General features: G+C 36.2%; 1 protein-coding gene across 1 annotated transcript; it reads left to right on the forward strand.

Moving 5' to 3' along the window:
* Positions 1-209: 209 nt before the first annotated feature.
* Positions 210-71,867, forward strand: GABRG1 (gamma-aminobutyric acid type A receptor subunit gamma1). Its single transcript, XM_056111272.1, has 9 exons — positions 210-433; positions 21,045-21,193; positions 35,571-35,638; positions 42,766-42,986; positions 43,940-44,022; positions 56,015-56,152; positions 56,303-56,455; positions 61,436-61,647; positions 71,554-71,867. The coding sequence occupies exons 1-9, from the start codon at positions 330-332 to the stop codon at positions 71,821-71,823; spliced, it is 1,398 nt and encodes a 465-aa protein (XP_055967247.1). The 5' UTR covers positions 210-329; the 3' UTR covers positions 71,824-71,867.
* Positions 71,868-144,179: the final 72,312 nt, after the last annotated feature.

Genomic DNA, 144,179 nt, shown 5'->3' on the forward strand with positions numbered 1-144,179 from the left:
CTGTGGATGCCACTCAAATGTTTCTCTGCCGTGCGATGGTGAAGAGGTTTGTTTTTCTTTTAGAAAAACGGAGCCCTTTTCCCTACTGGGCTCAGAGTCTAGTAGGAAAAGCCCCGCCTTTTTGAGCTGCTGATTGGCCCGATTGTTTTTCAGATAATTTATGCCAGTATCCTCTCGTTCTGATTGGCCGGTTTTCTTAATTCCTCTGGGAGCTGCATCCTACCTGGTTAGGAGGTGTATTGCCTTCCCACACCCCGGTCTCTCGTACTCATCCGATTGTAGGGAGAGGAAGTCTTGACTTGGGAAGCTAAGCGAGCAAAGTGATCCAGATGGGTACTTGGAAACCTTTTCTTTGCTCCCCCTTTCTTCCGTGGAATCAAAGTAGAGGAGTAAGATTGATGCTCTTGTTGCTGGCTCTGCATTTGGGAAACTGGTGAGTAAATTTAAGCACTTTTAACTATTCTTTGATATCTGCCCTTTTCCCTCTCGGGACTCTCACATTAAAAAAAAATCATTCTAAGTCATAAGAAATTTGAATTGCTTTAAACACATACTTTTGCAATATTTGCCATTCGTTAAACTCTTTAATTAGACCTCATTTTTTTTAGGTAGAATGATATTGTCCTGATATGACATTTGTAAATATTTGAATGATATTTGTAAAGGGTGAAGGTTAGTTCAAATGATTTTGACCTGAGGTTGAATAAAACTAATAAAGGTTCTGTTACTGGAATTGCAGACGGGAGTAGAAATAATTTTGCTACTGAATTTAACAAATGACTCTCACTGATTAACCTTGTATATAATTCTACATTTTAAAGACCAAGTTATTTTAGAAACTTTTCACACAGCATGATACTTTTCTATATTCTAATGCTGTTTTCTCTTCTCCTTTTAAAATATAATTATTCTGGAAAAACAAAAAAAAACTTTTACATCAAGAATGGTTACATCATTATTCAGGGTTGAAAGTGTGTTATATTTAAGAAGAAATTACTTGAATTAAAAAGAAGAAGAAATCACTTCTGAGCCAGTTTTGAATAATTTTAAATTTAATTGGTTATTGCAAGTAAATTAAAATTGTAGTGTGAGGGTACTTCCTGATTATGGTGTGTATATGTGAGTGTGTGTGGGGGGGAGAGAGTAAGAAAAGAGATATTAACAACCTAAGACTCTAGGACTTGAGCTGTAATACCTTTCAATAAAACTTTGAAATCATTCTTGTAGAAAAAAGCTAAATCTTTATGTACTGTACCAAAATATAGTAAAAGTAGCTGAGAATTAAAATAGAAATATGTTAAGACATAGACAGTATATAGATTTTAGACATGATACCTACACATGCCAGGTAAACATGTTTTATATAATTACTTGTAAATTATATTTTGTATTGTGATCTTGCTGAAAACTAATGAGGAAAAAAAATCACATGTAGGTGGAAACATTGTAACATTATTTGCATTATTATATTGATTATGCTTAATTTTGTATATAGTTAGAATATTTTCCCCTTACCTAAGCTAGACTGTATTTGTCTCTGGAAAATAGAGAATGAATGAAAAGAGTATTATGCTTAAAAGAAAATGCTTTATGCTGCATGCCTTTTGAAAGTCTTGTAGTTTTTATTTATTTACTCTTTTTCCCTTAGAAACATAAATATTATGCATGGACACAAACATTATTTGTCAATAATTTCTTACATATATTGTATAATAATGACTTCATTGGATGTTATAAAATTATTGTTGACATTTTGTAGATCAATTATATTGCTCTCATGCATGTTCATGTATTATAAAATAATCTGTGTTTTCATAAATAAAACCAGAGTTTCTTAGTGTTTTTGTGATATAACAACCTGTCTGCTCCTTTTCCTTATAAGTGCAAGTTTTTCTTCTGATCTAATAGAAAAAATGCCTAGTAAAAAAAGACACTTAACTTTTCAAAGGCATTTCTGTTTTAAATTATTTTTTCTTTTTGAGGACATTTACAGTATTAAGAATGCAATGATCAAGAACTCTCTTCAAGTTGCTGGGAATTAGAGATGTATATGATGTACAGGGTACACATGAACCCTGGAAATCTGGAGATAATTTTGTGTGTCAGAGGTCCTTCACTTCCTTATGGTCCTTCACCTCCCTATACACTGTTGTGATTTCATACAGAAAATATAAAATAGCATTAAAATATCTTCTAGTTGTTACATTCAACACGTTCCCTTTTGTACTGAAATATAAAACTAATGTAATGGCTATTTTACTAGTTTTCCTTTGTAGTTTTCAAGAGAAAATAATTGTAATTAAGAATAGCATGTGTGTTTATTTTTGAGCCCATGTATGATGAGTACAAAAGAGATATTGTGCAGTTATAATAGATAAATTTTTGTCTTATATCTATGGAAAAGCTAAATTATCATGTAAGTAAATAACAAAAAATGGAAACTATATATTGTTGCTACTAGCTTATGAGGGCTTATGACTTTAGTTTGTAAAGTGCTGTAGTTGAGGTGAACTCTTTGTCTTTTCTGTTAGAGATGTGATGTCAATATGTTTGTACAATTTAAATGCCTGTTTCTCCTTCTTTTCATACTTATTTGTAGGGTAACTAGCCACAGGTGATTCTGCTTAATGAGGATTTTGATGTCATATAATGGGTTTCTAATATAAATCTTCAAAGTCATCTACTTTGGGTTTTATTAATTTGGAAGCTATTATTTCTTATATGTAATCAGAAAGAATTCATTGTTTCTTCAATACGTTCCATCAAGAGCACAGAGACACTACACTGATTCATATACTGCTAAATTATTAATTCATTTTTACTAATATAATTAAAAGCTATAATCATGGTACTTATGTTATAGTCTCCATGATGCTCTATGATATCTTAATAGTTGGTCAAAATTTCTTGAACTTGAATTGATTTACTTTTAATGTTGAAAAAATTTAATTACAATTTCTAAAAATTGCTGAAAATTTTTGTAATTTGAACTTTTCTAAAAAACAATTTACAGTGAGTTTTAAAGTAAGCTTATTTAGTTAAGGTAATTTTTTGAGAAAGTTTTTTCCTCTTAGAACAATCATGGGCCAGAGAAATAATCCAGTAGGTAGGGTGCATGCCTTTCACTTGGCTGACATGGGACCAGGTTCTATCCCACCACCCAATATGGTCTCCAGAAGCTGCAAGGATTTGTTCCTGAGCACAGAGCCAGGAACAAACCCTGAACACCACTAGGTGTGGCAGCAAAACAAAACAAAAAGACCATTTTATGAATTAGTAATCATACTATTTGTTATTCTGATACTTAGATAAGCTTGCTTTATAAAATATATTTTTCATGTAAGGTAAAGGTAAAAGGTAAAGGCCCTCCCGTTGATCATCGATTTGCTCGAGTGGGCCCAGTAACGTCTCCATTGGAGACTTTGTTGTTACTGTGTTTGGCATATCGAATACTCTCGGTAGCTTGCCGGGCTCTCTGAGAGGGGCAGAGGAATCGAACTTGGGTCGGCCATGTTGACCGCTTGTAAGGCAAATGCCCTACTGCTGTGCTATCGCTCCAGCCCAATCCAAAAAAATCCAAAAATCCAAAATCTTTGGATTTTTCATGTAATTTCATTAATAATTTTTATGGAAATATTTGTCAATGAGTGATTTTTAAAGGCATTTGGGGGCCTACTTTTCTAAGGACATAACAAAGACAGCTATGCAAACTTTAGGACAAACTGAGTCTTGATACTCCACAACACTTAAATGTTCAAGAAAGGAATGGGAGAAAATGACGGTGAAATTAAAATGAAATTGATAAATGTGACAAGGAAGGTGACATTCTAAAGGTAGTTCACTGGAAGTATGGAACTTTTTAAAAAGGGAGACTGCTAGAAGAAGCAATGGTATATGCAAATGATTGTAGTTATAGACTCAAGAGAACAATTCACATATTATTTATATATGTTCCTGGTCATAAGTGGGAAACCTGGACTTCACCAGCAAATGTGATTTATAAGTTCAGTGACACTCTTTCCTATAAATGAAAACATATATTTGAGGTTAATAGTCCTTATTTGTAAAAAATTGAACTGTCATCTTCTGTTTCAAATTGTTTTAAGATCAAGAGAAAAAATAACATCAAGAAGACTGTACATATACTTTTTACTGGAAAAAACCTAATAGCAATCCTCATATAGAATCACGGTAATTCTAGTATCATAGATCTTAAAGTACTTATATGTCTAGTAAAGTACTTGGATCCTATTGTGTTATTAAGTATTTTGGGAGTTTGAAAGACATAATTTTATTTTATTAATAAGTAATACTTATTTAATACTCACTATGCACCATAGCCAATGAAATAGACAGGGTTTACAGTAGTAATTAGATTAAGCATGGATACAACCCAAATGGAATTTATACTATATACAACTTCTAAGATTAAAGTTAAAGTAAGAACACAAAAATTCATAATTCAAAATATACAGGATTTTAAATTTCTGAGAAGAGGCTACTGAAGGAACAGATCATAATCAAGTTAAGATAATTAGAGATCCAAAAGTTTTGCCAGCAATATCTATATTATAGGGAAATTGTCTCAAAATTTTAGAGACAAACTTTAGCCTAGAGGAAAATTCTTAGCCAAACTATCAAGCAAATAAGCAAATGTGAAGATAAAAAATAAAACCTCTACATTGCTATTGTCTCCAGTTTTGAGTGGGCAAACCAGAGCGGTGAGTTTGGGAAACTTGTTTAAGGTCATCTTGTTTTTCATTGCTTAATTCAAGATTCAAATTTATTTAATATTCCCAGAGTTCTGCATTTTTTTCAAATTGAATCACTGTGAGATACACAGTCACAAATCTGTTCATGATCACGCTTCAATCATAAAATGTTCCGATAACGATCTCTCTACCAGTGTACATTTCCTAGCACCAATGTCCCCACTTTCCCTCCCACCATTCCCCACACTCAGTCTGTCTCTAGGGCAAGCACTTTTCTTCTTTATCTCTGTCTCTGTTAGTGTCTCTGTTGGTGTCTCTGTCTCTGTCTCTGTCTCTCTCTCTCCCTCTCTCTCATATCTTTTGGACATTATGGTTTGCAATACAGAAACTGAGAGGTTATCATGTGTGTTCCTTTACCTACTTTCAGCATGCAGTTCTTATCCAGAGTGATTGTTTCCAGCTATCATTGTCACAGTGGTTGCTTCTCTATCCCAACTGCTTTCTCCCTTAGCACCACAGACAGGCTTCCAACTGTGGACCAATCCTCTTGGCCTGTTTCTACTGTCCTTGGATATTAGTCTAACATTATGTTCCTTTATATCCCACGAATGAATGCAATCATTCTATGTCTGTTCCTCTCCTTCTGACTCATTTCCCTATGTCTCTCTGTGTCTCTCCATGTCCATTTATTTATAAGTGAATTTCTTAACTTCAGTTTTCCTAACAGCCGCATGCATAGTATCCCATTGCGTAGATTTACCATAGATTCTTTAACTAATCATCTGTTTTGGGCACTCGGATTGTTCCCAGATTTCTGACTATCGTGAATAGTGCTACAATGAACATAAAAGTGCAAATAATATTTCTGCTGTGTGTTTTTTGGCCCGTGGGGGTATATTCCTAGAATTGTTATTGCTGGGTCATACAGAAGCTCAATTTCTAGTTTTTAGAAGAATGCCCATAAATGAGCTCTGCTTTCTAAACCACTGCAAAATTCAAATTTAAATTCAATGTAAATCAAAGCAATTAAAATATCCCAGGGATGCAAAAAAAAGCACAGTAGAAATGGCATCTGCCTTGTATGTTTCTTACAGCAATGTTCACAATAGCCAGGATCTGGAAACAACCAGAGTGCCCGAGAACAGATGACTGGTTAAAGAAACTTTGGCACATCTACACAATGGAATACTATGCAGTTGTTAGGAAAGATGAAGTTATGAAATTTGCTTATAAGTGGATGAACATGGAGAGTATCATGCTAAGTGAAATGAGTCAGAAAGAGCAGGATGGACATAGAATGACTGCACTCATTTGTGGAATATAAAATAATATGAGACTAACACCTAAGAACAGTAGAGACAAGGGCCAGGAGGATCACTCTGCAGTTTGGAAACCTGCCTCATGTGCTGGGGGAAAAGGCAACTGAGATAGAGAATGACCACTAAGTCAGTGATGATTGGAGGGATTGCTCAGGATAGGACATGTGTGCTGAAAGTAGACTAAGGGTCAAACATGATGACCTCTCACTATCTGTATTGCAAACCATAATGCCCCAAAGTAGAGAGACTGTAAGAAGATATGTGCCTATCACAGAGGTAGGGGTTGGGATGGGTTGAGGGTGGCAGGAAGGAAACTGGGAACATTGGTGCTGGAAAATGCACACTGGTGGAGGGATGGGTGTTTGATCATTGTATGACTGAAACTTAATCATGAACGCTTTGTAACTACCTCATGGTGATTCAATCACTATCACTGTCACTGTCCTCCCATTGTTCATCGGTTTGCTGGAGCGGGCCCAGTAACGTCTCCATTGTGACACTTGTTACTGTGTTTGGCATATCGAATACGTCACAGGTAGCTTGCCAAGCTTTGTCATGCAGGCAAGATACTCTCAGTAGCTTGCTGGGCTCTCCGAGAGGGATGGAGGAATCAAACTGGGTCGGCCAGGTTGGCCGGGGACAAGGCAAACGCCCTACCCACTGTGCTATCATTCCAACCCTACGGTGATTCAAAAAAATAAATAAATAAAATATCCATTGTTGAATTAAAAAATTAACACAACTAGGTCTGTGATCAGATGGGAAAACATTATTGATAGCCAAGTTTCTGTTTATGGGCTCATTGATAGACAAGAAGTAGGATTACCAACTGGGTGCCCATTATATAATCTCTGGAATATGTGTAGTTTAGATCTTATTATACAGAAAAAAGATAAAGTATGCTTAATTTATTAAAAATACTGAATAGAACAAAGACATACAAACAAGAATTTGGGATTTAATAAATTGTTGAGAAATAAGATATTTAGTTACTTATTATTGAAGGTGTTATTATTCAAGTGAATTTACTACATATAAGTGTAACACACCATAATGAATTAGAAAATGCAAAATAATTATAATTTTCCTTTCAATATAGAAGCCTTCTGTGAATGTCTACCACTGGAACTTAGCAAAATTGTTAAAATTGTTAAAATTATTAAATTTATTGTGTTTAAAAATGTTTTAAACACCTCATAATCTAATCGTGTCAACACAAAATAACTTATCCAACTGCACCTTCCTTTTTAAAGGAAATATCTATCGATGATTTAGTCAACATTTATTGAATATTGACATTTATTTAATATTAATTTACTTAAAATCTTCTATATGATCAGTAGAGATCTGGGCACTGTGAGTACAATGTTACGACAGGCATAATCTTTGGGGAGGAAAGAGCACAGCAGGGAAGGAACTTGCCTTACATGGAACTGCCAACCCAGGTTTGATGCTGGCAACCCTGAGCCCCACCAGGAGTGATCCCTTAGCACAAAGCAGGAGTGAGTCTTGAACAGCACCAGGTTTGGCCCACAAACAATAAAAAGACAATATTTCCCTTGCTAACTTTTGTGTAATATATATGACATGTTTGTGACAGTATATATGCTAGATGCATAGAACAAAAGGCAGAGTGGCTATCCCCAGTGAGATTTAACTCGAGTAGTATATTTATGTTAAGATGATTTATTAAATCAATAAAGTCAGTAGAATGCTTTAACTGCTCCAAAGAATTCACTGTCACTATCACTATCACTCTCCTCCCGTTATTCATAGATTTCCTTAAGCAGGCCCAGTAACGTCTTCATTGTGAGACTTGTTGTTACTGTATTTGTCTATCAAATACATCACAGGTAGCTTGCCAGGCTTTGCCGTGTGAGTGAGATACTCTTGGTAGCTTGCCAGGCTCTCCAAGAGGGGAGGAGGAATTTAACTCGGGTCGCCCAGATTGGCCGCATGCAAGGAAAATGCCCTACCCACTGTGCTATCGCTCCAGCCCAAAGGATTCAACTATGAAAAAATAATTGAGTATTTCAGTTGTCATGGTGTTAGTAAAAGGTGCAGTGGGGAGGAAGGGTAGGTGCAAGAGGTGGGAGAAAAGAGAGAGAATATAAAATTGAGAACAATACTATTCCATATCCAGAGATATGCTCTCAGTTTGGTAGATATTTTGAAAAGCAAATTTCTATATCTTTTTTAAAAATTGAATTCTATAAAGTTGTTCACAATAATTCAGTGCATTCAATATTTCAACACCAGTCCCATGACTATTTCACCTTCCCACCACCATTATTTCAAATATTTCCACCATCACTCAAGCCTGCCCCAAAGGCAGATACTAAATAATTTATTTTGTATTTCTTATTATGAATAATCCACTAAAAATGATCCAAAAGGTTTCCATAGAGGAAAGTGTATGAAAATTTTTGTATCTCACCTTGGCACCAGTAAGTCCCTGTATCACTTAATAAGTTGTTACAGGTTAAACCTTTTGTGCTTACATACATGTATATATATATATATGTGTGTGTGTGTGTATGTATATATACATACGCATATATATATTAATCAAAATCAGTTACTTTCTACTTTACACCCTATACAATGTGGTGTGCTACTCTTGGTATATCAGTGGCATAAAGTATGAGATGTCCTGGCCACACGCTCCAGGAATTATAAAATTTTAAATACAATCCTAGTGCTGGAGTTAAATTTTTAACTGGATGGTGGTTTTGGGGTGTGAAGGCATCTTGCAGTGTGTTGCTCTCTCCTAAGATTTATTTGTGATTCTGTGGATCACGGCCATCAATGAGTTGATCTGGAACCCAGAGACAGTTAGTAGGAGTGACTGCTAGGTACCTGGGAGCTCAGGGAGATGGGGCAGGGCACCCATTTATGACTAGGTTCAGGCCTGGATGTTTCAATCACAAATCCTTCATATCTGGGTTTTTCAATGAATTCATTCTCATGCATGATGGGCTTGTCCTGAGCCTGTGAAGATCAGCTGTGAACATGGTGGCGAATTAGGGTCTGGTGTTTGTGGCTGCGGGGTTTTATTGGGGCAGGAGAAGGAACTCACCTGACTCCCTTCAAGGTAGTACTGTAGCAATGTAGCACTGTCCTCCTTTTGTTCATCAACTTTGCTCTAGCGGGCACCAGTAACATCTCCATTGTGAGACTTGTTATTGTTTTTGCCTATCGAACATGCCATGGGGAGCTTGCCAGGCTCTGCCGTGCCAGCAGAATACTCTCAGTAGCTCACTGGGCTCTCTGAGAGAGATGGAGGAATCAAGCCCAGGTCAGCCGCGTGCAAGGCAAATGCCCTACATGCTGTGTATGTGTGTATATATACATTATCAGTGATGTGATAGAAACTGAGAGAAATGTTTCTTGTTATATTAGTGGTATATGGCAACATTTAAAACTAGAAGCAAATAGGAAACAAAAAATTAAAAAATAAATCAGATAATCTTGTCTGGAGAGATGACACAAAGGACTGGAACTCATGCTTTGAATGGTGGATTGCCTAGTTTGATCGTCCTCCCACCCCCTCTCAACTGCAGGGGAAGCCCCTGAAGGAGCTACTCTTGAAACAGTCCTGCATATGGCCCCCAAATGAAACAAACAAAAAAAGCTAGATCATCTTACCTTCAGAGCTTATTATTCAATATTATTATTTTTGGTTCGGGAAGCCACACCTACTGTACTCAAGGCTCACTCTTGACTCTGAGCTCAAGGTCCACTGTTGGCAGGGCCTTATGGAGTAGGTACCCCGGATAAAGTCAGCCGGGTGCAGGGAGAGGAGGCATCTCTTTCGTGTGTTGCTCTCTTCTGAGATTTATTTGTGAGTCTTAGATTTCTGTATCTTTTAAGTCTTGCTTTACTTTGATTGTCTACATTTGCCTTCAAAAGAGCAATATTCTACTAAAAGTTATCTGATTACATGTAATGGTGAATCACTGAACTGTGAATTACTGATGAAGTTTATTTGGAGAATTCACATTTACCATCAATCTTAGACAAATATATAAAATAACAATAAGAAAGAGGCATATAAAAGCAAATATTTGTTGTAGGCTCTAGCATGAACTCAGAAAGTCTAAGATTAGAATAAAATTGTTTAATATGTATGTCGTAATATTGGTGTGTTCAAGGTGATAATGTGTATATTAGAATGTTTTGACATTAGAATTAAGAATATATTAAAATAAGAGTCATGATCAAAACATTAACTTTTGAACAGATTTTGATAACTTTTGCTTATTATTGCATAATTTATAAATGGATTAATATAAGGTTGTTATATTTTCAGCTATTCTAAATGTATATAATTTTTAGAACAATTTCCCAATGGTGTATGTATTGAAAAAGAATGAACTTTTCTACATAAGAGCTATATACACTAGCATAAAATATTCATACTGGCTTTATAAAATTTCAGTGTTACTTATACATCTGTGTTCTAAGACTTCATTGTAAGAATAATTTATTATTCTATGCAGGTGGTTTTTTGAGTGGGTACTCAGTGATGCCATTGCCTTAGTAACAGCTCTTTTTTCTGTAAACCTTTCAAATCGCCCTAACTGAACTCCAGTAGAGAGAGAGTACGTGTTTTTTTTTTTGTTTCTGTTCTACTCATTCTCTCTTTGAGGTAAACAGTCCAAAGAGAAGCCTGTGTTAATGAAAATATGTTCTTGTTCATTCTATGAACACAAGACTTTGTAAAAAGGTGCATCTTTCTACATTAAATGAATTTGATACTTATTTTCTTGGGCTGTTTATTTTAAGATATTTTGGCATACTTCATAATTCAGTAAGGCTCACCTCTGTGAATTTTAGCAGTCTTGTATAATTTATCATATACATTGAACATCAAAGACTTAGATAATATGAACATCATTGACTTATATTTTCATGAGTCAGAATTTATCTTTTGTCTAGTTTTATGAATTCAGCTAGAACAATAGAGAATCTGGGTGCACTTGAGAAAACATTATGGTTCTTTTCCATCCTTAAGAGAAAGAAATGAAGAAATCTCAATGAAAATGGTCTCGAAAGAAAATGTATAATTTCTGGGAATTACAACCCCAATGAAAACTATGTTGAACTCATGGCTCATAATTGTTTCTAGAGAAGAGAAATGGTCTGCTAAATTAATTTTTAAAATGACTTAACTTGGCAGAATATATCACTAAATCAGTAGTTTTTGTTGTTTTATGAAGGGTCAATCATAAAACTAAAAATATCATATCTGTAGCCAAAGATGTAAGAAAAGTAACTCCACTTTCTTTAAAATCTTTTGTTCAAATTTTTAGTAAAAATATAAAGCTACTCAAATTAATTTTTCCTTTTTAAAGATTAAGGTGATATTACATCATATTATTTTATCACATATATTTTAAGTTTATATACTACCTTAACTAATGGATATTTTAAAAGCCTCTTCAAGTATCAATTGGGTTTTTATCATTGGATAATAGAATTATTAATCCTTATGAAATCTAGCCATCTCAAACTATGTTTAGTGGATTTAGAGACTACCAGACCCTTTTTCAAAAACAATCAACAATGCTCTATCATAGATAGTGAATGCTACTATTTATTTCCTAATCTTTGTGTAACCTGATTTAGTCAATCCATCTTATTTTATCAAATTTTTTAAAAATTATGATGGATGCATATTGTATGTTATATTTCTTTTGCATCAATATTTTCTTATTTCAAATTGTTAAGTCTTTAATTTATAATTCCATTTCTGTTCTATGCCCACCAAATTTTGGAAATTTTGTGTCCTGAGTGATAGTAGCGGAGAAAATGCACATGCCTTGTGTGTAACTAACATGAATTCAATACTTGGCTCTACACAGTTTCTCAAGAACCCCCAGGAGTGATATCTGGGCCAGAGCCAGGTAACTGAGCACTATTGGAAATCAATATTTAGTCCTTAAGATAAGTGTTGGATATATATCTCTGCCCTCGACATCTCAAAAATTAGAAATATGAAGTTTTTGATGTAAATAATTTAGACCATGGCTAGAGAGATAGTGCAGTGGGTAGTGTGCTTGCATTGCATTCAGCTGGCCCAGGTTTAATCCCTGACACCCCACAAGGTCCCTGAGCATCACCAGAAGTGATCCCTGAGCACAAAGCCAGGAGTAAGAACTAAGTACTGCTGGGTGTGGACCAATACTTCCACCCCTTACTTTTCCTCTTTTCCTTAAACAAATTAAGTAATTTATTCATACAGATAAAATTTTTATAGAAATTCATGTATAAATATATATATATATATAACATAAACTTCTTGATCATATAATCTAAGTAATAAGTTCACAGACTAATCACTTCTTAAAATTACTTTACAGTTTGGCACCTTCACTTTCAGAATTTTTTATAAGTTCTAATAAGTATATGATATGAAAGTTTTGCACATATTTTCTTTATAAATAAAGTCTAGGACATTTAGATTTAGTTAGAATCATAGATATTGCTCTACATTATGTATACTTATATATTATATTATATACTATTTATATATTACTTGTACATTTAGTTTTACCTTCTTTTCATGGTTATCTTGTATTTTTATGTATTAAGGAGAATCTTGGGCTGGAGTGATAGCACAGTGGTAGGGCATTTACCTTGCACACAGCCAACATGGCCGACCCGAGTTCTATTCCTTTGCTCCTCTTGGAGAGCCCGGCAAGCTACCGAGAGTATCTCGCCCACACCGCAGAGCGTGGCAAGCTACCCGTGATGTATTCGATATGCCAAACACAGTAACAACAAAGTCTCCAATGGAGACGTTACTGGGCCCGCTCGAGCAAATCCACGAACAATGGGAGGACAGTGACAGTGACAAGGAGAATCTTACTCTGCTAAAATATTCTATAATATAATCTTCCCTGATTTATATACATTGCTTTTGTGTGCACATATAAATATGTGCATACCTTTAATTTTTATATTTATCAATATTTCCAAATGACTAACCATAAATCAATGTACATTTTTTTAAAATTTTTGGGTTATACCTGGTGATGCACAGGGGTTACTCCTGGCTCTGCACTCAGGAATTACTCCTGGCGGTGCTCAGGGGACCATATGGGATGCTGGGAATCAAACCTGTGTTGGCTGCGTGCAAAGCAAATACCCTACTCGCTGTGCTATCGCTCCAGCCCCAATCAATGTACTTTTAATGGTTAGAAAAATGATATAGGGGGCCGGAGTGATAGCACAGCGGGTAGGGCGTTTGCTTTGCATGCAGCCAACATGGCCAACAGAGGTTCGATTCCCAGCATCCCATATGGTCCCCTGAGCACTGCCAGGAGCAATTCCTGAGTGCATGAGCCAGGAGTAACCCCTGAGTATCGCTGGGTGTGACCCAAAAAGCAAAAAAAAAAAGATATATCTGGTTATGGAAAGTTGTGGCATTTGCGTATCAACCACAGAGACAATGATATTCTGCAATCACGAGTCTCCAACAATCAACCTACAACAGTGTGGCTGTCAGGGAAGTACACTGGGTGGTAGGAGGAATGTTGAGGACACTGGTAGAGAGAGACAAGTCAACACTGATAGTGGGTTCTGTGTTGGAGGATTGTACTCCTGAAATTCAACTATAAAAAAATGTAAATCACAATCAATTAGTAATCAAAAACAATCTTAATGTAAATAAAAATTAAAAATTTTTAAATGACACTTCTGTTTTGCCATCAGGATTGTATTGATTAAATTTGTAGGGCTGGAGCGATAGCACAGCGGGTAGGGCGTTCGCCTTACACGCGGCCAACATGGCCGACCAGAGTTCGATTCCTCCGCCCCTCTCGGAGAGCCCGGCAAGCTACCGAGAGTATTCGATATGCCAGACACAGTAAATTTGTATATTATTTATAAATGAATATTATTGACAAATAATTATAAATTTTTATTGTCAATACAATGAAATTATAATTTGTTAAATTTTAAATTTAACTTGCTTGGTTACAAGTGAAGTTTGGTTAATTTTATTTATTTATTGACACTTTTTTTTTTAGACTTTATGGGTGTGTATGTGTGTGTGTTGGGGGTGGGGGGTTGTGATGTAGGGAACTGAGTCTTAAGACCGCATAAATGCAATGATCTACCTCTGAGTTGCATATACAGCCCCTTTTCTAAATACTTATGTAACAGTTATACTGTAAAACTCTTTAAAAATGATCAACTTCATAGTTTTTTTTCTTTTTAATTTAGTCTTTAGGGTAGCCATTTCTTTCCATCCCCTACTTTTCCTTCCCCTCCTCTTACTTTCTTTTTCTCCTCTTTCTTTTTGCTTTGGTGTCACACAGACCTATGCTCAGGGCTTACCCCTGGCTTTGAGCTTAGGGATCACGCCTGACTCCTAATAGGGTCAGGCTCTTACAAGGCAAAAACCCAACTCCCTGTATTCTATCTCCAGCTCTTCAGCCTACTCTGCGCCCTCCATTTTGGTCTTTCTATTTATTCTTGATTTGCTTATAGGTTTCTGGAAAGATCTTTTTATCCCAAAGGCTATAAAAGGTTTTCAGGATCTTTAATAGTTTTCTATTTTATCATATTTTCTAATTCATATGTAATATCTATGTAGTCATAATTTGCTACATATATAACTGTAATCTATTGTTTAATAAATTAAAAAGCATTTTAATATGATTTACTGAATCATCTGCTAAGCTAGCTAGTGATGTTTACCAGATACTAAATTTCTTTATACTCCAGATATTATTTTGAATGGTTCACTTGTCCTTCACTGATTAATTTCTGAATCAATATAAAATGGTTTTGGTCACAGTAATCTTGTTTTCTTTTTATTCTGGCAATACAAAGATCATCTAACCATTCTCTTTTTCAATTATATCTTAGAAATTCTCTTTGTATCTTATGCTTTACCTATCACCATTTTAGTCTGTTGAATGTTAACAATGGAATTCTCATTAAAACCACATTAAATAATAAACTAATTTTGGAGTAATACATTACCAGTGTTATTTTATAATCAAACTATTGCCTTTGTTATTTGTTTATATTCTTTAGTTTAAGAGTTGCTTCATATGAAACTAATTCCTTTCCTATAATATTTTTCTTAATCAACATAAAGGCAGTGCTGTTACTGTGAAAGGAAAACATCTTTTTTCTATGTTTATTTATGATGGATTTAGCATTCATATCAAATAGCACAGCTTGCATGGAAGTTTTCTCCAAAGCAGTAGTCAGTTGGTCCAGGAATTACTCTGGGCAATAGCAGCCAATAGAGCCACATAGTTCATTGGGTGGGTCACCAGAACTCCTCCTGACAATTAGCATTATGTTTTATTAAAAAAAACTAATTTTATATTAGGTTTGCTACATATTTATATCTTTTATTATAGCATATAGTAATAATTAGAGTTTAACTTTGATTTTGTCATTTTTACCTGAAGTTATCAAAATGAGCCCTGACTTCTTTTTGTTGTTATTGTTGTTCAATAAAAAAGTGAATAATTTAATTGGATATTGATAGTGTCAGAGTTTGGACTAGATGCCAGTGAGGTTACATTAAAAAACTTAATCCTTGCCCTCAAGTAGATATAAAGGTTCACAGATAAATAAGTTAATTGAAATGTAGTATGACCAATTTCCTGGTAGAGTTAAGCATTGGACAAACTGGAAATATCAGAGCACTCTTCAACACTTATCTAATTGTGGCCTTAGATCCTTTTGCATTCTGAAATCAGTAAAGCATTCTTCTCCATGTGAATTGAGTGAGAAATGTCATATTCTCTACTTATAAAATAGTCATTGAATGGACTGTCACAAACACTTCTAACGTTTAAATGCATAACTTCTGGGTGTTTTGGAGGGTGGGCGGGTGGGGGTGCATATCTGATTTTATTCCTGTCTCTCTGCTCAGGAAACACTCATTGGCAGAGTTGGGGGGGGTGCACATATAGAGTAGTGGGGATAAAACCTGGTTAGCCACATAGAGGCATGTACCCTACCTGCTGCACAATTGCTCTGATCCTTAAATGTATACCCTTTCTCTTAATCTTTTACTGATTTTCCTTTCATACCAATTTGTTTGCAAAATAGACTTCTCAGTTTATTTCCCCAGAATATCTCAGAATTTCTCAGAATATCAAAGTATCTTCTGAGAAACATGAGAATACTTATATTCCTTTCCTGGAACGTGTTACTTAGCTATAATGTTCTAGAAATATATATATAACGTTTACAATTGGGGGCTGGAGTGATAGTAGAGTAGGCAGGGTGCTTGCCTTGCATTCAGCTAAATGGGGTTTATCCCTGGTACCACATACGGTTCCATGAACACTGCCAGGGGTAATTCCTGAACGGAGCCAGGAATATGTCCAAAACCAAGAACTAAGAGAATATATATTATGTTTATAATTAAATAGTAATTAGTCATGAACAACATGAGAACTGGTTTTAGTGTTCTATTTGAACTTCTGAAGAGATTAATGGAAGAGTCTTCCCCAGATGTCAGAAGCAGGACACTTGCAGTCACCTTTATATGAACTATATCCCGGCGACTCTGTAATTTATCATCCAAACTAGGCCATTTATGAGTGAAAAAAGTTTGTAATTATTCTAGGGCAACTTGTATAAATAAATGCCAACCTAGAAAAACCTCAGTATATATTTGTTTACCCTATGTTTGTAAAGCAATTTATATGAACTGATATTCTATAGCCATTTATCATTTCTCTAAAAGTAGAAAGATGCATTATTTTCATGACTAAATGGCCAAGCAAACCTCATATTTAACTTATCATGTAATTAACATTAATTCAAAACTTTCACTTTTATTTTAAGAAATCTACTCATTGAAGTGCTTCTCTAAATATGATACTGTATTATTTACCTAAATTTATTTGTTAAAATGATTCAGATAATTTCCCATAGTCAGACATAAAATCAAACCAACCCTGAAATGTGATTATGTGACTTTCTTCATTAGTTACAGGGATTAATTAAATAGTGATAAGCAGAAGACTGAAAATCAGATATCCATAGAGAATGAGAATTGCAAGAGGTTTTTAGTGAGGTTGGAATCAGGTCCCAGTAGATCTCAGAACTACTCCTAGTTCTGTATTCAGAGATCCCAGTGGTTATGTAGAACCATATGCAATATTGGAAATTCAAACTGGGATTGGTCATGTGCAGAGCAATCACCATAACCCTCGAACTATCTCTCTGGTTGAATTATATGAGATTTTAAAAAGAAACATCTGTGAAAAAGAAATGGGAGGAAAGAGAAGTAAACAGAAATATTTCCAACTGTGCTGCAAGTTTGACACCTTTGAAAGTATGGAGGACAGGGGGAAGTTTGAATCAAGAGTCTCAGATTGCTGACATATCTAAGCCAGCTTGGTCTAGGCTAATGAAAATTTTCTTGCACAAACTACTTTTCAAAGGTCCTAAATGGTTCTGCAGAATTATGTCCACTGTGTTCAGATTTTCCTGAAAGCAGCCAGGGAAAGCCAGGTCTGGGCCAGTTACATTGCTGGATCAGAGTTGAAAACTAGACCATCAACTATGTTCCACACATCAAGAGAAAGAATGAAAAATTTTCAAAGCTGTGCTAATAATTTTCCCGAGGACAAAATACTGCTTCTCTCTACAAAAGTTCTATATAATAGTATTTTAATTATTATTAATGACAGTAATTTTTAGGCCAATGTTTATGTTTGGTAGTATATTATAAAATTATACAAAGATATTTTAAAATTATTCTACGTAATTATTTTATCAATTCATATACAAAAGTAAAAATTTTCTATAACTCCTCTTATGTAGAATATTTTATATATTCATTATACTACTTTAATATTAAATATTTAGAAATTTACACATGTAATTTGTCAACAAATTTATTTTTCATCTAACATTAAATTATAAAAATTAACATTTTCATAGACTGTACAATTATGTGTGACTAGGTATTTCATTTGTATGTATATATATATGCATATATATATATATGTCACTGTCACTTTCCTCCCATTGTTCATCGATTTGCATGAGTGGGCCCAGTAACATCTTCATCATGAGACTTGTTACTGTGTTTGACATATAGAGTACATCATGGGGAGCTTGCCAGGCTTTGCCATGGGGGTGAGATACTCTCAGTAGCTTGCTGAGCTCTCCAAGAGGAATGGAAGAATCAAACCCGGCTCAGCCGGGATGGCTGTGGGCAAGGCAAACGCCCTAGTAAATAACTATAGCAAAGAGTTTATATGATAATGTTCATAGAGGAAGACATATGCTAACTTATCATTTTTTAATAAGACTGCAACTTGACATATTCAGGAATTGGCTAATGATATTCCTAAATAGCACATGGCTTTTAAAATTGTAGCTATTACATTTTCTAAAACATGTATTCATTTACTTATTTGTAATAAACATTTTGGGTGAGAGTGATAATACAGTGGGTAGGGTGTTTGCTTTCATGTGTCTGACTTGTGTTTGATCCCAGCACAACATAAGGTTCCCAGGGCCCTGCCATGAGTGATCCCTGAGCACATCGCCAGGAAGTACTGCTCAGTGCCCTCCTCCCAAAAAAGTACTATTATAAATAATGCTATCATAGTGTAATTATGTGTGAGAGGTTTTTAAAATCACCTGTTTTAACAGCTTTCTCCTTTATCAGAAAATAGTATTTGATTGAGAATGCAGTTATATTAGGTATTATATTTTCAAAACAACACAGTTGGAGTACTTAGTGTTTTTCTTATAAATAAATTAAAGCATTAAAGTTGAACACATACTAGAAACTATTTTTCATTAGATAGGCAGATTCCTTCACTGTCACTGTCCTCCCGTTGTTCATCGATTTGCTCGAGTGGGCCCAGTAACATCTCCATTGTGAGACTTGTTACTGTGTTTGGCATATTGAATATGTCACGAGTAGCTTGCCAGGCTTTGCCGTGTGGGTGAGATACTTGTGGTAGCTTGCCAGGCTCTCCGATTGGGGTGGAGGCCTTGAACCTGGGTCAGCCGAGTCAGTCACGTGCAAAGCAAATGCCTTGAACGCATTGAAGTCACATACGACAAAACAATCTAAATGAGCACTCATTAAAACCTGTTAACTAAATGTACCCCAGTATTTTGCAAAGGAATAAGTTATATGTATATTAAATTGAGATTTTGGGATAAATCTTCTCCTATACACTTGACTTAACCACATTAGTAGTTTATTTCTTGCTCAGGTTACATTGTCACTGCAGAAAAATTATGGCTCTGTCAACGTCTACACTTTGGGAATCAAGAAGCCTTTGCATGAGAATGACTGATCTGAAAACAATGGCAAGGAGATATGATGATCTATTTAATGAAATTGAATTTTATTCTCAGTAGTGATACCTGTCACATATATTCCATTAGTGAATGCAAATCACAGGACTACATTGGAATACAGAGGACAGATAATGCAATGTTGTAAAAAGGCACATGTTGGGTAACATAAACAAATTAAATGTTAATGGAATAAAAAGTATATGTCTCTGAAAGGAGAAAGGGGAGAAATAGAATAATATTGCACTTTTTCCTTATGCTAAATATTATTAGGATTATTGTGAATATACTATAAAGGAAAAATACATTAAAGTATTCATATATGACATCTGTAGCACTGTAACACTGCCCTACCACTGTTCATCGATTTGCTCGAGCGGGCACCAGTAACGTATCCATTGTGGGACTTGTCACTGTTTATGGCATATCGAATATGCCACGGGGAGCTTGCCAGGCTCTGCCGTGCGGGTGGGATACTTTTGGTAGTTTGCAGGGCTCTCTCAGAGGGATGGAGGAACCGAACTCGGTGGGCCGTGTGCAGAGCAAATGCCCTACCTGTGCTGTCGCTCCAGCCCTGTATTATATCCACATTAAGTATAAATATGATTATGGGGCCAGGGAATTAGTAAGGGGAAATGCACTTGTGTATGTGGCTTACACTAGTCTGATCCCCAGAACCACATATGGTCCCCAAGTAAATGATGTTATCCCTTGAGTACAGAGCGAGGAGTAAACATTGTTCACTGCCAAGTATGGCCCCCCAAACAAAACATGCAAAAAGTGATAGATAGGGAGGATGAATCCAGTTTAAACCTACAGGGCTAATCATCTTGCTATGTATAGAGATATTAGCTATGCTGTATGTTTAAAGTTATATAGTATATAATTTATATCTCAAGAAAACTGGAAAAATAATGAGAATAAACATAGGAACTGCATTAGCTAAGATTTTAAGGACTAAAGATAAAATATATCTGAATAAACAGTGTAGAAATATCAACTCAAGATATTAAGACATTTCATATTATGACTCAAGGGATGTCGTCTCTAAAATATATATAATGATTAGAGAATGTCTTGACTTGACTGCCTCATAAGTGTTTAGTCTTTGTCCACTTTTCATTTGAAGTGTATTATTTACTAGTTTAATTATAGGTTTTTGACTTGAGGAGGATTATGTTCAAAAGAAAATGAGCTTGTTTATGAGTCCTAAAGAACAAAATTGGTTTTGCTTTTGATGAGTTGTAGGGGAATAACTCTATTGCTTCAGTTTCTACCACAAGTGATGAGTAGGAACATTCGTATACTTATAATAGGAATGTAGTAGGAAGCATTAGTTGCAGAGTCAGATTTTCATTCTGTTTTTGTAATAAACATGTATTGTGCACTAGTTAGTCCCTTAGTGACTTCTTGTTTACGGAATAAAAGGCAACCAAGTGCATTATATATAAGATGATGTTATATATAATGTTATATATATAAGATAATGTTATATAGAGTTCTTAAAATATCTGGGTTCTTCTGACTTATAAAAAATAAACAGAGATGTTTTCAGTATTTGTTTCTTTTTTTTCCCCCCAAACATTTATTCAGGATCAAATCTTATTATTATTTAAATCTTTTCTGTACAGGAACTGTAATACAAGAATAAGCACAAATATTTTAGCCACTTTATAATCGTTTTGTTTTTATTATTTAGTGTTGATAAAACAGATGATGAAGATGATGAGGATTTAACAGTGAACAAAACTTGGGTCTTAGCACCTAAAATTCATGAAGGAGATATAACACAAATTCTCAACTCACTGCTTCAAGGCTATGATAATAAACTTCGCCCAGATATAGGAGGTATGTTTAAATCATTCTGAGATTTTTGTGAACACGAAAACTGTCTTTGGGGATAAGTTTTAAATTATAGATCTATTATTGCATGATGGATTTGATAGTTATTAGTTGATAGTATTGTTGACTTTAGTGATAAAAATTAATATTGAAATAGAACTATTAAATAATTAGAATACCACTTTTTATTTTGGCAGTACTTTGATTACATTTCTTCTGGCTCAGAAACTTAACAAAAATAATGCATGCTATGTTCATATTTCTTTGTTGAATGCCAATATGGTTAGTTTCTCAGATTTGGTTTGTTTGACAAACTTGAAATTTTATAGAATATTATCCAGTTTCTGTTTTCTTTCTTATGTACCTAGAAGTGAGATTGCTAGGCAGACTGGTATTTCTATTTCCAAAAACATCTTGGGATGTCTTAAAATTTGTGATTATAGTTAACAGTCTTATAATTTATACCTCAAAGTTTCTTAAAGAGTATATTTTAAATGTTCTCACTACAAAATCAAGTAGAAATTTTATGATGTGGCTTGTGGTGTTAACTTCAAATACAGTAGTGGTCTTTATATTACAGTATATGACTATTTCAAGTTAAAATGAAGTAGAGTGGAAGAGGTTCAGCCTGTCTCACTGATAAGAAAGGGAGAGAAATAAGACAGTAGACATGGGGATATCTATGGTACTATTTATTTATATTAGAAGAACCAATACTAAGTTTCCCCAATCTGGAACCAAGATGATTCAGAAAGTAATAAAAACATACTCTTCTTCAGAAACCAAAAATGATACCGCAAGTACTGTAGAAGATTCACTAATTTTTTTTTCATATAAATTTAGTTGTCTTCTTTTTTTCCAGAAAAGCTCCTCATAACATTATACCTCTTGTAGCCTTGTTGAAGTCAGCCAGTCCCATTAAGGATATAAAATGTTGGACCTGCATGTACTGAAAAAGGTTTTTTGGTTCTGAATCAAGTAGTTTGATCCTTGGGACAAGTTTTAACTAGTGATTAACACCTTCCCCCTTTTATAAAATATATTTCCATTTATGCGTGAACCTGATGAAAATGTATAAAGTATATAAAAATGTTTAAAAATGCTCACAAGTAGAAGGTGCCAGTAAATCAGTAAGTACCAATTCACGAAGTAACAAAAAATAGCTATTCTTTGTCAGATGCATGATATATGAGTATTTTCTGTCACTTGGTAGGCTGTTTTTTTGTTTAGTAATAGTTTATTTCAAAGCAAAGTTATTTTTTAGTTTGACGTGATCACATTTTCTTATATTCACTTTTGTTTTTCTTGTGGATGGAGTTGAGTCACCAAGGTAACATTGAAGCTGTTATAACAAAGTGTTTTGACTATGTTATCTTTGATATAACAAAGGATTTATTTTAAGATTTTTAATGTACCTTTAAAGTCTTCATGGTATTTCTATAGAGACCTAATTTTATTCTATTTCACGTTATCCAGTTTTCATGATATTTAAAGTTTTCTTTTCTCTAAGATATGGTCTTAGCCCTTTTGTTGTAATATATAAGTATATGTGTATATATATATATATACACATATATATATGTATATGTAGCACTGTCTGTAGCACTGTCCTCCCATTGTTCATCAATTTTGCTCAAGCGGGAGCCAGTAATATCTCACAATAAATTGCGAGATTTGTTGTTACTGTTACTGTTTTTGGCATATCAAATATGTCACGGGTAGCTTACCTGATATATATATATATATATATATATATATAGAGAGAGAGAGAGAGAGAGAGTCCACACTGCAAAGCCTGGCAGGCTACCCGTCATGTATTCGATATGCCAAACACAGTAACAACAAGTTTCACAATGGAGTCGTTACTGGGCCCATTCTAGCATATCAATGAACAATGTGAGGACAGTGCTACAGCGCTATCTCTTTCTCTCTCTCTCTCTCTCTCTCTCTCTCTTTATATATATATAGATAGATAGATAGATGATAGATAGATATGAGTCTGTCTCTTTATATTTATTTATTTATTTTATTAGTGAAACACCATGAGGCACAGTTATAGACTTACAAATTTTTGTGCTTGAGTTACAGTTATACAATGGTCAAGTACCTATCCCTCAACCAGTATCCATCCTCTACCACCACGGGTCCCAGCATCCCTCCCACCCCCCGTTCCCCCATCGCACCCTGACTCTGTGGCAGGGCATTCCCTTTTGTTCTCTCTCTCTCCTTTCGGGTCTTGTGGTTTGCAAGAGAGGCATTGAGTGGCAGTCATGTTTGGTCTATAGTCTACTTTCAGCGTGCTTCTCCCATCCTGGGAGGATCCTCCCAAAACCCTTTATTTGGTGCTCCCTTCTCTATCTGAGCTTCCTTTTCCCCTAGCACATGTGGCTGGCCTTCAAGTCATGGAGCAAAATTCTTGGTACTAATCTCCGCCACTCCTGGGTGTTAGTCTCCCATTTTGTTGCTTTATGTTCCCCAGATGAATGCAATCTTTCTGTGTCTATCCCTTTCTTTCTGACTCATTTCACTTAACATGATACTTTCCATGTAGTACCACTTGTATGTAAATTTCATGACTTCATCTTTTCTAAAAGCTAAATAGTACTCCATTGTGTAAATGTACCAGAGTTTCTTTAACCAGTCATCTGTTCTTGGGCACTCAGGTTTTTTCCAGATTCTGGCTATCGTAAAGAGTGCTGCATTGAATAAACAATTGCAGATGTCACTTCGACTATACTTTTTTGCCTCTTGGGATATATTCCCAGGAGTGGTATTGCTGGGTCAAATGGGAGATCAAATTCTAATTTTTTGAGAATCGTCCATGCTGTTTTCCAAAAGGGTTGGACCAGTCGGCATTCCCACTAGCAGTGAAGGAGGGTCCCTTTTTCGCCATATCCGCACCAGCACCGGTTACTTTTGTTCTTTTGGAAGTAGTCCAGTCTCTGTGGTGTGAAATGATATCTCATTGTTGTTTTGATCTGCATTTCCCTGATGATTAATGATGTAGAGCATTTTCTCATGTGCCTTTTTGCCATTCGGATTTCTTCTTTGTGAAAATTTCTGTTCATTTTCTCGTCCCATTTTTTGATGGGGTTGGGTGGTTTCTTCTTGTGGAATTGAACTAGTACCTTGGATATCCTTGATATCAACCCATTGTCGGATGTGTATTTGGTGAATATTCTTTCCAATTCTGTAGACTGTCTTTGAATTTTGGTCACTGTTTCTTTGGAGGTGCAGAAGCTTCTTAGTTTAAGATAGTCCCATTTGTCTATTTCTGTTTTCACTTGTTTGGCCAGTGGTGTGACATCTTTGAAGATACCATTAGCTTCAATATCATGGAGGGTTTTGCCAACTTTTTTCTCAATGTACCTTATGGATTCCGGTCTGATGTTGAGGTCTTTAATCCACTTAGATCTTACTTTTGTACATGGAGTTAGACAGAGATCTGAGCCCATTTTTTGCATGTAGCTGTCCAGTTTTTACAGCACAATTTGTTAAAGAGGCTTTCCCTGCTCCACTTCACTTTTCTTGCCCCCTTATTGAATATTAGATGCTCATATGCTTGGGGGGAGATGTCAATATATTCAACCCTGTTCCATTGGTCTACAGCTCTGCTTTGTTCCAGTACCATGCTGTTTTAATTATTATTGCCTTGTAGTAGAGTTTGAAGTTAGGGAGGTTGATTCCTCCCATTTTCTTTTTCCAAGAATTGCTTTAGCTATTTGTGGGGGCTTATTGTTCCATATGAATTTCATGAGTGTTTGCTTCACTTCTTTGAAGAGTGTCATGGGTATCCTAATAGGGATCACATTGAATTTGTACAGTGCTTTGGGAAGTATTGCCATTTATACAATGTTAATTCTCCCAATCCATGAACAGGGGATATTTTTACATTTCCTCGTATCCTCTTTTATTTCCTGAAGTAGCGTTTCGTAGTTTTCTTTGTACAGGTCCTTTACTTCCTTAGTTAAGGTGATTCCTAGGTACTTTATTTTCTGGGGCACAATTGTGAATGGGATTGTTTTCTTCATGTCACTTTCTTCTCTTTCACTATTTGCGTATAGGAAAACCATGGATTTTTGGGTATTGATTTTATAGCCTGCCACTTCACTATGCAGGTCTATTGTTTCTAGGAGTTTCTTGGTAGAGGTTTTAGGGTTCTCTAGGTATAGTATCATACCATCTGTGAATAGTGAGAGTTTGATTTCTTTCTTCCCTACCTGAATGCCCTTAATATCTTTTTCTTGCCTAATTGCTATTGCAAGTACTTCCAGTGCTATATTGAACAGTAGTGGAGAGAGTTGGCCTCCTTGTCTCTTCCCTGATCTTAGGGGAAAGGCTCTCAGATTTTCCCCATTGAGGATGATGTTTGCTGTAGGCTTGTGGTACATGGCTTTACTGTATTGAGGAAAAACCCCTCTATCCCCATTTTAGAGAGGGTTTTCATCATAAATGGGTGCTGGATCTTGTCAATTTCTTTCTCTGCATCTATTGATATGATCATTTGGTTTTTATCTTTTATTGTTATGATGGATTATGTTGATTGATTTCTGAATGTAGAACCATCCTGCTTCCCCAGGATGTATCCCACTTGGTCATGGTGTATGATCTTTTTGATTTCATTTCATTTCATTTCATCATCCTGTTAATCGTCGATTGCCTCGAGCAGGCCCCAGTAACGTCTCTTTCATCCTAGCCTGAGATTATATTCACGGCTCTTTAGGAGAATGAGACCCATCATTGTTACTGGTATTTGGCATATTTGGTAGGCCACGGGGAGTTTGCCAGACTCTGCCCTGTGGGCAGGCTACATTCGATAGCCTGCAAGTTTGTCCAAAGTATGAATGAGATAATAAGATGTCGCGCAGCCACGAATGCGGCCGCGCGGTTCCGGGATCTGGATTTTATAGTCTCTATAGTCCGTGTAATCCCATCAGCGGCCAAGACTCAGAGACTATAAAATCCAGATCTTTTTGATGAGTTGTTAAATTCTATTTGCTAGTATTTTGTTCAGAATCTTTGCATCCGTGTTCATCAGGGATATTGGCCTGTAGTTTTCTTTTCTTGTGGTGTCTTTGTTTCCTTTTGGTTATGATCACAGTCCCGTTGTTCATCTATTTGCTCGAGCAGGCCCAGTAACGTCTCCATCATGAGACTTGTTGTTACTGTGTTTGGCATATCAAGTACGTCCTTTTGGTATTAGAGAGATATGGGCTTCATAGAAACTGTTTGGGAGAGTTTCTGTTTTTTCAATTTCCTGGAAAAGCTTGAGAAGAACTGGCAATAGGTCCTCTTTAAATGTTTGGAAAAATTCGCTAGTGAATCCATCTCGATCTGGGCTTTTGTTTTGGGGAAGACTTTCGATTAAAGTTTCAATTTCCTTGATGTGAATAGGTCTATTCAGGTACTTTATATCTTCTTGATTCAGCTTTCGGGGATAATAGGAATCCAGGAATTTATCCATTTCTTCTAGTTTTTCTTGTTTCGTGGCATACAGACTTTCAAAGTAGTCTCTGATGATCATTTGAATTTCTTTGGTTTCTGTACTGATATCCCCATTCTTATATCTAATTCGATTTATTAGGGTTCTCTCTCTCTCTCTTTTTTGTGAGTGTTGCTAGTGGTTTATCTATCTTATTTATTATCTTGAAGAACCAGCTCTTGGTTTCATCGATTTATCGGATTGTTTCCTTGGTTTCCATGTCATTGATTTCTGCTCTAAGTTTCATGATCTCTTTCCTTCTGCTCAATTTGGGCTCTTTCTGTTGATCCTTTTCTAAGATCTTGAGCTGTGAAGTCAAGTTGTTTATGTGCATCCTTTCTTCTGTTCTGAGATATGCTTTCAGAGTTATAAATTTTCCCCTTAAAACAGCTTTCACTGCATCCCATAAGTTCTTGTAGCTCGTGTCTTATTCTCATTAGTTTCCAAGTATCTTTTGATTTCGTCTTTGATTTCCTTCCTGATCCACTTGTTGTTCAGCATTGAGTTGTTTAATTTCCAGGTGTTTGATTTGGTTCTTCGTGTCTGTGTGTGATTCACTTTTATTCTTAGTGTATCATGGTCTGAAAAGATTGTTGATACTATTTCTATCTTCCTGATTCTGTTGAGGTATGTTTTGTAGCCTAGGACATAGTCTATTTTGGAAAATGTTCCGTGCGCACTGGAGAAGAATGTGTATTCTTTCTTTTTCGGGTGTAATCCCTGTATAGGTCTATAAGCACTTTCTCTTCTGTTTCTTCTTTCACAGCCAATGTTTCCTCGCTGAGTTTTGTTCTTGTTGATCTCTCCAGAGGAGATAAGGTGATGTTGAAATCTCCAGCTACTATTGTGTTGCTAGCAATGTCCTCCTTAAAATCTGTTAGCAGTTTTTTTTAAATATTTAGCTGTTCCCGCATTAGGTGCGTATACATTTAAGAGTGTGATTTCTTCCTGTTGTACATATCCCTTGATGAAGAGAAAATGGCCTTTGCTGTCCCTTCTAAACTTTTTAACGTGAAATTAATGCTGTCGGATACTAGTATGGCTACCCCAGCTCTTTTGAGGGAGCTGTTTGCTTGGAGGATTGTTTTCCATCCTTTGACTCTGAGTCTGGGTTTGCTCTGGCTGTTGAGATGGGTTTCTTGTAGGCAGCAGAATGTTGGTTTCTGTCTCTGAATCCATTTTGCCACTCTGTATCTCTTAATTGGTGAATTTAGACCGTTGACATTGAGAGAGATTATTGTTATTGTGTCTCTTTATATTTAGAATCTACTTTCTTCTAACGCTATGCATGCCTCATTTAGTTTCAAAAACATACTGTTTTAATTACTAGCACTTTGTACTATAATTTGATTAGTTTGATGTCCATGATTGTGGTGCCATTTGCTCTGTTTTTCAGCATTGCTTTGGCTATTCATATTTTGTGCTTTCATACAAATTTCAGAAATTTTTGCTGTTTTTACTTGAAATAAATTTCATTGGTATTGTGTGTGACCCTTTGCCTTAAATTTATAATCATAAATATTTATACTATGTATAAATGGACTGGAGTAATAGCACAGCAGGTAGGGCATTTGCTTTGCATGCAGCCAACCTGGGTTCGATTTCTCCATCCCTCTTGGAGAGTTTATGTTGATTTACAAGAAAATATAAACATCTATATTTTATACTATGTATAAATATATAAATATATATATATTTATAGCACTGTGACACTGTGATCCCATTGTTCATCAATTTGCTCAAATAGGCACTAATAACATCTCCATTTTGACACTTATTGTTTCTGTTTTTGGCATATAGAATACACCATGGGTAGCTTGCCAGGCTTTGCTGTGCGGGCGAGATATTCTTGGTAGCTTGCCGGGCTCTCCAAGAGGGGTGGAGGAATCAAACTCGGGTGGGCCACGTCAGCCGCGTGCAAGGCAAACGCCCTACCCGCTATGCTAATACTATGTTATATATGTTTACCTTTATATGTTAGGTGATATATAATATATAGTATACATATATACTATGCTAGATGATATATAATATAAAGATTCAGATTTTACTTTATGATTTAAAATACATAACTGTAGCACTGCACTGTAGCACTGTCTTCCAGTTGTTCATCGATTTGCTCAAGTGGGCCCAGTAACGTCTCCATTGTGAAACTTGTTGTTACTGTGTTTGGCATATCAAATACGCCATGGGGAGCTTGCCAGGCTTTGCCATGCGAAGAGATGCTCTCAGTAGCTTGCCAGGCTTTCCGAGAGGGGTGGAGGAATCAATCCTGGGTCCTCCAGGCTTGCCACGTGCAAGGCAAACACCTACTTTTGTGCTATCGCTCCAGCCCAAAATACATAACTATGATCGTTTATTTTATAGTTTAACATAAAACTTGACAGTAGAAATTCTTTAATTTGACATTTATGTCCTTTTATATTGATCTATTATTTTATTTGTGTTCAAATTCCATAGTGCTTGGGCTGGAGCGATAGCACAGCGGGTAGGGCGTCTGCCTTGCACGCAGCCAACATGGCCGACCCGAGTTCGATTCCTCCGCCCCTCTCGGAGAACCCGGCAAGCTACCGAGAATATCCGATATGCCAGACACAGTAACAACAAAGTCTCCAATGGAGACGTTACTGGGCCCGCTCGAGCAAATCGACGATCAACGGGAGGGCCTTTACCTTTACCTTTTTTTTCGAAGGAGCTACATTCAGCAGTGCTCCGAGGTTACTCTTGTCTCTGTACTCTGTACTCAGGAATAATTTCTGATGGTGCTTGGGGGTGGGAGACCATATGGAATGCCTGCTATTGAACTTGGTTGACTTCATTCAAGGCAATCTCTCTTCATATTGTACTCTCTCCAGCCCTTGCCCCATACTTTTCTGAGCATATCTTCAGATTTTAGTACATAAACTATTCTAAGATTTTTTCTGTTGTGTTTTGATTAGATTTTGAGTTACACCCATCAGTGATCGTGGGCTTCTTCTAGGTTTAGTGTGTGAGAGATTTTACCTGAGTGCCTAGGCGTGGTGCTGGTCTCCTGCATGCCAGTGTGCATTGGCCCTTTGATTGCTCTCTTTAGCCCCTAGCAGTCGATCTTACCATGAAAACAATCTTATATAGATTTTATTTTACATTCAAACATCCATTAAGATTTCCCTTATTCATTTTTTATAGTCCTTACATTAAGATCTATGTGACTATTATAATTTTGCAAGCAATCGTCTATGCAGGGTATATAATACTTCACAAATATGAACAATTACAATGGATAACTGGGTGCTGTGCTAATGCTTATAAGTTTTCATATTGTTAAAGGAAAATTTTAGGAAAAAATTACTAGAACTTGTCAAAATATGTAATACATATATTATTAAAATAGAATTTATAGAAATATAAAATGTATAATTTGTGTCAAAATATGTAATTTTGTTAGCTTTTGATAAATTTATTTTCAGTGGGGTTGTGCCATTTTAATTTCACCAACAAAATGTGGGATTTTCTGTTTTTTTTACACTAATGTAACTTATATTTCTGACTATTCCAAATAGCTGAGTAATTCTGTTTCTTTGTTGGCTTTCTCTATGAGTTAGAATGATTATTATGCATATAAGAATCACTTAAATGTCATATTCATGAATTTTTTGTTTCCAGTGAAATTTGGAAAGTCTATTCTTAAAGTTTATTCTTTCCAAAAATAGCACCAAAATCTTGATTACTTTCTTAATTACTCCAAGATTCCTTCAATTGTCGTTTTTTATTAAATAATATTATAGCTATACTTAATAAAAACTATACATTTAACCTTATACCAATTAAAAAAATCCTGACTTTTCATTTTATCAGACATCACTATTATCCGTCTTTCAATAATATGAATTCCAGGAAAGCAGAAATCACCATATTGCTAGCTGTTAAATCTACTCCTGAAATATAAACTGCTATTAATATTCGATAAGTGGCACACAGTATTTTATTCTTTTAATAGTTATATTCCATTTCATAAATTTAATATTAAACTATTATAGATCAGTACATGAACATTCACATCAGAACATAAACATATACATGTGTTATATGTTTTATATAAGATGTTATATATAAGGTGCATCTCATATACATATAAAACATCACTGTGATATTATCACATTATCACTTATACACAGATAAATAATATATGTACATATATCATGCATATACTAAAGTAACATGATAATTACACATTATGTAGTAGGATTTGAACTGTGCATCAAGACTGTACATTGGGTATGGCTTAATTGTTGAAGAGATTGTTGTGACATTTCTTTTTTATCTTTATCTCTTTCTTTTATTGAAGCAATGAAAATTTGAGATTTCCATATTTAATGGAAAATTGGGCTGGAGCGATAGCACAGCAGTATGGCATTTGCCTCACAAGCGGCCAACATGGCCGACCCGAGTTCGATTCCTCTGTCCCTCTTAGAGAGCCCGGCAAGCTACCGAGAGTATCTCGCCCGCACAGCAGAGCCTGGCAAGCTACCCATGATGTATTCAATATGCCAAACACAGTAACAACAAGTCTCATGATGGAGACATTACTGGGCCCGCTCGAGCAAATCGATGAACAATGGGAGGACCGTGACCGTGAATGGAAAATTAATTTCAAAATACTTTTTTTTAGTAAAGAAACAAATTAAGGGAATATATATACTGTTCAATGGGAACAAATTCTTAGAGTCTGACAAAAGAACTTAGGTGATGAATTAGGGAATGGGGGAATTAAAAAGAAAAGATTTTGTGAACTACAGGAGAGTGATATTGACACTTCAATGGTAGACAGAATGTCATAACATGGTACCACTAAAATATTTCAGCATCTGTATTTTTGTTAATTAATATTGTTTCAACAACAAAAATCACTGTCACTGTCCTCCCGTTGTTCATAGATTTGCTCAAGTGGGCCCAGTAATGTCTCCATTGTGACAATTGTTACTGTGTTTGGCATATCGAATACGTCACAGGTAGCTTGCCAGTCTTTGCCGTGTGGGCGAGATATTCTCGGTAGCTTTCCGGGCTCTTCGAGAGGGGCAGAGGAATTGAACCTGGATAGGCCAGGCGGGCTGCACACAAGGCAAACGGCCTACAACTGTGTTATTGCTCCAGCCCAACAACAAATATAAGTAATGTTAAATGTTCTAGACTATAACCAATTTTTTAAAATGATTTAATGATGCTTGAATCAAAATTCCTTTTAAGTTTTTTGCTTTGAATTGAATTTTTGTATTTTGTTATATTTTAAAATGTAACAAAAATCTCGAATTGAAAAAAATTTTAGTCAATTCATAGTGTTAAATTTGCACAATTTCCAAGAAGACTATATTTACATAATTTTTTCCATGTAGTATTCATACTATGAGCCAATAAAACTGGTAATACATAATTAAGAATGAATTTAAGATTTTGTTTTTTATTGTATTTCTTGTAGCATATATTCACCAGCTGTGATTTTTAAATTAATCAGACATCTTTTAGTTTACTTTCAGCACTGTAGCACTATAGCACTGTCCTCCCATTGTTCATTGATTTGCTCGAGCGGGCACCAGTAATGTCTCCATTGTGAGATTTCTTGTTATTATTTTTGGCATATCGAATGTGTCATGGGTAGCTTGCCAGGCTTTGCCGTGTGGGTGGAATACTCTCGGGAGCATGCCAGGCTCTCCGAGGGGAGCAGAGGAATCAAACCCAGGTTGGCTGCGTGCAAGGCAAACGCCCCACCCACTATGCTATCACTTTGGCCCTTTACTTTCAGATTTTCTCATATTTAATAATAAAATTTAAAGTAGATGAAATTCTAGAAGTCCACATTTATAAAATGGGTTACAAAATGATTCAAACATGCTCACATTTTGCAAAATATAATTAAATTAAATATAATTTTTTACATTGGACTTTGTATTGTGAGGTTTTTTTTTAATTTCCAGCACAGATAGACTTGAATATGTTGGTTATGAAATGCTTTAATGCAGTTCATGGTATTGAGCTAAAACTAATGCCTTTCTAATATATTTGTTTGCTTATAATTGGCTAGGAAAATGTTAATATAGGAATCTAAGGTAGATCAATTATTATCTAAGGCTTTCTATGTTGTAAATGTTAAACGTAAGTTCTGTAAATAGGAATTCCAACAGTAATTTTCACTGTGGCATAGACAGTTTCCAGCCTTGAGTTACAAAAAATAAAAAGTAGGCACTCAGTGCTGCTGATTTATCAGATGAATTAAAAAAATTGAATTAAGTGAGGCTAGTATGTTGCATTCAATTTCTTATGCATGGCAATAAATATACTTACAAATGGAACTCACAAATCTATTGTCATAATTAATTGACTTTTATAAAAGGCAATTTGTAAATCTGGCTATAACAAGCTTACCTATAGGATATTTATTGACAGTAATTCATAGCTAGTTAAAAATAAATGGCAAATGATTAGATGGCATCCTAGAAGTCATCAGGCTAAGTAAAACTAGAAAGCACTCTGTAATTCATATAATTTCCCTTATTTAAAAAAATCTAATTGTTGGCTCCCGGGCTGGAGCGATAGCACAGCGGTAGGGCATTTGCCTTACAAGGGGACAACATGGCTGACACGAGTTCGATTCCTCCGCACCTCTCGAAGAGCCTGGCAAGCTACTGAGAGTATCTCACCTCCACGACAGAGCCAGGCAAGCTACCCGTGATGTATTCAATATGCCAAACACAGTAACAACAAAGTCTCACGATAGAGACGGTACTGAGCCCGCTCGAACAAAATCGATGAACAACGGGAGGACCGTGACCATGTTGACTCCCAGATAAGAGTACATTTTTTCAATTATTTTATGGATCTAGAAACCTACATTTTTTATACTAAAACTATTTTAGTTTTCTGTTTGCATACTAATAAAATGTCTTTAAGATTTCTAGTAAAAAAACTGTGTATAATTAAATTTTTGCTTGAGAAAACTGAAAACTATATATCAAAACTAATTTTCTAAGTATTGTTACTTATGGGGAGGATTTGAACCAAGCTGGTCGTACTCCTTTGAGCTGTCTCTCCAGCAGCCAAAATGTAGCTTTTTTTTCCTTGCAAAATGTAAATATAAATTTTGTTTTAAACATGATTAACCACTGTATATCAAAATCGCTTTGTTTTCCATTGAATTTTGCTACTTGGAATCTGAGTCAAACTGGAGCTATCAAAACATAAAAGACTGCGTTGGACAAAGAATCAGACAGGTTTAGCTATGCATTAGAAAATAAAATGCATCTTTCCAGTTCATATAGGACACCTAAATTGTCAGAGTGACAAATACTCAGCAAGAGAGGAAAATACTACTTTAGAGAAGAGAACCGAGTAAATATTTTAAAACATACTATGATAGTATAGCAACTTCCAATGCAAAAAGTGTTTTTTCTGTTTAATTTCTCTATAAAGTCCACTGAGGAACGTAAAATTTTCCTTTTCAGAATATTTTTTAAAAATTATTTTATTTACAAACATTTTGCATGCTTTACTTAATAAGTATTTGACAAATTTATAAGTGAAATGCATCTTGTTTATTGATGAAATGGGAGGACAAATTAAATTAGAAAATTGATTTTCATAAAAATAAAAATTTTATATGGAGTTTATTCCATAATTTTAGGGTCAATCTCGCTATAAGAAATAAAAATGTTCAAAGTATTTCAAAACTTACTTTAAAATGAAATATAACACTATTGTGTCATTTATTTATTATTTATTATTTATTAATGACTTGATAAATATGAAAATATACATACCATTGAAATATTAATTGGGAAAACAACAATGGTTATACTTAAAACAATAAATGAAGTTGCTAGTGACATTTATTCAATAAAATCTTGAGAATTACACATGAAGAACTCATATGCTTTGGAAAAGTTTAAATAATCTAAAGAACTGTTAATAAAGGAGGAAGGAGGTATGAAAACATGTAATCTAATATGTATTAATATATTCTTAATATATATTAACATATTCTTAAGCATCTCTTACTCAGTTTGGAGGTATTTGCTTAACATGTTATCTTCTTTAATATTCACAGTGAAACTATTCTTTCTAATATACACTAACTATACTACAACTGGTTTGTACTATCTTACCATTGCTATTAAATATATAATATCTCAACTCTGCATTCAGTAACTTTACTATTTATTTATTTATTTTGCATTCAGTAGCTTTAAATCAGTCATTGAGAGAGTATTTACAATATGAAAATAGGCAAAAGCTTTTTATCATGGCTCACCCTCCCCCATCTGAAAGTAAAGTGCTTAACACTAATATACCATTGATATGTCTAAGTGGAATTATGTAATATTTAAGCTCCAAAATTGAGTCTAATATTAACTGAATGTATGTGGTTAACAGAGTAAATTTTTGTAAATACTCTAGAAATTTTTAACTCAGCCAATTTCCTTAATTTTAATGAATGACAGAGAGTTTTACAAATTTTTTGGACCACAGAATTAGTAAAATGGTAGGGCACTTGCCTTACATGAAGCCAAACTGGGTTCAATTCCCAGTACTTCATATGGAATGCTAAGCTCCAGTAGGATTGATCCCTGAGCATAGAGTCATGAGTAAATCCTGAGCACAGGTAGGTATGGCTCAAACTCTGCTCAAAAAATTAAAAACATGATAAATAAAAATTTTAGGCTGTATCTGAAAATATTAAAAAATGTTGATTACATAATTTATAAAGTAAAAATTTTTGTGCTTTTGCAATTGAATATGTGTCATCATTGTACACAAAGAATGCTTTATGATTGAAATAATAAGGTGCTATTAATTGTGTTTGTTTGAAGCTAATTTTTATTTAACTTAATTAATCATAACTTTGAGGATCTTTGTGTTGGTATTTTGCAGTGAGACCCACAGTAATTGAAACTGATGTTTATGTTAACAGCATTGGACCAGTTGATCCCATAAATATGGTATGTAATGCATATTTAAAATAGTACTGTGTCAGATATTGGTAGTAAACATCTTAAGGATGAGATAATTGAATGTATATTTAATTTCTAATAATTAAATCTGCTTGAGTCAGGGGCAATGTGTTAATTACTATGTGTGATTATCGTTACTATGTGCAATTGGGAACTAGAGCTAAAATAGCCCTCTGTATAGGAACTGGTACCGTTCTACTCTAGCGTTAAGGAGTTTAGTATTATCTAAACCAGGCCATAAAACAATATCAAATCCCTCAAAAACAAGTCCCTGAAAGCATCTGAAGTAGGGTAACCAGCAGTCTTGAGGGAAATAGAGGAAAGAGAATTATTGCCAAAGGATGGAGCATACTCTTGAGACGTAGCTCATAAAATTAGGGGAATGTCCCAAAAACTGATGTCATTAGAACATGAAGTGCAGGATAACTAACTGAAGATGAAGAATGATTAAAGGCATTATCAAAGAGGTTTATGGGAACACTTTTGCACTTATGAATAATATATATGTCCTTGAAGAATATAAATGAAAGATTTCATAGGAGAATATCATAGATTTATATTTTTAGATCTTGTAGAATTATAGATGGGGGTAAAGATCCAAGTTGCATAATATTAGTGTTGTATTCTGTGATAAAATATTTGTAATTTATTTCTTGACTTTTGGAAAGTTTTCACTTTGTTATGATCAATACCAATGTCATTAAAAATGTTCTAGCCACCAGTTTGAACTGTCTACCTAGATGTTCCAAAGTCACTATTTCGTTTGTCAAATGTTACAATGAACTCAACACATTTCATGATTGTTTTTACATTTTTATTTGTTTTTATTTAAAATGTAAAATGTTTTTATTAAAGAACTATGATTAACAAAGTTATTGATAGTTCAGTTTTAGGCATATATATTTCAACACCAAAAAAAGCAAACCCACAGATATATCTTCTTATAAGACAGAATTATTGGATTGCTTTATGTTCTCCTTTGATCACATACCTTATTTGCTTGTTTCTTTCTATCTTGGCTGGCCTTTCCATTGTGGAGAATCTCTTTTCCATTTTGAACATGTACTTCCTCTCTTTCTCCCTCCTCATGTATTTCTAAGTATGTTTCAATAGAAAAACTATCTTACCAGAAATATGTAGGCCATGATTTGATTTGACTCAGTAGAAGAGTACTTGCTTTGCACCCGTAAGAGAGAGCTCAATATCTGGCACTGCAAAAGCAACAGAAAAGAACTATTTAGATTTTACAATAACCACCTCAGGCTTTCACAACAGACATCAATGTTTTTAGGCAATCGATCTGATCTTAAAATAAAACACTTATGGAACAAATGGAAAGGTAAATGCTTTTCTAATAATATGAAAACAATAATTTTCTAAGAAAAAGCTTAGTAAATATTGAGATGATTTAATATAGCCTAAGATAACCTCATAGGATTAATATTTTGCTATTTTAGAAGATTAGTTTTAAAATTGTGTAGATGTACATATCTTAGTTGAATTCTAAAAACCAAACTTCTATAAAATATATGCTCATGTCTCATGTAGTGTTTAATATTTAAAGTTCGGGGTATTTACAAAGATTTCAGCCTACATTATTTATTTTTATGAATACAAAACAACTCCTTTCATTGGATCTCTCTCTCAATCTCCCCCTTTCTCCCTCTGTCCCTCTTTGTCTCTTTGTCTCTCTGTCTGTCTTTGTGTGTATGTGTGTGTGTGTGCCTCAGCCCCCCTTTTCAATCTAATGATGATTCTCTTCTCTTTATTATAGTTAGAAACCTAACAGATATTGGTAACAAACATCTTAAGGATGGGATAAAATCTTGAGTCAAATATTTCTAAATGTAAAAAAAAATCTAAATGTTTTTAATCTATACTGTATATGAGAAAAATAAAATTCAGTTGTTAAAAGTCTAAATTTTTAGGTATATTTTTCAAGTATTTGTTATTCATTAATTGATGTGGAATCAATTTTGAAATGCTTTTCAGGGACTGTTATTCCGCCAGACTTGCAGTCACTGCTTCTGCAATTTCAATATAAATTTGGTAGGAATCAGGTGTAATTAAATGAAAATACCCATATGTTGTTACTGTTTTTATGAAGAATGGTTATCACAAATCATAATGTCTCTCTTCAGACAGCAACATATGTTTTAAGCTTTACTAAGATACAGTTGTCAAAATTACATAAAATTAAAGTATCTAGCATGATGTTTTGATGACAATGCCTTCTGAAATAGTCACCATAGATATCAATATTTCCATTATCTAAGATAGTGTCTATTTTCTTTATTTGTGGCAAAAATATGTAAGATATATCCTCCTAGATGCTGCAGGTACAGAATAGCAGGAAGAATACTTGGTTGTAGGGGGTTGACTCAAGTTTAATCCAGGTCACCACATATGGTCCCATGAGCCCCACCAGAAGTGATCCCTAAGCTCAGAGCAAGAAATAAGCTCTGGTCACAACCAGATTTGGCCCCAACAAAAATAGATTTATCCTCTTAATAAAACTCACATATACTAAAATTAAGAACTATATTTTAATGCAGCAAAGTTACAGATTGAAAAAAACATCATACCAACAGATTATGAAACAATAATTCCTTATCTCTCTACTATGATGCTATCATGGAACATTACATATTCTGGTGGTAAAATAAATAGCATATTGCTGATGGGAGATTACCTGGATTTCATGCAATGCTGAAAATTCCTTACTATGCTTCCAATAGTGATAAAATCTGGTGATGAAGTATACGTCAGATTCATATTTACATTTACTTTAATGCCATGTATTGATCTAGAAAATTTGCTTAAAGTTATTATTTTTATTTGATAATAATGCTTCTCCAAAGAAATAGTTGATTTAATTAGGAAGAGTTGAATTTGATACTTAGAAACCAGAAAACCAGTGTGATAGGGATAGATTATGGAAATGTTGCATTTTATCTTTTCAGTTTACAATTTTCTGTTTGATATGGAGTATAATAAGGCTAAACTCTTTAATCTGGTGTTATATACTTTATTTTATGTTCATTACAAGAGATATAGAAAAGATAGTGCCTAAATATAAAATTAGGAACAAAATAATTTAAGTAACTCAAGAAACTAAATGATGATGTATAAGAGTTATATTTAGATTTCTGTTTAAATAAAATACAACTGAATATACATTTGAACTAAATAAAAGTTTATAAAATATTTTAATTTAGAAATAAATGTGTAAATGCATGTTTTTGATAATCAATCCTAAAATTATATTTATGCTCAAATTAAAGCTCTCATGATAAACTATTTTTTGAAATGCATTACACTTTTGCTTATTTTCTAGATTTTATATTAAAAAATCTCATATATTTTTACTTGTATGATGTTACCATATATTTCCAAACTGTGTCAATCAGTATTTTTGGCTAGAACTTCTCTGTATCAAGTCAACATTGAACTTTGGCAAAGGGACAGTGGATTTAAAGAGATTTCAAGATAGGTTTGAAATACAAGTTGAACCCATATCTGTTTAGTTTTGTGGCTGATTTCATTTCCAAAGTTAGTTTGCTAAAGGTTTTTCAGTCTCCTGTTTCTTTTTTGAACTTCACTTAATAACTCATATCTTAACTGCAGATTGCTTTTTCCAAATGTCATGCCGTGCATTTTCAGGCTCCCCATTTAGAGTGAAACTGTATTTGGCTTATGTTAGTCTATTTTAGTCTATGTTAAGTCACCAGTCTATAATACAGTTGACCATGGATTTATGAAATTTCATTCTAATTCTTATAAATAATTTTAAATGCGTTATGAACTCTGGGAATTAAAATTTATTTTTTACAGCTTGTCTGTTTATTTCAAAAGCAATTACTTATTGCATGCCTGATATCAGACAGTAGTTAAGAGGTAAAATATTAAACAATTAAAGCTGGAAAGATAGCTCAAAAGACTTGAAGCACATTTTGCATGTGTAAGGCTCTGGGACTGACCTCCAAACACAAATCCTGTGTTAGCTCTCAAGCACTGTAAAATGTGACCCAAAACAAATGAACAAAAATATTTCTGCTACTTATAACTGTGAATAGCAAAATATAACTTTTCCATAATTTTTGCTTTATTTGTGTTATAAATAGTACAGATGGGAAGAGACTATGTGAATTGTCTTGACCCAAGAAGTTTTATGTAAAGGGCTATGGAAGTAGAGGAAACAAGTCAGAAAGCTAGCTATGAGTGGGAGGAGGACCAGGATGGGCTGTCTGATAGTAAAATATATTGTGCCTGCATAGAAGCTTACATTCTAATGGAGGAACCATAAAATAAATATTCCTCAAATTTAGTGGTCAATGCCATAGAAAGAAATGAAGAAAGTACTAGAAAATGGAAGGAAAATATCATGGTGGTCTTTTAGCCATAGTCAATGGTCACTTCTTAGGTGAAACATGAATAGAAATCTAACTGCACTGAAAGAGCAGATGATGCATATAGAAATAGCTTGAGGAAGAGTTGTTGTTGTTATTATTATTATTATTAATATTTTGTTTTATTTGGAGGCCACATGTGGCAATACTCAGGACTTCCTTTTGGCTCTGCACTCAGAGATCACTCCTGGTGTGCTCTGAGACCATATGCGGTGCTGGGGATGCAACCCTGCTTGGCCACATGTATAGCAAGCACCTTCACAGAGTGATATCTCCAGCACCCTTGGAAGAGTTAACTAAAGGGAGTGTTAGATAAAAAAGATATTTTTAAATTTTTTAATTTTATTTTATAAACTGGTTGACAATATTTGATTACATTTAATATTTGAACAGCAACCCCACCACCATTGCACCTTCCTACCACGATATTTCAGATTTTTTTATGCTGAACCCCAACCCCTGCTCCAAAGCAGAACTGAAATAATTTATTTTGTATTGTTTGTTATAAAAAACCACTGAAAATGTTCCAAAAAAGTTTTCTCAGAGGAAAGAGTGTGAAGAGTGTTGTATTTCACCCAGGGGCCATTAAGCCCTTCTATAAGAGATCACTAACATGTTGTTAAAAGTTGAGCCTTGTGTGCATATATATATATATATATATTATATAAGAAAAATATATATATTTAAAATATTTCCCTCTAAGATTGGTTGCCTCTTACTTTAAACCCCACAAACATGCTGCAGTACTCTTGGAGTATAGGTGGTGTAAGGTACGAGTTATTGCATCTGGCCGCTTAGTCCAGAAATAGGTTCACTCGTGGGTGAGGCTCTGCCAAGCGTGTGGAGAACAGCCATGAACAGGTGGCAATTGAGTTCTGGAGGTTTTTGGCTATTGGAGCTGGGTCACATGGGGTGGGGAGGGGTCTCACCTGGTCTCCTCCGGGGAGCCCAGAATGAAACAGCCTCGCGCTTCGTCCAGTGGCATGCATGGTTATGGCATGTGTCATGTTATGCTCCCTTCCATGAAACAAAGATTTTTGACCACGAATATGTACCTAAAGGAAAAAGAACATTTATTTTAGTAAAATATACAAGGAAATGAGGTAGGAGAAATTGTAATTAAAGGATCAGATTGTTTATTGTCTTGATTAGGAAAGGATATTAGTTATTTGGAGTGACTATGGGAAGGTGAAAAGCTATTGAATAAAACAGAGAGACAGTGTGATATGGTTTCAGTGAAACGATCCTCCAAATAAGAAAAGATATATAGGAAGTCAATTATAGGGGAAGAGGAATTTATTATAAGTTTAGTTCAATAAAACAGGAAAAAGATGGAGAAAATGAAATGGTGTAAGTGGTTACTAGAATCTGGAAATAATTTGAAAGTGATAATGTAATGATATAAGGAAAGATAAGTGAAATACTGGGGAAATAATTCAAGAATGGCTTTAAGATATCTTGATTTAAATATTTGGGTGTATGGGGAGTTGTCATTTAATTCTGTGAGAAATAAGAAAAGAAATTTTTTGGATGATGAGAAGATAGAATCCAATTTTGGACTTTTATGTTGAGTCCAGTTGACTCCTACTGACAAATAAGCGACACAATTAGAAAACAGATCTAATGAGGCATGCTCATATTTCAATAGAAAAATTTGCTTTTGAGATATAGATTTTCCATACTTCAAGGTATACAGATTATATTTAAAGACGCATGACTGCCTAATATTATTGTATGAGTAGAAAAACTAGACCTGAGTGTTAATAAACCTGTGGGTGCTTTACTGCTTAGATATATGAAAGTTACAGAGAAACTAATAAAGAAGAGAGAAAGGTAGCTGAAAACAACAAGATTCAGCACTATTCAGGATTTGAAAAGAAATTTAAAAGAAATATTCAAAAGAAATATTCCACGAAACAGAAATGATTCAAAATGTACCAACAGTTATTAGTACAGTAGTTAGAATTAGCCATATTTCTGTAAGCTTAAGAAAAAGTTTGAATTATTTATAATCTTAGTATTGAAACTGATTTATCTCTAATTATGAAGAAATAGCTTCAATGATGAAAATATATCTATAACCATTCATTTGCTATAACCATTTAACTATCTGTGCATTGGAAAAATCTGAAAAGGTTCGTTGCTTCATTTAACAATTATGTATTACTTTATCTTTTGTTGTGGTGTAGTGTTTTAAGCAGTTTTGTGGCAGCCCAAGGACCACTTCTAGTGATTATTTTGCAGAAGAATTACTGGAAATATTGGCAAGTCCTCCTCTAAATGTGTGTGTTAATAACAAATATCATGATATTATTCAGTGTTATTACCAAACATCTGCGGAATAAATATGGTTCATAATCATTTACTCTCAGATATATGGAACACTGTGATTCAACTTCATAATCGTTTACTCTCAGATATATGGAACACTGTGATTCAACTTGAGTTATACTCACTTAGCATATTAGTCTGGTGTCTCTAGAACATGAAAAGTTGACATGGTGACAATGTTGTTATAAATCACTACTTCACAGAACAAATGATTCTTTACAATTTCTTGCTGTTGGAAATACTTTATTTTTATTTTTTGAAGTCTAAAATAACTGCAGTTTATTTGCAGGAATTTGATATAGAAAAATTAAGCATCTGAGGAAAACATTTAAATAGTTGATCTAATAGTGTATTCCTTTTCCTTTTCTCTTCTAGGAATATACAATAGATATCATTTTTGCGCAAACCTGGTTTGATAGTCGTTTAAAATTCAATAGTACTATGAAAGTGCTAATGCTTAACAGTAACATGGTTGGAAAAATTTGGATTCCTGACACTTTCTTCAGAAACTCAAGAAAATCAGATGCTCACTGGATTACCACTCCTAATCGTCTGCTTCGAATTTGGAATAATGGACGAGTGCTCTATACTCTCAGGTAATATCTTTTAAAGCTGGTTTATCTAATTTAGTTTCATACAAATACTTGATCAACTTGTGAACTTTTTAATAGAATTAAATAATAATAAATTTGGAACACTTCATAAATGAAAATGCAATATTGTGAAATATTTTGGTAGTATTTGGTAATCAGCTAGAAAAGTTACTATAAAGAAGAGAGATAAAACCTTCTACTAATACATTTTATTCAAAGCAGAAGAGGTTGTTTTATGAAATAGCTTCTAGTCTACATGGGAATTATTGAACAAGAATTTTTCTAAGAGTTAGTCTAGCCATTAAACTTTAAAATACTTTGATTTTTAATGATATAATAAAATATGTATAAGAAAATTAGGAAGGGGGGCTGGAGCAATAGCACAGCGGGTAGGGCATTTGCCTTGCACGCGACCGACCTGAGTTCGATTCACAGGATCCCATATGGTCCCTCGAGCACCGCCAGGAGTAATTCCTGAGTGAAGAGCCAGAAGTAACCCCTGTGCATTGCTGGCTGTGACTCAAAAAGCAAAAAAGAAAAAAAAAGTTAGGAAGGTTGATAAATAAGATTGAAATTTTTTTAAGTTATGCTCTTTAACATACCTAGTTACTAATAATCATTGAAGTGAAAAAAAATCACTGTAATAAACCATATACTACGTTCATTGTACAAACATATCTTTGTTGATATCCTGAAGTATAACGTAAATTATAAACATATTTACTGAAATTTTTTTCTGTGTGGTTTTATTTAATTTGGAGAAAACAATGCTAAAACTTGATTCATAAATTAAGACCTCTGTAATACAGCCATTGATGTCTGAGACTAATTACTCTTCTTTTCTAACACATTACAGGTAATAATTGTAGGTCAAAATCATGTTGAATATGAGACAAAGGATGTTAGTACTTAAAAACATTTCTCATTATTTAGTTTTTATTTTTCCATCTAAATAGATTGACAATTAATGCAGAATGTTACCTTCAGCTTCATAACTTCCCTATGGATGAACATTCCTGTCCACTGGAATTCTCAAGCTGTAAGTTATAAAATAATTGGTAATTTCATAGACTGAAATCTCAGAACTTGTTTATTTAAATACATGATGAAAAGATATAAAATAGAATTTATGTAATTATTTTGTTTGTCTTGGGTAAAATAACAAATGGTTTACTGTAGATTTTTAATAAAAAGACAATGTAAAGAACATATAATTTTATTCTGAATTTTATGCAAAAAATTTACTTTCATCTAACTGCCCTTTTCCAATTTTATTAAATGAAAGGTTTTGTTTATATGAAAAAGATTTTCACTCCAAATAATTAAATGTTTTTTAAAATAATTTTTTAATTGAATAACCCTGAGATACTGTTAGAAAGTTTTTCTGATTGAGTTTCAGTCATACAATGATGGAATAAATATCTCTCCTCAAGTGTACATTTTCCACGACCAATGTCCCCAGTATCCCTCCTGCCAACCCTACCCTACTCCACCCCCTGCCTCTTTGGCTGGCAACATCCTTTTTACTCTCTCTCTACATGTGGGCATTATGGTTTGCAATACAAATACTGGAGGCCATATGTTTGACCCTTAGTCTACTTTCATAACATGCTTCCTATCAAGAATGATCCCTCGACAATCATTGACTTAGTGATTCCTTCTCTATCCCAGCTGCCTTCTCCCCAGCTCAAAAGGTAGGCTTCTAACTGTAGAGAAATCTTTCTGGACCTTGTCTCTACTGTCCTTGGGTATTAGTCTCATATTATGTTATTCTATGTTTCACAAGTGAGTGCAGTCATTCTATGTATGTCCCTTTCTGGCTTATTTCACTTAGCATGATACTCTCCATGTCTATCCACTTATAAGAAAACTTTATGACTTAATTTTTAGTAACAGCTTCATAGTATTCCATTGTGTTGATGTACCAAAGTTTCTTTAAGCAGTCATCTGTTCTCAAGAACTTGGATTGTTTGCAGATTCTGGCTATTGTTAACAGTGTTGCAATGAATATACAAGTTCAGGTGTTATTTATACTGTGCTTTTCTGCACCCCTGGGATATCATCCAGAAATGGTATTGCTGGGTCATATGGAGGCTCAATTACTAGGTTCTTGAGGAATGCCCATATTGTTATCCAGAAAGGCTGGACCAGTTGGCATTCCTACCAACAATGAAAGAGAGTCCCTTTCTCCCCACATCTACTCCAGCAGTGGTTGTTCGTGTAATTTTGGATGTGTGCCAGTCTCTGTGGCGTGTGATATCTCATTGTTGTTTTAATTTGCATCTCCCTGATGATTAATGATGGAGAGCATTTTTTTTGGTACGTTTTGGCCATTTTTATTTCTTTTTTTAGGAAGTTTCTGTTCATTTCATCCCATTTTTGGATGGGGTTGGGGGTATATTTTTGTACAGTTCTACTAATGTCTTTTATATTCTGGATCACTGTCACTGTCCTCCCATTGTTCATCGATTTGCTCAAGCACGCCAAATAACATCTCCATTGTGAGATTTGTTACTGTTTTTGGCATATCGAATATGTCACAGGTAGCTTGCCAGGCTTTGCCATGTGGGCAAGATACTCTTGGTAGCTTGCCGGGCTCTTTGAGAGGGTCAGAGGAATCAAACTCGGGTCGGCCATGTTGGCCTCTTGTAAGGCAAATGTCCTACCTCTGTGCTATTGCTCCAGTCCTGCTATTGCTCCAGCCCATATTCTGGATATTAATACCTTATCTTATGAGTATTGGATAAATGATTTTTTCCATTGAGTGGGCTTTCTCGGTATTTTGGTCACTGTTTCTTTTGAGGTGCATAAGGTTCTTAGTTTAATGTAGTCCCATTTGTTTATGTTTGTTTCCACTTGCTTGGTCCATGGTGTTTCATCCTTGAAGATGCCTTTAGCTTCAATGTCATGGAGGTACTGCCTACATTTTCCTCCACATACCTTATGGATTCAGGTAGGATATTGAGTTCTTTAATCCACTTTGATCTGACTGTTGTGCCTGGCATTAGACAGAGATCTGAGTTCATATTTTTTGCAAGTAGCTGTCCACTTATTGAAGAGGCTTTCTTTGTTCCACTTCACATTTCTTGCTCCTTTATCAAAGATTGAGTGATTATGTATTTGAGAGTCTGTGACAGGATATTCAACTCTTTTCCATTGGTCTGCGGGTCTGTTTCTATTCCAATACCATGCTTTTTTAATTACTACTGCTTTGTAATTCAATTTGAAGTTGGGGAAGGTGATGCCACTTATCTTTTTCCCCAATAATTGCTTTAGCTATTCATGGAGGTTTATTGTTCTACATGAATTTAAAGAGTGTTTATCTATATCTTTGAAGAATGACAAGGGTATCCTTATAGGGACCACATTAAATCTGCATAATATTTGGAGAGTATTGCCATTTTGACAATGTTAATCCTCCCATGAGCAGGGAATGTGACTCCATTTTCTAGTGTCCTCTTTTATTTCTTTTGTAATTTTCTTTGTACTTGTCCTTCACCTCTTTAGTTAAGCTGATTCCAAGTTACTTGATTTTCTGAGGCACTATTTTGAATGAAGTTTTTTTTTTAATCTCACTTTTTTCTCTTTCAGTGTATGTAGGAAAGACATGGACTTTTGGGTGTTGATTTTGTAGGATGTCACTAAGTATACCTATTGTTTTAGGAGCTTTTTTGTAGAGTCTTTAGGATTTTCTAAACATCGTATTATGTCATCTGCAAGTAGTGATAGCTTGGACTCTTCCTTTCCTATCCGGATGCCCTTGATATATTTTTTCCTCCCTACCTGCTATGGCAAGAACTTCTATTACTATATTGAATAGAAATAGCAAGTGCGAGGAACCTTGTCTTGTTCCCAATCTTAGAGGGAAGGCTTTTAGTTTCTCCCCATTGAGAATAATACTTGCTTTGGGGTGGTGGTAGATGGCTTTGACTATACTGAGGAAAACTTCAATTCCCATTTTGTTGAGAGTTTTTATCGTGAACAGGTACTGGATCTTGTCAAATGGTTTCTCTGCATCTGTTGATATGATTATATGGATTTTATCCTTTTTAAGTTTATATGTTGTATTATGCTGATTGACTTATGAGTGTTAAACCATCCTTGTCTCCCAGGGATGAATCCTACAAGGTCATCTTTTTGATGAGTCATTGAATTCTGTTTTCTAGGATTTTGTTAAGGATCTTTGCATCTGTGTTCATCAGGGATATCAGCCTGTAATTCTCTTTCTTTGTGGTATCTCTGTCTGCTTTTGGTATCAGGGTGATATTCGCCTCATAAAAACTTTTAGGCGTATGGGTTGGAGCGATAGCACAACGGTAGGGCGTTTGCCTTGCACTCAGTCAACATGGCCGACCCGAGTTCGATTCCTCCGTCCCTCTCGGAGAGCCTGGCAAGCTACTGAGAGTATCTCGCCTGCACGGCAAAGCCTGGCAAGCTACCTGTGACATATTCGATATGCCAGACACAGTAACAACAAAGTCTCCAATGGAGACATTACTGGGCCCGCTCGAGCAAATCGATGATCAACGGGAGGGCCTTTACTTACTTACTTACTTTCTAATTCTTCAATTTTTTGGAAAAGCTTGAAAAGGAGTGGGATTAACTCTTCTTTAGAAATTTGGAAGCATTCACTGGCGAATTTGTTTGTACCAGAACTTTTGTTTTGGGGTAGATTGTTTTATTACCATTTCAATTCCTTGAGAGTGAATTTAGGTACTCCAGGTCTTCTTGGTTTGGCCTCAGGAGGCTATAAGAATCCAGGAATTTATGTATCTCTTAAAGTTTCTCTTGTTTAATGCTATACAGACTTTCAAAGTAATCTCCAATGTTGTTTTAAATTTTTTTGTTTTTGTTGTGATGTCCCCCCTTTTGATTTCTGATTTGTTTTTTTAGGGTTTTCTCTCTCTTTGTGAGTCTTCCTAGAGGTTTATCAATCGTGTTTATTTTCTTAAAAAAAAACCAGTTCTTGGTTTCATTGATATTTTGGATAGTGTTTTGGGTTTCCAACTCATTATTTTCTGCTCTAATTTTTGTTATTTTCTTCTCCTGCCTGGTTTGAATTCCTTTTGTTGGTCATTTTCCAAGATTTTATGCTATGAGGTTAGGTTACTGGCTTGCTCTTCTTTCCTGTATAATGCTCTTAGAGCTATAAACTTTCCTCTTAACACAGCTTTTGCCATGTCCCATAAGTGCTGGTAACTTGTGTCTTCATTTTCGTCTATTTCAGGAGTCTTTTGTTTCCCTCTTTGGTTTCCTTTCTAAACCACCTGCTGTTTTGTAATAAGCTGTTTAATTTCCAGGTGTTTGATTTGATTTCCTGTTTGTGTGTGAGATTCACTTGTATTTTTAGTGCATCATAGTCTGAAAAGATCATTGATACACACTGTATTTTCTTAATTTTATGGAGGTATGTTTTATAAAAGGTAAAGGCCCTCCCGTTGATCGTCGATTTGCTCGAGCGGGCCCAGTATGACCCAGAATGTGTTTTATCTTGGAAATGTCACATGCATACTTGAGAGAAGAATGTGTATTCAGATTTTTGGAATGAAGATTATATAAAATAAAAAAATAATAAAGGCCCTCCTGTTGTTCATCGATTTGCTCGAGCAGGCCCAGTAACGTCTCCATTGGAGACTTTGTTGTTACTGTGTTTGGCATATCGAATACGTCACGGGGAGCTTGCCAGGCTCTGCCGCGCGGGCGAGATACTCTCGGTAGCTTGCCGGGCTCTCCGAGAGGGGCAGAGGAATCGAACTCAGGTCGGCCATGTTGACTGCGTGCAAGGCAAACGCCCTACCACTGTGATATATATATATATATATATATATATATATATATACATATATATATATATAAAACCCCTTTTCTTCGATTTCTTCCCTTAGATAAAGTATGTCTTTGCTGAGCTTAAGTCTTGTTGATCTATCTGGAGGTGATAAAGTGGTGTTGAAATCTTTATCTAGTATTGTGTTACTATGGATGTCTTTCTTCAGGTCTATAAGTAATTGTTTTATGTATTTTGCTGGTCCCTCATTAGGTGCATATAGATATAGGAATGTGAGTTCTTCCTGATGTATAGATCCCTTGATCATTAAGAAATGACCTTCACTGTCTCTTGTAACATTCTTTAGTCTGAAATCAATGTTGTCTGATACCAGTATGGTCACCCCAGCTATTTTGAGGGAGTTGTTTGCCTGTAGAATTGTTTTCTAGCCTTTGACTTTGAGTCTGCGTTTGCTCTGACTGTTCAGATGTGTTTCTTGCAGGGAACAGAATGTTGGGTTCAGTTTTCTGCAATCCAGTATTTTTTAATTGGTGCATTTAGCCCATTGACATTGAGAGAGATTATTGTTATGAGATTTTGTCCCATCTTTCTGCTGAAGTTTGGTGTATTTGAGGGGATTATCTTGTCTTGAAGTGACTTGTTTAGTTTTTTTTTTAATCATGGTTTAGAATCTGAAGTTCCTGAGTTATTGTGTCTGTGAAGCTTTGTATTGTTCGTTCTGATATGAATAAAATTCTAGCTTGTAAAGTATTCTTGGTGAGGTGTTTGTTTCATTGAACTTTTTAACTATATCCCACCACTGTCTTCCTGCCTTGAAGGTTTCATCTGATAAGTCATCTGTATATCTTAAGGATGATCCTTTATAGGCATTTTTTTTCTTTGATCATGCTGCTTTCAGAATTTTATCTCTGTCTATGGTTTTGGTCATTCTGATAATGATGTGTCTTGGAGTATTTTTATTTGGATTTTTTTTTAGCAGGTACATTTTGGTCCTCCTGAATCTGATCACATGTGCTGTTCAGCTCTGGTAACGGCTCAGCAAAGCTGTCTTTGACAGTTTCTTCTTCAGGGTTTTCTTACCTGTCCCTCTGAGACTCCAATGATTTTTGTTACTCCTCTTGGTTTCATCCCAATTTTCTCGTGACATCTGTTGGTTTATTTTGAGGCTCTTTTCCATTTTCTACTGTTGTCTGGAGATTCTCTGCACCTCATCTTGGAGCTCACTGATTCTGTCCATTGCGGCTGTTACTCTGCTGCTGAGGCCTTTCACTGACTTTATTTTTATTTCACTTACCATGATTTTTCATATCTGCCATTTCTGTTTGTAATTTTGTTTACGTTTTTCTCATTTCTGCTCTCAAATTCTCTTGTATATTATTGGCAATGTGTTCTGTTTTTCTCCTGTAGTCTTCTATGTATCCTTAGTAGTTCCCTTCTAAATTTCTTGTCAGAGAGGTTTTATTGCTCACTGTTGCTGGTTGTGTCATCTGGTCTAGCTTCTTCACCCACTAAGCCTGGTAGGTTTCTGCATTGCCTTATTATTGTTACTTATATGGTTTGGACTTTCACACTTACCGTTACTATTGTGGTTATAGTGTAATACTAATTGAGGTAGAAACTAATGAATTATTGGCCTAATGTGTTTTTGATGATCAGGCAAACTAGTGAAAGTTCCACATAAGAGGCTAATTTATGTTACTTACGGGATATGCAGGGGGAGATTAACTCGTGACCATCATACCACCAAGCTTCTGAACTGGATTAAGAGAAACTGGGTCCTTGAGATTCATGTTCTAATGGCGGTGATGCCCTGCCTGTATTGATGTCCCTTGCACAAATAATAAAATGTTGACTCAATTTTATTCATCATCCTGAAAGCAAGATTCTAGTTTATCACACAGTTTTTAAAATGTTTCAAATTATTTTGTGGATGAGTATTTACTACATAAATATCAAATATTTGAAAAGATTTTGTGAAGCAAAATAGTTTTATTGAAGCTTAGAGAGATGTGAGAGAAAAGAGAGACGTGCATAATCAAGAGAGAACAAAACACAGGCTTCTCCTGAGTGGAATTAGGCAAGCAAAGAGAGAGACAGGGAAGGGAGATGCATATTCAAGGGATAACATGGGACTGAAGAGGAAGTCTGGAAATATTTTAATGAGTTAGAAATGTGTAAGTAGAAATAGAGATTTTTTTTTACTGAAAAGTAATAATAAAGCTCAGATAAATAGAGTTAGTAATTTGAAGATACAAGTTATTGTTTACTCCCAGGAAACAATTATAATCTGTGACTGTCAATTTTGTTTTATATTCTCTTACATTTGCTCTCATATATATTTTATAAAATATTTTAGGTAATATATAATTAAACAAGTCTTGAAAGCATATTAAATGTATTTTTAATGTTTCTGCTAACTCATCTATTTCCTGATGCAATTTCTCCCCTTTGGAATTTAGTTTTTTAGGTAATACTTTCTAATTCCTTTTGAAGGCAAACTGAAAGCAAATAGTATCACTCACATGAACACGATAATTTTCAGGTTCTCAATTTGACTCCAATAGATAATTAGACCCTTTATATCTCAAATTTCACAACAAATATACTTGGGATATTTTATTATAATTCACACTCCAAGTCAGGATCATGAGATATAAAGTAGTCAATAAGTTTGTTGTTTTTATTTAGGCTCATTATTTCAAAGTATACTTTAACTATGCTTTATTGTCTCTACAATGGTAATGAAATACAGAAAAGATGGAAAAACAAGCTGGCTAGATATGTAGAGCGCAAGAGGTAGAGGAAAAAGGAAAAGGAAAGAGAAACATTATTTTTATTTGTTTTGGTTTTTGGATTTTGGGACCACACCTAATAGCTCTCAAGGCTCTACTCTCAGGGATCACTCTTGGTGGTCTCGAAAGTGAACCCAGGCAGACCATGTGCCTGTCAGGTGCCCTCCTTGCTGTACTATCTCTCCAGCCCCCAAGAGAAAACACTCTCAAACAAATTAAAAATAGTTCGTTTCAGGGTTAATCTGGATCCTGGTACAAAAAAAATGGAAATTTTAAGATTCATAGTTAACGAGTTAATGAAGTTCTTATAGTAGAGCATCCCTTCTGTTGAAAAGAATTTAAAATTTTGAATTTAAAAATATTCCTAAATACATAGAAGTGATAGTGGAAGAGAATCCCAGCTACAAAATCTATGCACTGTCACTGTCCTCCCTATTGTACATTGTTTTGTTCAAGCAGGCACCAGTAACGTCTCCATTGTGAGACCTATTGTTATTGTTTTGGGCATATAGAATATGCCACGGGGAGCTTGCTAGGCTCTGCCTTGCAGATGGGATACTCTCAGTAGCTTGCCGGGCTCTCCAAGAGGGATGGAGGAATGACCTGGGTTGGCCGCGTGCAAGGCAAAAGCCCTACCCACTGTGCTATCGCTCAGCACACAAAATCTATACTTTCAAAAATTGAAGCCACATGAGAAGGATTAGAAAAAAGTTTACAAAGGACATTTTACGAATAATGTAAATATAATCTGATTTTGACAGTGCTTTGGACTGGATTCTATTTTTCAAGTATTACATTTTAGGTAATGTTGATATTTACACAGTAGTGTTCTGACATACAAATGTACGTTACCTTCACTATAAATCGTACAAGGGCCCCCATCACTGCCCTTAAGTCTCCTTTTATGGGATAGAATTCAATAGTACGTAATCTCTACATGCGACATAATTCTTGGAATTTTAAGATAACATGAAGCAGTGTCCCCTTTCATGCACAGTCTCTAAGGTCTACAAGGAAAGTAGTTTATACCTTCTGCATACCAATGTCACGTAACTGAGAGGATATAATACAGTCTCTCCCTCCCAAGGAACTATAACCAAATCCCCTTCACTTGATTGGTTTAAAAGTCCTTGTGGATATTCTTGGCATGTGACAGAAACAAACAAAAAAAGTCCATTATAAAAAAGGAAGAGAGAAGACAAAGTTTTTTTTTCAAAGTAAATGTATTTGGGTATTATGAGGAAAGAGAGAGAGAGAGAGAGAGAGAGAGAGAGAGAGAGAGAGAGAGAGAAAGCGAGAGAGAGAAAGAGAGAGAGATTCTAAGTACTTTCAAGGGATAACATGGGTGTCTTCAGAGAACTTAGGGTATCCTGTAAAGTAAAAGAAAGTAATTATACAGGCAAAGTTGATATGTAGGCAATCCTAAGATAGGGTGCATGCTACTTACATTTGAAGTAAACTTTATAGAGTTTTTTGTCCCAACTGCACCCCTATGGGACTTACTAAAAATATAAAAAAAAATTCTATTGCTAGGAGCTTGTCTAGAAAAGATGTGTTGTGCTTTTGGGTGTCCTCTCTTCTGTTCTTATTCCAGACTTTTGTTCCTCTTGCAGTCTCCCCTTTCCTGAAAGAGCTCCTTCCTTCCCTATGTAGTGCCTTTACTGATCTTATCTGCCTTCAGTTTCTACATCCCAAAGGCAGACCATCTTTGTGTCTTTGGGATGTTTTAACAGAGCAACTTCTCTAATACTTTCTGAGAAACTCCTTGCCAGAGTCCCATATCCACCTGCCTGCTTTACTTTTCCCTTTAAAGATTTCATCCCCTTTAATATTTAAGGTGCCTATGGTTGAAGAGAGCCCTCCCCAGCCCAAGGGACCCAGACACTGCAGCCAACCTCCACTACCCAACCACTGCTATGCTCCAGGCCAATTTACCAGCTGCACGACACATTATAGAACACTTTCTACCCATTTTTCATAATTGCCACACCATACTTGATGGGGTTCAGACAGTAGGCAACAAATCACTGAGAGAAATAAATAAATACATGCCTCTCAGAGAGCCCAGCCAGCTACCGAGAATATCCTGTCTGCATAGGCAAAGTCTGGCAAGCTCCCCATGGCGTATTTGATATGCCAAAACCAGTAATGACAATAGGTCTCATTCTTCAGATCCTGAAAGAGCCTCCAGTTGTTAGGAAAAGATGAGTAAGAAGAGGCTGCTAAAATCTCAGGGCTGGGAGGAATGGAGATGTTACTGGCACCCACTGGAGTAACTCAATGAACAATGGGATGACAGAGATAAAGTGATAAGGTGATGGTTGAAGGTCCACCTTCTGGAGCTCCTTTCTGATGGCCAAAGGGATGCAGCCTATCTAAGTAATCTCATGGCTTAAAAAAAAAATAGAACTCCGATAGTGGTTTATTGGATTTGAAAGTGTCAAAATTTGAAAAAGATAGAGATTAGATCCTAGAGAAGTGAAAAGGCAAAATATTTAAGAAAACAAAGGTCACAGTCTGAGCTTTGGATCCCTTCATTTATTTACTACTGAGTCAGCTACAGAGAAGCGTTTCTGCTTCTGCTGGATAACCACCAGTTATTGTTCCTGGTACAATCTGAGCCAAAAAAAAAAAAGGCATGCTATTTAGCTTAGTAGTGTCTCTTTTTCCTTAAAATGTTTTAAGTTCTTGATGGGTACACAGGAGTAGGTCAACTTTTCTCTTAGAGTCTAGCCAATGGTTGATGTATATAGATGTGGCTTTATCCTGAAAATTTCATTATCATTCTATAGAAATAGAATATGATGTTCACTCACTATGCCAATTTAATACAGAGCTATGGTCCTGTCTGGTGCCAGGCTGAACCCAGGGGTGCCTGGATTCCTAGTGCAGAGGTCATTGATGGAGACACCCAATTCAGTAACCCCTTCATTCAAATGTTCAAGGTTCAAAAAGTTCAAGGTTCATTTATTCAAAGTTCCTGCTAGGCTAGGTGTTAGAATGCACTTCCTGAAAAATTTAATGGTTGAATCTTCTCACATTGGTGTTATCACTATCCTTGAGAACACTAGGTAAAAAATGCTTTCAACAAATCGAGGAGGGCTAGTTTTCAGAATATATAAAGAGCTTAGTCAAAGACAAAAAAAAAAGGGAGAGAAAACTCAATGAAAATAAGCAATTTAATAAGCAGTTACCCAAAGAAAAAACCTCAGTGATCTTGTAAGCACATGATTATTATCAGGAACAAATATGTATTTTTTCATTCATTATCAGAAACAAAATGTATTTTATGAAAAAACAAAATTAAGAAGATGATCCTTGATCTTTGTCAACTATATTAAAAATGTGGATTTATCTGTACTTTATGGTTGGTAGGAGAATAGATTAGTTTACTCTTTGTAGAAGAAATAAACTATGCTAAGTGGGAATTATGTATAACTGATAACTAGGTATATATCTTAGACAAAATGCTGCATATATTTTGTTTCTAATGCTGAGATGTGTGTAGGGCATCTTTCGCCCTTGGAGAAGCCCACATTCTCACTCTCTTTTTTAATGATATTTTTAATTTTTATTTTATGATTTTTTTCTTTTTGGATCACACCCGGCAGTGCTCAAGGGTTACTCTTGGCTCTGCACTCAGGAATCACTCCTGGCGATGCTCAGCGGACCGTATGGGATACTGGGAATAGAACCGGGGTTGGCTGCATGCAAGGCAACCGTCCTACCTGCTGTGCTATTGATCCAGCCCTGCCCCCCCGCATTCTTTCTTGAATGCATTACTCTCTCTCCTACTCTCACTCTCTCCTCCTTCACACCTTCAAAAACCCACCAAATAAAATCTATTTATTTCAAAAAAGATGCTGCATATATTGTTAATATCATGTTATATTAATGTTTTAAGTGATAATAAGAAATGTTACATGGAAGAGAAAAATGAATAAATAAATTTTAACATATTTAAAAATGTGACAAACTGCTATTACTACATACAACATGGGTTATGATGTTAAATATTATACAAAGAAGTAAGCAATAAAATAATGTATCTGATATATCCATAATTGGAGTTCAAAAGAATCAAACACAGCTATATTTTCAGAAGTTAACATTGAACAAATATTGCTAAAAAATTGGAAGAATTGTGAAGAAATCAAGTTTGTGGTCACTTCTAATTGCTATATTGGAATATACATGGGATTTTTTAGATGCTACCTTGTATTTTTTTCTATAATATGTAAGTGTATTCAGATATGTTGTAGTTATTTTATCATTATGTAGTTATTTATGTTAATATTGATGTTATCTAGATATACTTATGCGATATTTTCTATATTTGGCGTATCCTATAATACAAAATTAAAAAAATTCAAATTATTTGCCTTTGGTTAATGTTAGTATAACAACAGTCATAGACTTGGATCTTGTTAACATTATCTTTTTTTTTAATCTAGATGGATACCCTAAAAACGAAATTCAATATAAGTGGAAAAGACCTTCTGTAGAAGTGGCTGATCCCAAATACTGGAGATTATATCAGTTTGCATTTGCAGGTTTACGGAACTCAACTGAAATCTCTCACACAATTTCTGGTAAGAAGAAAGACTAAATTAGTGAATGGATGATGTAACATCAAATTACTTGTGCATTTAAAAGGATAGATTTATATATATATATATATATATATATATAGTATATTCATGTGTATTCATACACAGCTAAATGAAACTTTTTTCTTTCAGGGGATTATGTTGTCATGACAATATTTTTTGACCTGAGCAGACGAATGGGATATTTTACCATTCAAACCTACATTCCATGTATTCTGACAGTTGTTCTTTCTTGGGTATCTTTTTGGATCAATAAAGATGCAGTGCCTGCAAGAACATCACTTGGTATGACATCACTGATTAATGCCATGTTATAGCTTAGTAGCGTTTTTCAAAATAATTTAATGTGATTAAATTTTATAACATTATACTGGAATACTCATTTAAATAACATTTGGGGAAAACTCACATATATTTTGGTGTGATATGATTTTGAATTGAATGTATGGAAACTTATGGGAAATAGAATTGAAAAAGGACTCTAAATTCCAGAGTTTTAAAGATTTGACAATAATAAAGGACAAGAGAAGCCTAAACTCACTCTAAGAATCAATCAAGGAAAATCCTTCAACCTTATTCTAATCAATATTTCAATCATTCTCATCAGGGAGTTATTACAGTTTTACTAATCTCTAGTATCCAGCATTTATTAAGTAGTGTATATTTAGAAGACCTTGAAATCCACTATTCTTACAATGATGCTAGTGAACAGTCATCCAAAGAGCAGGTTGCTAAGAGGAACAGGAGCTTTCGTGGTTTCAGTAATCTGTAAAACGTATTATTAGTCTGTTAATATATATATATTATATATTAGTAAATATTTTGAGAGTTGCTGGTATAACAACATTGATAAATGGGAGAACTTTTGATTCATACAAAATAATTTTATTTTCTTTCTTTGAAATATAAAGCAGTAATAAAAATCATACAATGTATTTAATTGCTATGACTTTTTCTTGTTGGTTTTTGGTCTATACCCAGTAGTGCTCAGGGCTAATTCTTAGCTCTGCACTCATGGACCATTGCTGGAGATACTCTGGGCACCATCATTGCTACTGGGGATCAATCCAGGGTGGGCTTCATGAAAGACAAGTGGTCTGTCTACAATACTGTCTTTCCGACCCCTAATAACTATAACTTTTAAAAACAAAAGTGAAAATCCACATTAGTATAAAATGAAAGCTTATTGATCAATTTTTATTCTCAAATATATGTTTGTTTTGGTGTCATCCAACTGTGGTATGGATTTATTCCTGCCTCTATTCTCAGGGATCACTCCTGGCAGTATGGGGAAACATACCATACCAAGGATCAAACCAGTGTCAGCAATGTGCAAGGCAAAAGGCAAAAGTCTTAATCTCTATACTAGTTCTCTGTTCTGATGATTTTCTATATTTTTAATATCAGTATGTTATGTTGAAGATGAGCTATAATCAGATATTACAATTAAATTATTTTCTGCTATATTTGGTTGAAAATTGGGTTTACTTAAGATCAATATAGCTATATAACCAAAGAACAATTTCCTGAACTTATTAAAGAGTGAATTTTAAGAAAATGTTTATTAAATATTACCTATGAAATTGACTGTTCTAGGTGATGCAGTGTTTGCAGTGAACAAGAGTTATAAAATCCTCATGTGGGTGACATTTAGAAGGGTCTAGCGTAATGGAAAAATTTAAAAATCATAAGAAAATATCAGTGGAAATTAAAATTTACACAGAAAAATAACAATAAATGATATAAGAATATCAGGAGATGTGGATAGACATATTTGCTATTTGTCTTATGGACTCAGTACAAACTTTTCAGGGGAAATAGGAGAGAACTAGTGAAGTATTTGATTTATCTGGTGGATAGATAATAGAAAGATAAGGCAGAGTGAATCACAAGATTGGTAAGGGATATTTTCCTTTGCACAAAAGCCTGACATGCAGAAAGCAGACAACTATAACAAGAGCAGTAGGAAGATTGGAAAAATTGGAAAAATGAGCTGTAAGTAGGTAGTGACAGTGCCAGTAGGTCATTTTGAGGATTCAAAATTTTTATCTGATTGGAGACTATTGTAGGATTTTCCTCTACAGTAGCATAGAGTGGATTAAGTGGATTTTCTTAACATCCCAAATGTTTCCTCTTTATTGTAGAGTTTCTATTTTAGCAGCAAAACCAAACTTGTTCTTCCTAAGTGAAGTTCTGGAAACAAAATTGCCAAATTAAATAAATTTCTGTAAGCTAGGTTGTTATTTTCTTTGATTTATGAGATATAAATGTAATGATTAGAAGGTAGGAATAACTCTGGCAATATGCTTTAACTGGAAAATGGAAAAGGTATTTGTTTGTTTTCTGAGGTGGGAGGATTTAACAAGCCATGCTCAGTCCTGAGGTTCCCTCCTGCACATCCTCAGTCAGTTAGGCCAGTGATTCAAAGTAAGGGCAGAGAACCAGGTGTTACCACAGCTCTGTGGTGCTTAGGCCACCCTGTTGCACTCAGCATCATTGATAGCTAGTAGTGACGGGGCACCTTCCGGGCTTTCCTGGGTGATGCTAAAATCTGAGGAGGTGGGGTTTGTCGTGCCAGGGGTTGAACCAGGGTAAATGGCATTAAAGGGCATTCACCTTAACCCCAGTACTAGATGTGAGTACCTCAGGAAAAGTTTTCATTTAATAAAGTACCCGAAGTAAAACACGTAAGGTGAGAGAGAAGACACATTGAAATTCTTTAACATTTACCCACACAATATTTTAAAATATAGTTTTAGTTGAAACAAAAAACTCATGAAATGGGGAATACAAATCTATAATCATAAGTGGATATTTTAATACTTTTTCATTAGTTGATAGAATAATTAGTTGAATATATCATTTGAGAGGAAGAAAATGTGGATGAAACTATAATCTCTGAATGGCTTCACATTTACGGGACATCGTACCTAACTTCAAATCCATTTCTCTTTCACATTCATAATGAAATGCTAATCAAAAACTTGATAAAATTCTAAAAACCCTAATTCTTCAGTCTAGTTTTTGACCAAAATAGAAGCAAAATTGAAGTTAAGACAAATTGTCACTATGACATTTTAGATAGTCCTTGGGTCAAAAAAAAAGTGAGGGGCCAGAGGAATAGTACAGTCGGTAGGGCTCTTACCTTGGTTCATAAGAGCTGGGTTCAATATCCAAAATCCCATATGGTCCTCTGAGCTCCACCAGGAGTGATCCTTGAGTGAAGAACCAGGAGTAAGCCCTGAGCATCACTGGGTGTGGCTTAGGACAATCAAGGAGAAAATTATGGAATTTTTCAATTTGAATTTTAATAGGAATGTAACATATTTTGTGCGATACTGCCAAAATAAGTACTGTAAAGGAAATAGATTACAACCTTCAAATGTTAGTTTAAAGGATTCTTTTTTTTAGAAAGATCTAAACCTAGATTCTAAGTAAAGGCCCTCCCGTTGATCATCGATTTGCTCGAGCGGGCCCAGTAACGTCTCCATTGGAGACTTTGTTGTTACTGTGTCTGGCATATCAAATACTCTCGGTAGCTTGCCGGACTCTCCGAGAGGGGCGGAGGAATCGAACTCGGGTCGGCCATGTTGGCTGCATGCAAGGCAGACGCCCTACCCACTGTGCTATATTCTAAGTATCTTCCTTAAATAATAATGAGTAAAATAAATATTCTTTGCAAAATATTATGTGTAGTACCAAAGAAGGTATTTCTGTGTCAGTTTTTTCAGTTGAGAATCAAATGAATTCCCAGGTTCACAGAACTAATGGCTAAACTTGCCTCTATGACTTCAAATTTATGAAACATTTGAGTTTTTCTACTTAGTGGCTCTGATCATCAAAATATGAACCTTAAAGAGACAGATATGTGCCTCTGTGGTAGAATACATGCCTTGAAAGCATGAAGCTTAAGTTTGGTCCCATACCTCCCCACATACCAAACAGGTACTGCCTTTTGTGATCTAGTGCAGCAACAAAATGTACCCCAACCAACCTGCACACACCATAGTTACATGTGTTTGTTCTGTTCATTGGAGCACCAAAAATTATGAGGAGTGGACAAATATTTAAAATGGACATTGAGGAAGATATGTTTCTATGGACACATGATAAAAGAAGTGACTGCCACATCGACTGTACAAAATTGACCCCTTCTATTTTTTTAATTCTGAATGCTGCCTCTAGTTTGATCAAAATGAGAAGCATTATGAAACATTTAAAATATTTTTGAGAGTACAGTTTTATTTATGTATCTATGCTTTTGTGACAATGAATAGAAACTAAATTGGATACCAGGGGAAAAGTAGTAGCATATTCTGAATTCTAATATAAAAGCGATTTTTTAGTGCTTTAAAATCACTCGTAGGAGTAACTTCAAATATATTTGTTACTCAAACTTTATAACTATAAAGTTTTTAAAAAAATTGAATTGTGTAAGAAAATTCCATACTAGTCTCAATTAATTTTTACTCTTTGAGGCAGAAAATCTCAAATCACTGTAGCTTCAATTATGTGGAAGAATAATTTTCTTTTCAAATGAGTGTTCAGAGTTAGAGGTCTAAGGGAGATATGTTTCAGTGCAATGTGAGAGATTTGGGTTTCTTCTAACTTTTGCTAGGATGCGGGATATTTTAGTTATGTAATTAAAATAATTTTTAAAAAGTAACCATTTTTGTTTTAGTGGCTGCTCCTGGTTTAGGTGTTTACTCCTGAGTCTATCCTCAGGAATAGTTCGTAGTGGATTTGGGTATCTATATGGTGCACTGGGGATCAAACCCGGGTCACTGTGATCTAGGCAAGCACCTTACCCTCTCCAGCCTCTAATTATCGATACTATCTAATGGAATAAGATGGTTGCTGGTGCTATGGCCATTTGTTTTCTGTAGAAATCTTTGAGGAATATACACAAGGCATTTCCAGTTTCTTTAATATCACATTGATGAGAAATGGTGGCAAAAACAAAGAAAATTGCTATCATTCCAGACAGCGTCATACCTGCTAAATAATTATTATGGGCAGAGGCAAGGAATGTACATATGAAGAGTTAATGACTACTGTCAGTTCATAGAATTTGGCTGATTAAAACTTATGCAAAACACATCAAATAGAATTATCCACTCATCAGTAACTCTTTCAATAAATCACTAGTAATCATATACTTTTATTTCTGATATTTATTCACACTATTGCCAAACCCAGATGGAAAACTAAAAATGGTCTTTATGCTGTTTTTCTATCTTCATTTGTCTTTTCCTTTTTCCACAGGTATCACTACCGTTCTGACTATGACAACTCTAAGTACAATTGCTAGGAAGTCATTACCCAAGGTTTCTTATGTGACAGCGATGGATCTTTTTGTTTCTGTTTGTTTCATTTTTGTTTTTGCAGCATTGATGGAATATGGAGCCCTGCATTATTTTACCAGCAACAAGAAAGAAGACATACCTAGAGACAGAAAAGTCAAAACCAAAGCCTCCGTATGTTAACTGTCTCTATTTTGTAAAAAGAAACTTGCTATTAGAGATACTGTTTCTTTAACACTTAAATTATGCTTGCTCACACTAATAGGTACACCTAGATTCTGTTACAGAATATAAATAACTGGAATACCTACCATTGTCAACCATGTGAAGTGCATTTATATTTCTCCTTAGAAAAAATTCTTGGGGACTGAAGCAATAGTATAGCAACTTAGTCTGTCTTTGATCCCTGACATACCATATGGTTTCTTGAGCACTGCCAGGACTAATTCCTGAGTGCAGAGCCAGGAATAACTCCTGAGAACTACCAGGTGTGGTCTACAACAAAAAAAAGGTTTCTTGGGTCACTTTTCTAAAGTGTGATTTCCTACGTTATAAAATTTCCTACAAGTGACAACCTACCTGAAATTCTTTATATTTAAAAAAAATAGTAAGATATCTATTTGATTTCATTTTTGCAGTAGGATTTGGAATTTTTATATAGTTAGTTGACAAAATCAACTTATACTTAATAGTTTGGGACTTTAAAAATACTCTTTTACATTCTGACTACTGTCCTCCCATTGTTCATCAATTTGCTCAAGCAGGCCCAGTAACAACGTCTCCATTGTGAGACTTGTTGTTACTGTGTTTGGCATATTGAATACATCACCATCACAGGTAGCTTGCCAGGATTTGGCGTGCAGGTAGGATACTCTCGGTAGCTTGCCAGGCTCTCTGAGAGGGGTGGAGGAATCGAACCTGGGTTGGTGAGGTTGGCTACGTGCAAGGCAACAGCCCTACCTGCTGTGTTATCACTCCAACCCACATTCTGACTACAGAATTAGGATTATAGAGAAGGTGAAGGAGTGAGCTGAAAGAGTTCAATGGGCTAAAATGGAGGTATTTGACATTTTGTTGCTGGGTATGGTGTGGTAAGATCTATATGTATCTACATGTACACTTATATGTTTGATACTAAAACTCAAGGACATTCAAAGTATTTAAATACCACTTAAAATGGTATTTTAAATTAAATTTTAAGGGACTGGAGAGAGATAATAGAGGGGTCAAGGTTCTTGCCTTGCATGCTGCCAACCCCATTTCTGTTCCTGGTACCACATATACTTTTCTGTATATAATCACTGTGCACAAAGCCAGGAGTGACTCCCTAAGGACCAACAGGCTTGCCCCCCCCAATAAAATTAATATATTATAAAATAATGAATAAATTATTTTTTCAAAGAAAGAATGGGAAAAGGAAATTTTAGTAAAGCATAATTATTTTTAAAAACATGTCATTCGTGTGGTATTCAACTTTTTGAAACTTATAGTCATTAAGTTCTTTGTTTTTATATGCTTGTACTTTTTTACTTCACTTTCCCAATCATATATAATATTTGAGAATTAATTACATATTTTCTAAATACTAGGGCATTATATGAGTGACTGTATTTTTTGTGTCATAGTAGCAAATGTAAGTAACAGTCTTTAGAAATGAAAAGTGCTAGACACACATCCAGTTATTTTATTTAGTGTCTGACCTAAAACTTTCAATCTTTATATTTCCTTTTCTCATAGGACTCAGAAGAATATAGTTTCTTCCCTAACACTGACAACAAAAGATGCTTTATTATTGATTCCAGTAAATATTTTCAAAGCAGATTTTCCCAAAATACACAAATAAACAAGAACTGTATGAAACAGCTATGCATGGGTGACAAGCTTATAAGCTTACACTAGTGTGTATATAATGAGTTCTGAAGTTTTTCACAGTATGTCTGAACTTTGTAAGTTCCAGGATTCAAAACTTTTTTCTTCCTACCCCCCAGTTATAATTTTCTTTAAAAAATATTTCCATAATTTTAAGTTACATTTTTATTTTCATCTTTTATGTCAGGGAAAACCCTTATGTATTTGATTCAGACTCCCACCCTATTCTAATAAGTCAGAGAATATTTCTGGGAATATCAGTTTAAAAACTTATTGTTTGGGATTAACTTATGATTCTTCCACGTGACATTATTTTGCTCATCCATAACAATGACAAACTACCGGCTGACAATAATGTCAATGTTAATATCAGTTGCTAAATTTTTTAACTTTTCTTTTCTTTTCTTTTCTTTTTTATTTTTATTAGTGAAACACCATGAGGTACAGTTGTAGATTTACAGCTTTTTGTTCTTGGGTTTCGATTATACAATGATAAAATACCCATCCCTCCACCAGTGCCCATTTTCCACCACCATGGATAATATCCCTCCCACTCCCATCCCCACCATCCCACCCCAGTTGCTAAATTTGAGGTAAAGAATGAGGCTTTTCAAAATTTCTTTTAATAAAACACAAGTATCCTCTGTAAATTATTTCATTTTATTATTCTTTTCCAAAACTATGTCCAATTATTACTTTGAAAGCCTTGCTTCTAGAAATTGTAAGTGAAAATGTTTAGAATAAAAATTAAAATTAATTATTGAAAATGAACAATTTTACATATATTCTCTAACTTTTCTAGGAATAATTCATATAAAGCACTATATCACTGTATCACTGTCATCCCATTCATCAATTTACTCTAACGGGCACCAGTAGTGTCTCCATTAGTCCCAGCCCTGAGATGTTAGCAGCCTCTCCTTACTTGTCTTTCCCAACGCTGCTGTATTGGAAGCTCTTTCAGGGTCAGGGGAATGAGACCCGTGATTGTTTTTGGCATATCAAATACTCCACGGATAGTTTGTCAGGCTCTGGCAAATTAGTATAAATACTTCTATTAATATTAACTCAAGATTTTCAAGTAGTGTGTTGTGCTCTAGGATTTCAACTAACTGGTTTGCCTTCAAATTTTATGCTTATAACACTATCAAATATCACATTTATCTAGGTGAGCTGATGTGATAATGTAAAAATGCAAGAATTGTTATGGTTGCTTACTAATTCACTTAGTAAATATTTACTAAAAACATCCCTAGTCTGGGTAAAATTGCATAATGGTTATCTAAAAGGAAAAATTCCTGGTGAGAAAGTTTAAAATTTTGACATCAAAACAAAGAAGCAAGATACTAAAGCTGAAAAAAGGAAATAGAAAATTTAAATAGCTTTGAAATCAAAATTTTTAAATATTAAAAATAATTCAATTGATGTGCAGTTGATGCTCTGTCCATGGAAATATTTTCTTCAGAGCAATCCAAAATAAATTCTTTAAATTGATCTCAATTTGATTATGTGTATTTCTTTTACAAGTATATTTGTATGTAGCTTTATATTATTCAATCTAAATGACACTTTGCATGAAAAACCAGAGTTATATATTGAATCTGACTTCCTGCTTGTTCAGTGTTCAGCCTTGTGGCCTTGTTAGTCTGGTAAATTATAACTCATATGAACACTGATAGCTCTATTTGTTATCTTCTCAACTATTCTTTATAGAGTATAAGTTTTTCCTCTCTCCCAGCCAAGACAATGAAATGTACAATCCACGGAATGTATGACTTAGTTGATTTAAATGAATTAAAACAAAAATATAATTTTCAGTAACTTGCTAGCAATAGTTACATTTCCAGTGTTTAATAATTATGCTTGACTAGTGGCTGAAGTATTTGAATGCTCAGATACAGAAGATGTCTATCATCAGAGCAGTTTCAACTTGATAGTATTGGTATAGAAAATAGGAATTTAACAAAGAAAATAATCAGAGTAGAGGTTAGAAACGTAGCTTATGACCAACTTGCATAAAGTCTCTAGTATAATTGTCAGAAATTTAGATTTGGGTGCCAGAATGGTACTATGGGGCTTAAAGCATATGACTTACATGCTGCTGACTTCAGTTTGGTTCCTAGCACCACATGATCCACCCAAGCATCACTTGGGTGCAGCCCTATAGCCTCCTGAGCACCATCAGGATGAGCCAAAATTCCCAGCACCTCAGAGCCAAAACAGTTTCACACTCAGGTTTCCAGCCCCCGCCCCCCCCCCCACACCAAACCAACTTAGGTCTTGTTCTATCAGCACTAAAATATCAATGCATATTTTAAGCAAGATAGCATAATAGAATCTATAATTTTGAAAGACAAATAGATGAAAAATATGGATTTGAAGTGTAGATGGTAGGGAGAAAAATGTAGACAACTGCAAATATGAGAGCTAAAAAGAATATTTTCTGTATACACAATATGTGTAAATGTAACAGATGTGTATATATACACATACAAATAAATTATTAACTATGGTGCTAGAACATTTAAGAATACATATAAAGCTTTAAATATTGTAACCTTATTAGAAAAGTGCCAGTCTAACATTCACTTCATTCTATGTGATGCTTCTTGCCAGAAACACTTTTGCTTGAATTATATTTTCATTTTTATTTATTATTAATATTTATGCTTTGGAGATAGCACAAAAATATATAGTTGACTATATCTGAAAAAAAATTTAATTTTAAAAGAATACCTTAGTTTCTGTTAATATTGTGGAAATAAATTGCTTGATTTTAACTAGTAGAGAAATAATTAATAGGGGTCCTATAGATCGGTGATTAGAAAAATTTGTGCAACAAAATTCAGGACTGATACACTTAGAAAAATTTTGTGTATACAAATAACAAATTACTGTAGAATATTAAAATATACAAGCTTGGACAAAGATGAAGCAGAAAAGTGATTGTAACTTCTATCCGGTGCTGCTGTGTGTCCATATACAGATAGGAAAGCTACTATCCCTAGTTTTTAACTAAAAATGCTATTTTAAAGTTAAAATCTGATGTCAAATTAGTTTTTCCATAAACTCTTGGAACTTCAAATTACCAATCGTGTCCTTACCTTATTACATATATCTATACTTTTTTTCACCTTGAGTAAAAGAAAATAATATATTACTGAAAATTAGTACCAGGGTGTTTGAGTGGAGATTATGTGTGGGAGGTTCATTTTCCCCATAATCTCCACCCACAGAACCTTGTTTTACAAAGAAAATATATTGTTTTCAGTCCGTGAAAGCCTGTACAAATAGCATCTTACAGAGTACAAAATAATAAAAAGATGGATGAATACTAGATTTTACAAATTATAAGCCTTCTTTCCTATAATGGCCTTTGACAAGACTAAGAAATGATTATTAAATATCAGTGGAAGGTGAAATGCAAAAAGATTGCTTAAATAATTGTAGTAATCAGTATTATCTGCTGATATCAGCTGCAATGAATGCCAGTAGATACCAACAACCATAACTCTCTTCCTACCTTTATTTCCAAATACATTCCTTTGATTTCTCTTTCTACTGAAATACCCATCTATATAGAGATATCAGATTACTAAGAAGCCAAATTCTCATTTGAAAAAATCTAATTTTGATAGTAATACATACGCATGGTTGGAACACAAAAACAAATAGAAAAATAAGTACACAAAAGAAGAATATAATTTTCTGTCCAGAATTATCTTTGGCCCTACTGCCCAGAATTAGCCAGATTTTATCCATTTATGTTTTACTCTCCTCTGATGATTATTTTCATTATACTTGCAATTCTTGAGTTACCCCTATTAAAATTGTTATAACTCTTTGATATAAAAGACAGACAAATCTCGCTGTATTATTATATCATTTCTTCTAATATTTACCTTAATAGTTGTTATATTAGTTCATTGATAAATGTTATACAAGATTGGGGACATAGTTCACTGGTTAGGGGCACATGCCTTGTATGTACAGACTGTAGTTCAATCCCTCATATCTCCAAGCAGAACCCTGGTAGCTACTGTCTCCTGGCCCTTGTAACCGCTGTTTGGAAGAGATCCCACCAATTTAAGAGTAAAACTTAAACTGTTGCTTTTTTGGTGACTAAAAGAAAATAAACAGGGGATAAGGCACAATTCTTGAACCAGGCCAACGCTGGTTTGATCCATGGTAGCATATATGGTCTCCTGAGCACTTTCAGGAGTGATTCCTGAGAGAAGACTCAGGGGTAATCCCTGAACATTATTGAGAGTGGCCCCAAACCCTTCCATTCCACCCATCGTCCCAAATCCTTAACTTCACAAGTCATTATTGTGCCTGAATGCTGAACGCATTCTTATTTATTTGGGAAGGTAGCTAGCACTGAAAATCTTTATTTTTTTGGTTTTGGGTCACACCCAGTGGTACTCAGGGCTTATTCCTGGCTCTGAACTCAGGGATCCTCCTCCCAGAGGAGTTAAGGGGACGCTACGGAAGGCTGAGTATTGAACCCAAGTGGCTGCATGCAAGGCAAACATACTTTACCCGTTACACTGTTCCTCTGGTCCTGAAATATTTTATCATGTTTCTCCATTGTAAAAAATATTTTTATACATTAAATATTTTATAATTATTCTTCATTATATAAAATATTTAAGGTGCTTGATTTTCTGTTTTTATTTTATTTAATATTAATTCATTATTTGTATTTTCACGTATTAAAATGTTCTTGATTCTTTACTCCGTTTTGTTTTCTAGTTTTAAATTATTATAGATAGATTTTAAACCTCCTAGGTAGGTTAATTAGGCATTAGGCATGTAGGGCATATACACTTTTATCGTATCTCTATTGAAGTTTTTTTACTATGTATAGCAGGTGACATCAAAATTTCATTTTGCATATTTTTAAATTTTTAAGCAAGGTTTTGTTTTTAAGGATTTCTTCTTTAAATCTACTTAATTTTCTTAAGTGGTGACAGTATCAGTACAATACCTCTTCAAGTACTTCTGAGTAAACTGCTTGGAAATTTTAATGTTTTTCAGAGTTCCTGAATTTTTTATTTGTTTTTGGTTTGAGGACATCACTCTGCTGTACATAGCTCTGGGACTCCCACCTCATTGCTCTGGTTTGCTCCCAGGAATGCTTTGAGAACTATAGATGTTCCTGTCGATTTTTCAATATGTTTAGCTTATTGTTTAGTTTTTAATCCTTAAATTTAACTTTCATTTGTCTAAATGGAAAACTTGGCATCTGATTACTTTTATTCATACACAGATTTACTCTAAATGAAGATGATGATTTTACTAAGGTAGTCCTTACCAAAAGCAAAGTTTATTAACCTTAATAAACGTGACACTTTTTAATGTTCAGAACTTAGAGTCCTAATCATGTACAAACTCTAGTCAGCATTTTTACTTATCTAAATAGAATTTGTTCATAAGTGTTGTTTTATTTGCTAAATATTTTGTTAGTGTAGTTTCTGCTTAAGTATATTTTTTATGTATGTTATTAACTTAAATTAACAGTCTCATATGCATTTTTAATAAAGTGGGATGAACTTATTAAAAAGTCAAGTTTACTTAAGTTCTTGGTGGTTTTGCTTTGAGTAGTTTTATTTTGAGGGCAACAAGGGTTGCTCCTGGCTCTCCAAGAATTACTCTTGGAGGTTTCACAGGGACCACATGGGCTGCCAGGAATCAAACCCAGATTGGACAGGTGCAAGGCAGGTATCCTACCCACTGTACCGTGACTCCAGCACTCTTAGTGATTTTTAAAATTAGCAACAATATTATCCTTTCAAAATGGTATCGAGCGGGCCCAGTAATGGTATCATTAAAGGCAAAAGAAAATTGGGCTGGTGAGATTGTACTGGGTGTACAGTGTTTATCTTGCCTATGTCTGACCCCAGTTCAATTCCTGGAACTGCATGTGTTCTCTTAAGCAACTCCAGAAGTGATTCATTACAACAGAGCTAGGAGTGAGTACTGAAAACAGTGAGTGTAGCACAAAAATCATCATCATAACAATGATAGTAATAATAAAGTGAGAAAATTATATGAAACTACTGTTTCTTTTTATATCAGCTGAACTGATTTATTTTCAATTTTTTCAAGGCTTGTTATTTGGGGACACAAAAATCTTTACAAAAGAAATTATAAAATATTTTATTTTGCATAAATATAGTTTGTAATATGCATATAATTTCAATTAATCTTCATTAGTTTCCAAGTCACAGATCTGTATGTCAAAAATATTTTATGTTATTGATATTATGTTAGTTCTTTGGATATATTTATCAGCACACATTAAGTCTACTTATATTCCCATTCATCATTTTTAACTTCTTTCAATTTGTGAATTTATGGTGTTTGGAGAGAACCCCCAAGAAGGAAGATCATCAATTTAAATTGTCAGTGCAATGGAAGCTCTACATGATTTTGATACCAGAGATTGGTTTATTTTTTAAAAGGAAACATTTTTTGCAGGGTTTTATTCATTTTCTTTAGTACTTTACTAATTAATCATCACTCTAAAACATTTTATATCTTCCAGTGTGCACAACGTTTGTGGCAGTGCTGACTGAAATATGGATTGTGTTTCATGCTATATAACCTTGAAATTTCTAACTTACAAATTGTACTTTAATCACTTTTCACTCAGATTAGCATTTGAACATATGCTATTTAAGTATTAAGTGACAAGGAAATGAATACCAATTTGTCTTATTTTTGTACATAATTTTAATGCTTCACTAAAATTTAGGTGTCTAGTCAAGTATGCCAAATGTCAACCTCAAAAGATCAGTCATTAACATTTATAATAAAATACTGCCTCCACATTTTTTAATACATCTAAGCAATTGGAGTCATGAATATACTGGTGTTTAGGACATTGCTACTTATCTTCAGAGGGCAAATTTTCTTCCTAATATGAATATTGTGGTCTGTGTGTTGTGTATTTTTTTTAACAAATACTAAATTTGATTACTTGCCTTATTTTGAATCTACTGATTTTTTTTTAAATATTAGTGTTTGATATCCTGGAAAATACGTTACTCTTTAAATTTTTTGTTGGAAATGATTAAATTTCCAGTTTTCATAGTTAATGTAAAGCACATAGAAATTGTTTATTTCGTTAATATTAATTTTTTTTGGTGGCAGAGATAGATAGTATAGACCAGTATAGAGCACTTAATTTGTCTATTTTATTCCCTGACACCAAATAGTGGAACAACAAATAACTATTGTTTTTACTATTGAAGTTGAAATTTATATTTGAAATTTATTTTGATATTAAAATTAAATCTATAGTTCTTATCAGGGGGTATAAATTGCTCTAATTCATGCTGCTGTTCTTTGTTTTAATTTTGTTTGTTTGGAGGCCATACTTGGCAGTACTCTGACAAGGCAAGCGCCTTACCCACCTTATTGTCTCTCCAGCCCCAACTCTTTTAAACTTTATTCTTCATTAATGTGTATTAATTAAATTTTAATTAATTAATGCCCCAAAAGCCTCCATCACCCTCGGAGAGCCCTGCAAGCTAACGAGAGTATCCCACCCACATGGCAGAGCCTGGCAAACTACCATTGGCATACTCGATATGCCAAAAACAGTAACAATGATGGTGCTCATTCCCCTGATCCTAAAAGAGCCCCCAGCATGTCATAGGGCTACACTAGCACATGACAGGGATGAATAGAGACAAAAACAGGAAAACCCAGTCAGTCAGTACACAGCAGGATCTATAATCAATGCTCTATCCTTTTGGCCCCTTGAAACTTCTTTTCTTTTTGTCCACATCAGCTTTCTAAAGATATAAATGTATAAAATAAATTTTATTTTTCCTGTTTTTGGTACTCTCTTGATATGTAACATAACGTTAAATTTTATGATAACAAAGTAGATTATAATATATCTACTAAAATAGTACAGAGATCAAAGCACTGGCATAGCAGACCTAACTTTCTTCCCGAGCATCTCATATTGTCCTTCAAGAACTACCAGGAGTGATACCTGAGCCCAGAATTAGGAATAAGTCTTGAGCATCACTAGGTTTGACTCAAAACGTCTCATTTTAAGAAAAGAAAAATGAAATTCTTGTTTTACTTGGGGGAAGCAAAATTATTTTTATCATAAACTAGTTGCTAGAGTTTGAGAGTATAAATTAGTCTATGTATATTTTTTCTCAAGAAATACCTTATTCTTTCACTCAGATGATTCCTGGACTTCATCCTGGATCCACATTGATTCCAATGAATAGCCTTTCTATGCCACAAAGTGATGATGAGTATGGATACCAGTGTTTGGAGGGCAAAGATTGCGCCAGCTTCTTCTGTTGCTTTGAGGACTGCAAAACAGGATCTTGGAGGGAAGGAAGGCTACATATTCGCATTGCCAAGATTGATTCCTATTCTCGAATATTTTTCCCAACAGCCTTTGCCCTGTTCAATTTGGTTTATTGGGTTGGCTATCTTTACCTATAACTTCTACTGGCTAGGCAAAAGTCATAAAACTTCAAGTACAATATAATTGAATATCAGTAACATAAAGTTTAAATTTAAACTGCAGTGAAATTGGTGGATAAATGAGAATAGCACTGTATTATTTTAAGGCTTTCCTGGGTAACTAAAGTCACAGAATTTGGACTGATTTATTTAAATTTATATAAAATAAATGCATTGAAAACTTCATTACACCATCATCTATTTTACTTCTCAAATAAAGAGAAATAAACCCTTATATCCCATTTATATGGTAAATTATAATTCTGTTGAAATTCATCACGACCATCCTGTTGTTCATCGATTGCCTCGAGCAGGCCCCGGTTGAAATTAAATACTATAATATATATTTTATGTAACAATAATCTGTGATTATTTATCCTGTTAGTCTAATATTTATGTGGCCTTTTTTCCTGGGAATATTGTTAGAATTACTTTTTTTTCTGTTTATTGGAATTCTCTGGAACATAGCTAAATATAAAACATAAAGCCATGATTTCCTTCTTTTTATTTCCGAGATACTTCCCAAAAGAAACCCATTTTAAAATTCTTTTTTAAATAATGAAAGACTAGCTTTTTCCTTTCTTCTAATCCTGACTCAATATTGAACAGACCCCAATTTCACTTAAGTTTTTTTTATAAACTTATATGAAAAATAACAATGCCATTTCTTTTAAATACTAGGTGAATTAAAATAAAAATATTACATTTTTCCATTTTCTCTGTCTCATAGAGATTTTAAAAGGTAAAATATTAAAATTGAAATATTTCTCTCTACCACCACTGAAATTAAATACACTGAAGTGATCTTTTCTTTATGCTCAACCAAAGTGTTATTTATTCTAAATTAACAACAATATTGAAGAAGATGGATATGTCATCCCCAGCATTCTCACTTCCAGAATCCGACACGCTATTTTGTTGGTAAAGAAGCGAACAGCACCCGGCCCAGACACGATCAGACCCGAACACCTAAAGAACCTGCCATCAGTACTCATCAATACACTGGCTCGGCACCTTACACGCTACCTGTCTTAATGCAAGGTTCTGTCCCAATGGAAAACCAGCAGGACCGTACTACTGTTCAAGAAGGGAGACATCCATGACATTGGCAACTATTGCCCCATCTGCCTACTGTCTGTCATCTACAAGCTGCTCACTCAAGTCATCCTGAATAGGATTGGCAGAACACAAGATGAAGGACAACCATGTGAGCAAGCCGAGTTCTGCAAAGGATTAGGCACAATCGACCATATCCACATGAAAACCAAGCTCATTGAGGTTTCTCGGGAGTATAAGATGCCGCTCTGTCTAATGTTCATTGACTTAAAAAAGGCCTGTGATTCTGTTGAGATGGAAGCAGCCATAGAAGCCCTAGCCAATCAGAGTGTACAAACTCAATACATCAGGATTCTCCATGAGCTATATTGTGGATTCACTACCAGGATCTCACCGTTCTACAAAGAAGTGATCATCCATGTTAAGAGAAGGGTTCGGCAGGGTGATACCATTTCACTGAAACTCTCCAGTGCCACCCTTGAGAACGTCATGTGGCGACTGGAATGAGAAGGAATGGGAGTGAAGATAGAGGGTCGGCAACTACACCATCTCATCTTCGCTGATAACTTCATTCTAATAACACCAAACATCAACCAAGCAGCACAAATGCTGGCTGACTTTGACTGTGAGTGTGGAAAGGTGGGACTGCAGCTGAATCTCACGAAGACAATGTTTATGAGAAACGGTTTCATTCTGACGTTCTATTTGCTCTCAATGGGACAATCATCTCTGAATGCAACAGTTAGGCATACTAAAGTCAAGAATTCAACATGATGAATGACCTGGCACCTGAATTGCACAGGAGGAAGAGAGCGACTTGGAACGCCCTCAAGAGCGTCAAAGAAATAGCTAAGAGTATGAAGAACCTCTGGCTCCAGGCACATCTCTTCGATTCCACTGTTCTTCCTGCATTAACATACGCCTCAGTGGCCTGGACCCTATGAAAACAGGATGAGACACTATTCGGGTCTCCCAAAGAGGAATCAAAAGAGCTGTGCTTAGAGTATCATGCTTCACTCAAATTAGAGAAAGAATCCGGAGTTCCGACCTCTGTCAATAGTCAAGAATCAGTGACACTGTCTCATTTGCCAAGGCATCGAAAATCAGATGGGCTGGACAAGTAATGCAATTTGGAGATGACCACTGGACTAGAGCCTTTACTGACTGGATTCCATGAGATGTCAAATGATTGCGTGGCCGCCCACCTATGAAATGGTCAGACTTCTTCGTCAAGACCCTGAACCATCGGTTTGAGGCTCCTCGTGTTCCTAGAACAAGCAGATGCCATTGAGCTACACTAGCACACGACAGGGACAAATAGAGACATAGCTGGCACCCGCTCAAGTGAATTGATGAGTGATGTGATGTCAAGTGATCAAGTGATTGAGGAAGATTGCTTATATTCATTTTCACAGTGTGATTGCAGAATTACTATTAGCAAAGCTGAAGTGAATTTCACATTAAGTGCTGTTGTAGTACTGTCATCCAGTTGTTCATCGATTTGCACTAGTAACATCTCCATTGTGAGACTTGCTGTTACTGTTTTTGGGAGATCAAATACACCATGGGGAACTTGCCAGGCTCTGCCGTGCGGGCAGGATACTCTCTTGCCAGGCTCTATGAGAGGGGCAGAGGAGTAGAACCGGGGTTGGCTGCTTGTAAGGAAAATGCCCTACCCACTGTGCTATCGCTCCAAGCCTTCACATTAAAAATATAGTTTAAATATTAACTACTAACTTTTTGTTTGAAATAAATATTCTCAAAAATCATAATATTAAGCCTGTGTTGATGAGAGGTTTTTTTTTTGTGGCAACTATAGTGAACATGAGTTTCCGTGCTCTCCAAATTCTAGAGACAGAAATTGAGGAAATGTCACTGTAATTCAAAGAATGTCAAATTTTAAATAAAAAGTTAGATTCCAATTATGCTGCAAATGTACCTTTTCTGAAATATTGTTTATTAGAGCTGCAGCTTGCTAATTGACAATCACTAGATAATTATCAGTAGCCTCAGTGATAGTTATTAAAAATTGATTTTGTAAACAAGAGCACCCATCAGGATGAGGAGCTCTTATGAATAAGATCTTTCTTATTATATGTGTAGCAAACTACAAAAGCTCATTTGAAACTTTACTATTGAGTATGACAATTTTCCCACAGTGCACTTAAATATATGGGTGAAATTGTGGCATCAATATATATGTGAATATATTATTACACACATAGGTATTTATGTCTATGAACAACAGTCCTCCTGTTGTTCATCGATTTGCTCATGCAGGCCCAGTAACATTGTGAGACTTGTTACTGTGTTTGGCATATCAAACATGTCATGGGTAGCTTGCGAGGCTTTACCACACAGGCGAGATACTCTTGGTACCTTGCCAGAAGGGCAGAGGAATTGCACTCGGGTCGGCCATGTTGACCGCATGCAAGGCAAACACCCTACCCGCTGTGCTATCGCTTAAAATTGTTTAAGGAAATTGCATTTCGCCATGTGTGTTCTCTAGCACCAATCTGAAGTTTTTACTTTCTCATATACCCCTGAAAAAAATTGAGCAAGAATTAAATGATAATGCCCCAAGTGTACAACAGGACTGCAATTTTTTTTAAATTGAGAGCCAAATTAAATTTGGCCATGTGCATATTCATTTACAAATTATTTATTCATTATAATAACATTGAGTAGTGATGGATACTACCAAGATTATTTGTTTAGGAAGGAATAAATTAAAAAATAAAACACTTGTGAAGAATCCATCATTCCACTAAAATGTGTTATGAGTATTTCAATGTTCTAAGACACGGTCTGCTCATCATCGTAGGGATATTTTTAATTTTGGCAATTTTTCAAGTCAATCTGAGCATGACTATATTTTTGAAGTCTTCTAAGTGCTTATATAACTTTTTCCCATTGATGTTTTGCTAACTTTAAATGTTTTCAAGATGATGATAATTACAAGTGGAGCTAATTCATTAAAAATATGAGTGATGTTTTTCTATACATTCACTGTATATACCATTGCTAACAAGTGCTTTGTTTTCAAAGTCAATGGTATTTTATTTGGATCAAAGTCAGTGTATGTTGAATGATATTATTTAATTATATAGATTAGAAAGAAGGGTGTGCAAACCTTATTATTTTAAAATGAGAATTAAAAGGTTAAATGCAGTTACTCTTTTATTTAAAAACAATTTTTCTTCAAAAGCAAAGCAGTTTGATTTCTTTCTTTTAAACTGTATCCTAAACCCTCTGTGGTGGTAAGTTTACATCTTGAGGAAACTTTTTTTTAAACTTCTTTTTTAAATTATGTCTTTCTGTATAGGTCTTACTGAAACGTGTTTCCTGGATGTTTTCAAATATTTTAAAATTCACATAAAATATGGACACAAGGGATTAGAATCATTTGGAAAAAAAAAGTTGATTCATACAGAGCTACCTTCTCAATATGTGACTAAGATCCAGAAGTTCTAAGAATGATAAATATGATTTGCACAATTTTTACTTGATCTGCATAGATAAACTTATTCTCACTTGAAATGAATTCTTAAATTCTGTTGTTACTAATTAAAAAAAGAAGTAGCTGAGAATTCAGTAAATCTGACTAAATACAATGTTTTAATGTAAGTAAAAATTAGTCAATTCCTAGGATATCTTTTAAGTTAAAACAATAGATATCATTAAGAGTCTAAACCTCCCAGTTTTAATGCAAACACAGTAAATGTATTAAATATATAATCACCTAGTTTTCTCTTAATTATGTTGCTAAATTATGACAGGAATCATAAATAAATAAATAAAATATATTTTTGTTTGACCAAGAAGAAAATTGAGAATTTCACTCTTGTCAGTTAACCACTAATTAAATAAACCGATAAATTGAATTGTATATAAAGGCATCACATTTTTATATCAGTGCCTATAGTAGTTCTTACAAAATTCCCTATAGTAAGATACAGTGAAACTATTTCACTCTCCTTCTACTAGATTTGAAAATATCCACAGACAGTTATTTATGTTAATCCAAAATTTTACAATGATTTCTAAAGAAATGGTTTTTCTGTGATTCATCAGTTTTATCTAATTCTTCAATGTCATTCCATTAAAGACAAGTTGTAATTTAGTGTTACGTTTCTTTTGTTCATCCTTGTTTTCACTGCTAGAGAGTCCTTGTCAAATCACTGTAAAGTTGTAGGTATCATCACCAAGTCTTTATCAGACATTCCAAATAAAGTTTCCAAAGGTTATTAACTATGTTGTTCAAGTAGATACAAGATCAGCTCTGTCTTTTACTTGTCTGCCCTTTGGAAGTGACATGTTTTTCAAATATTTCTGCAGTACTGTCTACATTTAAACTACTGATATGGATACAAGTGGGAATATATGAAGATGAGCTCTCAAGGATCATATAATATAATCAGAAGATTAATTACACAACTCAAAGAAGGGAGGATAAGTGTGGAAAAAAATCTTGGAGGGTATATGTTTAGAGATGAGAGCTTGAGAATTCAATGTCAATAGGTAAAGTTGAGATATCAGACTATGGTTGAATTAGCAGCTTAAACAAAGAAACAGAAGCATAAGAGCAAACAATAATTCTATTGTAACTGAAAAATTCTACAGAGACAAGCAAAGGTGAGATTTGAAATATAGGTCAAACACTTAGAAAACTGGGGAATATCTATTTTAGGAGACTAGATGATATTTTTATGTTCATTACAAGTATACAGAGATACTGAAGTCATCAGAGGTTAATCTTATTGATGTGTGATGTTTGGAAGGCACTAAGACACAAGAAATGCATGTTGAAAGTCTGTACTTTGTTAATAGTTCAATGGAATGATGGAAATATAGTCTGAATAAGGAAGAAAAAGTGACAGACAACATCAGGATGTGATGTGTTGAATGGCATACTATGTGTAGAGAGTAAGGTCATATACTGAGTATTGTGCATTTGTGTCTGAGTAGTCTCTAAAACACATGAAGGCATTTCTGAATATATTATAATCTTGTTTGATGTTATTTTAAACTTTCCATTAAATGCTTATTTTTTCTAATGATAAATATTATTTCCATATTATGTATAAAGAACGTATATCTACTGGAATTTTAAAAAGTAAGACAGATCTGTTCACATTATTTTTAAAAATCTGTTCTATGCTTAAAGGGCTTTCTCATCTCTTTTTGTTTCAGCAAACAAATAATGTGTAAAGTTGATTTCTATTTCTCATTTTTGAACTTTTTTCTCAGTATTAATTTTGACAGTGAAATATGGATCCTGTGAAATGTGAATTGTTGCCATATGTTTGTGATAACACTAATACTGGTAACTGGAAGGGTCTAAATAGTGGAATACTAAGACCTGATTGACCTAAATGGAAATAGTTGGGATCTCCTGAGTCACTGTAATAACATTTCTTTGCATTCCTTGTATAATAATAAACTTTTATGGCTTTGATTCCAATTGTCCTGGTTCTGCCTTGTCATTTTGGTAGTGCATACAAACCTATCACAACTTTTCAAAGTATTCCATACATTGAAAATACATGCTATTCATGCCCTTAAAATGTGCCCTTTTCATTGTTTTCATATAGATATATTGCTTTGTTGTTTTACATAAGAAAGTATGATGTCAACACATAAATTCTGATTAATTTATTTCATTTTTCAAATTAAGAAAGCAAATCTTAGCATTTATATTTGATAGTCATGAAAAGGAAACCAATGGATATTAAATAAACATAGTTTATGCAGATGCATGAACTTTGCTGCCAAAACAATACGTATTGGATTATTCTGTGAAATTGTGGTTTCATCACAATAAAACTGCAAAATACTTTCCCCCAAGTGGTCAAGGAAAGAAATGTATGAACACGTACATTTGTTTATAAATAACTAAAATAGATATATAATAATCATTCTAAATTCATCATTATATAAAAGTTTTATTTCATTTGAAGAAACTCAAAGAAATTGAAAAGCAGAAAAAATCAGGAAGAAGACATATTTTCCCTCATCTTCCATGTTGCTCTTTCCTTGCTGCAATGATACAATATAATTTTTTAAAAGTTTTTGTGTTTCTCTTTTGTCCAATGATGTTTTTCTAATAAGCTAAGAAGAGGGTGGTTAGTAGTGGGTAGTGTTTTTTGAGAATCTGACATATATTTGGAATCATAAATGCATTATGTATTAATAATTTGATTTTTAAAGCAAAGACCTCTATTTGGCAGATGTGAAAACTAAGACTCAGCATATTGGATGCATTTCCCCTGACCTGATTACTTAATTTTAAGTAAACTAAGTATTAAAATAAACCACCTTTTGAACTGGAGCAATAGTACAGTGAATAAAGGCACTTGCCTTGCATGTGGCAGACCTGGATTCTATCCCCAGTGCCCCATATCACTGCTAGGAATGATTTCTGAGTTCAGGCCAGGAGCAACCCCTGAGTATCATCAGGTGTGACTCCAAAATCAATGAATAAATAAAATTAACCAAACATAAGTTCTTTAACTATAGACACTTCTTCAATTAAATGAAACTGATGGCAGATAACTGCTCATAGTCCAGTATCAGATTTCTTTATGAGAAAGAAAAAAATTAAAACTATGGAATTAAACAGCACCCTACTCAATTATGTTTAAAGAACACAAACCCCATATTATGTATTAAGAACATAGTCTTAAATATCTTGATTTTTCCAAAATAGGCTTGATTAGAGCTGAAACATTTTGCACATGCACTAAGTGTTGAAAAATTACTTCTGCAATTCATGCAAATCTAATAAGTTCAGTAACTTTTTTAAAAAGGTATTAGCAAACTGTGGTGATGGCAGTGATTCTTAGAACACAGCAACATACATATAATTGCCTCTTATCTTGGTTGCTTTTGTGCCTTAATGACAGAATTGAGTAGGTGCAACAGAAATAACATCCTATTTACATCCATAAAATAAATTCTTATCCTCTGGAAGTAGGCACAAATAAAAGACTAACTTATATTTTGGGATAGCTCTATCATTTAAAAAGCTTCATATTATTTTAAAATATATATATTTTCGGCTGCTGGAGCCCTGGTTGGGGCGGGGAGGAAAACTCAACCCGCTCCCTCCAAGGGGCCCCTGCGAGGACAGCCAGGCGTGGGGGCAGGAGACTCTGCGCTGTTCTCTTCCGGGAACTGGATTTTATAGTCTCTGGGTCTTGGCCGGTGATGAGATTACACGGGGCCAGGGGGCCAGTTGGTGGGTGTGACCCCTGCCTACTGGAATATGGAGGATCTGGGTTGAGGATGCTCAGCCCCGATCCAAGCAGGCTTGGAGATCTCAGCCGCGGGACCCACATGCCTTTGTTCCTCTGCCGGTACCTTCATGCGTGTGGAGAGTGGTCTCAGCATGGTGGTGGCTGGTTCTGGAGGTCTTTGGCTGCTGGAGCCTTGGTCGGTGTGGGGAGGGAAACTCAACCCGCTCCCTCCAAGGGGCCCCGGCGAGGACAGCCAGGCGTGGGGGCAGGAGACTCTGCGCTGTTCTCTTCCGGGAGAAGAGACCTCCAGAGCCAGCCACCACCATGCTGAGACCACTCTCCACACGCATGAAGGTACCGGCAGAGGAACACAGGCATGCGGGTCCCGGGCCTGAGATCTCCAAGCCTGCTCGGATTGGGGCTGAGCATCCTCCACCCAGATCCTCCATATTCCAGTAGGCAGGGGTCACACCCACCAACTGGCCCCCTGGCACCGTGTAATCCCATCAACGGCCAAGACCCAGAGACTATAAAACCCAGCTCCTGGAAGCGTGCGACTGCGCAACATCTTTTTATCTCATTCTTACTTTGGACAAAATGGCAGGCTACCGAACGTAACCTGCCCATATGGCAAAGTCTGGCAAACTCCGCATGGTGTACCCAATATGCCAAATACCAGTAACAATGATGGGTCTCATTCTCCTAACCCTTTAATAAGAGCCTTTAATATGGCACTTTTTAAAAAATCTCAGGGCTAGGACAAAGGAGACATTACTGGGGCCAGCTCGAGGCAATCGACGAATAACAGGATGGTTGTGATTGTGATATATATTTTATTTTTAATTTTCAATGTCAAAGGTACTAATAGAAGTGTTTTGTATAAAATGAAAAATCATTTTCTTTACATTATATATTCTCAGTTTCTGCAGACATTATTCAAAGGCATATTTTAATTTTCAGACTGTAAATATATTTTTAAATGGTTTAATATTGAAAGTGCAAGCTTCATAATTATTTCTACACTACTTGAAGGAGATAAAATAGATTAATGTAGAAAAATTTATGCTACTACTAGCATTAGCTCAAGATGTTTTACCTATGAAAAAGTGATAATTTCTTCCCTTGAGACAGAATAAAGTATATTTTCCTATTAAAATTATTTACATCAGTTCAAAATTTGCTGCCAAAATTCTATGTATGTATTGACTCTAAAAGGCAAGGTAATTTAATAGATTTTTAAAATAAACATTCATTGCCAAAATTTTGTAGATTTTTTTCATTATATATGTTTTTTTCTTGACATTTGGATGCAACAATAGAAGGACTGCAAGAGAAAAATAAAAATATTATCTATCTTTCTTTCTAGGGATTACTATAATGAACATAACATAATTTCAAACTCTATGATTGTCATAGGGCTGGAGTGATAGCACAGTGGGTAAGGCGTTTGCCTTGCACGCAGCCAACATGGCCGACCCGAGTTTGATTCCTCCGCCCCTCTCGGAGAGCCCGGCAAGCTACCGAGAGTATCTCGCCCGCACGGCAGAGCCTGGCAAGCTCCCCGTGACGTATTCGATATGCCAGACGCAGTAACAACATAGTCTCAAGATGGATATGTTACTGGGCCCACTTGAGGAAATCGATGAACAACGGGAGGACAGTGACAGTGACAGTGATGATTGTCATAAACCAGTGTTAGCCCACACCAGTGATTCTTACAGGCTTTTCATGGCTAGTTGCTCAGGAATGAACCCTGAAAGTGCTCAGAGGGACCATGTATGTTGTATGGTGCCAGGGATTAAACTGAGGTAGTCACAGGAAAGGAAAGCAGATTATTATTATTTTACCTTATTATTTATATAAAATAAATGTCATGAATGGGAGGATTTTTGAAATTCTGATTTTTGAATCCTGAAATGTAATAGGAAGCTACAATATATAGTGCATTAAACAAAGACTGCATTATGATGCCTCATTAGTTTCCCAGTTTCACTGGTTACTGAACAAATGACACTGGGAAAATTACATAATTCTTTCAAGCACATATTTCTTAACTATGAAGCTTAGATGGCACTGTATTTTTTTTAATCGAATCACAGTGAGATACACAGTTACAAAGTTGTCCATGATTGGATTTTAGTTATATAATTTTCCAAAACTGGATGACAATAATTGCCATATCTGTGAAGAATCACAGTGAAGTAAAAGCCAAAAAAAAAAATACAGTATCTTTCCTCCTCCTCTCTTCACCCAGTATTTTTCTACTATAGCAATAAATAAAGAAAATAAAGATTCCTTTCCCTGTACTTGCTTATATTTAAAGATAACCATGCAATTCAATTCTCACCAAGATAAGAATGTGCCTGGGAATTATTTATAATAGGATTTTTTAAAATGTATTCTTTGGAACTATGGTAGTCTGGTATATGCAATGAATCTCTAGACATACCAATTTTTATTCTTTAATGGCAATTCACAAATAGGACCTTACCTTGTGAAAACAGTTACAGGGAAAGATCCATCAATGTGCACGATCTGAGTAACCCTATAAACTTCCATCTCTATTTTTTTTATTGGATTAAAGTGAAATACACACTTACAAGGTTGTTCATGATTGAGTTTCAATTATATATTGTTCCAGCACCCATCCCTTCACCAGTATACGTTTCTGCCACCAATCAATGTCCCTAGTTTCCCTCCCCCAACACCTGCCTGCCTCTGTGGTAAGCACTTCTCTCTCTCTCTCTCTCTCTCTCTCTCTCTCTCTCTCTCTCTCTCTCTTCTCTCTCTCTCTCTCTCTCTCTCTTTCTCTGTCTTTCTCTTTTTCTGTGTATTTCTCTCTTTTCCTCTCTCTCTGTTTCCCTTTCTCAATATTTTTGTCTGTATGATTAATAACAAACCTCTATTATTGGCCTTACTACAGGTTTATTGTATTTTTTGAAACAAAGGAATGAAAGTACTTAACACAGTGAATTGACTGCAATAAATTATTGGCAGATGTGAATATGCTTCTCATGATCGATCGATTTCTCACACTGTGATGGGGGTATTTCCCACAGGAGAAAAAATCGGTATTAATTGACATCCAAGTGATGATCCAATATTTTTAGTACCCTTATAACTTATGCTGATAAATACATAATAATGAAGATCCAACTTTATTTATAAAAATTTTAAAAATTATATTTAAGAAAATTTTAAAAATTTTAGGCTGGAGCAATAGTAGAGTGGTAGGGCACTTGCTTGCATGAGGCCAATCTGGATTCTATCCCCTGTAACCCAAATGGTCCCCTGAGCACCGTCAAAAGTAGTTCCTGAGTGCAGAGCCAGGAGTAATCCCTGAGCATTGCTAGATGTGACCCAGAAAAAGCCAAAAATTGTTTTTAAGTCTTAAGTATAAAAATAGTAGATATCAAACTTTGAAAATAATGACTATGGGAAATATTTATTATTGATTAAATATTTAAGGGGCATTCTTTATGATTTCAGGTATTTAAATTATTTTAAGTAAACATTCAAGTATTTTGTAAAATGAATATTTCTTAACTTTTCTCAAAGACATTGTTTAATATATTCTTACTAAAGAGTTGATCAAATAGACATTCAATAATTCAGAGGAACTCAGTTTTGTTAACCAGTTCTTGGGTTCTTTGACCATTTGTTATTCCCATGCTATGTTTCTCTGGGATAACTAAAAACATGGGAGGGGAAGTGGATGAGAAATGGGACTTTGAGACACTGGTGAAGCATGTGGTGTTGGAATGTTGAATACCTGAATTTATAATTAATGTATTGTGAATCATGGCACTTCCAGTGAAAAGAGAGAGATTTCAGATAAATATTTTATGAAAACTTCCATAGCATTTGCAAAAATATTATTTCTGAGTTTGAAATTTAATGTTGCATTAAACCATTGTATGTGCATTTGGTTTAAACTATTTTGATGAGCTTAAAATATTTTGGGAAGAAGAGAATTTGTACACCATATGTTCACCGCTTAGTTCATTGATCAGTTTATTGAGCCATGCCGACTTCCTAGTGTAAAGCTTATTCATTTTGTGATTCATCATAGAAAAAGCTAATCAGTTGAAATGCTTTTTATATATTCTGAAAAATATGTTTCCTAATGACCTTAAAATGGGGTCGTTTTCAACCATGACCTGTATTCATTTGATGATCCAGTTGAGAATGAAAACAGTTAAGTAACATGATATATTCAGTGAAGTAAAGAAGTCACTGCTATGTTGAAAGAGATATAAGTCACAACATACTTCTAGAGTTCTGTCACTTACTGAATCAGTTGCTCAGTAGATTGTGTTTTAAAGAAATAGCTATACTTCTCAATGTACACATTCATCTTGCAGTGTGATTCTGACCTTCAATTAAGAGATAGGTTTTAGATAGGTCTTCACAATAATACACACATTGTGTCTTCAGTGGATATAATGTCACAAATATTCTGATGTTAAATCATAGAAAAGTGACACCACATTTGCCTGGTACCCTTGGGCTACATGGTTCCACATTATACTTAGAACAGGCCCAAACTATTCTATAAAGAGAAATCATATAGAGAATATGTAGGTATTCTATCTGTTAGGTCAGCTATGGTCCCAGTCAACTATGACCAAACCATTTATGAATAAAAATGTCCACATAGTTTCTGTCTTTGTGTATTAAATCTTCAGCCTGCCTATCTTCCCTACTTAGATTCAGTGAAACAAAACATAGCATCTCCATTGTGCAATATCTCAATTTATAATCTATAAAAATTGAGAACATTAAATAATGATTACATACATCATTTGTGAGAACACTTCAAACATTAGTAGTAACTGTTCCACTGCTTTAACTTGTAGTGGAGTCCAGAATCCCTTAGTTATTGCAATGTTATGACCTATAAATTTATTATATATCATCCTGCTAATTATTTTGATTATATATAGATTTCATAATTGCAGGTACATATATATCATTTATACATGTGGTTTTTTATTGCCTTAGTGCAAATAATTTCTATGTACTAATAAAAAATAATTTCTGAAGCATTATTTTAGTGCCTTTGCAATGCTGGAGATAAAACCAGGGTTAACTTCATGCAAGGTAAGTGATAATTTCTAAAGTATATCTCAGCCCCCCCCCCTTCTTGTATTTTAAATCTAGGCTCAGTTCTAATCAAAAGGAAACATACTTTCTATGTACTCAAAATATGTGTGCATATGTATAGTCAATTAATCTCAATTCTCTTTGTCAGTCTGGTCTAAACCTCACTTATTCACAATGAAACAGTAACACTGTTTTTAACAGTCACTTTTATAAATATGTACATATATTTCATTGTCCTGTCCACTGTAAACATTAGAAAGATAGAAGCTAAAATAGCCAATAGATAAGAGGTATATAACTGTTGTTTGTTTGTTGTTTATTAAAAATCTTTGGGCCACCCCTGCAGATGCTCAGGACTTACTCCTTACTCTGCACTCAGAAATTACTTCTGGTAGTACACAGGGGACCATACCAGCCATGTGCAAGGCAAGTGCTCTACCTGCTACACTACTTTTCCAGTCCCTATAAAAACTATTATTTAATGATGTGGAGCATTTTCTCTTGTGCCTTTTTGCCATTCGGATTTCTTCTTTGCAAAAGTTTCTGTTCATTTTCTCACCCCATTTTTTGATGGGGTTGAGTGCTTTTTTCTTGTGGAGTTCAACCAGTACGAGATGCAGATCAAAACAACAACGAGATAGCATTTCACACCACAAAAATTGGCCCACATCCAAAAGAACAAAAGCAACCAGTGCTGGCGTGGATGTGGCGAGAAAGGGACCCTCCTTCACTGCTGGTGGGAATGCAGACTGGTCCAACCCTTTTGGAAAACAGCATGGACGATTCTCAAAAAATTAGAATTTGATCTCCCATTTGACCCAGCAATACCACTCCTGGGAATATATCCCAGAGAGGCAAAAAAGTATAGTTGAAGTGACATCTGCAATTGTTTATATAATGCAGCACTCTTTACAATAGCCAGAATCTGGAAAAAGCCCGAGTGCCCAAGAACAGATGACTGGTTAAAGAAACTCTGGTACATTTACACAATGGAGTACTATGTAGCTTTTAGAAAAGATGAAGTCATGAAATTTACATACAAGTGGTACTACATGGAAAGTATCATGTTAAGTGAAATGACTCAGAAAGAAAGGGATAGACACAGAAAGTTTGCATTCATCTGGGGAACATAAAGCAACAAAATGGGAGACTAACACCCAGGAGTGGCTGATATTAGTACCAGGAATTTTGCTCCATGACTTGGAGGCCAGCCACACACAATAGGGGAAAAGGAAGCTCAGATAGAGAAGAGAGCATCAAATAAAGGGTGTTGTGAGGATCCTCCTAGGGTGGGAGAAGCATGCTGAAAGTAGACTATAGACCAAACATGACTGCCACTCAATGCCTCTCTTGCAAAACACAGGACCCAAAAGAAGAGAGAGAGAACAAGGGGGAATGCCCTGCCACAGAGGCAGGGTAGGATGGGGAAGATGAGGGGTGGGAGGGATACTGGGACCCGTGGTGGTGGAGGATGGGCGCTGGTGGAGGGATGGGTACTTGATCATTGTATAACTGAAACCCAAGCACAAAAATTTGTAAGTCTATAACTGTACCTCATGGTCTTTCACTAATAATAAAAAAAAGCTATTATTTAAAAAAAATCACTGAAATGTGGGTCAAAATAAGATGTAATCTGATTATAATAATACAAATTTAAGAAAAATGTTGTTTTGTAATGAATGAACTGCAACATATATTTAATAGTAATTTCAACATTATTAAGGCTGTCATCAAGTAGAAAAATAAATTGAATAAGATTAATACAACAAATGCAAGATACACTAATACATTTAATACAACAAATGCAAAATAAATAAAATAATAAAAATGGAATATTTTAAATTGACAAACATGACATGAATTTAAAAGATTAAAATGGGAAAACAAATAAGAGGTAAAAGAGAAAAAGTAGTGACAAAATACTGAGATGAAAATCAGAAATTTAGCAAATATAAAACAGCAGAGACAGAGATCAGATACCTAAGAACAGTCTATACATTACACAATAGTGATAGGGCACTGCAGCACACTTAGATTGACATGAAAACATGAACTACAGCAACAATAATGGAAACCAAGGGAAAAATACACTGGAGTTTGAGAAATTTAATATGAAAATTACTTTACATTTCAGAGACTAGAATAAAAATGTTTTAAAAGCCACTCAATTTGACAACACAAAATCTTTTAATATGAAATAAAAAGAGAGAACTAAAAAGAATCCTATTTATTTCTGTATCATTAATGTGTCTAGGTAAATATTCTTACATCTGACTTTAATAAAATTCAACAATCATACTTCTATAGTTTCCAAACAGTATTAGTGGTTTAAATATTGCCACGAAATTTGAAACAATAATCCGAGATTTTGATCAGCAGTAACTCACAAGGATCATAAAGATATAGCTGCATAAAGCATTTTGTAAAAGCTGTATTTCCATTTTCAAAAGGTGATTTTTTATATATCACATTTATGACAATTATAAATCATTAATCAAGTTTTCATAGGGATAAATGTTGCACTCATATGCAAATATGCTTTTATTATTTCAAGAAAATAGGTATAAAAAGATTTACAATTATTTTTTCTAGTAATTTCACTATTACTGAAAAATTTTAAACCTAATAATATAATGAAAGATCATGGCTGAGATTTTCAGACACTATTTTTGTAGTTTATTAAACTTATTTCATAGTCAAATCCTCAATTTACCCCAAATCTCCACTTATATTTCTTACAAGAAAATTTCAATGGCATATTTTATTTGAGGTCAGTTTACAAAAGTTTATTAAATAATTATGTGGATATTTTCATAATAACACTTGAACATTTTTCCAGTTAGGGAGGGGTAAATGGAATCATGCCAGGGTACAGAAATCAAAGCAAACATGTACTTAAATTGTGTCAATGCCTGATGTTATTTCATATGACTCTTGCTATCACCCTATTTGGTCTGTTTTAAAAATCAGTAACTGGAGGTGTGGGCTTGTTACAAGGGGGTGGAGTGGGGAACTCATGGGTGTATTATTAAAGACAATTGGTCATTTTAAATGAGAGTCAATCAGAAAGATAATGAAAATAGCTAAGGGGCAGTGATAGTAATACTTAAAATGGAAGCACACTTCAACTTCCTCTTTGTTTCCTTACTTGTACTCAGCCCAGATAACCTGCACAATGGGACAAAGAGCTACAGGATAGAGGCCCTAAGAGGCAAACTGTCAACTTCCAGAACTGATTAAAGAACCTCAGTGACAGATTGGGAGGACAGTAATGGACTTTAAGAAACCGTGTGGACTTGGAGAGACAGAACTAATGAGATACTGATGCAGGCCAGCAGAGATAGGGAAGGCCCCTTCCCCAGGTAATGGCAGTAAATTTCCTAGAAAGTAATAGCTCTGAAGTTACAAAGGCCAACCTTGCAGAAAACAGAATCTAAGGACTGATAGACCGTCACCTGGTGCCAGCAGCAGACCCCGAGGTGGCTTGGACCCCTCACATGGAAGCTCCAGCAGAAATAAAAGGCCAGGAGAGGAATTTCAAAGAAGAAAATCATCACTGCCAACCCCATAGCAATCTCCTTAGCAATGAACTTTGACCTAGGTAGAAGCCCTACAGGGCAGCAGACTGGAGAAACCCTATAAAATCCAACTTGAACAAAGGAAGGGTGCTCCTGTGTTGCCTGTGCCCTTGTGACCGAACATATGTGGTGCCTGAGCACGTGTAGCACCTAAGCATGTGTGTTGCCTGTATCTCCCCTCTTAAGATGTGTACTTTCATGCTTTCATGTCTAATGCTGGGAAATGTGTAGGGGCTCTCTCCGCCCTTGGAGAAGCTGGGTTTTCTCCACTCTCTCCCACTTTCTCTTCCTCCTTCCCTTCAAAACCTCCAAATAAAATCTGTTTTGCTTCATTGCATGTCTACTCCTGAAATTCTTTTCTGCAAGGTGAGACAAGAACCCAGTAGCCCTGAATCCTGGGTGGCAGAGAGGGTTGAAGACAAAGTGACCGTCTTTCTCCTCCCTGCTTCAAATAAGTTACCAGTGGGGCCCAAAGACATCAATATCAGTGTAAATCAAAGACACTTTGCATGGTACCAGTGAGGAATCAGTGTGAGGTATGCACTTAAGACATCAGGGATCCAGGGTATTTGCAAATACGCTGGTAAACAGAACTTTTTAATAAAGATGACTTGAGGTTTTGTATGCTTATATTATACACCAAATTTAAAAGTCCACTCAGGAACTATATCAATTTTGCTTTATCAGGTACTATAACTATTTTTTTTTTTTGGTTTTTGGGTCACACACGGCGATGCTCAGGGGTTACTTCTGGCTCTGCACTTAGGAATCACCTCTGGCAGTGCTCAGGGGACCATATGGGATCCATATGGGATGCTGTGAATCGAACCTGGGTCAGTTGCGTGCAAGGCAAATGCCCTACCCGCTGTGCTATTGCTCCAGTCCTACTATAACCATTTTTTCAGGTCAGATTCTTTGTAAATGTACTCAAACTTAGATGAGTCTAATAATTAAAAGTGTGTTTGTGTGTGTGTGTGTGTGTGTGTGTGTGTGTGTGTGTGCTTTTGTTTTTCTCTCTTTATTCTTTTGTTTTCTTTGGGGATTGCTATTCCTGGTAGTGCTCAAGGCATACTCCTGACTCTGTGCTCAGGCATCACTGCTTGGTTTGTTGGGGGCCATAGGAGATGGTAGGGATTGAACCAAGGTGCACCTTACCAATTGTACAATACTTCTTGTCCTTTGTTTCATGACTTGATAAGCAAAGGATAGTTATCTGTTTTCCTTTACTAAAGAAATAAAGTAATAATCAAGTATTGGAAACATTGAAAAAGGTGGCTCTCAACTTGAAATATTATAAGCATTATGGAATATTTTACCAAATGTTACAGTTTTAAAACAATATTCCATTTCCAAATCACTCAATGCCACTAACATAGACATACTATAATTTTGAAAGTAGATAAACACTAATAAATCAAAGTCAACTTGCCCTCAGGATCAAGAAGAAAAGCTATTATGGAAATGATAATTGCAAAAATTATCAAATAACAATAAACTTAAATTTTAGATTAAATTTGGGAAAATGAAAATAGCCTATTAGTTATAATAAAGTGCTGGAGGCATATGTCTATTACTTAATTCCTATTCAAGTTGATTAGAAACTAAATACAATTTCTTTGGCAAGGATTTTTATTTGTCAATAACTGTGAAAAAAGAAATATATAAAACTAAAATTAAAAAAACAACAACAAAAATTTGCATTCAGCTTTTTCTTTGTTACTCTACCAACTTTTCCATGGAATACTCCAAATTTTTAATTCTCAAAAACATAATTTAAAAATTTTATATAAATTATAATCGTATCATCATTTTTGTGACTAACCAATTAATTCCTTGGTGGTATAATTAATAATCTTGCTACAAGAATTAACAGGAAAATGAGAGTTTAGTCAAGTTATAGTGATTGGTTTACTTTTGACAAGACATGTGAGGAAGAATGAAAACATTAACATAAGTTCAGGTCAATATTTGAATACATATAACGTATATTTTAGATTTTCAGGAGAAATACCTAGTATTTAAAAGTGTTGACATCATAATAGATACCAAATTGAGACAAAACCACCTTACACATTTAAACTAGACAACGTTAGTTAAGAAAAAAATATATATATATGTATATATATGGGCTGGAGCGATAGCACAGTGGGTAGGGGGTTTGCCTTGCACGCAGCCAACATGGCTGACCCGAGTTCGATTCCTCCGCCCCTCTCGGAGAGCCCGGCAAGCTACCGAGAGTATCTCGCCCGCACGGCAGAGCCTGGCAAGCTCCCCGTGACGTATTCGATATGCCAAACACAGTAACAACAAGTCTCATAATGGAGATGTTACTGGGCCCATTCGAGCAAATCAATGAACAATGGGAGGACCGTGACCAATGTGTGTATATACATATATATATATATACATACATATATATATATATATATATCACGCGGCCAACCCGGGTTCAATTCCTCCGTCTCCCTCAGAAAGCCTGGCAAGCTACTAGGAGTATACCGCCTCATAGCAGAGCCTGGCAAGCTACCCGCAACCTATTTGATATGCCAAAAACAGTAACAAGTCTCATAATGGAGACGTTACTGGTGCATGCTTAAGCAAATCAATGAACAATGGGAGGACAGTGCTACAGTGCTACATATATATATGTATATATGTATATATATATATACACACACACACATATATAAGTAATTTATTTCAATAGAATAGATAAGTCTAAGTTGATTTTTTGAGTTCAGCTGAGAAAGAAACTTGAACCAACAGGTATCAGTAGAGAGAATTAAAACCATAAAATCAGGGACCTAGTATAGGAGGTAAGGTGCTTGCTTTGGAAGTAGTCAAACGACTTCTATCCCCAACACTACCTATGGTCATCTGAGCACTTGGGAGGGGTCACTTCTGAGTACAGTGCTAGGTATTATTCCTGATCACTCTGGGGTATGGCCCATTTATTCCCCTTAAATTAATAAAGAGAAAAAACACCCAAATGAAACTATTAAGACTTTAGTTTCATGGTACCCAAGAAGCAAAAGTCTGAAACTTGAGGGTCTTGGCTTTGCCTGTTCCTTCTCATCCACGGAACACACATTCCTGTTATTAGCTGCGTTATTACAGGGGCAGGTCTCTGCTGACTATTGATGCAGCCTTTAATAAAAGTTCTGTTCCTTGGACAAAAGGTACTGACAGTTTTATGAATCCTGAAGTTCTAAGAGGTTAAAGGAAGGGGAAAGAGGAGTCCAAGAACGGAAAAATACTTACTGAGTCCGACAGAAAAGTGCTCCATGTTTTCTTCCTCCTTCTGAACAAAAAGGAAGTAAAGGCATCAACATCAGATCTGCCCAATTCTCAAGTGAAGAGATTTAGTAAACTGTCTGGACAAAGAATGCAAATTCCAGGCCAGTCAAGTCACCACCCAGGGCAGGGTGAGTCTGTGACTGCAGCATCCCTCAGAGTTTATAGTATGCAGGGTAGTCTGATCTTGCTTTAGGAAGGCATGGTCTCCCTCAGGAGGTCGGCCAAGGAAAATCTTTGTTAGTGCCATAGTTGGTTTGAAAATCAGAGGTGGTTTAAAACAAGAGCTTGAATCTCCGTATTTATCACTCTTATTTAAAATTAACGAAAATAAAACCAAGTTGCAATTCTATAAAGTAAAATGATAATTTATAATGCAAAGTTTCAACTATTCATTTAATTTCAACATGTATCTTTATTTTCAAGCACAAAACACAATCGCTCTGTTGAAGAAACTAAGACAAAATGATTAAAGACTTTGAAGTCAGATGTATTTTTGCTGAAATGTTACAAAAATGCAACAACACCATGCATATCAGGATTTATCAAAAGTGGGCAGAGTTTTGTCTTGCAAGTACTGACCTAGGTTCAATGCCTAGCATCACCTATGGGCCCCTGAACCCCACCAGGAGTGATCCCTGAGCATAGAGCTTGGAATAAACCTTGTACACTGTCTGTTGTGACCTGGAAATTTTTTAAAAAATAACAATCATCCAGAAAATAAACAATGACTGGTTATTAGAAACAGAAGTGGAGAACAATTGTTTAATAATTTTTCAAGATGTTGACAAAAAGACTATTTCACATCATTAAATTAAAAGTAGTTCAGGGAGAAAATCAGCATTACATCCAGTTTTTTTTATAAACTTTGGTATGTATTCTTATTATTTTATATTCACATGAGATAATAAGTGTATCTAAATCTTTATATGTGAAACTGTAAAAATAATTATAATCAATTACAAAACAATAATTTTTCTAATTCAAATGTTCTTTTCACAATTTTTAATTGATTTTGTGCTGTAAAGAAGGGCATTTTTGCACTTGAGTTCATTTGTTTATCTGGTTTTTAGCACTAATTAATGATTCATTTTCATTTAATCATATGCGTGCCGGTAAATTTCATGAGCAACTCTGTTCTTAATTGTTTTCACAGAAACATTGAATAGCAGCAAAATGTTTATCAGAAACCTATCTTGAAGTGAATCATGTATTTTAATATATTTGACACAATAAACATAACTTCATATAATTCTTCCCATTTCTTTCAATTATTACAGAAAAATGCTCTGGATTTTAATTTCATGATATTAAGCAATATTTCCAAAATACATTATAAATTTTGGAACATCTATGTTTTCTTGTGCATTTTATTTAAAATACTGTTTCAATTCATTATTATATTTCGAAGACATGTTTCACAGAATTGTCAATAGCAACTTGTAAGAGTCTTATCTTGTTTGTATGTGACGATTTTTAGTAATTGTACACTTTTAGAACATGAATGCTTTAAAATGTATATTTTCCCAGTAATAAGTCATTCTTTAAGCAATCCTATTTTTCTTCAATTGGAAATGAGTTAAAAACAAGATCCAGTTGTGACACCTCATTATGACTGGAGTTTTGTTGTTTCAGAAGGTAAAAGCAAGAATTATAATATGCATTGGAGGACCAAGGAAATAAGCCAACATGATGATATTGTTGGAATACAAGGTTCTTATTTTGGAAGAAAATAACTAATAGAAAAATAAAAAGGCGCGTCCGGAACTGGACTGGCCCCCCCCATTCAGGGGGGTTGGAGGACCCCAGTGGAGCCCCGCCCCTGAACCCACACGCGCCGCCCGCCGAGAGCCCCGCTGGAGGAGAGCGCGGACCCCAGACCCCAGCGCGCATCCCAATCAGGACCGGCCCCCCCCATCCAGGTAGGTTGGAGGACACCAGCGAGCCCCGCCCCTGAACCCACACGCGCCGCCCGCCAAGCGAGCCCCGCCGGAGAACAGCGCGGATTCCAGGATCCTGGGAGGGAGTGGCCTGGGATTGTCTAGGGGCGTGGCCTCTAAGGAGGGGGCGTGGCCTCCTAAAGTGGGCGTGGTCTGCTTCCGGGCCGCCGCTTACGCGGCTGCAGGTATATCACTCACTCCAAACAACCTGGACCTTCATCCTTTCATCCTTTTCACCAACTTGTTACCTAATACCAAGGAAAATTTCTCACCTCTTCTACTACAATTCAACAAAATCCCACTTGCCTACTCCATTTCCAACAAAAGTTTTGTTTGAAAATAGCTATACAAGCTCAGCAGTAAATAGTAACTCCTCCAAAAGTTTCACCCAATGTCAGTTATAAAACAAAGAATAACGCCTGATTAAGAAGAAGGTCAGACTCAGAAAGGTAGAAGAGGCGCATCTAGCAGCAACAAAGCTGAACGGCTCCTGGCAGTCTCTCCTCACTCAACTAGAACAGTAGCAGCGAGTGTGAAGGACCAAACCACACTGGTCACAATGGTAAAGCAACGCAAAAGCCCACCAAACTTTATTATTCACGAGGCTAGCCCAGACGACACCAACAGTACTATAGCGTTAGACAACCTCTCTGACAAGGAATTCAGAATGGAGCTACTCAGGATGCTTAGGGAACTAAAAGAAACAATGGAAACCAATGCCAATAAAAGACAAGAGGATTTGAAGGCAGAAATGAGGAAAATGCAATCGGAAATGTTGGACCTGAAAAATCTGGTAGCCGAATTGAAAACCACAGTGGAAGGCCTCAGCAGCAGAGTGACAGCGGCTGAGAACAGAATCAGTGAGCTCGAAGATCAAGTTCAGAGTCTTGTCAGAAAACAGCAGAAAATGGAAAAGAGACTCACAGTTCGAGAACAGATGGCAAGAGAAGATCGTGACGAAGCCAAGAGGGGTAACATAAGAATTATTGGAGTCCCAGAGGGACGGGAAGAAAACCTTGATGAAGAAGAAACTGTCAAAGAAGTCATTGCTACAACATTTCCAGAGCTGAAGAAAACTTGTGACCACATCCAGGGGGCCTGAAGGATACCGGCTAGAAGAAATCCGAATAAAAATACCCCAAGACACATCCTGATCAAAATGACCAAAACTTTAGACAGAGACAAAATTCTGAAAGCAGCAAGATCGAAGAAAGAAATCTCTTACAAAGGAGCATCCTTAAAATTCACTGCTGATTTTTCTGATGAAACCCTCAGGGCCCGAAAACAGTGGTGGGACATAGTGAAAAAACTCAATGAAATAAATGCTTCTCCAAAAAATACTTTACCCAGCGAGACTCTCATTCATAATAGAAGGAACAACACACAGTTTCACGGACAAACAACAGCGCAGGAACTTCATAGACTCAAAACCATGGTTACAAGTACAACTAAATGGGCTACTTTAAGGCAAGACAGGCCTCTCAAATACACCAAATTTCAACAGAACAATGGGACAAAATCCCATAACAATAATCTCTCTCAATGTCAATGGGCTAAAGGCACCAATTAAAAGACATAGAGTGACAGGATGGATTAGAAAATTGAACCCAACATTCTGCTGCCTGCAAGAAACACATCTCAATAGTCAAAGCAAACACAGACTCAGAGTCAAAGGCTGGAAAACAATCCTACAGGCAAACAGCTCCCAGAAAAAAGCTGGGGTAGCTATCATAATATCAGACCACATCGATTTCAGAGTGAAGAAGGTCATAAGAGACAGTGAAGGCCATTTCCTATTGACCAAAGGATCTGTACAACAGGAAGAACTTACAATAATAAATGTATATGCACCTAATGAGAGACCAGCAAAGTACTTAAAACAATTACTCATAGATTTGGAAAAAGACATCAATAGCAACACAATACTAGTGGGAGACTTCAACACCGCTTTGTCACCTTTTGATAGATCAACCAGACTCAAGCTTAGTAAGGACATACTTCATCTGAGGAAAACAATGGAAGAAAGGGGCTTAGTAGATATATACAGGACACTTCATCCACAAAAAGCTCAATACACATTCTTCTCAAGCGTACATGGAACGTTCTCCAAGATAGACCACATGCTGAGCCACAAAACATGCCTCCATAAAATTAAGAAGATAGAGATTATATCAACAATCTTCTCAGACCATAATGCGCTGAAATTAGAAGTAAATCACATACAAAAACAGAAAACTAAATTAAACACATGGAAATTAAACAGTGCGCTATTAAACAACGAGTGGCTTAGACAGGAAATTAAAGAGGAAATCAAAAGATTCCTAGAAACGAATGAAAATGAGGACACGAGTTACCAAAACTTGTGGGACACAGCAAAAGCAGTCTTAAGAGGAAAGTTTATAGCTCTACAAGCATTCCTCAGAAAGGAGGAGCGAGCCCACATAAATAAACTAACCTCACAGCTTAAGAACTTGGAGAAGGACCAACAAAAGGAGCACAACCCTAACAGGAGAAAGGAAATAATAAAACTCAGAGCAGAGATTAACGAGATGGAAACCCAGAAAACAATCCGAAAGATCAATGAAACCAAGAGCTGGTTCTTTGAGAAAATTAACAAAATCGATAAGCCCCTAGCAAAACTCACAAAGAAAGGGAGAGAGAAAACCCTAATAATCCGAATCAGAAATGAAAAGGGGGTCATTACAACAGAAACTACAGAAATTCAAAGGATCCTCAGGGAGTACTTTGAAAAGCTTTATGCCACGGAACATCAAAACCTCGAGGAAATGGATAAATTCCTAGACTCCTACAGACTCCCAAGGCTGAACCAAGAAGACCTGGAATACCTGAACAGACCTATCACCATCAAGGAAATTGAAATGGTAATAAAAAGTCTCCCCAAGCACAAAAGCCCTGGCCCGGATGGATTCACCAGTGAATTCTTCCAAATCTTTAAAGAAGACTTACTCCCAATTCTCTTTAAGCTTTTCCATGAAATTGAAATATCAAATACACTTCCGAACAGTTTCTATGAAGCAAATATCACACTGATACCAAAAGCAGACAGAGATAACACAAAGAAAGAGAACTACAGGCCGATATCCCTGATGAACACAGATGCAAAGATCCTCAACAAACTGCTAGCAAATAGAATCCAACTACTCATCAAAAAGATCATACACCATGACCAAGTAGGATTCATCCCAGGGATGCAAGGATTCATCCCAGGGATGCAACATTCGGAAATCAATCAACATGATCCATCATATCAACAAAAGAAAAGATAAAAAGCATATAATCATATCAATAGATGCAGAGAAAGCATTTGACAAGATCCAGCACCCCTTTATGATGAAAACCCTAGCCAAAATGGGTATAGAGGGGACTTTTCTCAACATAGTTAAAGCCATCTACCACAAGCCTACAGCAAGCATCATCCTCAATGGGGAAAAACTGAGAGCCTTCCCTCTAAGATCAGGGACGAGACAAGGATGCCCACTCTCTCCACTGCTGTTCAATATAGTACTGGAAGTACTTGCAATAGCAATTAGGCAAGAAAAGATATTAAGGGCATTCTGGTAGGAAAGGAAGAAATCAAGCTCTCACTATTCGCAGATGATATGATACTATACTTAGAGAACCCAATAACCTCCACCAAAAAAACTCCTAGAAACAATAGACTTGTATAGTAAAGTTGCAGGTTATAAAATCAATACCCAAAAGTCCATGGCTTTCCTATACGCAAACAGTGAGAGAGAGGAAAGCTATATGAAAAAATCAATCCCGTTCACAATTGTGCCCCAGAAAATCAAGTACCTAGGAATCAGCTTAACTAAGGAAGTAAAGGACCTGTACAAAGAAAACTACAAAACGTTACTTCAGGAAATAAAAGAGGACATGAGGAAATGGAAAGACATCCCATGATCATGGGTCGGGAGACTTAACATTGTCAAAATGGCAATACTACCGAAAGCACTGTACAAATTCAATGCAATTCCTATAAGGATACCCATGACATTCTTCAAAGAAATGGAGCAAACTCTCCTGAAATTTATATGGAACAATAAACCCCCACGAATAGCTAAAGCAATTCTTGGGAAAAAGAAAATGGGAGGAATCAACCTCCCTAACTTCAAACTTTACTACAAAGCGGTAATAATCAAAACAGCATGGTACTGGAACAAAGGCAGAACTGCAGACCAATGGAACAGAGTTGAATACACTGACATCTCCCCTCAATCATATGATCATCTAATATTTGATAAAGGTGCAAGAAATGTGAAGTGGAGTAAGGAAAGCCTCTTTAACAAATTTTGCTGGCATCACTGGACGTCTACATGCAAAAAAATGGGCTCAGAACTCTGCCTAACACCATGTACAAAGGTAAGATCAAAATGGATTAAAGACCTCAACATCAGACCAGAAACCATAAGATACATTGAAGACAAAGTTGGCAAAACCCTCCATGACATTGAGGCTAATGGTATGTTCAAAGATGACACGCCACTGGCTGAGCAAGTGAAAACAGAGATAGATAAATGGGACTATCTTAAACTAAGAAGCTTATGTACCTCCAAAGAAACAGTGACCAAAATACAAAGACAGTCTACAGAATGGGAAAGAATATTCGCCGAATACACATCTGACAAAGGGTTGATATCAAGGATATACAAAATACTGGTTAAACTCCACAAGAAGAAAACATCCAACCCCATCCAAAAATGGGGCAATGAAATGAACAGAAACTTTCTCAAAGAAGAAATCCGAATGGCAAAAAAGCACATGAGAAAATGCTCTACATCAATAATCATCAGGGAGATGCAGATCAAAACCACAATGAGATACCATCTCACACCTCAGAGACTGGCCCACATTCAAAAGAACAAAAGCAACCGTTGCTGGCGCGGATGTGGCGAGAAAGGGACACTCCTTCACTGTTGGTGGGAATGCCGACTGGTTCAGCCCTTTTGGAAAACAGTATGGACGTTCCTCAAAAAATTAGAAATTGAGCTCCCATTTGACCCAGCGATACCACTCCTGGGAATATATCCCAGAGAGGCAAAAATGTGTAGCCAAAGTGACATCTGCACTTGTTTGTTCACTGCAGCACTCTTTACAGTAGCCAGAAACTGGAAGAGACCTGAGTGCCCAAGAACAAATGACTGGTTAAAGAAACTTTGGTACATCTACACAATGGAGTACTATGTAGCTCTTAGAAAAGATGAAGTCATGAACTTTACATACAAGTGGTACAATATGGAAAGTATCATGCTAAGCGAAATGAGTCAGAAAGAGAGGGATAGACATAGAAAGATTGCATTCATCTGGGGGATATAAAATAATAAAATATGAGATTAATACCCAAGAATAGCTGAGATCAGCACCAGGAGGATTACTCCATAACTTAGAGGCCAGCCGGGTATTCTAGGGGAAAGGACAATTCAGATAGAAAGGGGAACACCAAGTGGAGGGTGTTTGAAGGATCCTCCCAGGAGGGGAGATGCAGGTTGAAAGTAGACTGGACTGAACATGTTTGCCACTCAATGCCTCTTTTGCTGATCACAACACCCAAAAGGAGAGAGAGAACAAAAGGGTATGCCCTGCCACAGTGGCAGGGGGGGATGGGAGGGTGGGGGGATGGGGGGGAGGGATATTATCCTGGTGGTGGAAAATTGGCACTGGTGGAGGAGGGATGGGTACTTGATCGTGGTATGACCGAGATCCAAGCACAAAAATTTGTAAATCTACAACCGTACCTCATGGTGTTTCACTAATAATAAAAAAAATTTTAAAAAAAAGAAAAAAAAAGAAGAAAATCTTATGACATTTAAATGGCATTGCCTATATTAGTAAAACCTACTTTTTTCATATGAATTAATTTTTCTAAGAAAATTTTTAATTTTGATCATATGCTTTAATTAATCATATTAAATTATTTGATCACAATAAGTTTCAATTTATAACTTTTAAAAACAATCTGCTCTTACTGACTAAATAGTATGTTTTCAAATGTTTGGAACAGAACAATATTCCCACAGGGTAAGTTAAGACTAAATGAGTTTTTTTGGCTCTGCATTTTTATTCTCAATCTCACTTTTCAAGATAGGTAATACAAAGCAGTATTTAAAGTGTTTTAAGAAGTCTGATAATAAAGGAGACTGTCTAAATAGTTGTTCTAAATATTTGATCTTTGAATTATTTTCTCTTTTATGTAAAAGGAAGATTAAATCAAAGTAGCTTTATAAAAATAAATTTTGAGAAATTCTTTTGTTGATGAGTTTTATATTATCATACACTGGTGTTCATCAATATGATACTGATGAAAAAGAGGCAAAGCTAGAAGGAAGTGAAGTTGGTGGGCTCCCACTGGAGTTTTATGTGAGGTGGAGAGGAGAGACAGTCACTTTGTCCCTATCTGTTTCTGCTACCCAGAACCAGCTGGGAGGGCTAGGACTGATAAAAGTCTGCAGATGAGCAGATGAGCACAGGCACAGGGCAGAACCTCCGCAGCTCCACCAGGTGGCCATCAAGTCACACCTGATGTCCTTGATCTTCTTGGCATAGAAGTTGATCGTCCCCCCACCCACCCACCCATGCCATCTCTCCTGGAGCGGAGAACTCGATCTGGAGGAGGAATTGCTCTTGACAGGAAATGAATGGCAGAAAAGGAAAGTCAGTACCAGTCCTTAACTAGGCATTCCAGGTCTTTACCCCATCTCACAGAAAAGAACTTCAGGAGGAGGTGTCAAACACTGTCAAACACTGTCCTCCCGTTGTTCATCGATTTGCTCGAGTGGGCCCAGTAACATCTCCATTTTGAGACTTTGTTGTTACTGTGTTTGGCATATCGAATACGTCACGGGTAGCTTGCCAGGCTTTGCCGTGCGGGCAAGATACTTTTGGTAGCTTGCGGGGCCCTCCAAGAGGGAAGAAGGAATCGAACCCGGCTCAGCCGGGCTGTCTGCACACAAGGCAGGCGTCCTACCGCTGTGCTATCCAGCCCAGGATGAGATGAGCAGTGAATAAATAAAACCAGATTTCATTTGAAAGCTTTTAGGAAAAAGAAAGTGAAAAAGCACAAGGAAAGAATAATACTCTCAAGAGAGAATGAAGGTGTCCCCAAAGATAGAGAGAGCCCCAGTACACATCTCAAGAGGGGAGATGCAGGTGACACATGTGCTTGGACACCAAATATGCTTGGCCACGTGAGCACAAGCACCACATGGGCTTTGGAAGCATATGTGTGCACATGTCGTTTGTTCAGGATGACTTTTAAAGGTTATTATTATTATTTTTTAAATTTTCCCTATATGGGGATTTTAGCTAGCTAAGAGTTTGTGCTAGAGTGGTTGCCATGGTTGGTGGCTAGAAGTGGTTGATGGTCCTCTTTGACATTCTTTTTCTTGGCTTTGTTCCTGCTGGAGCTTCTCTCAGAGTGGGGTTGTCCAGCCTTCTTTGGGTCTGTTGGCGGCAGATGAAGTCTTGCAGATGAAGTTCTTATGTCTGCAAGGTGGGTGCTTTGCAGCCTATTGGTTTTATTAATTGCTAGGAATTTCATTTTCATGGGCCCTCTCCTATGTATTTTCCTATATCAGAAGCATATTCTTTCTATATGGATACACTGTTGACAAAAATTCTTTGCCATCTTATAAATGGAGACACTGATGCTATTTTCTGGCAAGATACAAAGGAAATATCAACCTGGGGCAGGCCATGTGCAGGGCAAGTGTAGCAATTCCTGTATTTTTTTCTGGCCTCTCTAAATATATTTCATCTGAGGTAATGAGCAAAGAGTAGTTGTACTTGATGAGTATGAGTTTAGTCATTCAACATACTTTCTTTAAAATAAAACAGAAATATATCAAGTATTATTAATTCATCAAAAATAGAAAACCTAACACATTTTACTATAAAACATTTAATTAAGTAACATTTAAAAGTGATGATAGGCATAAATAACTGAAGTTAATATATGCAATATAATTGCTCAGCATTGTCTTATACAAATTAAAATTTAATTTTTGCATTATATATATAATTAGCTAAATAGGCAGATATGAAGAATAGGTTAGATTATATTATAAAATTCAGGAGTGCACAAATACATGAATTAGAAAAATACTTTACCAATAGACATAATATTTAATTTCTTACATTGGAATAAGAAGGGTGGGAAATATGATGCCTTCATGATAAAAAGAAGTGTCAGAAACAGAAAGCTAGCTTCCAGGGGCAAAGAAGCTCTGTGTGCTAAAATAGGCATTAAGAATTTGGACATGGATGGAGAGATAATACAGGGCTTAAGACTCTTGCATTGGAAAGCAGCCCTATTAAACATTGAAAAATGTGCTTGTAGGACATTTGTTTCTATTTACTCATTCTTGACTTAGAGCAGGGTAGAGAAGGCAGAAGATATCACACTGAGGATTTACTCAGTCTTTTTTAGCAATACATTAAAATTGTTTGAACTTATGATAGATAATTACAAGTATTATAAAAATTTGAGATGCTTATACATTCAATTTCATTAAGCAGGAACAGGATAGAATGCAAGAGGCAAATTAGAGCAGGAAGAGACTCCTATAGATCATTAGACTGGAGACTGAACCAGGTCCTAAAGGCATAAAGGCAATTGCTCTGTGTGCAGTTAAAATGAATATAAATGATGGGGATAGCAAAGGTGAGACTGTGGAGTAAAATAATTAGAAGAGTTAGTAAGGACTCTTAGCTTTTCCTCAACTACCACAAGATAGGGAACCTACATAATTTTCTTCAGATATTATTAGAAAAAATGTTGATCTGACTTTCCATATAGTAGCAAAGAAAATTCAAAGAGTCACAATTTTATCTCTTCTTCTTAATAAAGTGCAAATACAGAAAGCAGAGCTGACCAATAATGAAAAGCCCCTGAGCAAAAACACAAATCTTCCACTAACATGAATAAGATACTTTTGGTGAAATATGCGCATAAATCTGTCCAAAGTCCATTTTCTTGTAGCATGTGGGTTTTTCTGATGGAAATTTCACAAGGTTCTAGTTTGTCATTTCCCTAGGATCTTCATCAATGACCCTGCATGAAGCTGTTCCTAGTAGATATTTTACTTATTAGTATTACTTTCCTTTGTGGATGCTTAAAAAATAATGTGCATCTTTCTAACTCATACAGCCTATAGCTATGTGGTAAGTCAAATCTTCATTGCAAAGTTTCTTCAACACCCATAGTCAAGATGAGAAGCACTTTTTCATTCTAAAGTACATGAACAAAACATCCTGGGTAAACTTTGCCATCAGAAAGGTATCTAGTACAATATCCTAATTTTCAAAAAAATAAATCTGAAGCTCAAAGAGGATGAATAATACAGATTTCTCTGGAATCTAGATTCCCTACCATTCCACTTACTTACTTCTTGCTTTGTTTATTATACTAGCCACATAAATGTGTATCATTTTTTAATATTCACATTCTTCATGTTGGTAATTGAGTACTAATTTAAAATTAAAAAAATTGACACTTCATACCATAAAATATCCAGTGCTTTCCATCATCTTAAACAACATTTTCCAGGGACATAGAGATAGTATTTGTCTTGACCCTCTTTTAATGGACATATGGTCTTCCAAGCAATGTCAGGAGTGAATCTAGCATAAAACCAGGAATAAGCCCTGAGCATTTCTTAGTGTGGTCCCTCCAAATAAAAAATCAAATTAAAAAAATTCCTCCCATTGCCTCTTAACCCCATTAAAAGTCTTGACTGATCAAGCAAGTCTTGACTGATCTAGCAACTTCAGATTTCTAGCTTTAAACATTTTAATATTCTTCTTTAAAGTGCTACTTTAAAGACACACTGGCCTCAACAAATCTTTGTAAGTACTGATCTGTTACTCTACATGGATTTTCAGGTTCTTATTAAATCTTTATAGTCCTCATAGTCTACAGGTCAGAAATAAAATGTCCCTGCTATTTCCTGTATACTTAGTACCCTGCATATCTCGAATAACACTCAGAAATTAAAAAAGAACTATAACTAGTGTCACACAGGTAACTGATGTGTAACAGGTAGAGGGCTGATATTTTATATAAAAATGTATTTAGGGAATGTGATCTCTAAAACAGACATCAGTGGGCCAAGGGCTCCACCAAATAGGCAGTTCAATGCTAGGACCAGAGGATATAGAGTTTCTTGAGCTTTTGGGTGCGTAAGAGTCCTCCAGGGTTACTCCCAGCTGGGCTCAAGAGACTGTGTGCTGGGGTTGGAGCTATAGTACAGCATGTGGGGCCTTTGCCTTGCACATGGCTGACCTGGTTTCAACCCAGGTCCCATATGGTTCCCGCTAGTCTTCTAAGAATGATTCCTAACTGCAGAGTCAGGAATAACCCTTTGGATGTGTCCCAAGCATGTTCCCCTCTCACCCCACTTCCTCTCTAAAAGGCTATGTGGTACTAGGTTTCAGTCAGGTCTCCTAGATTACAAAGTATACATCCCTGACTATTAAACATTTTTTTGAACACATGTATGATATTTTTACCTGATTTTTAATCATATTAAATGAATGAAAATAAGAGAAAGTAATAGCCTTCATTTAACATAAAAGAGTATTTACATTTGCTTAATATAAAACAATTGAATATTGTATAAGAAAAATATTCCAAAATTCTAACTTTACAATTTGTTTGGTCACCCAAGCAAATCTCTTAGCAGTTCTGAAATTTCACTTGACCAAAAAAAAAAAAAGTGAAAAATAAATGATTGAATGAAATTCAAACTTTAATATATTTATATTGACTAAAAATGAAGTTTTCTTTACATGATATTCTGATATTATTATTTTTCTCTAGAAGTACTCTAGAAGTAGTCTAGAGAAAATCAGAAGTCTGAGAGGAAACATACAGATAAATGGTAATATAAACACTAGTAAACAGATACTCCTGCTTTTCTTGTACAGAATAAAAAAAGGAATCAAATGCATATTATAGTAATACCTTAGCAGTTCACAGTCTAGTTTATCTGATAGATATATTCATTCCATTATCTGAAGTTTGGTGACCATAGCATGTAATTAAAAGAATTATACACCTAATCAGCTGTGAATAATCAAAGTACGTAAAGAAATCCCAAGACTCTACAATTTAAAAAAATAGAAATAAACTAAGGTATCTAATCAAAATAAAGGAAAATATTAACAGATACTTCTCAAAAATGCCATACAGACAAATAAAACATTCATATACACAAATAAATAATATCCATCATTAATTACTATTAGAAATAATATATCAAAACTACACAAAGATATTATGCCACTTCATCAAACATTATCTATGTAAAAGTTATTGGAAGCAAGAGTTGACCAGTATGAGGAGGGAAATGATCCCTGAGACACTGTTGGTGATAATGTAAGTTGCTAATTCTATGGAAAATACCTGAAATAAATAAAAAAGAAAAATTCCATGTGATGCAGTAATATCACTCCTAGCTAAAGTTCTAAAAAATCTGAAAACACAAACAAAATAATATATTTGAACCCATATGTTCATTGAACAATTATTTATAATAGCCAAATTATAGAATCAACCTACATGCCCATAAACAAGTAATTGTTCATACTTGAAATATGGAGAACCAGATAAATCGCATAGTGGTTATGGAACTTGCAGTCCTTACAGTCATATTTTCCCCAAGGCCCTAGTGAGGAGTGGTCCATGAGCACAAAGACAGAAATAATTCCTGAGCAAAGAACCAGGAGCAATCCCTGAGCACCGCCAGCTGTGGCACACACACACACACACACACACACACACACACACACACACACACAAATACCATACACAAAAAAGAAATATGAGTTACTAAAGAAAACAAATACAAAAGAAAAGTAAAACTAACTCCTTGATTAAGTGAAAAATACGGTTATTAAAGGGAAAATAAGAGGAATTTAGGACAAATGCATAGAAGTTGGTAGTAGAATAGCAGTGAAACTTTTGGGGTGTTTATGGTAACTTGTACACATATTGGATGTGAAACACAACTAATGAGATTACACAGTGCAAGTAAATAAAAAGCAATTAAAAAGTGACACAGAGTGATACAGATATGGCTTTAAAAAGTGAAACTTGAATACTTAAAAATAAAAAAAATTTTAGGAAATTATTTGCATACTATACTACTTAAGTTCTAAGGCTGAACCATAATTCATAGAATAAAGCCCATTAAAAATAATCATATCTGATTTTTACAATATTTTCATAAGTAAGGGGCTGGAGCAATAGCACAGCGGTAGGGCATTTGCCTTGCATGCAGGCAGCCCGGCACAGTAACAGCGAGTCTCAAAATGGAGACGTTACTGGGCCTGCTCGAGCAAATCGATGAAAAACAGGAGAACAGTGTTTGTTTTTGTTTGTTTTCATAAGTAATTCAAATGTTTATGAATCATTTTATATATATATATATATTTAGCAATTTAAGGGCTGGAGCAATAGCACAGCGGTTAGGGCATCTGCCTTGCATGCAGCCAACATGTCTGACCCGAGTTCGATTCCTCCGCCCCTCTCGGAGAGCCCGGCAAGCTACTGAGAGTATCTCGCCCGCACGGCAGAGCCTGGCAAGCTCCCCGTGACATATTCGATATGCCAAACACAATAACAACAAAGTCTCCAATGGAGACGTTACTGGGCCCGCTCGAGCAAATCGATGATCAACGGGAGGACAGTGACAGTGACAGTTAGCAATTTAAAATTTATACATATTTTTCCTAAATAAAACTTGCCTGTTAAAAATATATATTTTCAGTGAAGAAAAGATAGAGGTCAAAGAGATAACATAGGAGATGTGTGTGCTTTGAACTTGCCTTACCTGGGTTTTAAATATATGTTCCCCAGAGCACTGCCAGTAGTGATCTCTGAGCACAGAACCAGGAGCTGTCCCTGAGGTTGTGGCACAGAAATTAAAAACAAAAAATTAATTTTGAAGACTTCAATAGTAAGATGCCTATAGCAAATCAGGACATTTGAAAAATCAGATAATGGGGAAATGAACAAAAGAGTATCCTCTCTGTTCACCGTGCACTCCATATATACAGATATGATTTTTGCAAAGTTAGAAATGTTTTTGGTCCTTTTAAATGTCATTTGTCTTTTTTCCTCCCAGGAATAGAAAGCTATTATTCAAACATATTGGAATACTCTATTATAAAGATTCCATGACTTTCTATTAGTGGCCTCTGAGAAAACATATGTAATCTTGAGATAGCAAATACTCTATAAAAATCAAATAGTATGATTTATTAGATAACATAGCAGATGAATAATTCAAAATTCACATTAGATAAATAAGTGTATAAAATGAAACTTGAAGCTTGATGTTTGTACACAAGACAAAGGCTAGATGTATTTTTTATAAATATATATTTTTATTTATAAGTACAATATATATAAAAGATGCTACTTGCAATTTCTAATTGAAAAGATGAGGAAAAAACATAATACACAAAAGTTGTACTGTGATGATTACTGACAATGCAGTTTTTGGTTTAAAAAAGAAAAGCAGGCTACATTAACCAAGCAACACTGAAAAGTATATGTAATGTTATTTCCTTTGTGGAATGATGTGATTAGAGTTAAATTTCATAACAGTGCTATAATGCCCATCACTGGTGTCTGAAGATCTTGTTTTGAAGAGGCAACTCTAAAGTTCTAATTAGTACCTTCACAGATAGAGTTAAACTATTTAGATCTGCTAGTTTAAAGGAAAATCCAGAGAAACTGTAAATATTATCACTCAATTCTTATAAATAATGTAATTTCAAAATGAATATGGTTAATCACTACGCTAAGCTTCAATTACTTTTATAATTTGATATAAGTGTTCTGAATATTTCTTTTATATCATATGATACACTAAGATGTGTGTCATATGATATAATGATCATATATAATAATTATTGGTATTTAATATGTGTTGATTTTAATTCTCAGAGTAATTCTTAGTGTTAGATAGTGCCATCTACTATGAGAGAAGTCATCACATTTCTGCAAACAGTTTTTATTGATTGCAAAATACAATACTGCAATAACAAAATGAACTATCATATTTGTTTGTTATTATTTGGGGGTGGGTGGACCACACCCAGTGGTGTTCAAGGCTAATTCTTTGCACTGATCTGGGGACCATATGCAATGCTGGAAATAGAACTATGGTGACTGCATGCAAGACAAGCCCCTATAACTATATCTCTAGCCTGTACTGAATATCTGTATCTGTGATATCATTGCATAAGTATTACCTGGTACATATTGCATCCATAAGGCAAAGTTCATTGCTGTAATAATTATATAATGGCAAAACTTCAAAATCATTAAAAATTTAGTAAATGTGTAGAAAAATAAGAGGAGAGAAAGAGACAAAATATTGGCATATTTTATACATTGTAAACTAACATATTATTACGCACTTTTGAAATGACTGTTGATAGGAAGAACCTATGAAGTTGTATTTTCTTCAAATACTAAGGACATTGATCATTATAATTAAAGAATAAATTATGCAGTTTTGCAGTTCAAATCAAGAAGTAGATATATTGAACTGTGTTTTATTTAAATTAGGCAGAGGTTTATATGGGTTGTTAACCCTTAAAAAGTAAGTTTTGGCAAAATAGGAGACTAACACGCAAGAATAGCCGAGATAAGTACCAGGCGGGTTACTCCATGGCTTTAAGGACAACCACACATGCTAGGGGAAAAGGCAGCTCAGATAGAGAAGGGAGCACTAAATAAAAGGTGTTGGGAGGTTCCTCTCAGGATGGGAAATGCGTGATGAAAGCAGACTATAGTCCGAACAAGATTGCCACTCAATATCTTTTTTGCAAACCACAGCACTCAAAAGGAGAGAGATAACAAAAGGGAATGCCCTGCCACAGTGGTAGGGTGGGATGGGGAATGGGGGAAGTGGGGTGGGAGGGATACTGGGACTGGTGGTGGTGAAGAATGGGCACTGGTGGAGGGATGGGTATTCGATCATTGTATAACTGAAACCTAATCACAAAAATTTGTAAGTCTACAACTGTACCTCATGGTGCTTCACTAATAAAAATTAAAGGAAAAATAATAGTAAGTTTTGGTCTGACTGTTAGATATTTATTCAAAAAACATATACTGCACTCAGTAAATGTTTGAAGGATATACAACTGGAAAATGGTGAGATCAAATGAATGAAGGAAGAGAGAGCAGAGTTATACCAACAATCAATGATGAAGGTTTAACACCATAATATAGTTTTGGCCCAGTACAGGATGCAATAAATTTATATTCAAAATACTGTTGCATGAGAATTAAAACTATTTCAAAAATGCAGATGCTTGCATTTTAGCATCACCAACTCGTTTTTCCTTTCTGTCTCTGCAAAGAGAAAATTATTTATTCTATGTCAGAAACTGCATGTTTATATTTATATATTATTGAGCTGGAGTCATAGCACAATGGGTAGGGCATTTGCCTAGCATGCAGCTGACCCAGGTTCAATTCCTCCGCCCCTCTAGGAGATACCGGCAAAGAGTATCGAGAGTATTTGGCCTGCACAGCAGAGCCTGGCAAGCTCCCCGTGGCGTATTCGATATGCCAAACAAAAACAGTAACAAGTCTCACAATGAAGACGTTACTGGTGCCCACCTGAGCAAATCGATGAACAGTGGGAGGACAGTGCTACAGTGCTATTGGTAAGGTTGAGATTTTGGTGAGATTGAGAAATAATAAATTTTGATGTAACTTTATAATATTATAATATTTAAGATATCATTTACTAGATACATAGCAAATGTTAATTTTTCTGTTAGATATTTATTCAAAAAATTTATTCCAACTCACCAATTTCAAGATATTCTGGAAAAGCCTGATTATAGTTTAACTCATGTCCTCACATTCATAGAATCATAACATCCACTTTTGCAAATATTTAGTCATTTTATAAATTATACTTTATTTTATGTTCCTTCTGCCCTTATATTTTTCTCTTATATATCATCAGAGAAATACATACATAAAAAATAACCATTTCCAAGAATTAATCATCTTAATAAGTGCCAGTCATTCTTCAAAGTGCTTTTTGTGTATAGATCTATTACAATTTTATAAAACTCTATGGTGTAGAAACTAATATTTTCTCCATTTAGATATGAGAAAATTGAGGTACTAGGAGATTATGTGTTCTGCCCAAGGCATACAGTTAGCTGAAAGTCTATCCTGATAATGTAACTCCAGATTCTAGAAGATTTAATGTGCCTTTCCATGTACAGCTTCTCTACTTATTGTGTGATAGATATATTTCCAAATCTTTTTATTTTTTTAAAGTTTTCCATTGTTTTTAAGATCAGAATGCATTAGTTCATGCCATTCTTTGCCTCCTAACATTATTATTGCTTAATATACCACAGTTTATGAATAACTACATTATATTTACCTATTGTTATTTCAAGCGTTCTGTTTTTAAGAATAATACTGCAGTAAACATTATTTGTAATGGAATCCTTGGGTCATAGCACATATGTAATTTTCTTTTACTGTATCCAGTTAAAGTTCTCTTCATAAAAGATATGCTATTTTTATTACAACTAAGAGAAATTCATGTAGTTTATTATATTGTCTACTTAGTTTAAGTTTAAGCCACTTAGGTTTCTTTATATTGACTTTTTTTATATTTTTGATTTCTCTAATGTGTCATTGTATTTTAATGTTTATCTGAAACAGTTTTTTGGTCATTCTAGATATTATATGTGTTTCTTTTAGAAACTAAAGTTCTTTTTTATCAGTGATTTTTAAAATCAGCAGTTTTTCTGCTACCTCATTTAGTCACAATCACAATAAAATTTCAAACAGATGTCTTTAGTGGAACCAAGAAATTTGGTGTCTTTTTTTTAAATGAAAAAGAAACAACATTATCATTATTGAAACAAAGAAAAATCATGATAACAGCAGCAGACCCACAAACTGAACCAAAAAGTGTAATAATCATTGCAAACCAGTGAAGGAAGCATTGCTACTCCCATGTTAATGATGATTAAGTTATAACAACAATTTTGTTATTTTCCCTAGGAAAAACCACTGATGACCAATAGTACCAGGACAAGTTAAGGTACAGTGGGACCAAACTCTTCATTTATTATCAGCAAACAAGTGCTTCTGATGAATATAATTATTTGTTGATACTTTACAACTCTCCAAATACTTTTTTTCTCAGCTTGGAGCTAGTGTTCTATGTGCAAGAAAGAAAAAAAAAAAGCATCAGTAAGAGAAAAATGAACTTTCCAGCTATCAGTCTTTCTTTCTACAAAAACCTCTTCGTCAATATATAAAGAGCAAAATTTATCTGTAAATCCAAAAAACCTTTCATAAATTCAGTAGATAAAGAAAACAGATTTTCATTATGTAGCTATTAAACCAGAATGATATGCTAAAATAGGCAACCCCAAAACAGATAGAAATAAATCATCCTTAGTTTTATACAACACTGCTTAATTTTCAATGTAATCACCAGTTCATGAATCACACATAGTTCATTATAGATTCACCAAGAAGGTGTAGTGACCATCTGTATTATTTTATTGGTTTTATTCAAAGAAAGGACTGGAGCAATAGCACAGCAGGTAGGGTATTTGCCTTGCATGCAGCCGACCCTGGTTCGATTCCTCCGCCCCTCTTGGAGAACCCGGTAAGCTACCCATGACGTATTCTATATATCAAAAACAGTAACAAGAAGTCTCACGATGGAGACGTTACTGGTGCCTGCTCGAGCAAATCTATGAACATCGGGAGGACAGTGCTACAGTGCTATTCAAAGGGAAAAATGAATTTTCACATCTCTGACAGAGGAAACTTTTGTAACCTAACAATCAGATAATGTGAGGCTTTCACTTCATAGAACCAAATTTCCTTTTAATGTTTATCACTGTCACTGTCATGGTTATCCTGTGGTTCACGAATTTGCTCGAGTTGGTGCCAGTAAAGTCTCCATTCGTCCCAGCCCTGAGATTTTAGCAGCCTCTCCTTATTCATCCTTCCCAATGGTGCTGTATTGGAGGCTCTTTCAGATCAGGGGAATGAGATCCGTTATTACTACTGTTTTTGTCATATCAAATATGCCACGAGGAGCTTGCCAGGCTCAGCCGTTTATATTTGTTTACATTGGATGTTCATATTCCAATAAAATGTTTTCCAGATCCTTGAGAAAGATAATTCTGGATATTCACAAAGACAGTAAACATCTTTTTAGTTAATTAAATGGTTGATATATGTCTCAGATACAAAGAAATACAATTACAAATATTGTAAAGTCAATAACATGAGAAGAGCAAAATAGAAAAGTATAACCATTTTATTTAATAATGGAGAATTAAACTCCTTATTTCTCACTTATATTTGCTAGTTTATATACAGGTTCCTTAACCAAGGTGTCAATCAATTCTGCAGTTAATCCTGATTTATATTCTACAAGGTTCTTAGTATCTTTTATCCAATGATAATTTTATACTAACAATAATATGTGATGCTGGTGGGCTCCCCAGATGACTTATATGAAGTGGGGAGGAGAGAGGCCTTGAGAAGGGGATCTGACATTTTCTCTCCATCCACTTCTGCCACTCAGAATGGTGAAATCTAGGAATTTGAGCCTTGCTCCTTACAGGAAAGGAAAGTCAGTCCTAGACCTTATCCAGGCCTCTTGGAGTGCTCAGCTTTCCGTCATGTAAAAAATTTCAGGATACTAGAAGTGAAGTATAGCAGATTTTATTTGAAGTTTTGAGGATGGAGAGAGAGAGAGAGAGGGAGAGAGAGAGAATAACTGCTCAGCATTAAAGTATGAAGGTATATAAGCACACATCTCAAGAGGGGAGATGTGGGCAATGTGTGCTTGGACACCACATATGCTTGGCAGCCACATATGGGCACAGACAGCATGAGGGCTCAAGCATCATATGCTCTTGTTTCCTTTGTTCAATCTAGATAGATAGATAGATAGATAGATAGATAGATAGATAGATAGATATTAGGCTAAGCAATGAAAACAGTTGAGCAGGATGGTCTTTGGAAATTTGCCCATTAACTTGTGAAGTGGAGCCATTAGCATTCTAGTATTTCTGTTATCAAACTTCTGTTGTATATATTATCTCTCTTGATCTTTACTGTGGCTAGTGTTGAAGGTCTTATTTTAATTTTCACTTTACACATAAATGAATTAAGTCTCCTAAGAGTTTAATGAATTTGTCCAAGGTTTGCACTCTAAATGAGATTCGAAAATAAAATAAGGACTTCCTAAAATTGAGGCTTATTCAACTTTATTGCTTGATTTATTATATTGCCCTTTAAAATTAAACAATTATTCAATATTTTTCTAGAATAATTTGAATTATTTTGCAAGATTTACTTGAGAGAATTCAGTGGAGATACTTTAACACTATTGTTTCAGAAGTACTGGTAGATGCGGCAGAAGCCGGGAAAAGTATTCGTAACACCCGCCTGTCCTTCGCCAACTATAAGACCAAGATGACTGCCCTCCGACGTCCTGATGGATCCATCACATCCTCCAGAACGGCAATGGAGAAGATTATCCATGACTTCTACTCAAATCTCTTCGATAGCCATGTCCACTTGCCGACATACCAAATTCCACAGGATGGATATGTCGTTCCCAACGTTCTCCTTCCGAAATCTGACACGCCATTTTGTCGGTAAAGAAACAAACAGCACCCGGCCCAGACAAGGTCAGACCTGAACACTTGAAGAACCTGCCGTCAGTATTCATCAATACACTGGCTCGGCTCTTCACTCGCTACCTGTCTGAATGCAAGGTTCCGTCCCAATGGAAAACCAGCAGGACCGTACTACTGTTCAAGAAGGGAGACATCCATGACATTGGCAACTATCGCCCGATCTGCCTATTGTCTGTCATCTACAAGTTGTTCACTCGAGTCATCCTGAATAGGATTGGCAGAACACTAGATGAAGGACAACCATGTGAGCAAGCAGGGTTCCGCAAAGGATTCAGCACCATCGACCATATCCACACGATAACCAAGCTCATTGAGGTTTCTCGGGAGTTCAAGATGCCGCTCTGTTTAACGTTCATTGATTTAAAGAAGGCCTTTGATTCTGTTGAGATGAAAGTGGTCATTGAAGCCCTAGCCAATCAGGGCATTCAAGCCCAATACATCAGGATCCTCCGTGAGCTGTATTGCGGATTCACTACCAGGATCTCACCATTCTACAAAGAAGTGATCGTTGATGTCAAGAGAGGGGTGCGGCAGGGTGATACCATTTCACCGAAACTCTTCAGTGCCACCCTCGAAAACATCATGCGACGACTGGAATGGGAAGGAATGGGAGTGAAGATAGATGGTCGGCAACTACACCACCTCCGCTTTGCTGATGACATTGTTTTAATAACACCAAACATCAGCCAAGCGGCACAAATGCTGGCCGACTTTGACCGTGAGTGTGGAAAGGTAGGACTACAGCTGAATCTTACAAGGTCTCTTCTCCCGGAAAAGAACAGCGCAGAGTCTCCTGCCCCCACGCCTGGCTGTCCTTGCCGGGGTCCCTTGGAGGGAGCGGGTTGAGTTTCCCTCCCCACACCGACCAAGGCTCCAGCAGCCGAAGACCTCCAGAACCAGCCACCACCATGCTGAGACCACTCTCCACACGCATGAAGGTACCGGCAGAGGAACAAAGGCATGCGGATCCCGTGGCTGAGATCTCCAAGCCTGCTTGGATCAGGGCTGAGCATCCTCAACCCAGATCCTCCATATTCCAGTAGGCAGGCCCAGGCAGGCCCACCAACTGGCCCCCTGGCCCCGTGTAATCTCATCACCGGCCAAGACCCAGAGACTATAAAACCCAGCTCCCGGAAGAGAACAGTGCAGAGTCTCCTGCCCTCGCGCCTGGCTGTCCTCGCAGGGGCCCCTTGGAGGGAGCGGGTTGAGTTTTCCTCTCCGCCCCAACCAGGGCTCTGGCAGCCAAAAATATATATATTTTAAAATAATATGAAGCTTTTTAAATGATAGAGCTATCCCAAAATATAATATAAAGACAATGTTTATGAGAAACAGCCTTGTTCCTGACGCCCCATTCGCTCTCAATGGAACGACCATCTCCGAATGCAACAGCTATGTGTACCTAGGTCGAGAGGTCAACATGACAAATGACCTGGCACCCGAGCTGCGCAGGAGGAAGAGAGTGGCTTGGAATGCCTTCAAGAATGTCGAAGAAATAGCTAAGAGGACGAAGAACCTCCGGCTCCGGGCACATCTCTTTGATTCCACTGTTCTTCCTGCATTAACATATGCCTCAGAGACCTGGGCCCCACGCAAACAAGATGAAAACGCTATTCAGGTCTCCCAAAGAAGAATAGAAAGAGCTATGCTTGGAATATCACGTTTCACTCAAATGAGAGAAAGAATCCGGAGTTCTGACATCCGTCGACGATCAAGAATCAGGGAAGCTGTCTCATTTGCCAAGGTGTCGAAAATCAGTTGGGCTGGTCACGTAATGAGATTTAAAGACGGCTGCTGGACTAGAGCTGTTACCGACTGGATTCCACGGGATGTCAAAAGACCGTGTGGCCGCCCACCTACCAGATGGTCAGACTTCTTCGTCAAGATCATGAATGATCGGTTTGAGGCCCTTCATTTTCCCGGAGTGAACAGATGCCATTGGGCTACACTAGCACGCTACAGGGACAAATGGAGACGTTACTGGCGCCCGCTGGAGCAAATCGGCGACTAACGGGAAGTTAAGTGATTAAGTGAAGTGATTGTTCCAGTGCTTCTGTATGTCTCTGAACGTGTCTGTCTGTTTTTTTCTTAGTGGCCTAAATTGAAGTGTCACAAGACAGTCCTTAGTACCATGAATACCATCTGCCCTCATACACAGAGGAAATCTTAGTATATGTTTATTTATTTGCAATAATTGAAAAGTGCAGTATTAACTTATCTGCTATACTTCCCTGTAGAAAATTTTTGAAGATATACATCGCTGAAGTGTGCTTAAAGTACAACCTTTCTAGATTCTGCTTGTTAAATTTCCTTCCGATTCCTGTGATAGTTTCTGACTTCTCCGAGAAATACTGCATTAATCTCCTATGAAGTGGTAGACTGTTGTATTATCATCAAGTTCTAGAGAACCTAGTTTGAAATAAAAATCATTAAATAACCTGGTTCCTAACCTAAAGATTAATTTTCATCTGAATGTATATGTATACATATGCACTACCAATTTCATATACATGTATGAATATATACGTATAAATTTAGGTCACTGATATAATATTTTTGTGTATATATACATGAAAATGCACACACACACATATGTGTGTGTGTGTGTGTGTGGCTTTGGGTCATTCCTGGTGGTAATCAGGGCTTACTACTGGCGTTCAGAGATCACTTATGGTGGGATAATTTTGGGGTGCCAGAGATAAAACCAACATTAGCGCATGCAAAGCAACCTGTTGTACTACATCTCTGACCCCAGTAATGCATGTGTGTTAATCTCTGCACAATCCCACTGGCTCTGGTATCATTTTTTTTAAGTGGTGTATTTATTTATTTATTTTGTTGTTGTTGTTGTATCTTAGTCTTTTTTTTATTAGTGAAACACCATGAGGTACAGTTATAGGCTTACAAATTTTGTGCTTGGGTTTCAGTTATACAATGATCAAGTGCCCACCCCTCCACCAGTGCCCGTCATCCATCACCACGGGTCCCAGCATCCCCCCCACCCCCCACTCCCCCCCCTCCCATCCCATCCTGCCTCTGTGGCAGGGTATTTCCCCTTGTTCTCTCTCTCTTCTTTTGGGTACTGTGTTTTGCAAGAGAGGCATTGAGTGGCAATCATGTTTGGTCTATAGACTACTTTTTAATTTTATGAAGCACGATGAGATTTCCCTGAAAATCCTTTGGGAAAGAACAGTTCCTTCTAACAGGATATGAGGCTAAAGAACATAAAATTTTGTGAAGAGATCCAGGTTCAGTCTTCAGCATCCCATTAGGTACTGCAAGCATTGCCAGGAGTGATTTATGTGTGTAGAGCCAGAAGTAACCTCTGAGCATCCTCGGGTGTGTTCCCCAAACAAAAAAAAAAAACCAACCAATCCCGAAATGTTAAAAAGAAAAGTCTTAGCTCCCTACAGATAATTTTCCTGAGTCAATAGAAAGAAGCCAAGGCATAAAAAATAAAGTTTAGGTGGCAATCATGTTCTGTCTATAGGCTACTTTCAGCATCTCCCATCCTGGGCGGATCTTCCCAGCGTCTCTTCTGCAGACCACAGCACCCAAAAGGAGAGATAGAACAAAAGGGAGCGCCCTGCCACAGAGGCATGGTGGGATGGGGGATGGGGGGGTGGGAGGGATACTGGGATTGGTGGGGGTGGAGAATGGGCACTGGTGGTGGGATGGGTACTCAATCATTGTATAACTGAAACCCAAGCACAACAACTTGTAAGTCTACAACTGTACCTCATGGTGTTTCACTAATAAAAAAAAATGTAAAAAAAATAAATAAAGTTTAGGGGAATAGTAGTAAACAGATGATCTGATGTCATTTCCTAAACATGGGAAAAAGGAAAGGTCAAATAGTCAAGACTTCTGATTCACCTCCTATTTATATAACCAGCCTGATTTGTTGACCCCACAAACCCTCCTTTTTATAACAAATTATACAGCAGAAATGACTAAAGGGCAGAGATACAGTAAAACATATATACTAAGATCACAATGCAGGCATATGTTGGTTTGTTGTCATGGTTTCATGTGTATGGGTGACTGCTGTTGGTGCGGAACTTCAATTCAACCCTTAACCTCTGTTACTGCTGATTTCTTTCAAAGGCCAGTTTGCAAAGAGAATGCATATCACAAACGAGTTGTAATGCTGAAGATATCAGCTTCTTTCACATTGTAAATAAAGAGAAGGGACACTGAAGACATACTCTTCTTACACATGTCCACAAGAACCCCAAGCTTATCAGATGTGCTGCAACATTTTTTTTCAATGCCAGTATCAACAAGGTAGACCTGAAGGCAAGATCTTGGTTACAAGTATGCCAAATTCTCTTATACCAAATTAACTCAATTCTCCCAAGAATAAAGAACTACTCATTATTAATAAATAAAATGGAGATACGTTTTTCTACTTACATAATATTAGGAACATTGAATCTTTTTTCATCAATAATGAAAAATTACCTGAAGCTATTCAAGATACTCATATTGTAGACCTACGTGTTTAAAGATAGACTACAATTTTATGCTACTTAAGGTTATTGTTTAAATATATTCCAGCAAGATAGATGACTTTTTCTGAACCAGCATTTATATGCTGATAAGATTTCCATGTTTGCAGTAAAACCAGATTAAATGTTAATATGATAGTGTAGGGTGTCTAATTGTTGAAAACAAATGAGTTTAATATTTTTTCACTAAATTAAACCAATGCTTGATATGCTCTATAAACAATGCTTTAAGTACTATACTATCAATCACTATAAATGTTGGGGATAGTTAATAGAAATAATTCCAAGGATAGTATACACTTGCCAAAGAGAGATACTTACTATTATCACTATTAACCAGCGGAAGTTTATCACTAAGTATTCAGGTCTTACAGTGATTCAGATTCTGAAGGCTTTTGTAAATTTACACAGACTAGCTGGCTATCTCATTTTGGTAGAGGGGGGTGAAGCTTTTCTGAGAATAACTGGCCTTATCTATAAAATGAGAGCTTCAGTAGTACTTATACAGTTATTTGAGGGATAAGTAAAAATATCCATGCTTAAATTTTTTGCATACTTTTGGTCATATAAAAATAAAATTAGCAATTGTCATTGTTTTCAAAAGAGAAATCACTAGCTAACATTTGTTACATATATAGCTTTAAGGGGAAATCTCTTGAAAATATATATACAAACATACAGAAGGGCTGGAGAGAAAGAACAGCCTTACCTTGTACACAGTAAACCCTGATTTGATACCTCACACCCCGTATTGGTTCCCAGAGTCTGGTAGGAATGATTCCTGAGCTCAGAGCCAGGAATAAGATTAAGCACAGCCCAGTGGTTCTTCTCAGTCATCATTCCTCAAAGAAAAAATAAAAGAAAAAAAAGTTGGATAGTTTAAAATTTTCAATATACCATACTCTCCCTGGAGAGTTTGTATTGTGGTAAAAAAAAAAAAGTGTGATAGATCTTTGGAAGTACAACATTCAGGAGGTACACTATCAGGAGAAAAACTATTTACCAATATAATGAATATTATTTCACTGTTAAGTTGTGCATCTGTGACAACAAAAAGTTTTAAAGATTTGTTTTAGCTAATCGAACAATTTATTTGTATGTCATCTATTAAGGGGATGGAGCGATAGCACAGCGGATGAGGCATTTGCCCTGCTGACCTGGGTTCAATTCCTCAGGCTCTCTCGAAGAGCCCGGTAAGGTACCGAGAGTATCCCGCCCACACAGCAGAGCCTGGCAAGCTCCCCATGGTGTGTTTGATATGCCAAAAACAGTAAAAACGAGACTCACAAAGGAGACGCTACTGGCACCTGCTTGAGCAAATTGAACAACGGGATGACAGTCCTACACTGCTAGTCATCTTTTAAGAAAGAAGAAACCTAGGAAAAATGGTGGAGGGATATTGGTTCTCTGGTGGCATTTGGTATAAAATCTTTGTAAGCACAATGCATGGATATTTGTACCATAGTAAATCACTATAATTCAAAAAATGAACAAAATAAATGAAAATGCTTAAGTAGCTTAAGATTTTTATTTACTTTATGTTAGTAATCAATGTGCATAATAATTCATAATAATATGGTCAAATAATTTAATATTGCAAAGTTTTGAAAGTTAAGGAACAGCTACAAATACATTCACACATTTAACTGAAATATCTATGGTTTAATGGTGGTATTTCTATTACTGTAACACAAATAAATGGGATTGGTGGAAGTAAATGAAATTAAACAATGAAGTTGAGATGCTGCCTTACCAGTTAAATTTTAATTAACACTAGTACCATTTTAAGCTTTATATATAACTTATATAAATATATATATTTATATATTTATATATATAAATATATGAAATATTTATATGTAGTTACATGTCTTACAAATACATACTTTATTAATAATCACCAAATAAATGTGTAAAATGTGTTTATTGTCTAGTTAATGTAAGTAAAAATTTTCAATTTATAAATAAATTTTGTAACTCATGTTTCACAGTCTCCTGTTTTTATTAATAATATTTTACTTTCCTATTTTGCCACTATGTATGAATAACAGATATAAGCAGTCAATACAATTGTATCATATAGATGATAATTTGGTATCAGTATAATGGATTATCATGGAAGCAACATTAATTTACGGAAGAATTTCACAATCAGAGATAGGTATGTAAAGTATTATTTTTAAAGAACTAGGATAAAATTGTATTGATAGTGAAAGTGAAATACATTTGTATTTCACTAGGGTAAACTCCAATAATTAAACATTGTTTTGGTAAATTCTAGCCTATAATATAGTAATGTTATTTCCATTCTTTCTGTGTGGCAGGGCAAGCTTGGGGCTACTCCTGATGGTGCTCAGGGATTTCACTTGGCTTTTGCTCAAAGATCACTCCTGGTGGTACCTGAGAGCAAACCTGAATCAGTCATATGCAATGCACCTGACACTTTTCACTCACTCCAATCTGATTTCCATTCTATAATTATTTTTATAATCTATTTCATCGGTAAAGAAGCAAACAGCACCCGGCCCAGACAAGGTCAGACCTGAACACCTGAAGAACCTGCCGTCAGTACTCATCAATACACTGGCTCGGCTCTTCACTCGCTACCTGTCTGAATGCAAGGTTCCGTCCCAATGGAAAACCAGCAGGACCTTACTACTGTTCAAGAAGGGAGACATCCATGACATTGGCAACTATCGCCCGATCTGCCTATTGTCTGTCATCTACAAGTTGTTCACTCGAGTCATCCTGAATAGGATTGGCAGAACACTAGATGAAGGACAACCATGTGAGCAAGCAGGGTTCCGCAAAGGATTCAGCACCATCGACCATATCCACACGATAACCAAGCTCATTGAGGTTTCTCGGGAGTTCAAGATGCCGCTCTGCTTAACGTTCATTGATTTAAAGAAGGCCTTTGATTCTGTTGAGACAGAAGCGGTCATTGAAGCCCTAGCCAATCAGGGCATTCAAGCCCAATACATCAGGATCCTCCATGAGCTGTATTGCGGATTCACTACCAGGATCTCACCATTCTACAAAGAAGTGATCGTTGATGTCAAGAGAGGGGTGCGGCAGGGTGATACCATTTCACCGAAACTCTTCAGTGCCACCCTCGAGAACATCATGCGACGACTGGAATGGGAAGGAATGGGAGTGAAGATAGATGGTCGGCAACTACACCACCTCCGCTTTGCTGATGACATTGTTTTAATAACACCAAACATCAGCCAAGCGGCACAAATGCTGGCCGACTTTGACCGTGAGTGTGGAAAGGTAGGACTACAGCTGAATCTTACGAAGACAATGTTTATGAGAAACAGCCTTGTTCCTGACGCCCCATTCGCTCTCAATGGAACAACCATCTCCGAATGCAACAGCTATGTGTACCTAGGTCGAGAGGTCAACATGACAAATGACCTGGCACCCGAGCTGCGCAGGAGGAAGAGAGTGGCTTGGAACGCCTTCAAGAACGTCGAAGAAATAGCTAAGAGGACGAAGAACCTCCGGCTCCGGGCACATCTCTTTGATTCCACTGTTCTTCCTGCATTAACATATGCCTCAGAGACCTGGGCCCTACGCAAACAAGATGAGAACGCCATTCAGGTCTCCCAAAGAAGAATAGAAAGAGCTATGCTTGGAATATCACGTTTCACTCAAATGAGAGAACGAATCCGGAGTTCTGACATCCGTCGATGATCAAGGATCAGGGACGCTGTCTCATTTGCCAAGGTGTCGAAAATCAGATGGGCTGGTCACGTAATGAGATTTAAAGACGACCGTTGGACTAGAGCTGTTACTGATTGGATTCCACGGGATGTCAAGAGACCGTGTGGCCGCCCACCTACCAGATGGTCAGACTTCTTTGTCAAGATCATGAACGATCGGTTTGAGGCCCTCCATGTTCCCGGAGCGAAGAGATGCCATTGGGCTACACTAGCACGCGACAGGGACAAATGGAGACGTTACTGGCGCCCGCTCGAGCAAATCGACGACTAACGGGAAGTTAAGTGATTAAGTGATTAATCTATTTCCTATGTAATTACTTAGTAACTGTTCGAATAAAAATTACACTAACTTTTTTTTAAATATCAAAGTACTGCTATTTAATCAGCCATTGAATGAGCTGATGGAATTGGGCATGAACTCCACATTACTTTAAAAAAACAATTGAATATTCATGAGATCATTACAAAGCTGTTCATAATTGGGTTTTAGTCATACAATGATCCAGCACTATTAATCTACCAGTGTACATTTCCCACCACCAATGTCACCCATTTCCCCATCACCATCCCCCAACTCCCCACCCCTACCCCTACCCTCCCTCTATGGAGGCACTTCCTTCTTGCTCTCTCCTTTTCCTTTTGTTCATTATAGTTTGCAGTACAGGTGCTAAGAACAAACATGGTGTTTGTTCAGGGCATTCCTATTTTTATCAGAACAGTAAGGCTGGAGTAGCTTGTCAAATGGGTGGTCATTTGGGTGGCCATGTGACTGCCGAGGTTTTTGGAAGTACGTGGAGATGGGGGCAAGTAGCCCATCCTGACTCCGAGAAAGTCTGTAGATTTCAGTCATAAAATCCATATATAAGAATTTTCAGCAGATTATATCTTGGTGAGATCCATACCAAGACAGTGGAGTCAGGCCAGGGGTGTGGTGCAATTTTCGATTGTGGAAGCACGTGGTTGCTGGGGGGTCTGCTTGGGTGGGCACCAGGCCAACCTTCCCCCGTTTAATTTACCTTCTTCTGTAAGTAAGTATGGAGCGATAGGACAGCGAGTAGGGCATTTGCCTTGCATGCAGCCGACCTGGCCGACCCAACTTTGATTCCTCTACCCCTCTTGGAGAGCCCGGCAAGCTACCGAGAGTATCTCACCCGCATGGCAAAGCCTGGCAAGCTACCTGTGATGTATTTGATATGCCAAACACAGTAACAAGTCTCACAATGAAGACATTACTGGGCCTTCTCGAGACGTTACTGGGCCTGCTCAAGCAAATCAATGAATAATGGGAGGACAGTGCGACAGTGCTCAGATCAGCTATGGGAAGGTCCAAGATTAATCGCAGTTTTTGATCTCTTTTGAGATTTATTTATGGGTCTTTGAAGCAAGGCCGGTAGTAGAATTTCCGTGGTGCCACTGGAGTTGGCTCGTGGGGATGACTGCCAATGCTTCCATAAGTATTGGGCAGTGGCAGGAGGTAGCTCATCCCAACTCCGAGAAAGCCTGGAAATTTCATACATATCTACATTGCCACATACCAGAATTTTCAACAGATTATATTTTGGTGAAATCCATTCTGAGGTGGTGGAGTCAGGCCAGGGGAATGGTAGCGGTTTTGGATTGTGGAAGCAAGCTGCTACTTGGGGCTCTGCTTGGGTGGGCCACCAGGTTAACCTGACCTGTTTGATTTACCCTAGTCTATTCAGTCATGCACAGGTCTGAGATTAACTGCGGCTTTTGTTCTCTTTCAAGATTTATTGATGGGTCTCTCAAATAAGGCTAATAAATGAGTTTGTATAGCTGAGCTGGAGGTGATTTGTGGGCATGGCTTCCACATAAATAATATTTGACCATTTAAATTCTTGGTTAACTTGGTCCCAAGTTGTTGGGCTCCATTCAAAGGCACAACGGGGTATCAGGAAGCCTGAAGTCACCATGAGGCTGCTGATGCACTCACCCCATAGGTACAGGTTGACCTGCTGGCGGCACTCTACCCCCAACACTAACTTTTCTAAAAAAAAAACCCGATTTTAAATTGATAAAGTATGACTGTGCCTTCATGGTCATTATAGTTCTGCACAAATGAGCTACAAGTTACTTTTGTCATTGTAGTGATTCGTTTTATATAAATAGCAGGTTTGATGATGCCTTCTTTCACTTAGAGTGTAACCATGGGTTAAAGAGAACATTTTACCAAAATATTTCAGAGGAACTAAAGTCAGAAAATCTCAAGTGTTGCCTATAATTTCATTCCCTATGGTTTATTAGCTTCACCTTCTGGAAAAGCATGACTTTAAATAATTTAGAATCCATAGCCTTCTCTCAGAAGGTTCAAAGCACAGTTAAGAAACAAAATTTGCTTATAAGTTATTTCTCTAAAGGGGGAAATAAATAAAATCAGTTATTTTAACAGGATTGTTTAAAGTCTAATGTTCAGTTCTTTAGACTTTAGTATTTTTAAAAAAATAACTTACCCTCTAGTTATAGTTTAAAAAAGTTAAGTCAGAGAGAACATTTAAGCTGAGACATGGAGAAAATTGACTACAAGTTACTTAAGGGCTTTGGTCTTTGATCAAATGACCTGTGTCTTATTGAGTTTCTGAAATTGGAAAGCTCGTTGTCTTCAAAAATCACTTTATCTTTATCTTTCTGAGACTTAATTACCTTGTATAATAATTAGAGATTGGATTAGGTGATGTTGAGCTCTTTCAAGTCTAAAATTACATTTTACACAATTACAGATAAATTCTTAAGGTCAAAGATAAATTTAAAAATCTTAATAAAGGGGGCTGGAGAGATAATACCTCTGACAGTATGCTTGCCTTACATGTGGCACACTTGGTCAGATCCCTATTACCATACAGGGTCCCTGAGCCCCAAGTGGAGTGATAGCTGAGTACTGAGCCAGGAGTAAGCCCTGAGTACTACCAGGTGTAGGCAGTACTCAAAAGACCTCAACATCCCATTATAGATTAATGTGTTAATTGCATCAATTAAAAATTCCCATGTTTGATAATCTCATTAAAGGTCATTATCCAGAGACTCAGAAATGAAGCTCTTGGAAGAGAGCAACGACAAACAGCAGAGATGCCCCCAAACCTGTGCCACGCTGTCTCATCTGAAACAACCCAGAGGGGGCAGATGAGTTCCTCTTCCTGCTTCAGTAGAGCCTTGGCAGCTGAAAACCTTCAGAGCTTAATCGCCACCAAGCCCACGGCTGCTCTCCACAGGCACAGATGACCCTCACCCATGAGTGAATCTGCTATATATCTGTCTTGTAAATTTTAGAATTCCTGGAGTGTGACATCTCATACTCCACACCACTGATGAATCAAGAGTAGCACATCACTTTTAATGGGGTTTAAAGTAGAACGCAACCAAGCTCAGAGAGATTATATAAAGATATAAAAATATCTCTAAAATATATATTTCATATATATATCACTTGTATCACTTGTCATCGCATTGCTCATCGATTAACTCGAGTAGGTGCCAGTAACGTCTCCATTTGTCCCTGTTGCGTGCTAGTGTAGCCCAATGGCATCTGCTCACTCCAGGAACACAAAGAGTATCAAACCTTTTGTTCAGGGTCTTGATGAAGAAGTCCAACCATCTCGTAGGTGGGAGGCCAGGTGTTCTTTTTATGTCCCGTGAAATCCAGTCAGTAACAGCTCTAGTCCAGCGGTCATCTCCAAACCACATTATGTGTCCAGCCCATCAGATTTTTGATGCCTTGGCAAATGAGACAGAATCCCTGATTCTCAATCGTCAATGGAGGTGGGAACTCCAGATTCCTTCTCTCACTTGAGTGAAGCGTGGTACTCCAAGTATAGCTCTTTTGATTCCTCTTTGAGAGACCCTAATAGCATTCTCATCCTGTTTTTGTGGGACCCAGGTCTCTGAGGTATATGTTAGTGCAGGAAGAATGGTGGAGTAGGAAAGATGTGCCTGGAGCTGGAGGTTCTTCATCCTCTTTTTTTTTTCATTTTGGGTCACACCCAACAATGCTTAGGGGTTATTCCTGGCTTTGTACTCAGGAATTACTCCTGGAAGTGCTTGGGGGACCCTATGGGATGCTGGGGATCGAACCCAAGGTGACCGCATTCAAGGCAAACGCCCTACCCGCTGTGCTATCACTACGGCCCCCGGTTCTTCATCCTCTTAACAACTTCTATGCTTTTGAAGGTGTTCCATGCTGCTCTCTTCTTCCTGCGTAGTTCTGGTGCCAAGTTGTTCGTCATGTTGATTTCTCGACCCAGGTACATGTAACTGCTGCATTTGGAGATATTCATTCATTGAGAGCAAATGGAATGTCAGGAACTAGTTCGTTTCTCATGAACATTGTATTTGTGAGATTTAGCTGTGGTCCGACCTTTCCACACTCACAGTCAAAGTTGTGATCGTGAGTGTGGTCTGACATTTTCACACTCATGGTTCAACAGCTCATCATGGCAGAAGGTGGCAACGGTGCCAACCAGCAAAGAGTGAACCAACAGTTTCTGCCTAGAGACACAGGCAGGTGTGTTTTTGTCAGTGTGCAGATTGTTACAACATGCAGTTGACCAAAAGCTTGCATTCAGTAGACTTGGAGTACCTGTAAGGACGATTAGAGGCTGCCCTAAAAGCCTCCGTTCCTCTCGGAGAGCCTGGCAAGCTATGGGAGAGTATCCTTCTACAAGGCAAAGCCTGACAAGCTACCTGTGGTGTATTTGACATGCCAACAACAGTAATAATAATGGGCCTCATTACCCTGACCCTGAAGAGCCCCCAATATGGCAATGATAGGAACAACGAGCAAGGAGGGGCTGATAAAATCTCAGGGCCAAACTAGGCTGCCAAAATGAAGAAGGACTAAAATGACTGTCTCTACTTTCAATGCATATAGGCTGGATTGGAAGTTTCCATAGAGGATCTGATGGTGCAAGCACAGAAGATCAAGTATGACATCATTGGTCTTACTGAGACGAGAAGGCATGGATCACATCATGCCATTTTTGACACTGGAGAAGAACTGTTCCTCTGAACATGAAACAGTAGAGGCATTAGTGGTGTTGGTGTCCATGTCAACATAAACTTGGCCATGAGCATCAATTCGTTTGAATGCCTAACAGCCCGAATTGGACTTTTACGTTTAAATAGATGTGGCTCACAGCCGACAGTTTCTGTCTTTATTGTTTCTGCACCAATATCTAACTACAACAAAGAAGAAATTGAGTTCTACATGGAACTGGAGAACTTCTATAAAGAAGACTACATCTTCTACAAGGACATTGTCGGTGATTTTAGTGCCAAGATAGGACTGAGAAGGTTGCCCAAAGAAATCCATATAGGGCCCCACAGTCTAGAATGGAACGAACAGGGTGAGACACTGTCTGAGTTTATCATTTCGATGAAGACTATACATGGAAACTCGCAGTTCCAGATGGCCGAATCTAAACATTGGACATTATCTATCTATCTATCTATCTATCTATCTATCTATCTATCTATCTATCTATACACATATATGTGCACACAAGGATCAACCTTTAACAACATGTTACTAATCTCTTATAAAAGGGTTTAATTGCTCCTGGGTGAAATTCAAAAAAATCTTCCTTCACACACTTTCCTATAAGGAAATATTTTTGGATCATTTTTAGCATATTATTCATAACAATCAATACAAAATAAATTATTTAGGTTCTGCTTTGGGGTCAGGGTTTGGGACTCAGGGTGGAAACATTCAAAATATGGTGGTGTGAAGGTTTAATCAGATAATTATTATCTGATTCCTACTTTGGACAAACTTGCAGGCTATCGAATGTAGCCTGCCCACAGGGCAGAGTCTGGCAAACTCCCCGTGGCCTACCAAATATGCCAAATACCAGTAACAATGATGGGTCTCATTCTCCTAAAGAGCCGTGAATATAATCTCAGGGCTAGGATGAAAGAGACGTTACTGGGGCCTGCTCGAGGCAATCGACGATTAACAGGATGATGAAATGAAATGAAAAATGAAGGTTTAATAGTGGTGGGAATTGTGTTTGAATATTAAATGTAGTAAATTACTTTGAACAACAACATAAAATAAAATTAAATAAAAAATCATTTTTGTTGAAACCATATAGTGAAAGTTTTTCTATGAATTTTTCTATGAGCTTCAAATTATAATTATTGGAGATAGACAATATTTATACTGGTGCCTCAGAGATAACTGTAAGGCTCTTGCCTTTCAAATGGCCAACTGGATCTTTAGTACCCTATCTGGTCTCCCAAGACCTTCAGAAGTGACCAATCATTACAGAATCAGGAACAATCTGAGAAAACTTCTGTGATCAAATTTCAAAATACAAAGAAGGAAAAAAAGAAAGAAACAAAGAAAGAAAGAAAGAGAAAAAATATTTAAATTCTGAATAACTAATTCCAACTTCTCTCTCTACATAAACAAGTCTAAATAAAATACTTAATATTATTTATTTATTTATTTTTATAAAGTTGTTCGCAATAATTTATTATATTCAACATTTCAATACCTATCCCACCATCATTACACCTTCCCACCACCATTATTTCATATTTTAACACCACTACCCAAGCCTACCCCAGAGGTAGATTCTATATAATTTATTTTGTATTGCTTGTTATAAATAATCAACTAAAAATGATCCAAAAAGTTCACCTTAGAGGAGAGCGTGTGAAAATTGTGTCTCACCTTGAAATCATTATGCCCCTATGTAAGAGATGACTAACATGTTGTTATAGGTTGAGCCTTGTGTGCTGTATATGTGTATATATATATATATATATATATATATATATATATAAATTTGATCAATAGGTTGCCTTCTACCTTACACTCCATCAAATGTGAGTTTTCAGTCACATAGCTGGGCTTTTTAGAGGGTTCATTCTCTTCCTGAACTTGTTTAGATTAGTCGTGAACATGGTGGCTATTTTGTTCTGGAGGGAGGTTTATGGCTGCTGGGATTCTACTGGGACAGGTAGAGGGCCCCACCCACCTCCTTCAAGGTACTCAGATGAAGTCAGCCTGGCGTGGGGTGAGGAGACATATATGCAGTGTGTTGCTCTCTTCTGAGATATTTTTGTGAGTCTCTGCATCATGACCATTAATGAGCTTATATGGCACCCAGAGACAGTTTGTGGGCATGACTGCCAGGGCCCAGAAGCACAGGAAGATGCGGCGGGGGGTACTAATTCTTGATTCCCTGTAAGCCTGGAGATTTTAGTCACAAAACCTGCATACCTGAGTTTTTCAGCTGATTCTTTTTCATGTGTGAAGGGCTTGTCCAGAGCCTGTGAAAATTAGTCATGAATGCTAACATTTTAGTGGTGAGTAAAATAGGTGGAAAATAAAATAAGCTGAGTACAAAAGTAGAACCCACACAAGAAGTTGCATTTCAGAATGATTATAGTCAAATAACAAGCATATGTAATTATTTGGTTCAGGGATATTGGAGAGGATCACTATGATTTAGAAAACTTCTGTTTTCTGTGTTTCACTAGCAGTTTTTTTCCATTGAGTTTCTTCTTCTCAGAATGCTAATTTGCCATTCATTTCTGTTAGGTATATACAAGTTAATTTGACCTCATGGGGTAAAGGTCATCTGTTAAAGGAGCAGTGGTGTTCGTGATTGAGAAGCAATGAAATAATTCATGAGAAAAGGCAATTTGGGTAGGTAATGTATATGGTAAGTGCTTTCATTTTTTCTGGTTTTTGGGGCCACAAATGACTGTGATTAGGAGTAAGCCTAGACAGAGAAAGAAACCAATCTACCAAAAATAGGTTGAACAGGAAATTATGATAGGAAATAATCACCATCTTAAATAATCAGCTTGATTTACCACAAGAAATATTCACTGTCTGAAATAGTCACTTCATTTGTAAGGGTCGAAATGATCATATTTTTGTACCTTTTATTTGTACTCCTTAGGTGGGCAGTAACTGAAAGAATAATATCTAAGGATGAATTTCAATTGGTCTTAAGGATTTTGACAATTAGTTTTCTTTGAAAAAATCAGAAAAGAAAGCTGTCTCCCTTAAATTGATTTTGATATAATTATTGAACTGGAAAATTATTTCCTGGAACTGCCAATTGTATGTCTTTCAAAGAATTGAACTGTTTTTTTGCAAGGAGGAGTAAAGAAACCATTATAAAACTTATGAACATTAATGATGACCTGTTTCTCCTTTATGACTACAAAAAAAAATAACCATAAATCTGAGTTTCTCCTTTGTTTCATCTACATTCAACCACTGTAAACTGGTATCTCTAAGATTTCTTAAAATTAGAAGTCTACAGACTACATAGGTAATTTGAAAGAAATTCTTTGTTAGTTGAAGAAAAGAGGGTATTTCAGTAAATCACAAATAGCCCGGTGCTTTTGATATATTTTTCTGGAATATAAGATGTGTTTCAATATATATTTAAATTATGATTTTTGTATTTGTATTAGAGTTCCAAGATTCAATTGAGAGAGAGAGAGAGAATTGTCCTTCCCTTGTTCATCAATTTCCTTGAGCGGGCCCAGTAACATCTCCATTGGAGACTTTTGTTGTTACTGTGTTTGGCATATCAAATACATCACAGGTAGCTTGCCAGGCTCTGCCGTGCAGGCGAGATACTCTCGTAGCTTGCCGGGCTCTCCAAGAGGGGTGGAGGAATTGAACTCGGGTTGGTCAAGATTCAAATGCTTCTTAAATTTAAGTTAATATTATATAATGTCCAATTTTCAACTGAAACTTTTTTTTTTTTGCTTTTTGGGTCACATCTGGCAGTGCTCAGGGGTTACTCGTGGCTTTGCACTCAGGAATCACTCCTGGCGATGCTCAGGGGACCATATGGGATGCCGGGAATTGAACCCAGGTCGGCCGCGTGCAAGGCAAACACCCACCCGCTGTGCTATCACTCCAGCCCCCACAAATTTTTCAATTAATTCATATTTTTCTTTTTAAAAAAGTGATGTAAACCTTATTACCAAGGTACAAAGTCATCAAAATAAGGGGCATTTTCTTTAAATCTTCCTTTCAGATAGGTATAGCCACCTCACTGAATATAGTGTATATCTGTGAACAGAAGATTGCATGTCTTCTATATTTTGAATAAAGAAATACCTTCCACGTCCCTTTTTCCCTTCTTCTGACTGTGAAAAAAACTATCGAGGTAAAACATTTTAGTAAATGGTTAAGATAACAGAGATTTCCACCAAAAATTTTATACAGTTCTGACTTAAGCCCAGGTATTTAGATAAATCTAAAGTGACCAGTTGCACAGAGCCAAGAGTAAGCCCTAGTGAGGTATTGGGTGAAGTCTCAAAACAAAGCAAAAGAAATTAAGCATATATGTATATATACATATACATACAATGTTTTTATTATAGTTAACTTGAATTCTGTCTTTTCCTCTTCTTCCTTTCTCATTATTTTCTTCCTTCCCTCACTTTCTCTTTTGCATCGTTTTTAATTCATTTTCCATCTTTCTTAAAGAGGATAATGTACACCATATTCAGCATAAGGTCTGTAGCATTTCTGTGTTTGTCTTTCACTAAAATAGATCTCTATGAGAAGTCATGAATTCCCTCTGTTTGCTTCAAGCCAATTACTACTTCTCTGGCAATAATTTTGTATCCCGGAAATCACTTTTTGTAAACAGCAAATTTTTTCTAGGGAATTGTCAGGCAGGCAGTTCTTAATGTGGGATCAATCACCTTTTTATTGCTCCTTTCTCTTCTTTTAGTACAGATGTCCTGGCTGCTCTTTGCCGTGTAGCTGCATTCTAAGTAGCTTGTTAAATAGCCCCTCGCTGTACAGTCAATAGCCTACAAAATTGGCTAAGGGATTGTTTCTGAGTAGACTCACAGGTGGGTGTAAAACATAGGGATTTGTGAGAATCAAAGATCTGTGTTAATATTGCTACCATCATGTCTGGTGTAATTCTAATATATAAAATAGGTTAGAAGGTCTAGGGCTATCAACACTTAGAAAAACAATCTGTAAAAAGGTAGATTTAAAAAGAGAATACACGTAATTAATGTTTGATAGATTGATATTCTATACGGTGTTATCAGGAAATAGAAATATAAAATTGAATTTAGTCAAAGTAAGGGAAACGTTAAATAAGAAAAGAATATGAGAGGAAGTAATAATTTGACTTTCAAATCATGAGAAATATATATGCAGATGATAGCAATTCGGGCTAGATGTATTAAGTTGCTTATATCTGACCATTTGTCAGCTATAAAATTACAATTTTACACGTTTGTCATATGCTTTTCACCAACATAACTACTTGGTAGTGTTAGTTATTTAATTCTCAGGACAACCTAAGGAGTTAGATGTTAATAGTGGAGAAATAAGAAAATAAGAAATTTCACATGAGGTAATAAGTGTAGAAATGTTAAGTGTATTCTCAAAACAGGGGAGGATTCTGTTCAAATGATCTAGATATAGCTTTTAAATGGATTAAAAATGCTAACGTAGCATCTTGCTTCTTTAAAAAATGTTGAATTAAAAGTACTTGATGACACTGGATTTTAGTATCAGTATGTTTTATCAGGACATTGCAACTTTAAAGTTATATTTTAGCTCAAAGTCAAGAAATATTAAGTTTCAGTGTGAATGTGAAGGAAAAAGGAAAATTAACATTCTATTGGTGGAAATCTAGGATAGAAAACTATGGAAATTTCTTTGAAATATTTAAGTAGAATTACCATATGATTGGGTAATTTTACTTCTGTAGATCTATCTGAAATATGGAAACTCAGGGCAAGAGAGATAAAACAGTAGAATTCCTGCTATGTAAGTGATTGGCTCGGGTTCAGTCTCCCACATACAGTCTCCTTGGGCCCTTTCAGTAGTAGGGATTGAGCATGGAGACAAGACTAAGCCTTGAGCACTGCCAGGTGTGACATTGCCACCTTACATACAAATAAGCAAATATACAAACTGTAATTTTCCACATCTTAAACACTATGATCTGAGCCAGGAGTAGTTCCTGAGTTGCATGAACCAGGAGTAACCCCTGAGCATCTCCGGGTGTGACCGAAAAAGCAAAATAAATAAATAAATAAAACTATTTTAGCTTCCTGAAGTATAATATTTTTTTAACTTCTAAAGTAACACTGTCCTCCCGTTGTTCATCAATTTGCTCAAGTGGGCACCAGTAACGTCTCTATTGTGAGACTTCTTGTTACTGTTTTTGGCATATCGAATACTTCACGGGTAGCTTGCCAGGCTTTGCTGAGGAAGCGCGATACTCTTGTAGCTTGCTGGGCTCTCCGAGAGGGGCGGAGGAATCGAACCAGGTTGGCCCGGGTTGGCCATGTGCTAGGCCAACATCCTACTCGCTATACTATCACTCCAGCCCAACTTCTAAAGTAATATAAAAATTTGCTAAATTATTTCACGGTGCTTGTTTCCCAAAAGGAAATAGATTGGGTCCAGCCTCTGAAATTCTGCCAACAAATCTGTAAAGTGAGGCTACAGGATGAGACCATGAAGAACACTGGCACTGGTGGTGGAGATGGTATAGCAGCATTACAAGTATAAAATAGTAACATGTGTACATGTTGTAAAACATGTACACATGTTAAAAATATGTATTGCTAAAAATACTAGGAAAAGAAAGATTGCATTTTACAAATGAAAATATTTGATGACTTAAAAGTGGCAAAGGCTGGAGCGATAGCACAGCGGGTAGGGCGTCTGCCTTACAAGCGGCCAACATGGCCGACCCGAGTTCGATTCCTCCGCCCCTCTCGGAGAGCCCGGCAAGCTACCGAGAGTATTCGATATGCCAGACACAGTAACAACAAAGTCTCCAGTGGAGACGTTACTGGGCCCGCTCGAGCAAATCGACGATCAACGGGAGGGCCTTTACCTTTACTTAAATATCAATTTCAATTTTTGTTGTATGTAATCTTAGTAAGGTTATTAATAGTTTTCAATGATTACATAGCCCCATTTTAGAAAGACAGTGACATTACTTCTTGATAAACCGTTGGTAAAATCAAAACAAAACAGATTTCACTAAGTACATTAAATCCTGTGGTATCTTTGTGGCTTTTGTAGTATAAATGGAATTACTGTATTTACTTTCAAAAACAGAAAAATCAGGAGTAGAAAAATATAATTATTTTGTTTCACAAGTTAAATATAATGACAAAGATGTATTTAGTATAAATAAAATATTTTTAATCACAATGCACCTAAATCACTTACTAAGACTAATATTTTCAGTTTGATTTCATGTTGCCTCTGATATAATAAACATTCCAATATAAATGAAAATATTCTCCAGTGAAACAAGGTCATCTTTTTCTTTTTGTTTCAGACTTTGAAATTATTAATATGAACATAATATACTAATATATATGCATATGAGTATATTCAGATCATGGTCCTCCTGTTGTTCATCGATTTGCTGGAGCGGGCCCAGTAACGTCTCCATCATGAGACTTGTTGTTACTGTGTTTGATATATCGAATACGTCACGGGTAGCTTGCCAGGCTCTGCCATGTGGGCGAGATACTCTCAGTAGCTTGCCAGGCTCTTCGAGAGTGGCGGAGGAATTGAACTCGGGTCGGCCATGTTGGCCGCTTATAAGGCAAACACCCTACCACTGTGCTATCGCTCCAGCCCCATGAGTATATTACTATGTTATATATAGAGATGAAAAATTCCTAGATTGAAGAGATAGTACATGGGTTCATGTGTTGGCCCTACACACTACTCACCCCACATAAATCCCCAGCCACACATATGTCCTCAGAGCACTGCTAGGAGTGATCTCTGTGCAGAGTCAGAGGTAAGCTTCGAGAAAGCAGAATCTGGTTTAGCCTTCCATAGCAAAAGAAAAAAAATACTAAAGATAATAGTATTTCATAATCAAAGTCAAGGCCAATATGAGTAATTTAATGTTTCATTCACTTGCTTTTATTGTAAATCTAAACAATCTTATGTTGGCAAATTCAACTTTGACATATATTTTATGTTCAGTCACTGAAATAACATTTTACATGTCTTATGAGAAAAATACCACTGTGGCAATGTGATGATTTATTGATGTGATATAGTTTTCATAGCAGTTGAAAATTCTCCTGTACATATCTCGGAATGGAGCACACAATATTAATAAAAACGTTGATAGCAAGAATTTTTCATTTTTGTCATTTGTTACAATTGTCATCATCAACATCAATTTGTTAAGAATTATGAGCTTATTCCATTTAAAGTAGAATTAAGATTATAAATCTTGATTTATATTCACCTCCAGATTATAAATATTGTAGGGCTGGAGCGATAGCACAGCGGGTAGGGCATTTGCCTTACAAGCGGCCAACATGGCCGACCCGAGTTCGATTCCTCCGCCCCTCTCGGAGAGCCTGGCAAGCTACCGAGAGTATTTGATATGCCAAACACAGTAACAACTAAGTCTCCAATGGAGACGTTACTGGGCCCACTCGAGCAAATCGACGATCAATGGGAGGGCCTTTACCTTTACCTTTTACCTATTGTGATTACCAGGTCAGGAACATATTCACTATAATTTTCCTATCTGTTCTGTGACTGTGTTTTCACTAACGTGGCCAAATAAAGAATAGGGGGAAGGGATGTCAGTGTTACATGCACAACTATCCTGCTATGTAAATACCATTTCTTAAGTGCTCACCAGGAAGAGGATATTTTAGTGCCCAGTCATTTTAGCATGTGTTGAACTATTTAAAATTTATTTTTCACCCTGAACAAAATAGTTATCAATTCTACTATTTGCCATGTGGTCATGAACTTCCACTTTGTATAAGAAATCCTATCGGTATCAACAGGGCATCAACAGCGCACAGAAAGGCGCATGTTGAGTGGTATTATCAGTGTGGTCACTGAATAAAAGACCCTTTTCAGAATACAGTGATAAGGTCACCCACTGACCTATGCATCTGTCTTACACAATGATATAAAGATCCAGTTATGACTAGGACTCCAATTTGCTATTTCTCACAGAACCTTGTAAAGTATCACCTTATATATCTTTTTTTACTTTCCACTTTAGCTTTCTTTTTTAACTTCCAGAAATTCCACACGGGATCGGACCACCATCTCCTTCATGCAAAATTCTACTTCACGGAGCAGGGAGAAAGGGCTACAAAGTTTAAGAAGAGAACGTCCAAAATGACCACCAACCGGGAGCTCTTTGGCACTATTGTGGCAACATGGGAAGATGCCGTCATTGACATTGCCCAGGAATATGATTGGCTGGTTCAGCACCTCCATGATTGTCCAAGGAACGCCAAGAGAAACACAGTCACAAAAAAACCGCCTGTCTTCAAGAACTCTTGAGCTTATTCATAAACGTGGCTTTGCACAAGCGTCAGGCAACCACAAGGAGATGTCTAGTTCACAAAACAGTGTAGAGAGGCAATAAAGGAAGAGTTCAAAGAGGAGAAGAGCAGCAGTGTTGGTATTAGATGTAGCAGAAGCTGGGAAAAACATTCGCAACACCCACCTGTCCTTCGCCAAATACAAGACCAAGATTACCGCTCTCCGACATCCTGATGGATCTATCACATCTTCCAGAAGGGCAATGGAGAAGATAATTCATGACTTCTACTCGGATATCTTCAATAGCCACGTCCACCTGGCCACATACCACATTCCGCAGGATGGATATGTCATTCCCAATGTTTTCCCTTCCAAAATCCGACATGCCATTTCATCAGTAAAGAAGCAAACAGCACCAGGCCCAGACAAGGTCAGACCTAAATACCTGAAGAACTTGTTATTCATACTCATCAATACACTGGCTCAGGTCTTCACATGCTACCTGTCTGAATGCAAGGTTCCGTCCCAATGGAAAACCAGCAGGACTGTACTACTATACAAGAAGGGAGACATCCACGACATTGGCAACTATTGTCTGTCATCTACAAGCTGTTCACTCAAGTCATCCTGAATAGGATTGGCAGAATATTAGATGAAGGACAACCATGCGAACAAGCCGGTTTCCAAAAAGGATTCAGCACAATAGACCATATCCACATGAAAACCAAGCTCATTGAGGTTTCTCAGGAATTCAAGATGAGTCTCTAACGTTCTTTGATTTAAAGATGGCCTTTGATTCTGTTGAGACAGAAGCGGTCATCGAAGCCCTAGCCAAACAGGGCGTTCAAACTCAATACATCAGGATCCTCCGTGAGCTGTATTATGGATTCACTTCCAGTATATTACCATTCTACAGGGAAGTGATCATTGACATTAAGAGAGGGTTTGGCAGGGCAATATCATTTCACCAAAACTCTTCAGTGCCATCCTCGAGAACGTCATGCGACTATTGGAAGGGGAAGAAATGGGAGTGAAGATAGACGGTAGGCAAATATACCACCTCCACTTTGCTGATGACATTATTCTAATAACACCAAATGTTAGCCAAGCATCACAAATGCTGGCTGACTTCGACAATGAGGGTAGAAAGGTCAGATGACAGCTGAATCTCACAAAGAGAATGTTTATGAGAAATAGTCTTATTCCTGATGTTCCATTCACTCTCAACGGGATGATTATCTTCAAATGCAACAGTTATGTGTATCTAGGTTGAGAAGTCAACATGACGAATGACCTGGCACCTGAGTTGCTCAGGAGGAAGAGAACTGCTTGGAACGCCTTCAAGAGCATTGAAGAAATATCTATGAGGACAAATAACCTCCAGCTCCTGGCAATCTCTTCGATTCTACTGTTCTTCCTGCATTATCATATGCCTCAGAGACCTGGGCCCTACGAAAACAGGATGAGAACACTATCTGGATCTCCCAAAGAGGAATCAAAAGACCTATGCTTTGAGTATCATGCTTCACTCAAATGAGAGAAAGAATTCAGAGTTCTTACCTCCATCGATGGTCAAGAATCAGGGACACTGTCTCGTTTGCCAGGCTATCAAAAATCAGATGGGCTGGACACGTAATGAGATTTGGAGACGCCTGCTGGACTAGAGCCATTACCGATTCCACAGGATTCCATGGGACGTCAAATGATTGTGTGGTTGCCCACCTATGAGATGGTCAGATTTCTTTGTCAAGATCCTGAATGATCGGTTTGAGGCTCTTCGTGTTCCTAAAACGAGCAGACACCATTGGGCTACATTAGCATGCGACAGGGATGAATGGAGACATTACTGGTGCCCGCTCAAGCAAATCTATGAGTAACGGGATGTCAATTAATCAAGTGAACTTCCACTTTATGTCTCTCACTGGGAGCCAAAGAGAGAGTATATCAGATAGTATGCTTGCTTTGAACGTGACCAATCTTGGTTTGAACACCTATAGTACCCTAAGCACAACCAACAATGACCCCTGAGCATCAAGTCAGGAATGAGCTCTGAAAACAGGTGGATGTGGCCCCCTAACAACAAAAACATTTTTTTAAAATAAAAATTTGCCATCTATTTAAAAAATACCTCCAAGGGCTGGTCTTCAGAAATATCTCTAAAATATAGTTTTATCTTTTTTTCTAAATGTACTCTAATTTTTAGTGTATTTGAAGAACTTAAGTTATGTATTGAAATACCAAGAGAATTATTCAAACAAAGGGCCAGTGACTCAAAGGACAAAGATCAAAGGACTGGAGCTCATATTTTGCTTGTAGAAATATTGATTTTGATTCCCAGTATCAGATGTTCTTCCAGCACTGAAGAAGTTATCCCCAAGTAGATTATTCTCTGAATCTTACAAAATGTGACTCTCAGAAAAAAGAAGCAGATAAACAAACAAAAAAAACCCCAAAATATGCTATAAAGAATTGAAAATAAAGAACTTTGTGTTATTTATCCCTCTAAAATGGTCAATTACTTATACCTTTGGTAATATTTGCTTCACAGATGTTTGTGAAGACTTGGATCATGTACCAGGAAGTTGAATGATAGCTTGAGGGAAAACAGCACAGATATTTAGATAGGAATGAAGAATGTTAAAATCCCCTCTACTCCCATATTCAAGTGATTGCTCCCATTATTATCCTTTGAATTTGTTCAAAGAGCATAAAGCCGGACTTCACCACTGTGAGATAGCCTCACTGAAATATAATCTGTTGAAAATTTGGGCATGCACATTTTGTGACTGAAATCTCCAGGCTTTCTCCAGGTCATATGAGCTACCTATCCTCACCTCCCTCTACTTCTGCAAAGCCTTTGCAGTCATGTCCACACCCCAAAACTGCTGTCCAGTTCAAAAAGCTACTCCACCCTTACCTTCCCAATAAAAACGCTGAATGTCCTGGACACAGTAATCTCTTAGTACCTATACTGCAAACAACAATACACAAATGAAGAGAGAAAGAGAGAGAGACAGAGAGAGAGATAGATAGAGAGGAGAGAGAGATGGAGAGAGAGAGAGAGAGAGAGATGCCTGCCATCAAGGCAAGTTAGGAATGGGGGATGATGGGAGGGAAATGAACTGTGATGGTGGGAATGTACACTGGTTGAGGAATGGATGTTGGATCATTGTATGCCTGAAACCCAATAATGAACAGCTTTGTAATGGTCTGTCTCACGGATATTCAATAATTTTTCTTTATTAAAAAGGATAATGTTGAGTCATGCCCGTTTCAGTAAGCTTTATCAGTGGCTGAATAAATAGCATTGTCCCCAAATAACATCTATTTTGGGACAATATACGTAAATGTTTAATTATGGAGGTAGCATCGCCATACAAGGGAATAAAATTACTGTTCACACAAACTCACTTAATTCTGAGGGTAATTCGTATAAGGTGAAGCACATGAAACCTATTTGGAAAAATTAATTTCCAGTGATTCACGATCACGGCCATCCTGTTATTCATCGATTGCCTCGAGCAGACCCCAGTAACGTCTCCTTCATCCTAGCCCTGAGATTTTTAAGAAAGTGCCATATTCAAGGCTCTTTAGGAGAATGAAACCCATCATTGTTCCTGGTATTTGGCATATTGGGTATATGCCATGGGGAGTTTGCCAGACTCTGCCGTGTGGGCAGGTTACATTCGGTAGCCTGCCAGTTTGTCCAAAGTAGGAATGAGATAATAAGATGTCCTGTGACCACATTTATGGCAGCACAATTCCGGGAGCTGGGTTTAATAGTTTCTGGGTCTTGGTTGTTGATGGGATTACACGGCGCCGAGGGGCCAGTTGGTGGGTGTGACCCCCGCCTACTGGAATTTAGAGGATCTGGGTGGAGGATGCTCAGCCCCGATCCGAGTAGGCTTGGAGATCTCAGCCCCGGGATCCGCATGCCGTTGATACTCTGCTGGTACCTTCATGTGTGTAGAAAGTGGCCTCAGCATGGTGGTGACTGGTTCTGGAGGTCTTCGGCTGCCAGAGCCCTGGTCGGGGCAGGGAGGGAAACTCAACTCACTTCTCTCCAAGGGGCCCCAGTGAGGACAGCCAGGCACAGGGGCAGGAGACTCTGCACTGTTCTCTTCCGGGAGCTGGGTTTTATTTTTTCCAGTGATTATTTTTTGTTAATTCAACCAACTGTGTAAGGAAAGTTAGTAGGTAATTCATGTACTGTAAAATCAGATGGGTTTCAGTATTTATTAATAGTATTCAGCAAAATTTAACCATTCAAAGTAGATTTGGTTTAATATGATATAGGTTTAATATTCAAACAGGATTTTGTGATTCTCTTTCCCAATGCAATAACATTAAAATATGCCTATTGTAACTGGAATAAACTCACTATTTGTGAAATAGTAACTGGATCCATTATTCTTTTAAAAATTGTGTTTATATTTAAACTTAAAGTGATTTTTATATAACTAAATCCCTATATTTTAGACAAAATTAAAATCAAAGTTAAAATAGAAATGCTTCGGTGTGTCAAAGCACTAACATACCTTGGTGAATCAGAATTCTAAAATAGAAGCAATGATGCAATTATTTTTGCCTTTGTTATATTTACTTTGTTATAGTGCTACATTCTCAGTAAAAAATTTCCTACTGTCTCAGTCAAGAAGCCAAGGTGAAACATATAAATATAGTCCTACATTTAATTATTGCCTGGTTTATTTGCCTGGTATTAGACAAAGGGCATATTGCAATATGAGTGTTTTCTTGTTCTGAATGGTACCGAGTTTTAATTGACCTTTGTTTTTCCTCCCTTCTTTTTGTCCTTGGAGAGCACTTGACTCCACAATCAGATATTTTTCTTTTTGTTTTAAACATAGAAAATCATAGGGTTGATAGACTATAAATTTGCAAATTGGGGTTTTCTTAATTGACAGAGGTTAATTTCGGTACTCTAAACGACAATGGCAAAAAAAATGCGAATACAGACATTTCACAGCAGCAAACTTATTACACCTGTTGTAAGGGTTTTTTTGGTTTTGCTCAATTCAGGGCAGTCGTTTCATAAATCCCTGTTTTTTTGTTTTGTTTTGTTTTGTTTTTTCATTCGGTTAGATGTAGAAAGTGACAGTTTATTTCAAAGTTTTCTTAAGGTATTAAAAATCCTTTTCATTAATAAGAAATCTTGGTATTTTGAGGGGAAAGTGCCTTCTTGACATCGCTTTTATAATTGACTTTCTTAATAAACTAAACAAACTACAATGTCTCTATTTCGATAGAATTCTGAAAAATAATGCTCAATTGTTTCAAAATTAACTCATGTTCATTAACTTACTTCTTTGTCTCCCTGAATCTTAACAAAGGTCTTGCTTAGAAGGCCAGAGGGATAGTACAGGAATTCAAGCATATATGTACCTTACATGAAATTGACCTTGGCTTAATCTCTGGTACCACATGGCCTTCCAAGCATCAGTAGACACAGCCTTAGTTGCCCATGAGCATTTACGATGGCCCTGGAAACCCTTGAGTACTGTGGTCAATATGGAGTCTAAGTCACACTAAACCTTAGGGATCTAGTTAGGTAAGAATCACCGGGGACTTTCCCCTGGGCCTTTTGAGTACTGCTTGAATTTTCATTGATTAAATGGAGGAACAAAATTATAGGTCAAAGATTAAAATATAATAATCTATTGATTATACTGAATGAAATTCTTTACATATATATATACTTTGCTTATGCTTTTTTATATTTAAATTTTTTATTTGTTTCAACCTATGCATCAAATGTCTGAAAGATAGAATAGCCATTGTAGAAAAGCAGGAGACAAAATTATGGTTAGCAGTTAACTTATAAGAAGCATCATGAGTGCTTTTGTGCACGTGGTGGGTGTGTGCATATGTGTGTATGTGTGTGTATGTGTGTGTATGTGTGTGTGTGTTTGTATCTGTGTATGTGTAAAGCACGATAATAACCTCAAATATTTACAGGCATTGTCTAGTGAGATAAGAGATTTGGGAATTTCAGAGCTATGCTCATTTATTTTTTTTCAAAGCCTCTAAGGACTTGAGTCTCATTCAAGATATGACTTAAAATGAAACAAAAGGAAGTTATTACTAGCTGAAATTAAAAATAAAGAGCATTTTGAAATTTTAAGAAAAAGTAAAAAATATGTATAGCAGAGATAGTAAGAATCAAATGTCAGAGAGTACTTGCTTTGTCTTTTTCCTCACTGTTTTGGACTTGAATTTCAAGAGGATCATAGAAAGAGCCCAAGAAATTGGAGATGGGATAAATGAAATGGAGAAAATAGTGCTATCCTGATTGAGTTTACCAGTTTTTTTCTAAGGGGCATAGACCACACAAAAAGTCAAAATCATTCTCCGACAGGTATCGTGGAGAAACTAACGCACGGCACCAAATTTCAAAAAGAGACTATATAGTACTTTGCCATCTCTTCTCCCCACACCATCACTACCTACTGTGGCTGCTTGTGGCTTATAAGATAGGGAGTTTCCTTTTTGCTTTTAGCAGAGGAGTCCAACAAATGGGATTATACCGACTTTCTTGTTGTAAAGTAGTTGTGATGTGAATAATGTGATGCCATGAAAATGACAGTCAGGATACAAGGGAATGACAGTGATCTGCTATGTGGAGAGTATAATCAGTGCTGCAGGGAGTAGACAAGGTACCTAATAAAAAGAGAGATCTACATTCAGAAGTACAAAGTAAAACCCTCAGCAAAAATTAGTGAATACAACAGTGAATGTTCACAAGGACCACATCGGGGATTGATCATTTCTTTATTTTTTAAATATAGTAGCTGTTTTATTTAATTTTTAAAATAAAATTTAGGCATTGTGATTCACAAAATCCTTACAAAAGAATTTCATACGATGTGTGCAATCCTGAACCATGGGAACAACTGCAAGGATGATTAGACACTGCCCTAAAAGCTTCTATCCCTCTCGGAAAGACTTACATTTTCCAGAAGGGCAATGGAGAAGATTATTCATGACTTCTATTTGGATATCTTTGATAGGCACGTCCACCTGCCCACATACCAAATTCCACAGGATTGATATGTCATTCACAATTTTCTCCCTTCTGAAATCGACACACCATTTCATCAGTAAAGAAGCAAACAGCATCAGGCCCAGACAAGGTCAGACCCGAACACATGAAGAACCTGCCGTCAGTACTCATCAATGCACTGGCTTGGCTCTTCACTCGCTACCTGTCTGAATGCAAGATTTCATCCCAATGGAAAACAGCAGGACTGTACTACTGTACAAGAAGGGAGACATCCACGACATTGGCAACTATTGCCCTATCTGCCTGTTGTCTGTCGTCTACATGCTGTTCACTAGAGTCCTCCTTGAATAGGATTGGCAGAACACTAGATGAAGGACAACCATGAGAGCAAGCCAGTTTCTGAAAAGGTTTCAGTACAATCGACCTTATCCACACAATAACCAAACTCATTGAGATTTCTTGGGAGTTCAAGATGACCCTTTGTCTAATGTTCATCGATTTAAAGAAGGCCTTAGATTCTGTTGAGATAGAAGCAGTCATCGAAGCTCTAGCCAAACAGGGCATTCAAACTCAATACATCAGGATTCTTCCTGAGTTGTACTGCAGATTCACTATCAGGATCTCACCATTGTACAGGGAGGTGATCATTGATGTCAAGAAAGGGGTTCAGCAGGGTGATACCATTTTACCAAAACAGTCTCATTCCTGACGTTCCATTTGCTCTCAATGGGACAATCATCTCCAAATGCAACAGTTATGTGTACCTAGGTCGAGAAATCAACATGACTGAAATGACC

This window comes from Sorex fumeus, unplaced genomic scaffold, assembly GCF_029834395.1.
Source record: "Sorex fumeus unplaced genomic scaffold, SorFum_2.1 ptg000013l, whole genome shotgun sequence".
Classification (NCBI taxonomy): domain Eukaryota; kingdom Metazoa; phylum Chordata; class Mammalia; order Eulipotyphla; family Soricidae; genus Sorex; species Sorex fumeus.

Excerpts from the sequence above, each read along its gene's own strand:
- GABRG1 (XM_056111272.1), top strand. The coding sequence starts at position 330 with ATGGGTACTTGGAAACCTTTTCTTTGCTCCCCCTTTCTTCCGTGGAAT. Across the intron at positions 44,023-56,014 it reads TCCACTGGAATTCTCAAGCT|ATGGATACCCTAAAAACGAA; the intron begins GTAAGTTATAAA and ends TTTTTAATCTAG. Across the intron at positions 56,456-61,435 it reads GCCTGCAAGAACATCACTTG|GTATCACTACCGTTCTGACT; the intron begins GTATGACATCAC and ends CTTTTTCCACAG.